At 32.3% G+C, this 127,812-nt stretch overlaps 1 protein-coding gene across 1 annotated transcript; it reads left to right on the forward strand.

Annotated features, from left to right (window-relative positions):
- Window positions 1-26,377: 26,377 nt before the first annotated feature.
- Window positions 26,378-121,492, forward strand: LOC142317904 (alpha-glucosidase-like). The gene is made up of 15 exons (XM_075354443.1): window positions 26,378-26,484; window positions 29,384-29,552; window positions 34,251-34,322; window positions 53,426-53,553; window positions 67,276-67,480; window positions 91,165-91,255; window positions 92,026-92,205; window positions 97,802-97,962; window positions 101,707-101,832; window positions 104,808-105,052; window positions 108,289-108,484; window positions 112,491-112,728; window positions 119,145-119,340; window positions 120,690-120,833; window positions 121,258-121,492. Exons 1-15 carry the CDS (start codon window positions 26,378-26,380, stop codon window positions 121,490-121,492), a joined length of 2,493 nt encoding a protein of 830 aa, XP_075210558.1.
- The last annotated feature ends 6,320 nt before the right edge of the window (window positions 121,493-127,812 follow it).

Here is a 127,812-nt window from a genome sequence, read left to right on the forward strand (position 1 = left end):
ATAAAGACTGAAAAACTGGTTTAATATTCAGATTGGGAGTTTGATTTTACAAGTTTAATCATACAATATAATGCGTTCCATTCAGCGCTGATTGAATTTATATCACAAATTTCGGACTGCTCTATTATTTCAGAGTTGTTTGTAAAAATTTGATCGACGATGTCAAACTTGAGCGAGTGCTTTGATAGCATCAAGTTAAAGCAGAGTTGCGCATTTTGATAATAGTGCTGCATTAGCTGAGAATGTTAGCCTGAGAACAAGTCATCTTTTTGGATTAAATTTACAATCAATATTTAAATAGTATAGTATACTGTATGATTTCATGTGTTACTCTTAAATAACTTATTAACAATAGTATAGAATCTAAGAAAATCTTTCATCAGAAAATTGATACATAATTCAAAAAGTAATATCAGATCAAATGTTTTCTTTTATTAAAGAAAATTATTTGAGATTTTATGACAAATGTTTATTACTTTAGCATGGACTTTATCCGGACTACAAAATAATAACATACACAAAGTATAACAATGGACGGATTATCTTATTTAACAGATTACCTTTATTAAGTTATTCATTCACTTACGCAGAATGTAATCTGGACTAACATAATAGAAAGTTTAACAGCCATACTGTAAAAAACATTACTGGAAAACAATATTTTGCTGTTAACTTAAAGTTAACATTACATATTTTTGCTGTTAATCTCACAATCATGAACTTCGTATGTATCAAAATAAATTCTTTTGAGTTAATAAGAATTTGATTCATAAGAATTAAACATAACAGAGACATATCATAAATAATATCAATTTATGATGTGTTTTACATTTTATATGCTTTTGTTTTTTTGGAACTTTGATCCATGAATTATAATAAAAGTTTCAAAGTAAAAATGTTGATAATATAGAAATATGATTTTTCTTCTTTTTTTTATAAGTAGAAGTCCTTTCAACAACTGGTAAACACTATTTGCTAAATTTACATTAAATAGCACCTGCTGTTCAGTAGCAACATATTCTGCTAGACCTTTGATTATATAAATGTTGGGAATACCATCAAAAACTAGTGCAGCTCTGGATCTGGAGTTAACATCCTATTCTTTAGAAACAAAAACCATATCATTATCTCCATCAAAGAGGACAGTGCATGCAAGATTATTCATTTGAAATACAAAATAAAAAATAAACCCATATTCCATGCATAACGCCTCTGTAATGTATTTGATAAAAAAAAAACTTTATAAGATTTTCCTTTTTTGTTGGTTTCACCCCACAGTTTTAACCTGAAAAGGATTTTTTCTACTTGAACATGTGTAATTTTTTTATTTTTTTAAATTACTTAAGCAAATTGAGACCAGTCATCATACTGGAAATGTCTAACCCAAAACTTTTTCTCGAGTTTCTGAACAGGAAAAAATCACTGGAGGCCAGATCCAGTCTGCAGGAAGTTCTTAAAATCCACACTCTCTCAAAGTTTGCTTTGCAATGTTGAGTGGACTGGAGCATTTTCATACAAAAGCAAAACACCTTTGTTCAACTTCCCTTTGCGTTTTCCTTTATTGATGCCTGTAGCTTCTTTACATATTCAGCATAAACATTACCAGTGATAGTGTGTTTGTGCTCCATGTATTCAACCAACAAAATTCCCTCTCTATCCCAAAAACTGTGGCCATTATCTTCCCAGCTGATGGCTGGGTCTTGAATCTTTTGGGTGTTGGGGATCCTTTGTTTTTTCACTGTGGACTTTTGTTTTTAGTCTTAGGATCCCTGTAATGAACCCATGTTTCATCACCAGTCACCAACCTACTAAAAAAATTTCTAATATTAATTTCACACAGCTGCAAGTTCTCTGCACTCAACTGCGCATGATCTTGCTTCTGATCTGGTGTGAGGTTTCGTGGGACCCATTAGAAACTGACTTTTGTCATGAGTAAATGGTCATGAAGTCTTGATATAACAGTTCTTTTGGACACCTCACATTCTGTATCAAGTATTGAAACCCTAACACATCTGTCTTCCATAACCAATCTGTGCACTTTCTGGCAGATGTCAGGTGTGGTTGCTTCTACAGGTCTTCCACTGCGGGGATCATCTTCGATGGATCCCTGCCCCATTTAAATTGTTTGGATCAGAATTTCATTTGGTATGGTGAAGGCACATTAATATAGTTAATTAGTGATTCTGTAGTGATGCAGAATCACTAACCTACTACTATGGATATCCTTTGGATATTTCCCTTCTTTGGTGAGAAACTTTATGATTGATCGATGCCATTGCTGTAGCAATGGCATTGCCAGAGCTGGGTTACTACCTTCGGCGGTCTAGAGCATCAACATGTGTAAAATAAATTCAATCACAATTAGGTCATACCACACACAAATTATGAACTACATATTTGTGTCAAACACATCTCAATATGAAACTCGCAACACCCCTACCTTTTGAGTGCCCTTTGTATGTAATAACATTTAAAAAATAATACAATCAGTTTTATTGTCAAACAATATTGACTGAATGTATACTGATTAAGTTATATACTGAATTATAATTATTACAATAATTGAAAAAATTAATTGTAGAGGTGTGATGGTAAGCTAATTGTGATAATTGTGTCCCCCAACTTTCTGACTGCTAACACACCACTAACTAACTGTCAATTACTCTAGATGCACTGTATTCTAAAAATAATCGGCCGCTCACTCTCAGTGGGTGTCTGATGTGGCGGGGGACGTCGCGATGAAGCGAGCAACAGGCATTAGGGACTTTAGTCTGTATCACAGTTGCAACGCTTGGTTATGCAGTCCCCCAAGAGAGCTATTATTTTGGGGGACTTCAACTGTAGGACAGTGGTGGCGGGCGCTGGGACCACGAATAACAGAGTTAGTGTCCTGGAGGACTTCCTTGCAGCTGGGACCACGAATAACAGAGGAAGTGTCCTGGAGGACTTCCTTCCAGCTACCGGTACCACATGCCTGAACGGCGGAACTCCGACTTATCGAGCGTGGGCCATGAATCCATCCTCGATCTGGTGATCGTGGATGGGAGAATGGTCACTGATAGAACCGAATTCCGAGTTTTGGAAGAGGAGACCGGGAGTGATCACCTTGCGGTCTCCTTGATAATACACGTCTGTTCGGCGACCCCTGCTGTACGGAACCCGGAAAGAAGACTCACTAGCAGACAGGTGAACATAATTGTGGAGAGAGCGGCACGCAAAATCTCCGACGGCAGAAGGTTGGATCCGGAGGTCCTCCAAGAAATAATCTCAAACGAAATTTACACCATACCGGAAACGGAGCATAGATACCACCCTGTGTACTGGTGGAACCAGGAGATCGCCGAACAAAGAATCATACTTCAGCGAAATAAACGAACTGCCCAAAGATTACGAGCTAGACAGGGATCTGAGTCTCAGAAACTATGGAGGCCTATAGGACGGCTCGGAAAACGTTGAACTACCTGATTAAGAACGCCAAGAGATCTAAGTGGAGGGAACTGTGTGGTGAGCTCGATGCTGACCCGTGGGGGCGAGCTTTCCAAATAGTAATGAAGCGATTGGGGAGGCGAGTGCCTGCGCTGAACGAGGACGAAGCGGCGCGCCAGATGTCCGTACTTTTCCCACGGGAGGAGGAGATAAGACGGGAGGCAGTCTTGTGCGAACGTGGCAGGTTCGCACAGGATGAGGTGATTGCCGAAATTAACAAGTTAAATAACAAGAAGAGTCCGGGCCCAGATGGAGTTCCGGCAGCGGTCATTAAAGGCCTGGCCAGAATAGTACCGGTGGGAGATGACGGACATTTTGAGTTATGGGCTGCAACACTTCCCCCTCAATGCTGGAAGGAGGCCAGAACGGTTTTTCTTCCCAAACCGAATACAAACCCAGGCGTTTGCGAGTACCGTCTTATCAGCCTCATAAATAATATGGGTAAGGCTGCTGAGAGACTTCTTGCTACCAGGATCCAAGAGGAGCTGGACCTAAACGGAAGCCTACATTTGGAGCAATATGGATTCTGTAAGGGCCGTTCAACACTGGATGCGATAAACAGGGTGGTTAGCTAGGCGGCGGAGGTACGGAGCGGTACTTGGAGGACCAGAAAGATCTCATTGATGGTCCAGTTAGATATCAAAAATGCGTTTGGCTCGGTACCGTGGACGGCCATTGTAGCGGCGATCAGAGAAATGAATGTTTGACCACTTGCTAAACCAGGTTGACTGCTACCTGTCTGATAGATGGACGGAGGTTCGCACTTTGGAGGGGGTGGTGAGATTTCCGGTCTTCGGTACTGTTATTAGGCACTACCAGTATGTATTACTGTTGAAGCTTTTGCTATGTATATTATTTTATTCAATTTTAGTTTAAATCTCAATCTGTTAGTATACACGTAATGTAGTTCGTAATACTACGAACTACGCATTTGGAAGGTATATCCAATATAATATAAGATAGAAGGAATATCTTTATGTGAAATAATTTTCCATGTATAATTAAAATGAAAGTTTTTTTTTTAATATTTATCATTAAGAAATAACCTAACTGGCGCATTCGGTAGGACATCTTTATGGAGATTTAACAGACATAATTCTGTTTCGTCGGTTTCCACCATTCGTGAAGACAACAAATATAAAATCATAATTCTTCGGAGTGTAGTGAATAAGTGTATATTGTTCAATATAATTTTATGTTTTTGTAAATGAAAAAGGTGTGAATCAGTGAAAAATTAAAGAATTTCAGAATTTTTATGAAAGAGGAAGTCTATTTAGGACATCTTGTGACAGCAGATGGTTTAGCATGGTCAGCCGATATTTGTTAGGATTTTATAGAAAATTTATAAAAATTTTGCTAATATTACAAAACCACTTGCAAAATGTTTAATAAAAAATGAAAAAATAAATTGGGGACCCAAATTATATAAAATATTTTGAAATGTATAAGGGTATTTTGTCAAATGAGCCGGTAATCCATTATCTGGTTTTACCCATCGCATATGCAAGTCTGTAATTTGGGCAAAAAAATATTTTCTTCCATATCTTTATAGAAGAAAATTAAAAATATTCACCAATCAAACCTTTGGAACAGCTACTCTCTGTTAAGGAACCAAAATTTTAAGGTGGCGATCAAAATTAGAAGAATTTGACTATGAAGTAGTTTAAAAAGAAGGAAAGAAAAATCAAAATGCCGATGCTTTATCAAAATTACAATTAATAAATGAAAAAAACAAATAAAAATTTTGAAACCATACCAGAAGATACAAATGAAATAGGCCAAATTATTAATGAAACTGTTAATTTATATTTCCCTAAATTATGTGACCAGTCGATTGTAAAGCAACAGCAAAAATCCAGTAACCGATGTTAATGTCGCATAGTAACAATTGTTTTTATTTATCCCCCTATAAAGGGTGAACGTAAAACTTATTGAATTTGAATAAACAAAATTTTATTCTTTATTACATACTTTATATTATATGCTCAGTGTGCATATAAAAAACAGTGTTAAAACATTAGAAATTGTTCTTTTTTTCTGTAAATATGAATAAATAATATGATAAAAATTACTTTCTGGTGAATAAAACCATGTTATATTAACCTAAAAAAACTTAATTGATCCTCCATTCTTTAACATTCTTACACATTTGATTTATACTTAATATATATATATCTACTGTCTCTCAAGTTTGTTATTGATTTTCTCTATTGTTTCTGTTTATACAATTCTTTTAAAATTGTATAGCAATGAGGACAGATTTTATGCAGTTTCATTCTTTTCTGAGTCATAAATTTTCTTTTTTTCATCTACTCTTCATCATTTTTAAATAACTTCTTTGTCTCTTTAGTTTAATCTAATTTTCCTAATACTTTTAATTATTTTGTTCTACTCCACATCAACTAATCCTTTCTGTGGATCTATAAATAGTTTATTGGTGCTATCACTTATAACCCGCCATCTGAGATCAGTCTACGGTGATAACAATAACCTTCCTACCACCCGTACTCATTCTGTAATTTAACCACATCTAGCCTATTTCATCTTTAAATACATATAATCTATAGCTCAATCCCTATTCTGTGATGGATCTAATTAAATCTCCTGCCTTTCTCCCTAAATTATCTGAATTAAAGCTTACAGTTTTTATTTTTCTTGCCTTCAATGGTCAAATTAAAATCACTTTTTTTATATCTTTGGATACTATTCCAGTCTCATAAAACGTCAGTTACATATTATTCTTACAGTCGATTATCCTACTCTCTTAGTTTTACTTATTCTAAATAAGATAATAACTCTGATATTCAAACATACCATATTGTTTATTTTTTTTAATTTTACAACTGAAACTTGTATTTGAAAATTAAGTCTTTGAGATCAGTAACTTTCTTTACTCCATACCCTGGTGATATATATGGCTGATCTGTATTTTTACCTCTTATTATCCTAGTATCTATTAACTCTTTCTCCTGGTCCAACAATTCTTCCACATGTTTGTTATTGATGTATTGAGGCTTCATTTCTTCAAAATTTTCTGACTTCAATACGGTACATCATCGCCAATAATGATATTTTTCTATTAATTATCATTTCATCTTCAACAGTTTTAACTTTGCTGTTCTTTATTTTTATATTAATTTTATTTTAAAATATCTATATACAGTACATTGCTCATAAATTTTTATATTTAACATGTCCATCGATTAATTAATTGAAATAAATTTCTCATTATTTAGATTTTTTCCACACAAATAATATTTGTTTTACTTTTTTATCCGAAGTCTTTCACTGTGAATGCAGCCTTCTGATTTCCTACATTATAATTCACAATTATTCTTCTAAATTCATCAATCCTGTTAACAGAATCTGATTTAACTTTTGTATAATCTCTTGATGAAAAATACTGCTTTACTTTTTACTTTTCTTCAGTTACTTCTATTTCAAGTATTGTTGAAAGACTATTTCTCTTTATAAATTATCTATCCTATTACTAATTTTAAACTTCTAACACTCAATGCACCAACTCAAAGCATGTCATTATGATTCTCATACTTTCTATTGATGATAATTGCTCGAGTATCCCTAAAATCCAAAATCCTAGAACCCTAAATGCCCAGTCAATGTTACACACCCCCAAGCTCAACATTATATTGAACAAAAAAGGAAAAGAATGCAGAATTCATTTTTTCAGAAAATATAAGCAGATTTTTCCAACACTTTTAAACAAGCACTCCACAGTGGCTGAAACATGTTTGAAATTCCTGTATCCTGACACAGTGAAGGACAGGATCTTAAATTGATCTTATTCTTGATTAGTTTAATCCCTATGGAGATTTTCTGTCTACAAAGCCTGATTTTCTAGATTTTGTACAGAATTAAAACAGAATGGAAATCTGAGATTTTAATTCATAACTTGGGAAAGTGATGCAATCTTTGGTTTTAAGATGTTGTAAAATTCTGCAGAACCTAAAGTATACTTCTACTTTTACTACTAGTAAACAAACAGTTGGTTAATGTAAAACAAATTGTTAGAGATGCAGGATGTAGGGGGTATACTGAAATGAAACTACTAGCACTAGATAGGGATTCTTGGAGAGCTGCATCAAACCTGTCAAATGACTGAAGACAAAAAAAAAACAAACAATATTGTGCTTACCATTAGCTGACTTCTATTATCCCTGCTTACATTTGATCCTGGAACTTGCACTATAAGCTGATTAATATTGATAAAATATCTTATTTCTGGTGAAAATAATAATTTAGGTATTTCTAGATAATGAAGTCTACTGCAGATTACTTTAGATACAGGATTCAATTTTCTATTCAAAATTCACTTTTTTTATAAAAATTTATACCACCACCATGATTTAACGTTTATGTTTAGTTATCCAACTCACAAAAAAATTAATTTACAAAATGGTTTGTTAAAATTTATTAAATTTTCAATATTATCTTAAGTAAATATCTTTTAAGCATAAAAGACTTCATTTTTGAATACAATTCAGTAATTAGTATTTGATGACTTTCATTTTGGTTAATGTTTTACCATGAATTAAAGTTGTGAAATGTTTAGTTTTTGTTTTTTAATTCCATATTCCAGGTGACTGTTATTTTCAGTTACTAAACTGGAAGATTACTGTATTCATACTGTATGCTTGTTTTAATCTTATTGACACTTTTATATCCAACCATGTACTGGAAATTATTGTTATTTGCTAACACAAATGAAATTAATATACTAACACACACACAGTAATGCATTTTCACTCCTTTAATGATATATGGTATCATCATATATTGTCCACCTTTTATAACTTCATAAGTAAATAACTGATAAAATGATTATAATGCAGATAGTATCCTGATCTAAGAATTGATTCAAACAATATCAGAGTAATTACCAGTAAAATAAAAGTCTTCATTTGTAGCTTGGACGGTGCATTCATTAGACTAAGAACATTTTTTTGCCAGTTCTCAAGAAAACATTGATTCCAGAATTATTTCTTACTTTCTTTTAAGTTTTTACATCCCATACTCCAAAACAAAATTAAAATGATAATGTTAAACTGAACTCAATTAATGTATTTTAACGTTTAACTTTTTTCAAAAAGTTTTCATGGAAACAAATTCTGTTTCCATTGTTTCTCAATTTTAAAGGTTATATCTATTAAAATAAATTTAAAGAAATAAATATTTATTATCCTGTTTTAATGATTAATTTACTATCCTAGCAGAATGTGACTAAGGATTTTTTTTATTTTGTATAATGAGGTAGGAAGTATATTTTATTTTACATTATGTTATTTCTTCATAAATATTTTATTAAGAAGTTAGAGTTCTTATAATTTCTGTTAACTTATATTTGAAATGCCATGACCTTAATATAATGAAGTAATTCAGATGTGATAACATTATATATATTTTATTAATTTGATAAAATAAATTTACAGATTATATAATTCCATTAAATCCAAAACTTCTTCAGTTATGTTTAAAATTATCATATATGCAGAACAAAAGTGTATAACTCGATGGTAGTTAAAGGATTAAATAATACATATTTTGATTCGTGAATGATTTGCTTAAAATAGTATCTTTAAGTGCTTGCCTAATTTAGATCTTTTATATAACAATAAGAATGGTACGTATGAGCTTGCAGTACTGTCTTTAAGTATGAGTATCTAAAACTGATCTTTTATTATACACCTCTTAGTGTCTACTTAGTTAATATTCCTTCCTTTATAGATAGCAGTTTTCCACCATAAGTTTTGTAAGAATCATACAAAAATATTCACTTGCATATTTTGACATTTATTTTAGAAATATTGACTCTTCTTCAGTGTCAATTCAATCTTTTATGATATTTTCTGTTTTCATCTCATTTGGTTCTCTGCTGCGGTATCTGACTTTAACGCTTATTCCACCACAGTTGAACTTTGCAGCTCCTGTGCGAAAGAATTTTCCTTACGCTGCAGACCTATCAAGAACTGACTACCTTATCTTTTATTGGAGAGACTGTTTTTCCTTTCAAAAAGTAGAATTGTTTAATGGCATACATCTTTTATTTCTGTTTCACCAAAAATCACTCTGCAGATTTCCTTTAACAAACTGCCAAACAAAGCTAAGGAACATGCCAAGATTATATTTAGGACTTTATAATTTTAACAATGAAGAAAACAGTTGATAAAGAAATGAAGGAAATTTTCGTACTCTGAATTTCTGATATTCGCAGCTGTGAGAATCCAAACTGTGACCAGCTGATGATAAGTAATTTCCCGCAAATTTTTGGTGGCAGGGAACCACAGTTCTTCGGTAAGATACCAACATTGCAGCCACTTCGTGACTGCATACATAATACCTCCATCTAGGGGAACCCTGTTTCTATCATCTCTCTTCCTTATTATCTCCATATGTATGTTAATGATAACATATATCTAGAAAATTACATTGATAAAACTGAATTACGGTTTATATCCAAAAACTTTCCAAAACTTTCGACTGCTAGGAAGCTAGTTTATCTTATAGTAAATGTGCCAGAAGTACGTGTAAATGTCAGTCACAGCTTAAAGGGCCATATGTAAATGAAATTCTGTTTAGGCTATTCGACCATCGATATAGAAAAGGCCATATATAAAACGTTCAATCTCTTCCTGAAACAACATAATAACGATTCAGCAATCTGAGTCAACAGACCGTAGGGGTTGTCTTTGATATTAGGCTAGTAATATTTCCATCAGGGCTGTTAGGCCCACATCAAGTTTGTCAGTATTCTTTTTTGACTTCTTCGACTGTATTACATTGATAGGTCTCTGGATTGAGGGGTTACTGCCAAGTAACCCCTCCATCCTGCCAAGTTTTCCCTGCATTCCAGATGATTCCCGATGTTCGTCAGAGCTAGAGTTGGTGGACAACGCTCACTTTTGCGCCTGGAGGGGTTGGTAAAGACCACTAAAGTGGTCTCTGAATCCCGATGGTTTGTATTCCCTGAAGACTATTCTAGGTCACGGGGTTCCTTCTTGTGGGTAGCAATTTTTCGCTACAGTCCCGGCTGTTTACAGTGAAAGCAAGATGGGCGTCGATTGAGGAATATATCAAGTGTGGCGGTTATTGTCGGTCAGGTTCATGGTACTTTGTAACTTTTCAGTATATTCAGGGTATACGTATACCTGACGACGAAAACTCAGCACATTCGTAGCCTGACTCTGGGAAAAATAAAGGGAGGAAAGTTAGAGCCGACCAGAAATTTCTGTTAAGATTTTTTCACAAATAATTTTTCTGTTCCAATAAATATAAAAACATTTTCTTTCTTTCAACAAAACCTATGTATATTTCTAGAGGAACCGCTTTTTTATAATGAAATTACTTTGATAAATATTTTTCGATATCCTAATAATGTTTAAAACATTAAAACAGTACATTTAATTTTGTTAAGCTTTTCATTCAGATACATTTAAGATAAAATTTACACTCTTTATTATAGAAGCAAATTTTAAGCTCTTCATTCAATTCTAAGAATAAATTTATTTATTTAATAATATAATAAAAAAATTCTTAGTTGAAGAAAAATACACATTTCCTTAGAAACAATTTTTTTCTAAAAAGAATTTTATTTATTAAATATTTAGGATGAACACTTCTTCCCTTCACAGAAGTACACATATAAAAATGTAGTTTTCTTAATAATCAGTTTGCAGTTCTGCCTTCAGCAATCTCACACCACAGAAAAAGGTGTTGCACATCTGTCCATCTACTTACAGCCCACAGTAACAGTCGGTGCACCATTCTAGAGCGTGAACTTATCTTTTTTTTCAGTGTTCTACTTGTTTGTGTACTATGAATATGATCAACCGCAAATATTGACCATGAGAAAACTGGAAATATTAATAATTCCATAGGAACAAATTTCCACAAAGAAAAGTCATTACATTTGTAATTTACAATGAAAATATTTAGATAATTATGATTTAATTTTTTTTTCTGTTTAATGCTTGCTTTTTTGTCTGGCAAATTAAGTTAATGAATCTTTCGCTTGCTATTTCAAAATTGTATTCTGCATTGTAGAATATATATTGTTCACTGTTTTACAGGTCTGTGAGCAATTTTGGATTATATTTTTGAAGCAGATACCGGACAAAAAATTCATCAACGACTGTAGTGAGTAAAGCAATTGCCTTTTGTTTTCTACACTTTTGCCAACATGTCAAGGGTGCCATCTGGTAATATGTATTAATTCTAACTTTAAAAGATAACAGGGTTCTTAATTTGAATTGAAGTACATTACAGAAAATACCTACTAATAATATTTTATTAATGTCACACAATCCAAAGCCATATTAATCCCATCATATTGTGCAAATTATGCCGACAGAATAAATAAAAGAGAACTAGCTGAAAGCCTGCCAAGAAAAGGATGATAGTTGTTGAAAATATTTATTAAAAACAGGTACATTTGTTATGTACATAATTACTGTAATAAATTTGTTACCTCTGTTAAAACACTTAATTATTAATATCCACGAATCAGTGAATAATTACTTTTATGTTTATTGAACTAAAAAGACAATTCACTTAGATTACAATGGAGTTTGTCGATGCGAGTTTTGCAGGGTTGTAGGAAGAGGATTTCTCTTTTAAATACGGGACACCTTCAACTTCAGTGAATTCCATTTAAAGAAATCAGTTCCAGTAGCTGATTTGTAAACCTCTCAAGTGTAATAACTTACAGTGGATTTGGACGCTAAACAGTAAAAAAAAAAAACAGACAAAAAACTATATGAATTTCATATTTCTGGGAATGAAGAATTAAAAACGGACAAAAAATAGATTTTTTTATTAAAATTGAAAAAATTAAACAAACTAATTTATTTTAATTTTCACCTTGCTTATTAACTACACAGGAGAATATTTTTCAGAAAAAAGTGAAATACAGATGTAACTCAGCACTCAGCACTCTCCGCCTCCGAATACGCCAGGAAACCTCGTTGCCCCACAACCGGGTGGCGGGGCTTCCCTTCTCTTAGGCTCCTGTTCAGCCTGAACACTGAGGAGATGTCGTCAGAGAGCGAGGCGAGGTATTCGTTCCACGAATCTTCTCGGTGTCGTGTCAGCAGTTGTTTCACTCTGTCCGTTTGATTATAAAAAGCCCGTTTATCATCGGGGAACAGGGTCGCCATTTCTCTGGCGTCAGATATACGAGGCGGGAGATCGTTGCGAACAAATCTGGTGGTTTTCTCCGTAGTGGTACCTGACAAGGTCTCGGTCATTGACGACGTTACGCGCTCGACAGTGTCATCGATTTCCTCCGGGGTGGTCAGGACCTCAGGATGCGCCGGCCTGTACTCCCGTTGGAGAGTTTCGTAGAACCTTTTCCAGTTAACTAACCTTCGGGGTATAGCGGGGGGGGGGGGGGGCTCTCGGCCGCCCCCTGCTTGGCCCAGTTTCAACAAGACATTGGAGTGGTCCGAGCTGAGGTCTTCTATCGTTTCAATCATGAACGGCAGTGTTACTGCATTCATGACTGCGATATCCAGAACATCAGGCCTCGATCTGCCTGTTCGATGAACAAATGTGGGCACCGCAGGGCCACCATCGACTAAACGGCGGGCTCGCTCCCTTTCGTACAGCAATCTACCATTTGCGCTTGTCAGATTGCTGTTCCAAGACACGTGTTTGGCATTGAGGTCGCCCATGAGTATCATGGGCCCATCCCAATTTTCCAGCACCGCATTCAGATCTGCCACCGGTTACCGCTGTGTTCGGCTTGTTATAAGCCGAAACCAGCCGACACACCGTGCCTAGATGCCCCACAAGCACACACGTCTGTTCCATCACGTTTGTATGAAGTTCAACCCGTCTGTGGACTAAAACCGAGTTCCCCGACTGTCAGTCGCAGGCTGTGATGGACCACCATCACCAGACTGCGCGGTGGCAGCCGCAGCCTCGCTACAGCCCCCCGCGGACTCTGTCTCCATGGGAGGCAGATCGTCCCTGAGCTAATAATATGATAATAATTATATAATAAATTAAATAACAATATAATTAATAAAAAATATAATTTTTACTTCCTGAAATAAAAACAGAACCTAAATTCAATTAAATCAAAAAACTTCATGTAAGAAAAACTTAAATCAAAATATAAATTTGAAACCTTAAAATAAGATCAAAATTAAATATTAAAATAAAACTTAATTCAGAAGTTAATACTTCCTATTAAATAAAATAATAATTGCTTTTAATTCAAAAATTAAATTCTATTAATACACTGATCACAATAGTCCTATATAAAAATTATATAGGCTATAAAATATTAGTATAAATGGCTTTCAAAGTTCACTTTACTAATATAATAGTACACAATAAAAAAAAAGAAAAAGTTATTTTAATCTTTGCTCACTGTAGACAATAGCCTGTTATGCGGCAGCTGGCGGTGTCCTAACGGTACTTCTTTACATTGTCAGGCGACGCAGGTCAGAAGCGCTGTTATAACCGGACCTAATTACATTGTCACTACGTCCCAACATCACGGACGGAGTCCGGAACAGAGCCCAGCAGAGATGCGTCTTGAAAGGCAGGCATAACAGAAGTGGATGAAGAACTTCTACACAACCTCTCCTTTAACACTTACAAGTTAATTAAAATAAACCAGCAATTGCGACTCCTCCGCAGTAGGGGTCGCATTGCTCCCTCCTGATAGTTAGTGCCCCGTTGTGGCATATTCCTGCTAGCCTATAAAGCGTTAGCACCGAAAGGACTTCAGTGGACGGTCTGAAGGGGAATTACGTCGGGAGGACAGGTTTCATAAGCCTAGCCTTCCGCGGTCGGCCCATAAAATGGGTTCGATAACGCTGGATTGGAATGCAATTAAATACGTCCTTAAAATACTAAATAATAAACAAAACTTGAAAAATTAGACCCACCATTTAAAAATAAACCTTTTAAAAAAAAACACGCCCGATTAGAATCATCCAGCATCAAGGGACTCTGTCCAGGTTCTGCGATTTGTAGGGAGAAATAAACTCCCGCCAACTTTGCATTCCATTCCATTCCATGTCACTACACTACTCACAATGTTAAAAGGACTATACAATTTCAATATTCTCCCGTCGATTTGTGAGTATTATATCCCGTCGATTATTGAGTATTATTTTTTTGTTCTCATCCTTCTGGTCTTAGCCTCTCTTCTCCGGCCTTTTGTTCTTGTCACTCTACAAAATTTTTCTTCATCTGCCTTCTTTCGGTATTTTCTAGTAACAAGTGATAAAATTAAAAATTTTTAAAACCCACAAAGCCGTTTTTAAAAAACATATCTACTGCAGCGCCCCCTGGTGGCCTACAACCGTAAAACATGTCTAAGATCCTGCTCTGAAGTGATACCTATGTAATATAAAAAACTGCATCGAAATCGGTCCAGTAGTTTTTGAGGAAAATGGTAACATACACCCAAACGCATATACCGTCTCCATTCCGTTGTGGGTAAAAATGTATGCACTAAAACAATTACATTTGCTTTTTCAAAAGGAACTGTTTGTATTACTGGAATCGATATCCCCTTCTCTCCCTGAATACCCTTTTTCGAACTGTGTGCATAACATTCATAAAAGCTACAGAATACTACTACTGGAGAATCAGTTAGTACCAGTTCTATATCCCACAAGTAATTTTAAGTAGTTATTGGTGTTGAAAATACTAAATACTGCCTGAAGTCAAGTACAGCGACAAAAATTAGTACAAATTTATTTTTTATTCCAGTTTCCTTCAGTACGTATTTGAAAAACAAGTAATAAATTTACTTCATTTATTCCGTAGATCCAATCAATTATTTAGTTTTTATTTCTTGGAGCAACAACATACATTTCTATTTGTGCCAACGGATAAATCCAAACGTAATTCGTAAAGCCACTTTCAATAAATTCACAGTATTAAGACTGCAGATACACATCTTAGTACCTGATTTAAAGAAACTCGCCGACGATCAAAAGAAGTCGTTTAAGCTAATATTTTTATTCTTTTTTATAAAATGTTAAATTAAATTAACGGACATATCCCTCATATGCCTTTGTATTTTTCTGCAGTACTATTCTATTACTACTACAATAGCGTCTGTAGAAAATAGTATGAATGGAAGATATATGAACTGTTATTAGTTCTATAGATATTTATTTACCCTGATGTTATAAACCTTTCTTCAATTCATAGAGCCAAATTGAAGTTTGTATTTTTTTTTCATTGTGTGAATTAGGAATATAACTTAGTAACGTAGTTGAACGGAAAGGACAATAACGCAGTAACTACATAAATAATAAATAACTACTTAAATCTGCCTTGATGAGTGTCTAGTAATTCTTTTGACACTACAGAGGATATAACAATTATTTGTTCATTTTTGCATTTTGCTATGGAAGGTGTTAGCTCATCGATACAAAAAAAAAAATTATGGAAAACTAAAATTAATTTCAATTTGGTTTCTACATTTTGCATATCACAGTAGGAATAGTTTCTTTAGTTCGTATTTTATGTTCTGCGTTTCATACGAGTATTTTGGGTTTCTACTTTCTTTGGCGTGTGACTTATTGCCAATCTTACTTGCTTTCATGTTACATCAATGATCAATATTTTGAATCAACAATGGACTTCTGTGTATTCATTTTTTTCAAAAATAAATGTAAGGAAATTGTCTAAAGCAATTTAAAGCTAACTCTTTGGGAAACATCTTCAATTAAAAATAACTATAGCTTGAACAATAACTAAACATAGAATGGAGATATTAAATCACAAAACACGATTTGTTGTTGGTATATGAAAAACAAAAATGTACTTAGCTATTCATTCTGTATGGTGACAAAATTGATAATAGTACAGTTACAAAAATAGTAATTAACACGTGCTATATTTTACAGAGTAGGGTGGATATAATAGATTAATTAAGGGAGAATATTCAGAGGGTAAGAACAACATACAGATGGCTGTTATCAGCAATCGATGAAGTAAACGGTCAAATTAATTTCCTGAAACACTAAAATAACTACAATCAGTAAAAGGTTTGAGAAAACAATAGCTTAGTTTCTATGAATCCCACACCTCATTAAACGGGCTGCAGTTAAACTGAATGACAAGTGTAGCAGAAATTAATTCATAGTTTGAACAAAATGTCCGGTTATTGTGTGTTTTGGTGCGTTTTGTTTCGCAGAAAAATCGAAACGCCTATAAAATACATGTGAAAAGTCAATAAGTAATTGCCAACAACCACAACCAAATTATACTTTTTGTGCCGTATATAGTAAGTTTATTAACTATTAAAAATAAATAAAAAAGATTATTATTTATTTAAAAAATTATTTTCTTAAAGTAACTTTGCAATGGTTAAAAGTAACCGGTCGGTTGAATATGATAGAAACTTTCAAGTTGCAACCGAAGGTGTAATTTTTTCCGCAGCGACCAATGTTGATTTAATTGTTCGGCAAAATATTATACGCTAATATCTTTTTTTTAATTTTTTTTGTCTTCACTCATTTGACTGGTTTGATGCAGCTCTCCAAGTTTCCCTATCTAGTGCTAGTCGTTTCATTTCAGTATACTCCCTACATACTATATCCCTAACAATTTGTTTTACATACTCCAAATATTGCCTGCCTGCACAATGTTTTCCTTCTACCTATGCCTCCAATATTAAAACGACTATTCCAGGATGCCTTAATATGTGGCCTATAAGTCTGTCTCTTAACTATATTTTTCCAAATGCTTCTTTCTTCATCAATTTTCCGCAACACCTCTTTTCTCCTGTAGAACCATATTTCACAAGCTTCTAATCTCTGATTGAAGGCTCCTTTCGCCTGTACTATTCGGCATTTTATATCGCTCCTGCTTCGTCCATCTTTTAGTAATTCTACTTCCCAAATGACAAAATTCTTCTACCATAATATCTTTTCTCTTCCTATTTTTACATTCTGTGGTCCATCTAAAAAATTAACTTTCTGGTGCTTAATCTTGCTCTCATAAAATTAGATTTTAGACGGTTGATTATTTAACACGTCAAAATATATAAGATTTAAGTAATGAAATTTACAGCAAATTTTGATTGTATAACGAAGGAAATTAGGGGTTTTAACAATTCTTTGGTATAGTAATTGGTGAGAGAATAAACATTTTGTTAGTAATAGTGATAAGAAGGAATCTTTCTACTGTATGGATAAGAAATATGTTAATAAATTCTATGATTAAGCATTGGGAAATTACAATAATTTGAAAACCTACCTGTAAGAGATTATGAATACAAAAATGATAGAAGTTATTAAAAAAGTTATCTGGTAATTTACTACATGATATTCATTTTGGTAATTAGGTAACTGTATGGAATATGATATTTGCTTTAGATTTTTATTTCATGGTACACTGAGTACATGTCAAATAATACACTGCAGCCACTTGGAGTGTCACTCTTAAATAGTGACCAAAATGTTTCACTTAAAGTGTAGCAATTTACAAGTGTAACATTCTGTTCATGTAGTTCATATTTTATAATGCTTATAAAATCAAAATTTAACTGCTTCAATTTTTAAAACACAAGTGAATTTTTTTTAAGATTGTACTAATAACATGTTCATGTGTTATTTATGTCTTGCACTTTATATTGAAACAAAAGGAAATTCATCATCAAGATTAAAAAACTTGATTGTCTTAAATATAGTGGTTTGAGTATCATAAGAGCAATTGAAAAGCACTTTACAATTTGATTTTGTTTCCTACAATTCCAAACCCTAGGAAACTCAAGAACTCATATTTCAGAAGAATGTATGTATGCATACTTTTTTATAAGTTAATTTATACATATGAAGAAATGAGTGATCAATGAGGAGGAGTTTTATCTTTAAACATATGCCCAATATGTTACCACAAATTTCTTTCTTTTCCTTTTTATCTTGAGACCTCTTCATTTCTAATTTTACTAACCTAACTATATACATCCATCTGCTACACATTAAATTTCAAAGCCCTTAAATCTTTCTTGTTTTTCTTAATATCCATTTTTCACCATCATAAAGCACTCTTCTCCACAAAATTATTCTTTTAAGAAATTTTTTAAAATAATATTTAATTTCGTTTGTAATTTTGTTCCTAAATGACAAAATTCTGTTACTTGTGGTACGTCATGATAATAATTAATCTTTAAATACTTATTACTGCCTCATTTGATTTTTTTCTATTGGTCTTAGATATTTTAACTGAATTTCTATTTTATTCGTAAATCAATATTCTTTATGTTTTTTAACTTAAGTTTTGGTTTCTATCACAAAAGAACCACAAAAGGCACCAAAATAATTCTTTCCAGCTTTAGTGAGATCTTGTTTTGTTTGGTTATGTACTCCTCTCCATAACTATTTTCTCTCACTATATACATATTTTGATCTGGCATTTCAGCAAAAAGACCCTTCTCTATGACAAAGGTGATAAATACAAGCTTATATTGGTAATTTTATGTCAAACTCAACATCCTCTTTATTATCTTGTTTAAGGATGTTGGCTTTGAAGCCATTTTACTGAGCATCTCTATTATTAAGCAGCCAAACAATTGTTCAAGCACATTAACTTCACCTATAATTAATTTTATTTTCTTAAAGAAAAATAATGACAATTGTCTAGTATTTCAAAAAAAGTTATTAGACCTATTTGCTAGGTAAAGACAGATATTAATTAGATCAATGAGTTCTAAATCATGTGATTTAGTTGGGTGTGCTTTTATATTTGGTCATGAAATGATGATTTTTGGTGTCTTGACAATTGAGCACATTTACTGATGAATTTTTGCCATATTGATAGCTTACATCATATCTATCATGGATTCAAGTAATGTCAGATTTATTGTACAACCAATAATTGCTGACAATTGAGCTTCTCTTCTCTATTAAATAAATGCAATACACATGTCAGAATTGGCTAGATTCTCAAATGCCTAGGGATTCTAGGTTATGAATGAGCTGACCAACTGCAAAGAAAGCTCAGCCAATTTTCAGGAAAACTGATATTATTTCTGATTGCATATTCTTTGTTAAATGTCAACTAGTCAAAACTTAAAGCAGTTAGGCTGAAAGTCTGGACAGTTTTCAAAAATAAGCTGTATCCATATTAATTAAGAGTATTGCCAAGGAAATAGTATTTATTTGTGTCTGCAATTTCATGATATTCTTAAATTCTTTAACATAATTGTTATTTATGTATTATCTCCTTAGACTAAATTGCATATAAAATTAGCATTTCATGTAACACAAAAACAATATTTCCCTACTTACGTAATTAACTTGATCATAAGGTAGTCCTGTGACTGACTGATTGTCCCCTTACTTTTCCCAGCACTTTCCCTTAAATTTTTTGTTCTCTGCACCGAGTAGGTCAGCTACCTTTATTCCACATGTAATATTCCACGTATAAATATACAAAGTTCCATGTATAAAGTAAAGGTACGGTGAATACTTTCTGGTAGCAAGCAGTTAAATTTTTGATTTTACTTTAAAATTATTTGTAACTGAAAATAAAGTGCAAGTGGGTAACTATGGTTAAAAATAAAAGTTGCAAATTTCCATAGTTACATATAGCAGCACGGTATTGGCGGTATGTAAATAAATATTTAACTAAAAGAAAAAAGTAATTGTCATTTTAGAATTTTAATTTAAGTTAAGATTCTGTAATTTCTTAGTAATAATTTTTTAATGATAAATGTCTGTGAAACAGCTAGTAAAATCTTTCAAAAGGCATTTAGTGAGTATCTGCAAAATTACATTATAAGGTTCATACAGTAGTTAACACCTTCAAGATGTAAATTCTACAATTGCTGTTATGCTTCTTTGGACACTTGTAAAAAATGAAATCACCCCATCCACTTGCTTGGAGTTGGAACGTGATACCAGAAAATCTAGTAAAAAATATTTTTATATCTGTTACATTAGTTACTTCACCATTTGTTAATTTGTTTTTACCTCATTCTGCAAGTAAAAAATTCATTGGGTCACCAACTCCAGTGAAAGTCTAACAATATGGGAATCATAGTGTCACTAGATGTGGTTGAGGTGTGTGTGTGTGTATGTGTATTGAAATAGAATTGTAGTGAATGTAGTCATGTAACTGAACAGATAACGTTACTTGTTCACAATGCAAGTAATTTTGTAATGATTTCTATGTCAATACACTATTGTTTAATGCGTTAAGTATCAAGTTATTTAACTTGATATCCAGATATCTTGCCTCTTAAAACAAGAAAAAAATAAGGGGTTGTTAACCTTATCTTTTGACATTCCTTCAGCTGCTGAGTAAATTGTTATTTCAGTATAGTTTCAATATTATGATCACATGCAGAGGTGGCATAAACTTTACAAGATCTCTGACCAAATAGAAAAAGAATTTTTCTATTCATCATGCGACATATGTCAGAATGACCAATGTGCAAGGTTAGAAAAAAATTGTGTAGTAAGGTATCAGCAAATGAAAAATATTACGACATAATGCTTGAAAAGTATCATTAGCATCTGATTACTATAAAAAAATAGAAATATAAAATGAATTTTATGAAAACACTAGTTTTCTAACAGTTAACTTGCAAGAGAAATTTAACTGAATCTAGAGTCTAATATTAAACCTCATTTTGGTACAGGTGAAAAAAATGGAATGAAAAATAAATTTTTACAATGAATAAAAAAGAACAGCAGGCCAGTAACAAGCATAAATCAGCACTAAGTTAAACATATAAATTGATATGAAAATATAATTAAAAAAATACAAAGAATGTATATTCCTACTTCAATCAAATGATAAAATGGTTAACAAATGTTTTGTTAAAAAATTATGTAATGTTAACTTTAACAAACATCACAAATTTGTTACAGTATTTATTTCACTGGTAAATTATTCATTGCTTGTAATAATGATATGAATAAGTGGACATTTTGGTCCAAAGTGCAACTATAATGGTGTACTACATACTCTTACAAAGAAATTACATACACACATACATGAAATGTATGTGTTGATTTCCCAATGAATAAAGTTGCCTTATCTATTCCAATCCAGACTGTTTTAATATTGCTTTGTTTGTTTGAGGATGGGTTTGTCTCAATGTTGCAAACCAATATCATAATATTTCATATGAGATGAAATTTTTAGCTGTTGAAATTTGACGAGCCTGATCAGATTTCAAATCCCGAACATTCTGGATGAAACGCAAAGATAATATGATTTCAGAATTATTTTGCCACGTATATAAACTAGCAAGCAGAAATTAGCCTAGTGGCAAAGGGTATAACAGTATATTGACTCATTTTAGTTCACGTATTCATAAGAAAAACAGAAAGGTGGTTTATTTATTCGTACCTGCCTTTATGGAAGGAGGTAAACTGCTGTGTAAAAAGGCAGAATTTATTTTATACTAATCTTGCTTCCAAAAACGATAAGCTAATATTTAATATCATAGCAATACGTTATTTATAATATGATCACAAATTAGACAAAACTCTAAATTATTACTAAGTAGTTTCAGCTTATGAACAAAATGTTTACTTCAATGTAATGATAATGTCATTCACATCAAGAGGTGGTTGATAAATCATCTTCACTAGAAGCTACAGTGTACTGTAAGTACTAACCATCAGTTTGGTATACATGAAAAATAAAAAGGAACCATATTGCTTGAACAATAATAATTAATAATAAAACGCCATATTTTTCATTAAATATTATATCAAATGCTGTAAATGATTAATTTCTCCACAAGTTTCATGTATTGAAATTACCAAAAATGTTAGCTACACATTTAATCTGTGAGTACTACTACATTAAACTATAAAAGGCTTAATTTAATTTCTGAATTTTTAGGTATACTTTTTTTTGTCTAATGGGCAATTTTTTCAAATTTTTTGTGAATGGACAATTTTAAATAAGTAGTAAAAAGTTAGAATATTTATAGTATAAAGGTATGAGAAACTTTGCATTTTCCTTGTTTTTTTCTCTCTTTACTTAAGATATAATACATAATGATAGTTTACATTAAAAAAAAAAAAGCGAAAGGTTTAAAACCACCCCTAGCTTCCTGTACTGTATTTGTATCTGTTTTTTAAAATTGAATCTGTAATCTCTGCAATTTAGTGGGGTTTTTTCCAGTAGTAAGTCGAGAATTATTTTTTGAATATAATGAAATTTTCATTAAAATGAGAAATTTGAGTTTTACAGATAATTTAATGAAAAATCTCTGTTTTTCTAGGTATTCTTGCAATTATCAAATATAGTATGTAGTATAAATGATAAGAAATAAAAAGCATTAAAAGCACTGTGTTGTTTTTAAGTTGTAGCAATTACTTAAATATAAAAAAGAGAAAATCTTTAAAAGTTCTAACCGTTTTGTAATTTAATTTGTCAATAAAATGCTTTGTAACTTTATTTAGAATTGTATTTATGTTTACTTACTTTAAGAAAACTTTGAAGCAGTAATTTCATTATTAAACACTCTTTGAATAATACTTAAAACCCTCTTATATTGATGGATATTTTACAATAGTTATTACTAAAATTTCAGTTATGAAATTTACTTTATATAATTTTTGACTTACATCCTGTTTTATTCATATTGTGAAAGTTTTTCATTCTATCGTTCCACAAAGTCAGATTATTTCCCAGAAGTAAATGGTCATTAATCAATAAGCTTCATTATTGTAGTGTTCAGATTAGACCGAACACAGGGAATTTTTTGGCCTCAATTTAGAAGGCAGTTCATATCGATGCATTCCCAGAGCGGTTCCACAACCAGCCTTGAAGCTGATTGATAACTGCCAAACTCACTCACATCCTTTCCTAGTTTTAAGAGCACCCTTACCAAAGCCACTTTCTTCCAACAAGTCGGAAAACAACCCCAGGTTAGAAACCACGAGAACAGCCTGCCAAACGGCTCTTATGACCGGCAGCAGAAGGTAGAAGATTTCAGTCAAGTTGGTCAATAGCCTATGCCTTTCTTTGTGCCATTCGAGAAACAGCTCGGTCTATATCCACGGATTCATAGCCAGAACGACAGGGAATGGTGTCTCACCCGGCCTGACGCCGAATTCTGCTTTACCATCCTGAGCACCTGGAGCGTAACAAGGGATGCCTGGTAAGTCGCACAAGACATGTGGTCCCGACCACCAAACCAGCATCGAACATTGGACAGCATGTGCAATGGCTTTGGCCGGTAACATGACTTCGCGAGCTGCCAGGGGTTGCTCTGCAACTTTCGCATGAAATCCTGTCAAATCTTGGGTTTGGCTTCCTTGATGACAAGAACGACTTCACTAAGGACGCCCCGGTAGAAACCCAGGCCCTCAGCGTGTACTTAATCTACAATATTCCTCGTTAATTAGCGACGCTAGTACCTTCTCTTCTACGCGCAGATCTCGCGCTTGCGAGCAGCACGCTTAAGTCAGAGAACCACTACGTTTTCCCGGGCCGCAGCCCGGGAAAACCAGCCACTCTAGATGGCCCGGCAGATTTATTCATCCATCAATTCCACCTTCTCCCTGTGCTTCATCCGCCACTCAAACCCCTGCAAGGCAGCTGCTCACTCGCGTCGCAGCCTGCCCTGATCCAGGTAATAGCGACCCGAATCAGGAGTTCCTAGACCGCCTCCGTAAACATTCTCAACTACTTGTACTTCGTAGCAAGTCGCCCGTTTCTAAAGTGACGTCGATGTAACTTTCCCCCAGATTGGGAGAAAAGGTGAGCCGTTGTTCTGCATCGTTAATCAAGTAGAGATTCCTAGCTTCAACGAGTTGTTCGAGACCAGCGTCTTTGGGGGCCAGTGAGTGGTGAACCTTAGGTGGATGTCTTGGCGTCAGCGACCAGAGAAACCAGCTCTGATGCCCGAGTAGAATCCAGCGCCCACCTTCGCCAGAAAGTAATTGATAATCCATCCAAGACGGAAGTATCCCGACACCAGTAAGATATCGAGCGTACCCCTCGTGATTCGCACGACGGTGAATGGCTCAACAGACCAATGGGGCATCCAAAAGACAAAAAATCTGAGCCAACCACATTCGCGGAGAGTGGCCGTCCCCCACGAGAATGAATAACATCCACACCATGGAACCCGACCACCCTATCCCCGACCAAGTACAGCTCCTGGACCAAGAGGAACTCGAGGTTGTACTCCTCAAGGAGCCTCTTGGCTTTACTGGTTTAACTGCCCCAGGCGCAAGCGTTCGATATGGTGGAGTCCGTCCTCAAAGGCTACTCCCAATTCAGGCATCGCCATAAACTGTATTCTTTTCAGCTCTCGCCCGAGCAATCTCATACGCCCTCCATTGCCTACCACCGCCACGGTGTCCAGCATTGCAGCCTTTCACCAAGGTACAGGCGGCGCACTTGGCAAGGTAATTGGCTGCCCTGTGCACTGGAAGAGCACAGTGACACATTTCCAACTGCGCTTTGCAGCGAAGAGAAGTGCAACCAATTCCTTGACACTTGAGCATCGACGTCTATATTGTCGACAAACTTACATGAGGTCCATCCGAAGAACAGACGTCCACCGGCCATCAAGACCTACCGGATCTTAGGCGAGGTCTCTAAAGCGAAGTTTTTAAGGGTAAGTTCCGTCGCTAACGACTCCACTTTTGCCTTCGCTGTAGGCGTCGTCCGGACATCTTGACTCTCCTACATCGTTACTCTGTTTAAGCCACTACTGGCTAGGAACAGAGGGGGTGGTGTAGCGAGCGGACACGCTATGAGGCGGGATCTTCTCCACTCGTGTGGGGGGGGGGAATCGAGATGTCCTACATAGTTACCCTCTTTAACTAGCTAACCGTGTTCCCGGAAGCACGAGCCCCACGCCTAGTTTTACGTTTATTTAGTCAATTTCTAGTAAATGTCTTGAAATTCGAGACAGATTTAAACAAAATACCGCCAATAATGTGTTTTGCAACAACAAAATTTAGTCCTAGTTCCCTTAGTGAACTCAATTTCAATTCATACCCCAGACTTAGGTTAATTTACGGACTCCGGTCTGGTCTACAAGTGAAAGGCGGACAGACCTCTACTCCCATTTAGCTCCATCGCAGAGTCCCGCGTGACATTTGCTTGCTTTCAACCATCGGCGAGATGCCGCTACACTTCATGGCTGCATGGAATCCATACCCTCGGCAGTGCAGTCGCCGACCCGCCGACAGTGTCGTGTTTTCATTCATGGTCTTCTGAGATTACTGAGATTACCATGGCTGCATGGTCTTCTGAGATTACTGAGGTGAAAGTCCGTTAAGTAATTTGTAGCCTGGCTAGGAATAAAGCCCCCGTATATGATGGTATCACAGTGGAGCTCCTTGTTCGCACGGGTGATTCTTGGCCCTTTGACTAGGGTTTTTAATAGGATGCTTTTTGCTGGATTTTCCCAGCGTGTTGGAAGTGTGGTGTTGTAATTGCTCTTCAAAGGTGGCGTCAAGGATCCCAAGTATGTTCTTGCCGTCCTCTACCCGGTAGTAGGTAAGGTTTTCGAGTAGGTCTTGTACCTTTGCATTAATTTTAGGTTGACTTCTAACCATATGCTGATGGATGAACAGTATCGTTTTCGCTCCGGAAAGGGCACAAAGGGCGCAATTCTTAGGGCAATAGATCTGGCTTCGTCCAGCAAGTCCAAATATGTACTCAGCGTCTTTTTAGAAATATCCGGAGCCTTCAGTAACTTGTGGTGGCCCTCTTGTTTTCTTTTAACTTCAGCAGCATGGGTGCACGCTAAATGTGATCAGAACTCTCTCCAGCTCCTTCAGCGACAGAAATTTCGTCCTTCGTGACAGCGGCTTGGAAGGAGTAAAGACCCTGTCTAAAGGTTGTTCACAGGGCAGTGTTCTAGGTCCACTCGTCTGGGTTGTTGAGTTCGAATCTCATGCAATTGAAGATGCCCAGTGGTCGGCATATAGGCCGATCCATCGTCTCATATGCTCATCGATGGGCTGGTTGCGGGCAATTTGCGTGCCGAGATAGAGCTCAGAGCGACACAGGCATGTAAGGTACTAAGGTTGTGGGGTCTTCAGCATAAGATGGTTTTCAGTACGGAGAAAACCACTATGACGTTCTTAAGGGTCAGCTGCAACTCATCACCGGCGGGTTGTGATGGACGGAATTCCGATTAGGTATGCAAAAGGCCATCGGCCATCGATGCCATCTTTGGTGTCCGTAGGGTCACCATCCCGACTGGGGGTTGAATTATTATGCAGTACAATGCATATTTTTTTACGAAGGTATCTGTGAGGCTATAATGTTGTACGCTGCGCCCGTCTGGGCTCATAGTTTACAATTCCAATGTTATATGCAATTCTTTGCGAACCCAGCGTCTTCTATTGTTACTTGTTGTCGGTGGCTACAGAACAGTCTCGAGAGAGGCGGTCTCTGATCGCCAGCATTAAACCGCTTGGACATTCTAGCTACGGAACGTAACAAGCGGTACGTTTCCAAGCAGTAAGGGCTTCTTTGAAGAGCAAGGTTTTGATTTTTGGCAAGTTAGGTGGGACGATTTTCTACTGGTCGATAGACATGGTATCTTTCCAAATGTTACGGAGCCGGAGACCTTAAGTATTCTCTTGTCACTCTATGCACCTCTTCGTCGCTACTGGATCGATGTATGGTACAAAATCACGGATTATGGCCCTCGTTCTTATAAGAACGCGAGTAGTACTAAGGGAAGTACCCTTTACTCGTCACAGGGACTTATACAGAAGTCGTTGCCACCTTATCGCCGCGCTGAGGCGGGTGTCCGAAGAAAAATTGCGCCTTTTACCGCGTGTACAAGTTAGATTGATAAGTCTAAGTGAAAATATTGCTATTGTTGCTAAAGTACTCAATTCAAAATCGCTCAAAACTGCACTGCAACATTACTTTGTCCGCATCAAAGGGCCAAAGTATTACTTAGCCGACAGTGGAACTCCTGCAACACAGCTGGATTGACTGACAGATACTGATCGTTGTCAGCCCCGACGACGTGAACGTAGGGAAGCTGCACTTGAAGCAAATCGCTACTGGTAGCAGTAAACACAAGCTATACAGCACGAGGCCAGAGGGGGAGAAGCGATAATTAAAAAATTCATACCAGATCGAATCCACCAATCAAAACCTAAAAGGCTTCTAATTTAGCTAAATCTATTTGTATCGGGACTATTCTTTTAATATAATTTAGATAGATTAAATAACAGAAAATTTGACTAATATTTGCGAATATTAATATATTAACTTGTTTTAATAATAATTAATTGTATGATGTAAGAAAAACAGAAGATTTTCTAACTGATGGCCATAATTTAGAAATGTGAGTAATTATTTCAAATTTATTAATCATATGGACTTCATCACATTTATAAATCAAAATGGACTCGGTTCACTTTTTAAACTATTTACTGTAATTTGAATGCATTATGATTGAGGAAAGTATGAACAATTAGAATAAATAAATTAGCTATAATAAGACAAATAAATACTCAATACTGAATTAAGATAAGTTTAAGGAATTAAGTATTAAGTTGTTAATAATGAATAAAAATATGAATAATTGAATTGAAGTAGAAAAATTAACAGATTTTTATTAACCAGCTAATTATTTTGTATAATATTATTTTAAGCTTAGTTCAAGATATTGGGAATTCATTAAAATTTTGAAAATTAGGAATGCTACATCTAGGATTATATCAACTAGAGAATTATTCAATGAAATAGAAAAGATTTCCAAATATTATGTAATCAATTGACAGTGGAACTAAAATTGGAGAATTTGGACATTATAAGATTAGTTCTAAGGATATAGTATATTTTCTTAATTGGTAATTTTAAACATAGTGCACACCAAGGTTTTTTAAATATTACAGAGATCCAAAAAAGTATGATGACCATGAAGCTATGTGTAACTTATATACCAATAAAAATGAACTTGTAAATATGTTGTGCAGAGAGATGGTTCTGTTATGATTACAAAAATACTTACGGCTACAAAAAGAACACATAAATATATTTATCAAAGTGAATATCACAATAATATTATAATATATCATTATTATATATTATATAGATATTATGATATATCAGAGATCATTAAATTAAAGCTAAGAAATTACAAGATTAAAGAATGTATTAGGATTGATGATGTTTTGCATCAACATATCTTTTTATTGGACTTTAATATTAAAGCTGTTACAAAATATTGTTTCCATATTCCCTCCATTCTTTCCTGTAAGTTATAATTCTCTTTATTTATTAATTCTTTATTCAATTAGTCAAGAACTGTATTTATGATATACATATAGGCAGGTGGTGTAATATAGAATCTTATTTGTAAATCTTTCTTCCTCTGATTCCATTATTTGTGGATGGTTTGGAAGCCCAGTAAATTGTACAAATGAAGTTGTACCTATCATGATGTTACATAACTTTTCTCACTGCTATTGAGTGCTGATTTCAAACATTCTACTGAAATTCTGTTGCCATGTAAATTGTAAATTTGTAAAAAATCTAACACATTTTCATCAATAGTTTCTGAATTTTTACTTTTAAACAACATGCAAACATGCTTAATAAAAATAAATAAATAAATAAATATATGCACTACATCATGAGAAGTAGACACGTACAAACATTTGTATATGATTGCATCATACAGACCTCTGTTCTTGCCTACTACAGAACTTAAAATCGTATTCAGTCTAGCTTCACTTGTCTATACTGTGTGTTGTGATTCGTAGAGTTGTTAGTGTTTTACTATATTTTAATCAATTCTTTATAATACAAAGGAATTTTTCTCATTTTCATTTGCTTCAACATGGCTTCTGCCATGTTGAAGCAAATCTTCCAGACAATTTAATCTCAAAGAAATACTATTTCAGAATTGATAAAAATAGGTTTTTTTTTATTGTGCACTCAGGGATCATGATAAAATCTGGGTGTCTCATGTTATTTGCATATTGTGCTCAGTAGCAAACTGGGATCATGAACATTTTTCACAAACAATACTACAATCGGTTACAGAAGAGAATAACTTCAGTGACGAACAGTTGTGTAATTGTGATGAAATGACTATTGCCAACAGTCTGGTATGAAAATAAACAGAGAAAGGGTAACTTTTCTTTTGTGTACCAGTAAGTCAGGAAATCATAAATTGAAGCCATTGCTCATTGGCAATTGTACCAGCTCACATTGCTTCAAGCACGTTAATATGAATTCATTACCATTTTAAAAATAGTAAAATGCTTGGATGAGGTAATATTTTTTTAACGTGATTTAACGACGAATTGTGCCTTGTGTTAAAAATTATTCACGAGTTCTAAAATTGGAAGAAAAAGCTTTATTACTTATTGACAATTGCCCTACTGAAAATAATCGTAATGTGTTTACCCAAGAATACCACATCTTTGATCCAACCATTAGACCTTAGAGTTATAAGAGCATTTAAAGCTTACTACCGACGAGAGCTACTGACCGCTGTCGTTAACTCAGAATTACAAGTAACAGAATTTCTTAATACTGTGTCATTTAAAAAATGTTGTATACAGCGCTGTCAAATTCAACCAGGCAAGAATTGTCTAAGTGATTTAAATGAGTGGGTTCAAGAAAACCAACACCCGTTGCCCATTCATTACATGGCTGATAAAGAATTTGTAAACTCCATTCTACAACCTAACGATAATTTGCCGGAGGAAGAAGGGGAAGGTGTTGCAGAGGTCGCTGTGGAAAATATAGTGTAATAACATGGATGGGAGGGCAACAAAGAGATACTGATGATAGTCATTAATGCATTTACAAAGTGTAAAGTCATATTATAAAGAAAGAACATTCAACCACGAAACAAAAAACAATAACTTGTTATTTAAAAAAATAATTTACATTCAAAGAAAAACTATTGTATCTTCCACACTTAACTTGCTCGTGCTAAGTACACTTGTAAACCATTATTTACTTTATTTTTTGCCTATTTTTTAAATTGATCCTCTTTGTGATTAAAACCTAAACTTTTGAATAACTTTTGAATTTATCTGTTTGAATAAATAAAAACTTAGTTGATTTAAACAAAATTTAAATGCACACAGATAAATAATAAATTTGTTAAATATTGATTTCATAGTAATCATACATTTATTGGTAAATAAATCATATGATTTATTTACTTCAGAATTTTTACTGTAGACTCAACACTCTAAGATCTTATCAGGAAAAAAAGAAACCATGTGTATTGAAACACATAGAATTACCATGTCTGTTTATTCTGTATAAATGGTTTTCTTTAAAAAAATTCTGTGTATTGGTGCATTTCTCTAAACTGTAACGTAACATTCTGGTAAAGTAAAATTCATTAATTCTGTAAAATCCTTTAATGACAGACAACAGTAATTTATTATGCCAGATGTTTATTTCACCATAAATTGTTTACAAATAATAAGCTCCTTTGCAGTAAATATGAACTACCAAAAACAAAAATATGAGATAGAACACCGAAAACTTATTTCGTATCCCCTGTATACCCTACTAAAAAATTACTGTACATAGCTATTTTTATTTATAAGCAAAATGTCATTTATCTACAACTTATGCTTTCTTGGTTTCTGTAACTACCTGCAGTTCCAGTTCTAAAATTTTCCATAAATGATTAATATTATATAATATATTATAATGATTAATTATATTATAATATAATATAATATAATTTTAAAGTTCTTCATTAATACATGTACTTAACATGAAAGATCTTAAAAAAATAAGTACTTTAAATTTTATATTGGTAAATTTATCGCTAAATTTCTGTGAAAATTTTAAGTATAATAACTGGATTTTTAGATACATGTTATTTTATTAATGCAATACCTGAAGAATTCATGGAATTCTTTTAAGTAGTTTTATATGCAGGAAAATTGTAAAAATAAAGCTACTGCCTTCAATAATGATGTGCATATGAACAATCCATATACCATCATGCAGTGTCTGAACGTCACATATTCATATTTGCCACATAATTAAAATATGTAATTATTGAATCCTTCAATAGTTAATTATTAGTTTAGCAGTTGTATTCTATTAGATATCTTGAAGCTGAAAACTTGAAAATACTGTTTTAATGTTTTTCAACTTCACAGGCATAACTCAATAATTTTATTATAAAACTAAAGCCATATACCGGCAATGATATAAGAATTCACAGTAAAACTATCATCAATATGAATCTAATCTTATGTAAACCAAGGCCAGAAATAATAAAATAAACCATTAGCACCTTTTTCAAACATTCTAATCTACAATTGTTACATAAACAAAAAATTCATTTTTGTACTAAGGTTACATATTAATTGGCAATGATTACATACTAAAGCCTATAATGTTCTTACAGGACATTTTTTATCATTGTGCTGTTGATCCTATAATTGTCTGGTAATGCTAATACAACTGTGATTATCCATATTTTATTATATGGATAATATAATATAATATAATTTTAAAGTTCTTCATTAATACATGTACTTAACATGAATGATTTCTTGCATTTTAAATAAACCAGGAGTTGCAACAACAATGTAGAGTCATATAACAGAATTTCTTTACATCATTTTTCACCGTAGCACTAATTCACAGATACCAATTAAATATACAAGTAGACATATTTTGAGTAAATTCTTTATTAACCTTTTTATGTAAGTGTTATTGTGAGTGTTATGTGTGTCTTTGATATATAAAGAAATACTAATTTTAATAATTCATATCAACATAATTAAGTATAAACAACTGGTAACCATGGCAATTGGTATTGCCATGGTTACCAGTTGTATTTTGGTAAATAACAAGTTTGTTTACATTTTTAGAAAGAAATATATCTTGATATTAGAAATAAAAAGGAAATGAAGTCAGGTCTGACCATACACTGCTCACCAAAAAATCATACAAAGTTATTTACTCATTTAAATTATAATCAAATTTACAAGTAATAAGAATGGTAAAAATAATAGTTTATACATATGAAGCAGTGTAGACAATGAAAGTAACAAATAAATTATCTATACAGTAACTTATGTTAACAACAAAAAAGGTACAATTAACAATTAAAATGTAATGTAATAATATCATGCAATTGTACACAACTTATAAAATCATAGTGTTGTATTTATCAAGATAACAAAATTACAAGGCACATATTGCCAAGTCAAATGGAAATGTCTAAATTCATGTTTAGAACAAATTGTTATCATTTATGAATGACAAATAGTATGTAATAGTTATCTCAAAACATAAATTGTAATTATATTCACTTATTTAAATATGCAATGAATCAAAGTTACAATCAATTATACAGTAAATAGAATAAATCATAATTCTGATAAATAGATTAGTTTATGTAATAATCATAAGTAACTACATAACTCTATATAGGATTGCATCCATATAGGATCTCTTATAATATTGTTTTATGCATTAAGAAGTATCAATTGGCCAGGGCAGTCACATGCCAATGGAAATTATAAGTAAATTATCTAGGGTAAGCTAAACCTCTAGATTGATTCTACCTACCATCGCAAAGATCTAGGATTTATTTAGTAATATTGTTCATTAAGCCTCATGCGTCAAGATGTATCCATTGGCTAGAGCAATCACATGTCAGTGTCAGATTAAGTGTACATGATCTAAAGTGGACTAAACCTCTAGAATAGTGGTATGCAGCATTGCAAAGATCTAAGTTTTCTTTGGTAATGTTGTTCGTGAACCTTATATGTCAAGATGTATCAAGCTTGATAGATACCAAATAATAATTAATAATAATAATAATAATAATAGTTAAGAATCATTTGACTGATAACACGATGCATGTGATGTTTGACACTTTTAATTGCACTTTCCCACAAACCACCAAATTCAGGAGATGCAAGAGGAATGAATGACCAATTGAAATCTTGTTTCATTGAAAATTATTTAATATTTGATTTAAAACTGTCTGATTAAAGAGTTGATATAGGTTATAAAGTACGTTTTTAGCAGAGTAAAAATTAATATAATTATCAGAAAAGATTTGCTTAGGAATACTTGTACCACTACGAGATATGAATTATTTTAAGGCTGTGTAGTTAAGTAAGAGACTAGTTCTAAATGTATTGCCTTAGTCGCAAGACATATAAAAAGTGCAATTTAAGCTATAGTAATAGACTTAGATTGCTGCTTGCCATGGCGAATCATAATTGGACCACCATAATCCACTGAACAAGCAGAGAATGGTCATAAAGGAACTACTTTAAAACGTTGACCAATACTACTTGGTAGTTGACCAACTTATTAACAATTGATGTAATGATGATAACGATTACATGAACTTAAGGAAACATTTAAATAAAAAAAATGAACCAGAAGAAGAAATAAAGAAAGAGGAAGGTAGAGTATTTACGCCGAAAGTTATGAAAGTTAAGTCAGCTCGCTAGACCTATAGACCCATTGTCGCTTGATGATTGTGCAATGTATTACTTGGATCTGATTGTAATGGATAGAAATAGGTAAATAACATAAACGATCGTTGGACGATTGGACACCGCATTGTTTTGTTCAAAGGAAATAAATTTATAATTGAAAATAAAACTTATAAAGGAACTGATGGTTTACATCAATTGATATTTCTGAAGAAACCTAAATACTATACGATTAAAGACTGGAATAATTACAAAAAAATATAACAATACTGAAGCGCATAAAAGTCAAACGACTGTCACATAATTTCCAGCAGATCTGTCAAATACAATAATTTTATTAAGCAATTTTTTCCCCAGAAACGATTAGGTGTCAATTATGAAGAGGAGGAGGAGGAAAGCACTATAACTGGTTCAGAGCTCCTTATGAGGGTAATGAAAACATTTAAACCGGATTAGGATCCGAACTTGGACGATCCGAACGAACTTTGTGATAGACTGCGTCTATTGTTGGCCTCAAACCGTGCAGATCATACGGGTCATAATAACGAAATAGTTTCCGTTATAGAAAAATTACAAGAAGGCAGATATATAAAGGGTAGAGGTAAGATTTTATTTTAATCCGTTCAAAGATGAGTATCGACAAGTTCGGTAATTTTCATACCGGAGCATACGATAATAGACCACCACCTACGCGGGTTATTGAAACATTTGACAAAACCGCCGATGGAGATTACAATATCAAAAAACGAAGGTTGTGCATCGTCGGAAGTTCCGTTGACGATGATGATGCAACCACTTCTGGTTTTGTTTTGTAAACAAAATTTACGTAAAGCAAAACAGTGGATTTACAACTGTTTTACTATCGAAAATCTATAGGCTAATCTTTTCAAATGAGCGATTATGTGATATCGGTGAACCTGTTAAGAAGACTGACGCCGTTAACCTCAATTATTTGCACAACAACTTGTTTCGCGAAAAGAATATAATTGATATGAAAAGAAGCATTTTAATGAACTCTGTGTCTCCAAGATGAAACCAGACGCGATTGTATATACTGATGGATCGAAACAAAACGATACAGTTGGCTGTGCATTTGTTGTCTATGAAAGAACTTGGTCTACCCGGTATTACGATGTGTTTACCGCTGAACTATACGCTATAAATAAGGCTCTAAACATCATTAACCCTAAATATAGAAAAATTCTTATTTGCAGTGACTCGTGTAGTGCTCTCCAAGCCTTAAAAAACCATTGTTTCTGTTTTTGCGTAGTATAGGGTTAATACAAAAAAATTAATTACTCTAGTCCTATGTATTGTTTTTGTTATCCGAGTAGCGAGCCGAGCCTTTTACACTCCCTATCGGAATTTTTTTTTTATATATATATATATATATATATTCATTTTTTTTTTTTTTTTTATGTTTTTTAAATTCGTCTGTGATGAGATTAGTTGTAAGATTTTTGTGATATTAGTTGTAAGACTTTTGTGATATTAGTTGTAAGACATAATAGTTTTAAGTTTTATATCCTTTTTTAGTTTTAAGTTTTATTTATTTTTAATATGATAGTTTTTAACGTAGTTTTAAGTTACATGTTAGTGTTTTTGTTATCTGAGAATGGGCCTTTTACACCCATTCCGGATTTTGTTTCCTGTGATAGTAGTTTTAAGTTTTAATTTTATGTAACAACCTTAATTACTTTTATTTATTTTCCGGGCGATGATAACGTCCAACCGTTTTTCGCCCTAAAAAAAAAAAATATATATATATATACAGCATTTGTACCTGCTTTGACCTGCGCAGTGCTCAGTAGATTAAGTGATGATATGGCCGTTTAAGTCCTCCTGACCTACGCCCTTAAAAACTACTGAAAGACCTGCTGCCCTCTTTCAGGAATCATTCCTGTCTGACTCTCAACAGGTACTTCTCTGATATGGTTGCATCTTCAGTCTAACTACTCTGTATCTGTACTGTCTACTAGTCTATTGTAGAAAGGTAACTTGTTCAGTACGTAATTCTTTACAAATATTTTCTCACTTTTTAAAACATACACCAATGTGTTTAGAAAATTAAAAGGAATATATTGTTGCAGCTACAGAAAATATTCGTAATCTTGTTAATGTACCAGTGATAAAATTTTGAACAGAATTTGATAAGATGTTTTGTCATAACAGTTTCAGTTGTTATTATGATCCTGTTGAGTGACTGTTGCTGCTGTTATGTTTCATCTTTTTTCCCCTGTTTCGCCTTCGGGAATCACTGTCAGGTACTACTTAAGAGGATGAATGAGGATGATATGTATGAGTGAGTGAAGTGTAGTCTTGTACAGTCTCAGGTCGACCATTTCTGAAATGTTGTGATTAATTGAAACCCAACCACCAAAGAACACTATCCACAACAGAACAGTATCCACAATCTAGTATTCAATGTGTATAAAAGTAACTGCCCGTACTAGGATTTTAATGCTGGAACTCCTTCGACTTCAAAATCAGTTGATTTGTGAAGATGCATTCATCATTAGACCAACGTGGTGGGTGGTTGTTTCATACTGCATTCAACTGATATTGGCAACTTTGTGATCGGACAGCATGTTTAATTTGAATCATGTCTTCATTTAGTATATTGTTCTGTGTTTTTATGTTTATGTATTTATTAAGAAGATTGTTGTTAATGGCTTTGTGGATTCAACTTTAATGCATTGTAGTTCCAGCAGGATGGAGCTACAACACACACTATCAGAGCCTCTATGTGGTTGTTTGAGAGGTGTTTTCAGGCTATGTGAATTCCAAAGGAGGAGGAGATGTTGCATCACCAGCCATTCTCCAGACCTGTCAGTATGCAACTGTTTTCCCTGTGGTTATCAAAATTCTAGTGTTAATCAGTAGACCTGATAACATTGAAGATTCAAAACCTCCATATATAAAAAAAAAAATAGCTTTACATTTGATTTAATTATATATTAAAACATGCTTAGTTAAATTACATTTTTATTATTTATTTCATATTTTATTCACCAGGTCCTGTGTATTAGCCATTATAGTGAATTTGTTTATAGAACTATAAAGCATGTATTGGTGTAGGTAAATATTTATGTAGGATACTGAAATAAATACTAAGCTGATATGTTTTTTAAATGCAAAGTTTTTATTGTAGCTGATTATTGCCGTGAGTTTTTGATGTAGGCTGTAGTTTGCATAGTTGCAGAATGTACATGATTCACTCCCTTACATGAAGGTGAACAATTTTCAAAGTGTAAATGAAAATTTAAAAATATTGTTTTCTAGTTTTTTAATTAATGATTCTAATTTTATAGAAAATAACATTTCTCAGTTCCTGTTATATTTTCAATTACTAGAGACTGAGGATATAACTAAATTTATTTTTCATAAACCTACTATCACCAAAATAGTAGCTTTCTGAAATTTGTTAAATACATAGTTCATATTTGAAGTACATACTGACTTTGATAACACTTATTGTCATAAATGCAGGCCTAAAATCTTATCATAAATTAAGATGAGTTGAAAGATAAGCGACTAAGCGACTAAGCGACTAAGCTTCCAGAGGTTATCAGGTATTTAGTTTATGAAAAACTGTTTACATATAAACTGCATCTCACTTCCTTGAGATTTCTATTCATCCTAAAATACAAATTTTTAAAATATTTAACTTCCACTACCTTTGTATTTTATCCTTTTTGTTGTCACTAAATATGTCAGAACTTATTATTCTGTAATTTAAAAGTGTGTTGTTTAGCAATGAAATAAGTTAATTTCTATCCAAAAGAATTAATGTGCTAATTATTACTAATTCTAAAGTAAAATGATTTTCTTCAAAATCTCATCTAATTACATTTTTTACTTTTTTTTTCTCGTTTGAATTTAGAGAGTGTTTTCACCCCAAGAAAGCATTATTGAAAGCATGTACTACTACTACTACTACTTTTAAGTTAGTAGTAATTTACTATTATTACTGGGATTTTTTTTGTGTATTCTTTAAGATTACATTTTTAAAGTTCGGTAAAACACCAGGGTCAAAGTCCCTGGTGCTCCAGCCCGTGAATATAGGTGGTCCATCACTACCGGCTCTGGTGCCAGTGATTGTCATCAAGAATGCTTGATCGCTGGCCGTGTATCCTTCCTACACTCTCCAGTCTGCAATGCGTTCTGCATCCAGTTAAGTAGTAGTCTGATCTGATTCAAGTAACTGATTGGTTACCACAGTCCAACCCACTGGAGTTGGTCCAGTGATGAACTCATCATGGCATATCAGCTTAATTTGAAGCAAAGAGTTCTAAGGTTCAAATCCTAGTAAAGGCAGTTTTTTTTATACAAATTTTAATACTAGATTGTGGATACTGATATTTTTAGTTGGTTTGGTTTCAATTAACCACACATTTCAGGAATGGACAACCTGAATGGACCACAATGGACAACTCCATTGTGATTTTTACATTATAGTAATCGTTTGTGATAGTGTAATGATGATTGTTGGTAGATAGTTATTCAATCATGAGTCTCAGTTTGGCAGAAGCATTACATACAATTAATCTACATACAATTAATCAAATTTGATTTAAAATCAATTTATATACATTAAAAAAGTGATTAGTGAAAGAACAGAGCCTTGTGGTAAACCAAATTCGGTTCAACATTTTTTACCAATTTTTTATATAGGGTAAAGATGTGAGAGTAAACAGTTTTAATGCTATGCCATGAAAATCCATACTTTCCATCTTTTTTAGAAGCCTTGAATTGGGCACTATGTCAAATGCAACAGGCAAGTCTAAGAAAATTGGCTAAGTCTTTTTATAAAATTATTTGTCAGAAATTTTCACAAGCTCAGTTGTACCATCTGCAGTGTACTTATTTCCTTTTGAAAGATTGTGTGTAAACTTAGAACTGTACTAGGAAAGGTGTTATTTTTTTAAACAAATATTTGTATTACCAACCCAGGAGATAAATTGTTTTTTACTAAGTTAATTATATGAATTATTTTATTACGCTTCTGGTAATGGGATACATAAAGAAAGATTTATTTTTATTCAAAGTACCTATTTTTTTAAACAAATATTTGTATTACCAACCCAGGAGATAAATTGTTTTTTACTAAGTTAATTATATGAATTATTTTATTACGCTTCTGGTAATGGGATACATAAAGAAAGATTTATTTTTATTCAAAGTACCTATCAAATGTGTGCAAGTTTTAATTCCTAATGCATAGGCATTTACTGCATATAATCATGAACATAATCAGAATTTCCTATCTTTTGTATAAAAATAAATATACTGCTCTAAAGAATAAATAAATAACGATTCCCAAACTCGTGTAGCAAGCTGTGAATCAAATGCTTCATTTATTTCAGCACAGACTAATTTCATTGCTGGTAGATGCTGCTTAAAATCACCAAATAAGCTTTGATTCAACTCTCCAGAATCAGCTGCATGTATAAATATTGATTAAATATAAAGATAAATTATTATAAATATGAATATCTGCAACAAATATACCAGCCAATAAAAACAACTAAAAATCATTACTTTAAATATTGTATTGCTGAGAAAAATCCTGATTAGCCATTTATAGATACTTAAAATAGCTCACTTTTACATTACACTGTCTAAGAAATCCCTAAACAGATATTTACAGCAATTATGCCAGCTTATTTCAGTAGTTCTCATAAATAAGTCTAGGTTTTTCTGATAATTACTGAAATCAATAAAAATTATTACAAAATAAATACTTTATAAAAAATGTTAAACTTTTTACAAACAACTATTCAAATAGGCAGTGGTTGCCTACCACTGCCATGTTCAATAAAATGGTTCTCATAAATAAGCAAAGTTAAACGGTTGTAAGAGGGTAATGAGAGTAACAATAAATACCTTTAATAAATAAAATAAATATTAAATTATAAATTACTGTACGTATGTTAAAAAGTAAGTTCTGCTACCTATTAATTCACCTTCTAATGAAAATAATAGGATAAAAAACCTGCTGTCGGTAAACAATTAAAATAATTAATAGTTTACATGTTATGTTTACATAATTAACATGTTGCAACATCTAGAAATGAATCATAATATTGAGTAACATACATTAGCCATCAGCTCCACTCTTCATTCAAAACAGCAATCATAGAATTTACATCTTAATGGTTAAAGGCTGTGCCCATTCAAAATATTTTTAAAAATATTCATAACCATTTGTAAATAATTCTTGCCTGAATTTTGGTATTCCCTAATCTCACAAATTTACTTCATTTTCATTTTTTAAATTTTTGACTGAATTTTTTTTATTAAACCGGTAGTGCATGTTAATAGAATGTTTCTCTAATTAAAAATTATTTGTGTCTGCAATTTCATTGCGCGATTCTTTTGTATTATTTAATATAATTGTTTTATATATTTTCTTTAAGACTAAATTTCTTTTGTATTAATATAATTGTTATTTATATATTTTCTTGAATACTAAATTTCATATAAATAACAAATTTCATATAAATTTCATTGTACTTTAAAATTATTTTTAACTAAAGAAAAAATTGTGTTACTAAAGAAAAAATAAAATATAATTTGAACATAAGTGCAAGTGCAAGTGGGTAACTATGGTTATAAAAGTTGCTGTTATCCATGGCAACAATATTTTTGCCTTATTTTCTTAATACTGTGACTAACAGTAAAAACATATAGAGACGATTTAACTATTATAAATAGTATAACTAGTAAAATGAAAGGCAAACTCATATTGGCATCTCTCCTTGTTGTTTGTGTAGCAGCACAGTGGGATTCCGTAATTTCTTAGTAATAATTTTTTTAAATTTAAGATTACCTTATAGGGTTCATACAGTAGTAGTAAACACCTTCAAGATGTAAATTCTGATTGCACTAATTACTTGGTTTGGTTACCAACTCCAATGAAAGTCTAGCATGTGTGTGTGTGTGCGTGTGCGTGCGCGTGCGCGCGTGCGCGTGCGCGCGTGTGCGTGCGCGTGCGCGCGTGTGCGTGTGCGTGCGCGTGCGCGTGTGCGCGTGTGCGTGCGCGTGTGCGTGTGCGTGTGCGTGCGTGTGTGTGTGTGTGTGTGTGTGTAAGTCCGTGTGTGTGTGTAAGTCCGTGTGTGTGTGTGTGTGTGTGTGTAAGTGCGTGTGTGTAAGTGCGTGTGTGTGTGCGTGTGTGTATGTGTGCGTGTGCGTGTGTGTGTGCGCGTGCGCGTGTGTGTGTGCGCGTGCGCGTGTGCGCGCATGTGCGTGCGTGTGTGCGCATGTGCATGTGTGTGCGTGTGCGCATGTGTGTGCGTGTGCGCATGTGTGTGCGTGTGCGCATGTGCATGCGTGTGCGCATGTGCGTGCGTGTGCGCATGTGCGTGCGTGTGCGTGTGCGCATGTGCGTGCGTGTGTATGTGTATCACAGCCAGGCTATTTATGAAGTGTAATAAGGTGTTTATGAAGTGTTGAAAGTTTTCCTATGAACAAAGTCACCTTATATAGCACAATCCCCTGTTTTTATCCCCTTTTTTTTATCATGAGATGAGATATTTTTAGCATTTGACAAGCATGATCGGGTCCAGAATCTTCTGCTTGAAACAAAGGTCGTGATAATCATTACCACGTATGTATATAAACTAGCAAGCAGAACCTAGTTTAGTGGCAAGGGGTATAGCAGTGGATTGAGACTTATAAATAATTTTGTATAAATGTATTTGCAGAACAAGATGTCGTGCAACACCTCCCAGTCTACCACATCCACGTAGATAAATTTACCTTCTTGCATATGGATATAAACTGCTTGGTAATAAGGAATTTCAATGAGGGGATATAAACTGCTTGGTAATAAGGAATTTCAATGAGGATAAATTTCTCTGAAGGTCTGGGCGTACATGATGCTTCTAACCTTGTGTTTTGTACAAGCTTATTTACTTTACATAACTTTGTATAATATAAATGATTTTGAAACGACAAATATTATAGACATTTGTCTATGTTATTTTTAAAAATAGGATACTTACAGGGTAGGGCGATGTTTACTGGTAGCATGCAGTATGTCACATGATCATTAAGAAAAGACTGAGAAAATATTTGAAAGTTCTTTATTTAGAATTTGTTTACTTTTTTATATAGTTTTTGATTCACATCCTGTTTATTAATTGTGTAATAATTCATTCTATTTTTCCATATATACAGTAAGCTTCATGATTGTAGTGCTCTGATCAGTGGAGTTTCACTTGCTCTTGTCTGCATGTGCTAGAACACGTTTTTCTCTTCTAAGCATGAAAAATTATTCTTAATTTGATTGTTACAATATTACCTTATAGGGTGTTGGGCAAGTTACAAAAATAAAATTATAATACATTTGTACTTATTTTTTTGTACTAATAATAATCTGAACATATTTACAGACAAATTACATTACATTACAATTATAATCCAAAAGATGATTTCCTTTTGTTTTAATATAATTAAAAAACAATGTTATTACCATTTAAGATGGTAATAGGTGTGAGTATGCACTTGAGTGTGAGTATGCACACACACAGAAAGTGTGTCATTTTCAAGAAATGTCACAGTCTTTTCAAGAAAGTCTGAAGGAAAATTTTCTAATGGCATCTTCTCCAAAGTGATAATTTTAGAGTTTTGCTTTTAATTAGATATTTCAGAGTGTCATTTCCTTCAGTCTTTCTGCGCTTTGATAGCACTGCATCAGCTGAAATAATGGTAGCCTGAGAACGAGTCATCTTTTTGGATTAATTACAATAAATATTATATAGTATAGGATATATTAACATTTTAATTAGTTAATATAGTTTAATGTTTACTAAATTAATGTCTATCTACCTGGCTTTTACTATCTGGCCTGGAGGACCAAAAAGCCAGACCAAAAATTATACATAGCTCTTATCAAAAGATAAGACTTGATTTTTTACAGAATAAATGATATATATAAACCATATTTAAAAAAATGCAAAATGCATTATAAATTTATATACAACATTTCTATTTACCTATACATGCATTATAAATTTATATAACAGTTCTATTTACCTGTACAGTATAAGTATATTTTACATTAATATTTCCTTGAGATAAAGTATATAATAGTATATAATAAACATACACAAAGTATAACATACAAGTATATAAAATCATACATTATCAAATTTTTATCAAATTTGATAATATTTGTGACAAATATTTTTTAATATTTGTCACAATTACAGAGAAGAAATTCACAAACAATGTTTAAAAAAATTTGACATGTACAAAATTTTTGGTTATGTATTAATAACCATACACTAAGTGTATAAGAGTAACAAGAAGAACAGGGTATTTTTTTAGTATGAAAATAAAAGATTTTCTTTTGTAAAATCACATGCCTTTTGTACTGATTTTGTAAAATTAGTACAGAAGGCATAAATGAAAATATCAGCTGAGCATATATAAATGAAAATGTAGCGTGTACCACTTTCAGATTCCAAAACACCACTGTTTTGGAAAACTCAAGATTAAATGAATATAAAGAAAAAATAAATATAATTTGAAAACAAAACTTCAGTGTGGTGGAAAATAAATAACATTTATAAATAATAAATTGATAAAATAAAATTGATAAAATTGATATAATAAATTGATAAAATGAAAGGCAAACTAATATTGGCAACACTGCGAATATAATATTTGCAGATGTCATCGTGCAACACCTCCCAGTCTACCACATCCACATCGATTAATTTATCCAGTCAGCATCTGCCCTTTATGCAAGGAAGTAAACTGCTTGGTAATAAGGCAGAAGATAATGTACAAAAGCTTATTTACTTTTGTAACTAGTAATGAATTATGATTCTCTGTACCTCTGTATCCATTTTTTTAATTTATCTTTTATCTGTACAATTATAGAGAAAAGTTTTATGCATGTAGGACAAACTATAGGAAACGACAATCACAAATAAAGGCAATTAAATTCAAGAAAATTAAGAAAAGACAGAATATTTGAAAGTATTGTTTATAGTATGTTTATTGTTTATACTATGTTTATACTATGTTTATACTATTCGAGTAATACGTAAAACCTTATATGTTAAATTTTTGGGGGAATGGGTACTGTGCATAAGAAAACAATTAGATGAAAATACATCACCAGCTGAAATCCAGTGCATAAGAAAATTAGATGAAAATACATCACCAGCTGAAATCCACTGCATAAGAAAACAATTAAGATGAAAATACATCACCAGCTGAAATCCAAAACAACCTCAGAAAAAAATGTTTTAGTATGGTATCATGATTAAGAAATGAGAAATTTTAATACACTTGTTTCATGTTATGCCAAACAAGTGTACATTGAGTGATTGAAGTGATTAATTTGCATGCTTAATTTAACACTATTTTAACATTATTGTGTTTTACAGGCCATAAGATTTTTTATCAATATTTAAGCAACGTGTGGGGGTATAAGAGATTTTATTAATTTATAAAAACTGCAAAATGCATTATCATAAATTTATATACAACATGGATATGAGAAAACATTGATTTCGATTCAGCAGGAGAAGTAGAGATGAAGGAGTTGGGAGAAGTGATTTATGTCAAAAGGAGAGTTCCAGGGATGAAGATGCGTAGTTGAAAGAATAGATCTGAGGAATAGTTTTGTATGATCTGTTATGGTTGCTAGCCACAGCCGTAGCAACTGAAGCAAGAAGGAATAAGAAGGAATACCATAAGGAATGAGAAGGAAGGTTACCAGAAATATTAGAAAGAACAAGGGCCTTTGATCGAAAGGTCTTTTTGAATTGCGGTCCGGATTCCGGTTTGCCAAAATATGGCAAAACAGATGGGTCAGCAAGATGGAGATGTTGAAATTTTTGGGCAACTGAAGGGGATAAGGAATAAGAAGGAAGGTTACCAGAAATATTAGAAAGAACGAGGGACTTTGAAAGTTCTTTTTGAATTGCAGTAGGGAGTGAATTTTAATATTTGCAGTGCCAAGGATAGAAGCACGTAGAGGAAATACCGGAAAGGCGTATTTGGGAATTTCCTAAAGGAAGAGCAAAAGACAAATTTTTGGTAATTAAGGTACATTGTGAACCAGAGTTCAAAACAGCATGGACATTATGTATTCTGAAGGAATCTAAGGAGACAATGGCCGTACCAAGGAGCACAGTAGAAGACTTCACAAGCAGACTGGAAAAACACGTGGTGGTGGGATCAGACTGCGGTGAAATTTGAGTAGAGCTGATACGAGTGAAATGGGTTATGGGTGGAATATCAGAGAGAATTGGGAGCTAGAGTGACTGAAGGTGTCGGAGTAGGCGTGGAGACAGATGAGCAGGAGTATCTGAGCATAGAGAAGTGATTTAAGTAGTAATAAAGTGATTTTTGTAATAAAGACTGAAAAACTGGTTTAATATTCAGATTGGGAGTTTGATTGAAATTGGGAGTTTGATTTTACAAGTTTAATCATACAATATAATGTGTTCCATTCAGCGCTGATTGAATTTATATCACAAATTTCAGACTGCTCTATTATTTCAGAGTTGTTTGTAAAAATTTGATCGACGATGTCAAAACTTGAGCAAGTGCTTTGATAGCATCAAGTTAAAGCAGAGTTGCGCATTTTGATAATAGTGCTGCATTAGCTGAGATTACAATAAATATTTAAATAGTATAGTATACTGTATGATTTCATGTGTTACTCTTAAATAACTTATTAACAATAGTATAGAATCTTAAGAAAATCTTTCATCAGAAAATTGATACATAATTCAAAAAGTAATATCAGATCAAATGTTTTCTTTTATTAAAGAAAATTATTTCAGATTTTATGACAAATGTTTATTACTTTATCCGGACTACAAAATAATAACATACACAAAGTATAACAACGGACGGATTATCTGTAAAAAACATACTTAAAGTTAACATTACATATTTTTGCTGTTAATCTCACAATCATGAACTTCGTATGTATCAAAATAAATTCAAAATGAATTTGATTCATAAGAATTAACATAACAGACATATCATAAATAATATCAATTTATGATGTGTTTTACATTTTATATGCTTTTGTTTTTTTGGAACTTTGATCCATGAATTATAATAAAAGTTGAATTATAAAAAGTTAAGTAAAAATGTTGATAATATAGAAATATGATTCTTTTTTTTTATTAGTAGAAGTCCTTTCAACAACTGTTAAACACTATTTGCTAAATTTACATTAAATAGCACCTGCTGTTCAGTAGCAACATATTCTGCTAGACCTTTGATTATATAAATGTGAATACCATCAAAAACTAGTGCAGCTCTGGATCTAATAGAGTTAACATCCTATTCTTTAGAAACAAAAACCATAATGATATGGTTTTTATCTTAGTTAACAATAACTAAGATTCAACTTAATAATAACTTAACAATAACTAAGAATAAACTTTCAGATTCAGCTAGTAAATTTTGAAGGTTTGGAAGTTGCAGTAAAAGTACTTCACCATTAGGCACCAGGCTTATGGCAAACGTTAAATTCATGTTTTGCTCATCTGCTCATCTGCTCGATTTACTATATATTCCTTTAACACCATTGTTTTTGGAACAAAAACCATAATGATATGGTTTTTGTTTCCATATGTATGTTTTTGCAAGATTATTCATTTGAAATACAAAATAAAAATTAAACCCATATTCCATGCATAACGCCTCTAATGTATTTTCCTTTTTTGTTGGCTTCACCCCACAGTTTTAACCTCAAAAGGATTTTTTCTACTTGAACATGTGCAATTTTTTTATTTTTATAAATTACTCAAGCAAATTGAGATCAGCTACAAAAATCATGTCCTTTTGTGATTTATTTAAGGTTTGGCCTGCTGTATAATATGTATTTTGTTCTGTAACTTGTAGTAGAGGTAGATGAATCATTTCTAAGTTAACTAAACAAAGATAATACTTACAAAGATATTCCTCGCCGATTTAATAATTTATCTTGTTTTTTCTGACCCATTCATAACCAAATGAAATAATGCCAAGAACAATCGAGCTATTAATGGCACTATTTTTTTATATAGTCCTGTGTTTCTGTCACAGTAGCTGCTAAAGCTAACAGCACAACGCACAATATTTACTAGTTTTCATCTTATCTATGAATAGTTTTCATCCTGTAAAGTTATGTTCATGATGTATACACCCTCTCTGTGACAAGAGAAATATTGTTTGTACTGTAACAAACTAATATCTTTAAAATTAAAAATGTAAATATAAAATACTTTTTTTCGCTGTTGAAATTGCAAGGACATATTTAGGGGTACACCTTGCTCCTATCCCACTTTCAGATTCACTATCCTACTTTAAAGTGGCTATCCCACTTTCAGATTCAGCTAGTAAATTTTGAAGGTTTGGAAGTTGCAGTAAAAGTACTTCACCATTAGGCACCAGGCTTATGGCAAACGTTAAATTCATGTTTTGCTCATCTGCTCATCTGCTCGATTTACTATATATTCCTTTAACACCATTGTTTTTGGAAAACTCGAACCCAATTCATCAGTCATAATACAATGTGTTAGGTGATTATGAAAGATTATATTATAGGTTATTACAAAGATTATAAAGGATTATACACCTCATCACATCATTATTAGAAACATCACACTGATCCTCATGTTGAATTTCAGTAATAGTAAAGTTTGATGCTTTGGAGGTTCCAGTGAAAGTACATCGCCACCATTAGGCGCTGGGCTTATAGCAAATGTCTTGTGTTCTGCACTCACGTGCCCAATCCGTCTCTAAAAGTACAATTGACAAAATGCTTTTAAAATCCAAGAATTTGTAAAAGGAAAATTCTGCACTTTCATAAGGTATAGAAGAGGCAACGGTTGTAGAAATTAATAATTGCTTGTTCATAAAAGCAGGTGACAAAAATGATGATAGATGATAAATATGATGACTTTACACCATAATCCTTCAATAACTACTTCTATAGCAGTACTATTCTACATTATTTTTTTTAACTGCTGTGACCTGTCTAAGTGGTTTTCACTTATGAACAAAATTTTTAGTTCAGTTTATTGATATGTCATTCACATGAAGAGGTGGTTGTTAAATCATCTTCACTATTATCTTCACTCATTCTTAGGTAAGGAAATTTCTCAAAATTTTTATCAGCATCAAGCATCAATTCTTCAAATGTGAAGAATTTGACGATGCGATTCAGTTTTCAAAATGCATTTGAACATCTGCGGCAAGTATCTAAACAGAGTTCCAAAAGAAGAAAATTTTCTAAATTTATGATTAAATTAATAAAAGCGCATTACCAGATAAGTGTCTGGTAAATTTGCAGTTTTTGTTAAGGAGATAACTGGGAATCTTCATGGACGGAACCTTTGAAATAGCCTGAATTTCGGAGTTTGTAATGAAGACTGAAAAACTGGTTTAATAATCAAGATTGAAATTGGGAGTTTGATTTTACAAATTTAATATACAATATAATGCGTTCTATTCAGCGCTGATTTAATTTTATCACAAATTTCGGACTGCTCTATTATTTCAGAGTTGTTTGTAAAAATTTGATCGACAATGTCAAACTTGAGCGAGTGCTTTGATAGCATCAAGTTGTTCACCAGACAACTCCATGAGAACTAACCATTTCCTTCAGTCTGTTAAAGCAGAGTTGCGCTTTTGATAATAGTGCTGCATTAGCTGAGAATGTTAGCCTGAGAACAAGTCGATCTTTTTGGATTAAATTTACAATAAATATTTAAATAGTATAGGATACTGTATGATTTCATGTGTTACTCTTAAATAACTTATAGTATAGAATCTAAGCAAATCTTTCATCAGAAAATTGATGCATAATATTACTCAAAAAGTAATATCACATCAGATGTTTTCTTTTATTAAAGAAAATTTTTTGAGATTTTATGACTACAAAATAATAACATACACAAAGTATATAACAATGATACAAAGTATAACAATGGATGGATTACCTTATTTAACAGATTACCTTATTACCTTATTTACCTTATTATTGTTCAATGAAAAACATTAGTAACTTAATATTAACTTACGCAGAATGTAATCTGGACTAACATAATAGAAAGTTTAACAGACATACTGTAAAAAACATTACTGAAAAACGAGTATTTTGCTGCTAACTTAAGTTAACATTAAATATTTTTGCTGTTAATCTCACAATCATGAACTTCGTATGTATCAAAATAAATTCTTTTGAGTATTAATATTTTTGTCACACAATTACAGAGAAGAAATTCACAAACAATGTTTAAAAAATGTTTGACATAAAACAAAGATTCATAAGAATTAAGCATAACAGAGGAGTTAATTGAACAACACCATATACATACTTTTTAGAGAGTATACAATGTATTGTCTTCATAAAATAGAAGTAATGAGAAGAAATAGAAGTAATAGTGTAATGAGAAGAACATGGTTTTAATATGTGAAAAGAAAACAATACAACAATCCAAAAGATGATTTTCTTTTGTTTTAATTAAAAGTTCTTCTTATTACCAGTTAAGATATAAACACATGAAATAATAAATATCTTAAAGAAATAATCAGTACAGAAGGCATAAATGAAAACATCAGCTGAGCATATATAAATATATATGTTGAATGGAATACATAAATCCCAGTGTATGAAAAATTTCTTATTTATAGTTGAAATTTTCATTTTAATTGAAATGCTGTTAAATTTTTGATGAAAATAAGTTAAATATCAAGTTAAATTAAAACTGCTTTACACCATTTTGTTGTACAATTAAATTTTTTTTTTTTTGTTTTAATTTTTATATTTTATTTGTTATAAAAAATAATATCAATTTATGATGTGTTTTACATTTTATATGCTTTTGTTTTTTTGGAACTTTGATCCATGAATTATAATAAAAGTTTCAAAGTAAAAATGTTGATAAAATATAGAAATATGATTTTTTATTTTTTTTATTTTTATAAGTAGAAGTCCTTCCAACAACTGTTAAACACTTTGTTTGCTAAATTTACATTAAATAGCATCTGCTGTTCAGTAGCAACATATTCTGCTAGACCTTTGATTATATAAATGTTGGAATACCATCAAAAACTAGTGCAGCTCTGGACCTAATAGAGTTAACATCCTATTCTTTAGAAACAAAAACCATATCATTATCGCCATCAAAGAGGACAGTGCATGCAAGATTATTCATTTGAAATACAAAATAAAAATTAAACCCATATTCCATGCATAACGCCTCTGTAATGTATTTGATAAAAAAAAAACTTAAGAACCAGTAGGTATACGATTTTCCTTTTTTGTTGGCTTCACCCCACAGTTTTAACCTGAAAATGATTTTTTATACTTGAACATGTGAATAATTTTTTTTATTTTTATAAATTACTTAAGCAATTTGAGATCAGCTACAAAAATCAGTCGCTTTTCCGTAACCGAATTTATCAAAAACATGTCCTTTTGTGATTTATTTAAGGTTTGGCCTGCTGTATAATATGTATTTTGTTCTGTAACTTGTAGTAGAGGTAGATGAATCATTTCCAAGTTAACTAAACAAAGATAATACTTGGATATTCCTTGCTGATTTAATAATTTATCTTGTTTTTTCTGACCCATTCGTACCAAATGAAATAATGCCAAGAACAATCGAGCTATTAATGGAACTGATTTTTTTATATAGTCCTGTGTTTCTGTCACAGTAGCTGCTAAAGCTAACAGCACAACGCACAATGTTTACTAGTTTTCATCTTATCTATGAATAGTTTTCATCCTGTAAAGTTATGTTCATGATGAAGTGTATACACCCTCTCTGTGACAAGAGAAATATTGTTTGTACTGTAACAAACTAATTTCTTTAAAATTAAAAATGTAAATATTGAATCTCTTCCTGTGCGATTATGAAAGGAAATAAAATTTAGTATTAGTTTCGAAAAGGTGCATTAAGGCTTAGATTCTAAAAGCTAGACTTTTTTTTGCTGTTGAAATTGCAAGGACATATTTAGGAACACCTTGCTCCGCATGTTGAATCTCAGTGGCTATCCCACTTTCAGATTCAGCCAGTAAATTTTGAAGGTTTGGAGGTTGCAGTAAAAGTACTTGTTCACCATTAGGCACCGGGCTTATGGCAAATGTTAAACTCAAGTTTTGCACCGTCTTCTCGATTTACTATATATTCCTTTAACACCATTGTTTTTGGAAAACTCATGAACCCAATTCATCTCTCAAAGTACAATTGAGGAAGTGATTATGCGAAGAGATTAGAATCGAAAAACAGAAATGAGATATAAGCTTGCATAAAAGAAAAGAGTACTTAGTATAACTGAGATACAGTCGTAATACAATGTGTTAGGGATAGGCTACTATATTATCTTGTAAGTTTTGGTGATTGACATAGTAGTGGCCCTTATGAAGTAGTTACAGGTCAAGGTGATTATGAAAGATTATATTATAGATTATTACAAAGATTATAAAGGATTATACACCACATCACATCATTATTAGAAACATCACATTGATCCTCCTCATGTTGAATTTCAGTTATAGTAAAGTTTGATGCTTTGGAGGTTCCAGTGAAAGTACATCACCACCATTACCACTGGGCTTATAGCAAATGTCTTGTGTTCTTTGGAGGTTCCAGTGGAAGTACATCGCCACCATTAGGCGCTGGGCTTATAGCAAATGTCTTGTGTTCTGCACTCATGTGCTCAATCCGTCTCTAAAAGTACAATTGACAAAATGCTTTTAAAATCTAAGAATTTGTAAAAGGAAAATTCTGTACTCACTTTCATAAGGTACAGAAGAGGCAACGGTTGTACAAATTAATAATTGCTTGTTCATAAAAACAGGTGACAAAAGAAGGGACTGAAATACTCATGATATATAAATATATATCAGATAGGTGAATTGAGAAATGTGTTGCAGTGTGTTGAATCTGAAATGATAATAAATATGATGACTTTACACTATAATCCTTCAATAACTACTTCTATAGCAGTACTATTCTACATTATTTTTAACATGATGATGTAGCTATTAAAGCTATATCAGATGCCTTCTGCTATCACAAACTAGAAAAAAACTGTAAATTATTAGGGTTAACTGCTGTGACCTGTCTAAGTGGTTTTCACTTATGAACAAAATTTTTAATTCAGTTTATTGATAATATGTCATTCACATGAAGAGGTGGTTGTTAAATCATCTTCACTAGAAGGTGGAGCCAAATACTAACCTTCAGTTTGGTATACGTGCAAAATATAAAGGAACCATAATACTGCCTGCTTGAACAGTTATAATTAATGATAAAAAAGTCATATTCTTCTTTAGTATTATTTCAAATTTTGTAAGTGATAAATTTCTCTACAAGTTTCATGTATTGAAATTACAAATACTAGATTAAACTATAAAAGGTGTAATTCGATTTCTAAATTTCTAGGTATATTCTTTTTTGTCTAATTATGTTCTTTTTCTTTGTATTTTACAGCCTTCAAAATTTTTCGTGAATGGAGACAATTTGAAATAAGTGATAAAAAATAAGATTATTTATTAAAAGTATAAAGGTATGTGAAACTTTGCATTTTATTTTTTCTCTCTTTACTTATGATATATATAATGATAGTTTACATAAAAAAGAGGTGAAATGTTCAAAACCGCCCCTAATTCCCTGTACTCTGTTTGTATCTGTTTTTAAAATTTAATCTGTTTATCTCTACAATTTAATTGTGCTTTTTTACTTTATTTAAAATTATATTTGTTTACTTTCTTTAAGAAAACATTGAAGATATTTAGATGCCATGTTATGCTTAAGTTGAATCAGTAATTTCATAATTAAACACTATTTGAATAATACGTAAAATCTTCTTATGCTGACGGATATTTTACAATAATTATTACTATAATTTCAAATATGAAACTTTACTTTTTTTTATATAATTTTTTATTCACATCCTGTTTTATTTATTTTGTGTAAGATAAATTTCATTCTATCTTTCCATAATGTCAGATTATTTTCCAGAAGTAAACTGCTAAAATCAATAAGTTTCATAATTGTAGCGTTCTGATCAGTCCTAACACATTGGAGTTTTTGTAATATCTATTTTTGGCTTCACTGTTCGACCGCACCTATTCTTGTAAGTTGTCTGTGTAGTGTGAGGTTATTCATTTTTCATGTTTAGTCAAAATTATTTCACCTTTTAGTACAAAATTATATTTTCATATTCTTCTGTTGAAACTGCTAGAACAGGTTTGACAATTGTTTCTCTTCCTAAGCATATTAGTTTGACACGACAGATAAACTTGATCCAACATCATCTGCTGTAGAATTAAATTTTTAATTGTGACAACTGATATATGCCGAATTCTTGCAGTAGCATGCAAAGTTTATGAGGCATCTGAAAAGTAGCTTTTAACTTCAGCAATGTGCAAAAAACTACTCTTGTGGGCTAAAGAATTCTGGATAATTTTTTTCCAGAAAAAACATAAGAAAAGAATTAGATGAAGATACGTCAGTTAAACAACCTCAGAAAAAAATGTTTTTGTGTTGTTTCAGGTTCATACATTACTTCCAGTATATGGTTTATTGAAAAGTAATGGATTTCTCAAGAAAGATTGTGAGAGAAAGGGTTGTGACACAATTTTGCTGCATGGCAACAGAGTGTTGAACCAAGATTTGTCACTGTAATATAACGAAAATCTTTAGGCAATAGTCAAAAACGACCCATACACAAAAACTGACAGTCATCAATCCATAATATTGGTATGGTATCAAGATGGAGAAATGAAAAAAAAAAATGTTTAGTGCACTTGTTGCATAGAGAAAAACATAATTATATTAGATATTCACAAATTGTACAAGTATGATTTCGTTTAGAACTTTTATTAAATAACATCCTTGTCTGGATTAATTTGCATGCTTAATTTAACACTTTAGATTATTTTATTTTTATCATTCAATCATTCTAATTTAACTTTTATTGGTGTTTTACAGGCATAAACATTTTTATAAATATTTAAGAACCGTGGGCATAAGAAATTTTATTATTCTACTTTGTGAAAAAAATTTTAATTGAGAGGTGAAAAATGAAGTTTTAATTGGCGGGAAAAAAGGTTAGTGAAATTGCACTTTGTTTTTTAGCTGTATGATAAAAGTTTCTTTAGTAATGAAATAAACTTTTTGTTACAATAGATTATTATTTACAAAAGTACTAGTAATAATAATGGCTATTCTTTGTTTCATACTTATCTCTTCTCTTATAAGATCGATTATAATAAATTCAGATATGTCATTTAAAAAAATAAAAGCATAACTAATATGTGCTACAATTGACTTCTGGATTGGAAAATCAGAATGTTGTAATCCTTTCCATTATGGACAAGGATAGATTAGAAATACAAGTATGAAATTATTTCACTGAATAATAGAAAACATAATTGAAAAGAGTAATTTTATTTCTAATTTTAATTTGTGTTGTTTTTGTCGACGACAGGTGGCAATAAAAAGGTAAAATACTATATATTTGTAAAGACAAGCCAGGCAACACTTTTTTTTCTTATTAACAGTACTGCTTTTACCATTTTCAGACTACTACTGGTGCTGTTCTCACCCAGATTACAACTGTCGACAATATTGTTTTTTTTATTTATTATTGAAAATTTATTTAAGGAATTTTAATACAACATTCATATTGATTAATTTATTCCATAGTTGGGATAAATAGTATAATCATCTGTAGGAAGGTATCGTAAAAACTTTGTTTTTATGCGACAGATATATTACAATGAGTAAAATGTAAGGTTATCATTAGGATCGAAATAGAGGAATGAGGTGTAATCCCACTCTCATAAAAGAAAAGTGTACTTAGTAAACTGAGGTAGTCGTAATATAGGTGGGTTAGGGATTGTGATGGTTTTCTAATATTCAATATAAAGAATTTTTATCACAGTATAGGCTACTATATTATCTTGAAAGTTTTGGTGATTGACATGGTAGTGCCCCTTTTGAAAACTTTCTAGGTCAGTAAGTTCCTTTTTTGAGTAAGTTTGTGAGATTTAGTGCTCTCACTACCAATATAGAGTTTATTTAAGAAATGAGTAACATTCCTTTTTGGAGATTTAGTAGTAATTTACAAATGCAATGACAAAAATGAATACAATGATTTATATGAATACAAGACAGTTGTTTATTAATTACTAGCAATGCATATAAAGTAATATGTATGAGGCGATGAGTCGTCTGTACTCAGTTCATTATTTCAAACATTGAAATTCTTATTTCAATAAGTATTTAAAATTATTGATGCAATGCCGAGCTGGTTACAGGACAATTTCTGAAGATACAGATATTTCATTGTTTATATTAAATTTCTTATAACTCTACTTAAAATTTGGCATTTACGTAAAAAGATTTTAATTGTTTGTATATTGTTATAAAAATAATCTCTTTTTTAATTTCAGTACTGAAGAAGCAGTTGAAAGCAAATTGTATGAAGTTGAATATGACAATTTTAAAGTTCAAATTTAAAAAAAAATCATAAAATTTAATGAAATGTGAATTACATTTATAAAAATTCTTAATTTGATATTAGTTATTAATTTGTAAAACATTTGATCACATTGTATGTATAATTTGGAAAATTAAGCCAAACTTATTTACCTTGACGGGTATACTCTTCTTCATTAAATCATTTTGTTGTAGTGCATTTAAATGTATTTTTTTTGTTTTAATATTTTATATTTTATTTGTTATAAAATATACTACCAATTTATGATGTGTTTTACATTCTATATGCTTTTGTTTTTTGTAACTTTGATCCTTGAATTATAATAAAAGCTCCCTAACAACTGGTAAAAACTTTATTTGCCATATTTACTTTAAATAGCATCTGCTGTACAGTAGCAACATATTCTGCCAGACCTTTGATTATATAAATGTTGGAATACCATCAAAACTAGTGCAGCTCTGGATCTAATAGAGTTAACATCCTATTCTTTAGAAACAAAAAACATATCATTATCTCTATCAAAGAGGACAGTGCATGCAAACTTATTCTTTTGAAATACAAAATAAAAATTAACCCATATTCCATGCATAACGCCTCTGTAATGGTATATGTTTGAGATAATTCTCTGTATCTGTAGCTCTAGAAATTTGAAATTAAAAGTGAAAAATATAAAGGAACCATATTGCCTGAATGGTAATAATGATTAAAAAGCCATATTCTTCCTTAAATATTATTTCAAATTTTGTAAATGATAAATTTCTTCACAAGTTTCATGTATTGAAATTACTAATACTAGATTAATCTATAAAAGGTTAAATCTATTTCTGATTTAGAGAGAGAGCTTTTTTACTTTATTCAATCGAGTAAATTTGATAATCTAAACTACATTATGTATCTAATATGGAATATTAAATATTTTTTATTAAACAATCTTGATTAAAAATGATAATATACATAATTTATTTAGCCAAATTTGTTACTGTTAAATCCACATGTATGGGTTTTTTAAGTATATATTTTTTTAAAATTGATATTCCAACCACATCCTTTCCATAATTATAATGATGTTTTAGACTCTCATTTAATTTTTTAAATTTACATTTGTCATATTCAAACACATATCTATTTGCTTTCTTACTTTTTCATTCGTTTTTCCATATACACTGTTGATTAATAGTTTATACACCTCTTTTTCAATCTTATCTTTTGTATCATAGCATGCATAGAAATTTTTCTCAAAATAATCCATCAACCACAGAGATTGATTAAAACAAACATCTATGCATTTTCAGCAACACCAAACTCTGTTGAAGGTATAATTTTAATGTTTTATAATGTAGGATGTATTTGCTTTTATCTTCCAAAGTATACAATAATATTTTACAAGCTACATGTTTGTCATCATTAACAAACATAGAAATCATACTATTGGGAACTGATTTTTTTCTCTGGAGTGAATAGATAATCATTTTGCGATTCGTGTAACTAAAATATAATCCATTTCAGCATCATCTTTCACATTGTTTAGATGGTTTAACAACCATTTATTATTATTATTTGCATGTTTTAAATGTACATTTTTAGACTTAAATGATTCATCATCTTCAATATTATAACACAGCACATTTACACCAATATCAAAGTTTATTATCCATATCTTTTATGCAAACAGGATACTTTATTCCTTTCATATTTTAACAATTTTCAAATATTTTACAGAACGAAGCTCAATAATGATCTCTACTTTGAGGAAATAGGTGAGCTAGAATACACCATAAGAAACATTTTTGATTGACATTTTTTCAAAAAAAATTTACGTTTATTTAACGTTTCTTAAATAAAGCTAATTTTATCATAAGCTTCTAAATACTGTTTGTTCAAATTGGTTTGATTTTCACAAACATTAAGCACATACCTAGTGCTGCTATATAAATTGACCACATAAATTGCATTGATTTTCTACACATTTCTTCATCTCAACAACAACAACAATATAATTTTAATATTGTTTCCTTTATATTTTTTAGCTTGAAATTTTATTACATTAAATACCTATCATTCATAGACAAAAAAAATTCATAAATATCTATAAGATTTTTATTGGAGACATTCCATGTTTTTATCTGCAACCACAACACTCAACAACAAATTAAAAACATAATATATCTTTTTTTACTTTGTGTTTCATTTCAAAATACTATTCAACTACAGTTTGAAAAGCGCTATCAATTGACTGTTTATTTTCAACAAAAAGTTCTATTTTTTTTACCTTGACATCTTTAAAAAGAGTTTTTCCAATAGAAAGAAAATAAGGTTTATTCATAGTTTAATTGAATAGTAAATTCATAGGAGTGTAATTTTTATTTAAATGTTCAATATCATCTTGGCTGTAATCTAAGAATGTAATTAAATCAATTTGTTAGATAATTTTTATAACAAAATATACTATATTATGGGGGTCAAATAGGTTAGAATCGTTTGATAATGTAACTTGTTCGATTTCATAGCTTTTGCTGTCCGATTAAGAATATTTATTTCTTAATAAATAATATTGTATTTATGTTATGGTTAACAAGGTCACTGTTAGATAATCTAATTTTTATTTATAATTTTCATTAATATACATACATAATTACAAAATATATATTTTTTTTTGTCTTCAGTCATTTGACTGGTTTGATGCAGCTCTCCAAGATTCCCTATCTAGTGTTAGTTGTTTCATTTCAGTATACCCTCCACATCCTACATCCCTAACAATTTGTTTTACATATTCCAAACGTGGCCTGCCTACACAATTTTTCCCTTCTACCTGTCCTTCCAATATTAAAGCGACTATTCCACGATGCCTTAGTATGTGGCCTATAAGTCTGTCTCTTCTTTTAACTATATTTTTCCAAATGCTTCTTTCTTCATCTATTTGCCGCAATACCTCTTCATTTGTCACTTTATCCACCCATCTGATTTTTAACATTCTCTTATAGCACCACATTTCAAAAGCTTCTAATCTTTTCTTCTCAGATTGTCCAAGTTTCACTTCCATATAAAGCGACACTCCAAACATACACTTTCAAAAATCTTTTCCTGACATTTAAATTCATTTTTGATGTAAACAAATTATATTTCTTACTGAAGGCTCGTTTAGCTTGTGCTATTCGGCATTTTATATCGCTCCTGCTTCGTCCATCTTTAGTAATTCCACTTCCCAAATAACAAAATCCTTCTACCTCCATAATCTTTTCTCCTCCTATTTTCACATTCATCTTTGTTATTTCTACTACATTTCTTTACTTTTGTTTTGTTCTTGTTTATTTTCATGCGATAGTTCTTGCGTAGGACTTCATCTATGCCGTTCATTGTTTCTTCAAAATCCTTTTTACTCTCGGCTAGAATTACTATATCATCAGCAAATCGTAGCATCTTTATCTTTTCACCTTGTACTGTTACTCTGAATCTAAATTGTTCTTTAACATCATTAACTGCTAGTTCCATGTAAAGATTAAAAAGTAACGGAGATAGGGAACATCCTTGTTGGACTCCCTTTCTTATTACGGCTTCTTTCTTATGTTCTTCAATTGTTACTGTTGCTGTTTGGTTCCAGTACATGTTAGCAATTGTTCTTCTATCTCTGTATTTGAACCCTAATTTTTTTAAAATGCTGAACATTTTATTCCAGTCAACGTTATCGAATGCCTTTTCTAGGTCTATAAACGCCAATTATGTTGGTTTGTTTTTTTTTAATCTTCCTTCTACTATTAATCTGAGGCCTAAAATTGCTTCCCTTGTCCCTATACCTTTCTTGAAAACAAATTGGTCTCCTCCTAACACTTCCTCAACTCTCCTCTCAATTCTTCTGTATAGAATTCTAGTTAAGATTTTTGTTGCATGACTAGTTAAACTAATTGTTCTGTATTCTTCACATTTATCTGCCCCTGCTTTCTTTGGTATCATTACTATAACACTTTTTTTGAAGTCTGACGGAAATTCCCCTTTTTCATAAATATTACACACCAGTTTGTATAATCTATCAATCGCTTCCTCACCTGCATTGCGCAGTAATTCTACAGGTATTCCGTCTATTCCAGGAGCCTTTTTGCCATTTAAATCTTTTAATGCTCTCTTAAATTCAGATCTCAGTATTGTTTCTCCCATTTCATCCTCCTCAACTTCCTCTTCTTCCTCTATAACACCATTTTCTAATTCATTTCCTCCGTATAACTCTTCAATATATTCCACCCATCTATCGACTTTACCTTTCGTATTATATATTGGTGTACCATCTTTGTTTAACGCATTATTAGATTTTAATTTATGTACCCCAAAATTTTCCTTAACTTTCCTGTATGCTCCGTCTATTTTACCAATGTTCATTTCTCTTTCCTCTTCTGAACACTTTTCTTTAATCCAATCTTCTTTCGCCAGTTTGCACTTCCTTTTTATAGCATTTCTTAATTGCCAATAGTTCCTTTTACTTTCGTCATCACTAGCATTCTTATATTTTCTACGTTCATCCATCAGCTGCAATATATCGTCTGAAACCAAAGGTTTTCTACCAGTTCTCTTTATTCCGCCTAAGTTTGCTTCTGCTGATTTAAGAATTTGCTTTTTAACATTCTCCCATTCTTCTTCTACATTTTCTACCTTATCTTTTTTACTCAGACCTCTTGCGACGTCCTCCTCAAAAATCTTCTTTACCTCCTCTTCCTCAAGCTTCTCTAAATTCCACCGATTCATCTGACACCTTTTCTTCAGGCTTTTAAACCCCAATCTACATTTCATTATCACCAAATTATGGTCGCTATCAATGTCTGCTGCAGGGTAAGTTTTGCAGTCAACGAGTTGATTTTTAAATCTTTGCTTAACCATGATATAATCTATCTGATACCTGGCAGTATTGCCTGGCTTTTTCCGTGTGTATATTCTTCTATCATGATTTTTAAACTGGGTATTGGCAATTACTAAATTATAGTTTGTGCAAAACTCTATAAGTCGGTCCCTCTTCATTCCTTTTGCCCAGTCTGTATTGATAATACCCACTATATTTCCTTCCTTACCTTTTCCAGTGCTTGCATTCCAATCTCCAACTATTATTAAAATTTTCAGCCACTTTTATGTGTTTGCTTTGTCAATTTCTTCGTATACACACTCTACCTCATCTTCATCATCATGGGCGCTTGTAGACATATAGACGTTAACAGGCCGGTTTAGGTTTTGATTTAGGCTTAAGGTTATAATATTCGAACTGCAAGATAATTTTATATAATAATTTTAATTCTGCTCAAGATACATCTTATCCCTGTGTGCACTGATAAATCTAAATTTCAGGATCAATTGATGACAATTCGCTTAACTAAAACTGTCCTTTTGTTCTTTGATTGTAGCCTTAAATCTACATTTTTATTTTTAAATCCCTATCGATTCATTTAGGCTTTGACTGTTTCTATAACTTAGTGCATTATATTTCCTTTTAAATTCTTCAAGCATTCCATAGAACCGATTACAAACTATGTGACTGCTATTTTAATATTACAAATTTGTTAAAATATATTCCAAATTAGATTACTCATCGGACATATAAAGATATGGATGAAATTGAATAGATATTTTATGAAAAACGACAACTTCCTTTTCGTTTTCCTTCTACGGCATTATCTCCATAAATTTTCTCAAAATTAAATTGTGTACAAATTTTGTAATAAATTTTTACTTGTGTCCTGACTATTTAACAAGGTTAATCAGACAAAGACCTAAAAAGATTTTTCTTAATTACAATTTTTTTTGCTTTGTAATTATTTTCTCGGAAACTTGTGAAGAAGTGGAAGAGGAGCTCTCCTCACTACGCTATGACGTGGCGTCAGTGAAAAAGCTGACCACAAGGGACGGTAGGGAAACCCGTACGTGCCTTGTGGCACATAGAAGAACGCCAGCCACCAGGTGCATCTACGACCTGGACGGTATGTTTTACTGTAAAATAACCGTGACGTCATTCGTATCACGAGGGGCCCCCCTCAATGCCACAGATGCCAAAGGTTCGGCCACTCGTCGAACTATTGCCGCAGGGCACAGCTCTGTGTCAAATGTGGTGGGGTCCACGAAACGACATCTTTACTAAAGTCGCGAGAAGAGCCCCCATCTTGCGCGAATTGCAAGGGCCTCACCCAGCAAATTATAGGGGACGCCCTTATTACAAGGAGCACTTGGCCCGACAGAAAGGCAACCCGCAAAAGTCCGTGATCACTGACGGGCGTAGCTGGGCGCGGATCGCCAGGGGGGTACCAAAACCCCAGACGCAAGAGGTTCAGCTCGCGACTATCCCGGCGGTAAGAAAAGAGGCGCCACCTCCTCCCACACCGCAAAAGTCCAAACGGGTTTCGGCGACCGAGAAGGTCGCGGCCACAAAACCGACCAAAACCAAAATTAAGACTACACCACAGGCGACAAAAGAAGCCAAAGATTCGGAAAAACCACAGCGGGTGGTAACCAAAACTCAAACTGTGGCAAAACCCGTAAGAGCTCCCGAGGCTCGGCACCCACCAAAGGTGGCGTCAAAAACACCCAGTTGCCCCGATGGGAAAAAGCCGGAAGCCGCGTCCCCGAAGGAGAGTGCCGGGAACTATTGTCTGGTGAGGTTGTCAATAAAACGTCCTACCTGAAATTTTGGCTGTATTGCCCCGCCTGTTACAGGCAAAATCTATTAGGGACGTACTCGAGTTCTTGATTGAATGCCTCATGACCTTACTCACCTGATATGGCTAGGCAAACTTTGCGACTGCTGCAGTGGAACGCGCATTCCGTAACAAGCAAGACGGCGGAGCTATGCATCTGGCCGATGACCTACGGATTGATGTGATACTGTTAGCAGAAACGCACCTGAAGCCAGACAAATCACTGATCCTTCGGAACTATTTCACCTACAGAACGGACAGGGTAGAGCCACACCGAAGCCCCGCCAGTGGCGGAACCGCTATTTTAGTCCACAGACGAATCACGCATATGCGGGTTGAGGTCCACACCAATGTCATGGAACAGACATTGTATGCATGTGCAACATCTAGGCGCAGTATACAGACTGGTCTCGGCATAGGCCGAACTCAGATGTACCCGGCGCTGACCCAGATGCCGTGCTGGAAAATTGGGATGGTCCCTTCATATTCGTGGGCGATCTCAATTCTAAGCACACGTCTTGGAATATCCACGTAATAAATGCTAATGGCAGGTTGTTATGCGAGGATGCGAGGGCCCTCAGGCTAGTCGTCACAGGCTCTGAAGTGCCCATCTTCATGAGTGCAAATGGTCGGTTGAAACCTAACGTGCTCGATATCGCGATTCTGAGGGCGGTACAAATGCAGTTCGCAATAGAAATGATCGAGGACCTCAGTTCGAACCATTCTCTGGTCTTACTAGAGTTGGGTCTAACAGAGGCCAGGCGAGACCCATCACTAACTCCCCGAAGGTCCGTGAACTGGAGAAAGTTCCATGAAGCTCTCCCACGGGATTTTAGACCGGTAGATCCAGAACTCCTGACCACACCGGAGGACATAGATAACACTGTCGATCGCGTCAAGTCGTCTATAAACGAGGCTCTGTCTTATAGCACTACGGAGAAGGCCGTACGGCCCCTCCGTAAAGATCTCCCACCTCACATTTCCGAGACAATCGTGGAAAAGCGCCGGCTGAGGAGGAGATACCACCTCACCCTGTCCCCCGACGGAAGCGGGTATTTTACAGTCAAACGGACAAACGGAGAAGGTGAAAGTGATGCTGACAAAACATCGCGAAAAATCTTTGACAGATTATCTCGTCTCGGTATCGGACGACATCTCTCGGAACGTTCCCCCCGCTCTGATAGCGACCATGGCCACTCTTTTCACGTCCATTTTGTAAGTAGGGTATTTTCCAGAATGCTGGGAAACGGCGAAGTGCTGGTATGCCTGCCCAAACCGGGAAAAAGTCTATATTCTTCCCGGAATTACAGGCCGATCTCCTTGCTACCGACATTGTCAAAGTTATTCGAAAGAATTTTCCTCGAACGACTTCGGCGATGTCTGGGGCCGGAGGTTTGGTCTGAGCAGTTCGAGTTCAGAGAAGGCCACTCGACGTCCCTCCAACTAGTTCGACTAGTGGATAGCCTTGTCGGAGGCTTGAATAGGAAAGCGGTGACCGCAGCCGTTTTCTTGGGTGTGGCTAAAGCCTTCGATAAAGTTTGGCATGACTGCCTTAGTATATAAACTCGCTCACACGACGGTTCCTGGCGGCCAGGGACCGTCGAACCAGCACAATGACGGTGTCCACGCGATCCCCCCAAACCCTTCCCGGACACACGTGTATCTGAAAGCTTCCTCCAAACACTAGGGCCCCCACGGAAGGTATCCTGTTTGACCGAAAGTCTCTAGCGCCTAAAGGACTTAGAGGATGGAGTGAAGGGGAATATTGCCGGAAGTACAAAGCACATACACGCCTAGTATCCCCGTATCAGCCCCAGTCAATTGTTTCTCATTGGTCTAAGGGACCGGAACGCAACTACGAAATCCGCTTATAAATAAAATAAAACAAAATCTATAACCGCCACAAAACAGATGATAACCCGCCAGATAAAATAGAAAGACACAGCAGCAAGGGACATTTGTCCAGGTTCTGCAATTAGTAGAAAGAAAACAAACTCCTGCTATCCTTGCGTTCCGTTCCGTTCCGACATGAGACTGTACAAAACTATCCTTCATTTACACTCATACATATTATCATGTGAAGTAATACCTGACGGTAATTCCCAAAGGCTAAACAGGAAAAAGAAGAATGGTGTCTTCCCCTAAGGGGTCAGGATAAATGTTCATTGTAACTGCATAAAATTGTAAATGTAGAAGAAAAAAATTAGAATCTAATTGCGAAATTATAGAATTATTTTTAGCATTTAAATCAGTATTAGGATCGATGATTTCTATGACATTATTATCTTACTTTCGAGGAATTATTTAAGATCGAGGCCTACTTTTCGAAGAACCATTAGTGCAGCCTCATCACTTGCGATTCGTAAGTAAATATTGCAAAGTATCACGTTTGAAGGTACTTCAGTTATACGCAAGACGTATTAAATATAAAAAAAGGTCATAAGAGATTTCAAGGTATTTTCAGTCATGTGATGTTTTTATTTAAATTGATTGATCGAAATTGTATTTTTTAAATTAAGTACGGTAGATAATAGCTTATAAAAAAAGTCATCATATTATAGCTTATAATATTCTCTGACTTCGGGAGAATATTGTCCGACAATATCAGAGGAGTAATGAACTAAAAGATAACAATTTTTTGCAATTTATTAAAGATCGGTCATGTATGCCTCAGTATATATGTTGTTGTTGTTGTGAGGGTGTATGTTTGTCACTCTGTAGTTAACTTTAATGTAGATAAAATTAAACTAGAAAATCCAAAAATAGCACAATTCTAAATTACAATTTTCAATTAATATTAAATAATAAGATAATTATTTAATATTAAATAATTATTCACTTAATAAATAAATAATAATTTTAACTAAATTATTTATTTTTTACAATCACGGATTAATAATTATTAATAAATCAATATGTTTAATTTTAAAAAATAAATTTAAAAAAAATAAAAAAGGAGATGAAATTTGATTCGAACCGATGTGCCTTCCCCTTATAGACATATTCCACATATTTCATTAATTAAAAATTTATTTGGCTATAACTCTGGAAACTATAAAATAAGTATCACTTATGATATATCATTGAAAAGCTCTCAGCGAGGGCTTATTACTACAGTTAAGAAAGACCAAAATACAATTTTTTTTGGATTTTGGGCTGTTGTGGGCACTTTAGGTTCAGTCGATTGCAGTAAAAAAGGGGAGGTGCATAATTAAATGTTACAACAGTCCTAAATCCAAAATTTCAACGGCTAATCGTTTTTGAGTTATGCGGGATACATACGTACAAACGTCACGCCGAAAGTAGTCAAAATGGATTCAGGGATGATAAAATTGAATATTTCCGTTGAAATTTGAAAACCGAAATTTTTCGCGATCACAATACATCCTTTATTTCGTACAAGGAAGTAAAAAGATATTTTTTTATTGATATACTGGGATTATAATAGACTAAATATTTTGTTGTGATAACACTTCCGTATTAAACAAAAATATGTACAGAGTTATTCTTGAAGAATGAAACAAACTTACAGGACGTATTGTATTAATTGTTTGCAAATTGGTTACACACACACACACACACACACACACACACACATATATATATATATATACACGAGGACTAATGTTAATACAAACTAAACTGCAGGAGGGAAGAACTAAAAATTTTGGCAATTACCAATTGTCTAGACGTAATACTAGTGTCAAAAAAAGCACTTTACAGACCGGAATTACCTTAGGCTTCAAGGTTTCTCGGTGTATGTAACAAACCATCCAAACGGGAGAGCCCATGGGGGAAGTGCAAATACTGATTAGGAATTTTCTTAGGCATCACAAACTTCCAGGTTTGTGCACTAACCAGATTCAGGCAACCACGGTTGAAGTTACAGAACCATGGTACCTGTAAGACTGTGGTGTACTGTCCTCTGCGCCATACTATATCTAACGAGTTATTATCCGAATACACCGCAATACTAGGTTCTAGGTTTATAGCTGGAGGGGACTGGAACGCGAAAGATCCGTTGTGGGGTTCGCCTTTGACACCCAGCAGAGGAAGGATATTGAGGAGATGTGTTCAAAATCTACATCTGCACATAGTTTCGGAATTCCTCCCGACATATTGGTCTACTAACGACTAACTAACGATTTACTTGACGTTTTTTATCACTTCAGATATATCATCTACATACAGTCTGATAGAAAACAGCTATGATTCGACGTCGGACCACTCGCCCGTCTTACAGTGAGTACGACAGTGTTGAGGAGGAAAAGGAGACCTGTCCTGCATACGAAACGAACAGATTGGGTCTCTTATCAGGATTGGATTAAGGAGACACTGATTGACCCAATACCGCTCGATACTCCTAAGGATATTGATTATGCAACATACTTTCTAACGTCGAACACCGAAGATGCACATTTGACCAGAGACAGTATCTTCCGCCCATGACGTGGAATCCGATTGTGAAATAATGATATCGTAAAGTATTCCCGGAGTCGTCATTCTTATATAACGATTTAATTCAGAAAGCACGATGTGTACCTGACTGCTGTTCAATGTTTACGAAATGACATTAATAACTTAAAATATATCAACAATTTCAGCGCTCTCACCTAAACGTCAAATGAATAACTAATCTTTAAAACTTTCCCGTTTCACTGACGTGCCACCTGGTTAAATTGTGTGAATATAAAGTCTATACTCCAGAAGAATTAACTGAAATTTTTATATCTGATTTTATACATAACCCAAGAATATTTTTAATGGACAGGCACTGTATGTACTGCTAAATATTTTAATAAATTAGTACCAGTATACATTTTTGAAGACACCGTTTTAATGAACCCTTGGCGTTTAAGTAATTTTTTAATCGATTCGTTTTCATACTGTTGGAATATACACTTTTACACACACAGTTTACAAAAAAACTGTTTTGTAATTATTTATTAAAAATTGTAATTTTTTAGTGAATGGAACCACAGTCAAAAATATTTTTACTCGGGCGTGATTTCACTTTTTATTTTACATCCTAATTTATGAACACAGTTCATTTTAATTTAACTCTAAAAATATTCAATGATCAGAAGTAGTTATTTCATTCATAAAAAAATTATTAATTTTGAATTAAAATGAAAAACCAAACATCTACCCGTCAGAAGAGTAGAAAGCAATACAATTATAGTTTTAGGGATTTTTTTTTTTAATGTAAAATGATAATGTATATGGTTTTTTTACAGGGAAATAGTGGATACCAACTTTTTACTACACAATGCATCAAAACCGTTGATGTTACGGCCAAAAGCATCAATTGTATTAACGACAGATATTACAGTGGCACCTACAACATCGCCAACATATATTACATCTACGCCCACAACTCCAAGTAATTCCGTACATGTAACCAGTGATAATTATTTGATGTGGTTTACTCTGATAAATACTGTAATTGTAACCTATTTTGGAAAATGTTAACTTAAAATTATTTAGAGAAAATTATTAGTAAACATGTATTATTAGATTTTGTCTATTTTATCCTAAACTAATAGCATTATTTGTTATTAATTTCCTTATCTAATTCTGTTGGTAAGGATGAGAAATTTTGTTAATGTTCTTTCTTTTTAAATAAACCCTTCATACAACAGAATTTTCTTGTTTTAATACGTAATAATATAAAAATTCATGGTATTAATTTTAAGATGATTATTCCATAAAAATTACACATACGTTTAGAATAAATGAATGATTTATTGTACAGAAAATGATTTTATGATCTCGGTATTGATTATGCAATATTATTGTTTGGTATCAGCAAGCTCATCGCATGAGTAAATTAATTCACATCGAATAATACTTCAATGCTTATAAGTTAGAGCAAAGATTAAAAATTAAATCATGTGCTACCAGCTATGTCACACCGTAGATAAATAGCAATACACCTTTTCGGAACAAACCTTGGCCTACTAGACTTCTGGTTCTTCAGTTTTTTTTGCTTTGTGTAATATAATCTCCTCATTCAATTGTTATTTAAGGATGAACACGGTTTTACTACCAAGTACAAAAAAACGTTTCCCGCTGAAACTAACAGATTTCACATCTCAGACCAGATGTCAGCCAGATAAGTATACCAGCAAAAATTAAAAATAACGAAAATATAAAATATTTCATAACTTCTTTAAAGAATAAAAAACAAACTAATTAAAGGCTTATCAGGAAAAATAATACGTTTCAAAAGTTTAAACCTCCTTGTCGTAAACAGCTATAAGAAAAAATGTTTCAATTGCGAATTTCTCTCCAAAAAAAAATCATTACTTTTAAAGTACAATGAGGATAAATAATAATTATATAACGAATAACAAACGTTTCTCTCAAATTACTATTATTTGAAGTAAATATTTTTTCACAAAAAATCAAGTATATTTATCATTTATTTCATACACGAAATAATTTATACTGGTCGTTCTATCATTGACTTCTCAAACAAAATTAAAAACATACTGTACAAGATAACACAAAGATTTCCTTTTTTTATACTTTAATTTCTTGACACTCAGGCTTTCTTATCCTACATCATATCATAGTAAAATTGTGGGACATAAAATTCTGTATATATTGAGCTATTTATGTATGTTTGTGTCCAAAAAATTGAATATAATAAAATTTGTCCCCCCTATAACGTGAACATGGCAGAGATTTGACCAGTGTGAAGAAATTCTATGGTTCCAATCAAGAAAATAAGTTAATCGATATTAATATTTTTTGCATAATACGGAATCCATCTGCCTCGGAAAAGGGAAGCAATAACTGAAGAATTCATTAGAAACTGCCCTTACAATGTGGAAATAATTTCAGAATAATCCACGATAAAGAAATTTATTTTTAGAATACCGCTATTTTTACAATTATTTATATGTACTATACCTTATTTTTAATATTACACAATTTCTACTTCTTCACTTGTACTCCGCTGTACACATTTTTTGGGAGGGTGCGAAAAACGGTGCCTCAGCAGGTAGTGAAAAGATTCAACAATGTACAAACAGCATTCTTTTTGCTTTATCAACGCTAAGGACCTTTGTGTATGATACTCCAACCAAACAGTTAGAGAACAATGGAGAATTTAAACATCTGAATTCTTGGAAGTATTCCCTTTAGGCCTACTAACCTACAACACAAATAATTGGCGTTTTTACATCACAATGAGCCAGTTTCTTCAAAAGGTTTTAACAGTTAACATCACGAGTAAGTTGCATATCTCGCTGTCACTTAATGATAAATTGAATTTATCGAAATTAAAAAGAAAAAATACAAATTTATGATGTGCAAAAACTGAAAGGTAAAATAATGGTGAATAGCTACAAGGTAATAGTCTAATGAAGAGGAAACCAAAGAAAATCTGCAACAAGGAAATTAACGAAGTCATTTGTAAACGGTTCACTAATGCAAGGTCAGAGAATAAGCACATATCTGAATCGATGCTACAAAGTAAAGCTCTCTGTAGCCAAATTCATTGGAAATTATCGATTAAAGGCATCTACAGGATGGCTGGATAGTTTCAAGTAGTGGCACAATATCGTCTGCAACGAGGAGTTTGTGAGGAATTCAAGGCTGTGGATCAAAGTGCAGTGAACGAGTGGAAACCAAAACTGATGGACGTAATTTCAGGCTACGAATTTCAAAATATTTACAGTCCTAAAGAAGAAGGGCTGTTTTTTGTGCATCGACAATAACCCTTTGGTAGTTAAGAGACAAACGTGTTCTGGAGGCAAAATATCCAAAGAAAAGCTCACGTTATTATGTTGGAACATGGTAGGTGAAATGGAAAAACCTATTTTAAGTGAAAAACCTTTTTGAACTTAAGTTCAAAAAAAGAAAAAATGATAATCTCCCTGTAGTGTGGGCCAACAACAAGAAGGGTTAGATGACTGCCTCATTAATGGAGGAGAAGGTAAATTATTTTAATGCCAAAATGAAAAAAGAAAATAGGAAAGTGATTCTTTTCCTTGACGATACCATGTATCATCGAAATATAACTCTGTCTAATGTGAAACTGGCTTGATTCCCTCCAACTGCATATAAATTTTACAATTTTCTTAGATTTTTCTCATTGATATCTTGAATATTGGTATTACATTATCGAATATATATATATATATATATGTTGTGCAAATGCTGCGAAACTCTCTATGCTGAAAAAATCTTAAAATTCTGTTTATTTAACTACGTGTAAAGATCCACATCATAACCCTATCTAGTGAAACCTTCTGAACAAAACAAAAATAAAACGATGTCCGTGGCAAAGTGGGATTGCGTTTTGGCCTTTCATCGAGAGGTCCTGGTTTTGAATCTCGGTAAGACATATATTTTTTAATCGCTACCAAATTTCACTTCCACATTACCGCAAACAATTTCTTCTATAAGCTTCTCTGGACTACCAATTCATGAAGCACAAAAAAAAAGAAAGAAAATTACTCATAATAATTGGTCCAATTAGTGAAAAACTAATGACTGTTGAAATAACGGGCTTTATTCAGTTTTTTGTGAAAAGATATAATAAATAAATTATGTAATGAAATTATATGTATGTTTGATTGTCTAAAGAACAACTGAACCTATACATACATTTTTCATAGTGTTATATTATAATATCTACTTCTTCAAAGTGCCATAAACTTAACGCAAATTACGTCATCACTACCTATATCAGGTAATTTTTCACATTTTTGTCTTCGCTCCATAAAAATCAGATTTCCTGCATGAAACTTTCCATGAAAAATGAATAGGCCGCGGAAGGCGAGTGCCCTGACTTGCCCGATCACCTGACTTAAACCCTCTTGACTTTTACCTGTGGGGCCGTTTGAAACATATTGTTTATTCAACTCCAATACTCAACACTGAGGATCTTCAACAAAGGATCTGAAATGGATTTCAAGAAATTAGAAATAAAAAATAAAAGAAATACTCCTGGAATTTTTTAACGGTTAAGACAATCTCTGAAAAAACTGGAGACTTGTGTAATTTATAATTGTAAACACTTTGAGCATCTCTTATAACTTTTAAAAATTGTTAACTGTTTATCTAAAAAAGAAATACACCTAACATTCTACAAAAATTAACGTAAGATTATCACAGGTAGTTTTTTAAACTTTTTAATTATTAGATATATTATTGCGAGAAAATTATTACTTAATCTCTTAATTTGCTACTAATTCACAATACTAGAATTAACAATAAATACAAACGATTAATATTTATTCGAATTGAACGTAAAGTGGAGGACATGAAAACAAACACAAAATTTTCTAAATTTCACGTGAAAATACTTTAAACAATTGAATGAAGACAGATAACAATGTAACAATTCAATACTAAGAAATATTGATTACAAAAAAATCTTGAATAAAATAAAAATATCCACTTAAAATATAGTGCAGATCAATACTTATTTCAAATGTAAACTTTAAAAGTTTATGGGAAATTAAGAATGACTACTGACAGTTTATTGACCTGCAATTTGATTTGTAATTAACAAATTTTATATCTGAATAAGTATGGAATATTTTTACTTTTTTAAATTTTAAGTGTGATTTTTTATACTTTAAACAAATTTTAATTTATATTTGTACGTTTTATTTTTTATTTTTTGATATTTGGATAAAGCAAATAAAACTAATTGTGTGAAGAAAAAGACGCTCGCAATAAAAAGGCGAAGCCAAGCAAACTGAACTTTGATGAAAAAAAAAAGAGAGACTAACACCGAACATGAGTTAAACTTTCTGGGAAATAGGTTAATATTTTCCAATAAATATACTGAAATTTTTGTATGAATTTACTTTGAATATAAGTAAAGCTTTATATCACTGTACTAAGGTACAGAAAGACAATCGGGCTTTTAAAGGTATATAATAACTCTACTAATTTTCACATAAAATAATAAATCATGAACAAAACAAAAGAGTAACTCTTACACACACAAGATATTTTATATAACCCCAAAGGAAAATCACATACGGATCAGATTTTGTGAACTTGAAGGTCACTGCATACAAGCTCTTTTTTCGGATCTATGCTGACCGATCATGAGATAAGGGAAAACGATTCTGTACAGTAATATGCCGGTGAGGATTCACGTTTTTCAGGAAAGAGTAGTGTACGAAGCAGCATAACCGAATAAGCAACTCCTCTTTTGCTTTCTTCGCCAAAAAGAATGGCCCATAAACGTGTCGTCGGAATATCAAATAGATAAAGATTTAATTTTGGGGAATACCATTCGGGTTATAAATGTTCACGGGGATTTTGTGAACGCTACATACGGACGGACCTTATGTGTGTTAACGTTTCGATTAAGATAAATTATTGACACATCGATAAATACGGCACGATCAAAAATGTCGTTAACTTCGTGCTGCAAAATTTTTATCGCGAAGTCGGCACGCACATCGTAGTCAGTGTTCTTTAACCCTGTAATACGTAAGAGTTTGGTTAAAACATTCCACTGTCATTACCGGCATCGTTAGCTGGCAGCTGGAATTCGTAAAATATTTTTTAGGATTATTTTGATAAGAATTCCTGACACATTTAACATTTTATTCAAACACCCTCGGTTTTCCCGTTACACAGACATGCAGTCGTTTTAAATCGATTATGTCATCGATAAATTTTTATTGTAACTTGAAAAATCAGAATTAAATTTTCCCCGACGCACACGTCGAACTATAACCCTACAGATTCACATTTAGCAAACTGCAAAACAAATAAGCCTTTTGGTTCGGGAGTCGCTATGTTTGATAATGGCGCTGAAAAGCGAGAAAATAGAAAATCAATCGTTGACTCAATTAAAACTCCTTTTTTCTATTTGATTGTAGCCTTAAATCTATACATCATCTAAGAAATATTATAACAAATTAACAGCCCGATATTCCTTTTTATACGTACATCCGTTACTATTACAATTTGGTAATTGGTAACGGATGAAAATTTTTTCAATTTATCTTTATAACTTTAATCACATATTGGTTAGAATTATTTTTATTTTTATTCCCTGCTGATTCATTTACAATTAATGTTTTAAATATCTTTTTAAATTTACGAATAGTTTGTACAAGCCCATAATAGAACTGATTATGTGACTGTGTGATTGCTATTTTAATATTACAGATTTGTTAAAATATATTCTAAATTAAATTACTCATAGCACGAATAAAAGTATAGCCGGAAATGCACGTAACTATTTTATGAAAAAATGACGATTTCCCTTTCGTTTTCCTTCTATGAGATTATCTGCATGAATTTTTTCAAAATTAAATTTTGTACAAACTTTGTTATAACTTTTTACTTGTTTACTGGCAATTTAACAAGGTTAATGGGTGAAAAACCTAAAAATATTTTTTTTAGATTGTTGCTCGTCAATTAAGACGTAGGTTAAGTTTTTCTCGTTACTGACTACGACGAGATTGTCCCAAATTAAATCCAATTGCGAATGGATGAAATAATTTTTTTAGGTATATATTGCAACTCATATGTTTATATGACTACGAATTTCATCCAAAATATCACGGTAGTTAGAGATTTATGATGCCTTAAAACGTCTTCCGTCTTCCCTATATGTCTTTTTAAAAGACCTTCACGTTGATTTTTCTAGCCGGTTTAACAGTTCTTAGAATCGCTGGTATACGTACAATTTTATTTGGAGGCTCACAAAAATTTCTTCTTTGATTTTAGCGACTAACACGAAAAAAGTTTCTTTCAATTAATGAAATCAACCAACAGTTTTATCCATTTGCTTAACGAAGTTTTTGAAAATCCCTAATTTTTTTACGAAGTGAAGGCACAATAATCATTTTTGAGATTAATAATGAGGTGAGTAAATACAAAATTTTTCAATCCAACAATAAATGCTTCACGTTTCGCACATTTTTTCCCGGTATAATGATTTATTTATGTCCCTGTTTTCCTTCATATAATTTATTGTAGAAGAGCTGCACAGCCATTTATAAAATTACAACTTTTAAACGGCAACACACAGTCTAACGATACTTGTTGCATTGAATCTTTTCTAACAGGATTTTCATATTAACTTGTCTTACATATCAGTCACATAATTAACGGCACAGCAGGAAATTTGTTGCGATCGTGCAAAGGACAGCGTTTAAACTAATTTTCGAAGAATCAATGAACAGTCTCCATCTTGTAGAGTTGTATACATGAAGAAATGCATCCGTGTCAGAACTGCAATCGTTACTGAACTTTAAACTCCCAATCGTAATTTCTTCGTGTACAGATCTGGTAGGTAACGTTTAATTTTATTTCTAAGTAATATTTATTTTATCTTAAAATTTTTCATATGATCATTAGACATACAATTCTGATCATAAGACATTTGCATCTAATATCTTATTAAAAATAATTTAAAAAAAATACTTTTTAAATATTTTTAAAAAAATAGTATTTTTTTAAATACTCTTTTTAATAATTTTTTTTATCCGAGTGAAAATTAGATAACATTCTATGATTTATATAAAGTAACTAATAATTGGACGACATTTATTACTATTATTACAGTGATTAGAAAAGGACGAAAACAACTTAATAATTTTTTTTAAGGTGACACGTTCATTATAAAAGGTTACACTATTACTTTAATTATACGGGACGTTTCATAATGTTCTTAGGATTTACAAAAATTCAGTACAAAAAAAGTATTTCAGTTACCTAAATGAAAGTTGTACAAGGTGATGCAGGGACTCAAACAGTTTTTGTTAAAATCTATAAATGTTCAATATGTGCTCCTCTGGTGACACGGCACACATCAACACGAAAGTCTAGCTCTTGCCAAACTCGTTCTAATATGTCATTTTCGATAGAGTTGATTGCATTGATTATGCGATCCTTTAGCTCAGCAATATCCTGCGGCATTGGTGGGATAAACATCTTATCTTTCACGTAACCCCAGAAAAAGAAATCACATTGCGTGAGGTCTGGTGATCTTGATGGCCACAGCATAATGTGTTGGTCTTCTTCAGACGCACGTCCTATCCAGCGCCGAGGTAATGTTGTGTTTAGGTACTTTCGAACCTCGTTATTAAAATGGGCAGGACAACCATCTTGCTGGAAAATAAAGTCGTTGAGTAGCTGAGGCGTAAGCCATAATTGTAACATATCCAGGTATATCATGCCGGTTATTGTCGTTTCCATAAAAAAGAACGGCCCTCACGAGAGATCGCACAAAAAAACGTTTACTTTCGGAGAATTCCGAATGTGTTCCACATAAGCATGTGGATTTTCAGTTCCCCAAACTCACACGTTATGACGGTTTACTTTGCCATTAATATGGAAAGAAGCTTCATCGCTGAAAATTATCTTGCTTACAAAATCTTAATCTAACAGCATCTTTTCCTGTAACTGTAAACAAAAATCGAGCCTACGTGTTTTATCTCCATCGGAAAGACGCTGGATTAATTGAAGATGGTACGGTTTGCATAATAAGCGTTTTCGGAGAACTCTCCACACTGTTGTTTTCGGAATTCCCAATTCTCTGCCTGCAGTCGCAGTCGATTTTGACGGGCTGCGAATGAAACTTGCATGCGCACGTTCGACATTGACTTCTGAGGTTGATGGACGACCAGTTGATTTTCGCTTGCACAAGCAACCAGTTTCACTGAATTGTTTATACCATGCACGAATTGAATTGTCACTTGGTGGCTCCATATGAAATTTCAACCGAAACGCACGTTGCACAGAAATTTGGCAAGTGAAATTCTAACACGCAAAACGACTTCTTGCTTCCCGTGACAGCCATTTTCTCTAATGTCGACGCCTAGCGAGCAAACGGTTTACTAACTGCCTAGTATATATATGGAAAAAACTATTTGAAGTACTCTTTCGTACAGTACTTGTTTTATTCTTATGAGTGAAATAGTTTTTTGTTAATTTTCGAAACTCCGAAGAACATTATGAAACTCTCTGTATATAAGGTAATTACTTAAAATCAATGAAATGTTATCGATTGAAAATAATTATACAAACTTAATATCTATTTTAATTGTTTTACTGATTAATTACATCGACTGTAAATAGAAAATATGGGATAAGATGGAAAATATGGGATAAGGGTTTAGACTGGTGGCAAACAACAGTAATAAATCAAATCTATCCGGTATCATTGAAAGACAGCGACGGAGATTGAAAAGGAGATCTCGAAGGTAAATTAAAACTACTTAATTAACTGAGATAAATATTTATGTTAAAGAGTAATTAGTATTATTAGTAAAGTTATTAGTATGCTTTTCAAACGCAATTTTTATGTTACATTCTAAGTATAATTAAGAATTTCAAGGTTTTTCCGTTAAAGAAAATAGATATCAAGGGGTTAATACGAATTTTTTTCCATCTTTTTTCTTTCTTGGCATCAAAGCTCTAGGCCTGCGATACTAGAAGGAAAGTATGGTAATCAGTGAAAAAATAAGGTATGGTTTTTTTTTCATTTCTCGACATTTTATGACCCAGTGACCCCAAAAAACAAAAAAGAAGGATAATATTCTTTCGTTGATTATATACTCTTTGATTCTAGCCTTAAATCTGCATTTAGAGATATTATTGCAAATTAACACCCCTATATTCCTTTTTCATACATCCGATTATATTATTATTTAGTAATTAAAAACAAAAGTTAACTTTTTTCAATAGTTAACTTTTTAATTTTAATAATATATTGGTTAAAATTATTTCTATTTCTATAATCTGTCGATTCATTTTTTCTTAGACTGTTTCTATAACTTAATGTTTAAATTTCTTTTTAAATTTACGAATAATTTTTGCAAGCTCTCTATAGAACTGATTATGTGACTGCTATTTCAATAATGTTGATTTGTTTAAATATTTTCTAAATTAATTACTCAGTTGTACGTATAAAAGTGTTACAACAAAGTGTGCTGAAGATGAACAAAAATTATTTTTTGAAAAATCCCTTTTTCCTTTTCGTTTTTCCTCTATGACATTATTTACATGAATTTTCTCTAAATTAGATTGTGTAAAATCTTTGCTTGTTTACTGATAATTTAACTAGGTTATTGGATGACAGAACTGAAAAGATCTTTTTAACTCAAAATTTTCCAGTTTTATAACTATTAGACGGTAACTATTACTATAACTATACTATTACTATTACTATAACGGTCGGTAACTATTAGACATATTTCTCAACTTTTTAGATAAAAAGAAATAAATACATAAATTTACATATATTTTATTATCTTTAACTTTTGTCAGTTTCATTGCAATAACAAAGAAAGAAGTTTTTATGTTCAAACTATAACAATCTGCAATTTTTTTGTTTGTTTCTTCCATTATAAAAAAAGAACTGTTTAATTCATTACAACTTACAAGAAGCTAAAGATGGTAAAAATGTTAAACTGTTACGAATAAGTCGATTTTAACGATAGAAATTCGAGAGAGGATGCCATATTTAATTAACTGAATGTCAACAAATTTTTAAACATCTTTCCAGTACCTTACTATTTTTTAAGAACAGGAGCGATAAGCAAATTTTTATCTAAGGGTTTGTTAAAAAGTTATTTACGAGAAATGTGATTCTTTTCAAATAGTTACGAAGTTACAATGCTTCAAATAGCTAAAACGTGGTCTAGTTCGGTTGACTAATTTGCTAAAAATATTCTAATCTGTGAAAAACATATTTTTGAATTTGTCAGTTTTGTAAACTTTACAAATAAAAAAAATATATCACCTTTTACGTAGGCTTTTAGTGATCGATATAACGTTTCAATTTCACGGATACATAATCAAAAAAACAAAATTTTTATCAAAAATTATCTTTACTTTGTCGAACTGAAATTTTCCGTTTTTTTCGAGTATATCTACGTATTGGTCACTTTGTCGGCCTTCGTGGCAAGAGTGCTAGCATTTCGGCCTTTCATTCTGAGATCCTGGGTCCGAATCCCCATTAGACACGGCATTTCACACTCCATATACATACTCGTACAGTTTACAGAACGCTGAAAAAACGTTAAACCGCTAAATATTAAAATTAATTAATTTTGAATAAAGAAATTCCAGAGAAGATGTAATGCCCAAAACGTTTAAACTCTTTCAATCATTCAATGAAATTTAATAATGAAACAGGAGCCCTAAACATCGTAAAAACTCGATCAGAAAAGCAAACTGTAATGATTTGAAAGCCCTATAAGTTTTATTTTGATCAAAGGGTTTATTATAAAGTTATATTCAAAAACTTAGCTCATTAATGTGACTGTTATCAGTGATAAAGAAGGGATAACACTACAAGGAGCTAAAATTCATATATGGTAATATAAATTCGTTCAAACAAAGATTTTCTCATGAATTTGAAATAGCTTACAGAAAAAAAAAATTAATGAATTATGTAGGGATTTAGAGTTTCTGAGTTATTCATGAAAAGCACATCTTTTGAACCTCCAACATTAGTTAATAAAATAAAAAAAAACACTCATATACGGTACTTCTTTAAATTTCTTTAAAAGTAAATGCCAGAACAAACATTTTCCCAAAGGTTTCATCGCATTCCTTACCACATTATTATTTTTTTATAACATTATTGTCCTACCTACTATTACATTTCGCAAAATAGCGATGTAAAGTAAAATAAACTCGGTCTCGAGTTTACCCTTAATATTCATACGACGACAATATTTGGCGAAATAAATATTATCTATCATCTTGTTTTTAGTGTTTTAGATATATTAAGGTTGAGAACCTATACGTAAATTTATAAATAATATAAATTTGTATATCAAATAATATACAATCTGTTTATTTTATTCTTTTACAAGAAAATTGCCTAAAATAATACGGTCAGTAAAAACAAGTTCGAGTTTATGTTTAATTCGAATCCGTTGATCGGTAGCCTAGTTACCAGTTTATGTTATTAATGTGACTAAATAATAATAATAATAAAAACCTTTTTTTATTACTTTTATTAATAATATTTTAACTTGAATTTTTTGGAAAACTTTAAACAGTAGATAAAATATTAATATAATTTATTTAAAACTTTAAAACCAAAAATGGGAGACATATTTGTCAAATACATCTTATATTCCATCGTCGTGTACCGCTCCTAGAAGATTGATAATTTTGTGACAGGTTCCTTAATGATTTTAACTAAGAAAATTTTTTTATTTTTTTTCCAGATATAAAATCGAAGTTGGATTATTTTATGGAAACTGGAATCAAAACTATCTATCTGGTTGTCACCCATATATAAATCGCCGCGGGTCGAAAAAGGTTATGATATATAGAATTATACTGATATAGATCCGATGTTTGGTACTCTGGATGACTTCAAGAGTTTAATAAAAGCTGTTAAAGAAAGAGGTAAGCAGTTTAGAAATACTATCGTAGAAAATAAGTTATTAGACAAGTTTGAGTAAAGAAAATAAGATTGCGTCATAATAAAGAAAAATACCATAATTCAATTACTGGGTTTCTTTAAGTTTCATTAAGAAAATTTGAGCGGCATATCCTCTCTTAAAAAAGTGATCGATTGACCTTCTTATTTATTAGAACTAGCAGCGTTAAGTCCTGTAGGTTTCTTTATCCAGTTAACCAGTTTAAAACACAGATTTGAATGGAGAAGTATACATTCTTTCGACACTTATTACAAATTTTAAAGAAAACTATTTCAAAGATTTTTGAACGTATTTTTGTTTACCATTTTAACCTCTACGGTAAATATTGGATTTTTCCCCACAGCCGAATTTATCAGATAACTTCTATATTTGTGTAATATGTACTAGCACAATAATTATTTCTCAGGCATACAAACGATTGAATCCAACAAATTTTTCCCTGATATTATTTTACTTTATTTCAAGAAAACAACGTATGCTACGACTGCAAGGAGGACCAGAAGCAGTAATAATAATTGAAGAAAACCTATAAAAAATGAATATTTCTAAATAAATTGTAGAGATTATTGAAAGATTTTTTGAAACGGCTAGTCGTAGTATAGTATTTCTATACTGAGGTTGCCGTTCAAGGACTTCTTCATTCAAACAAAATCTTTTACCTCCTACTGTTTTATTAAAGGTCCAAACATGTGGAAGTCAAAGGATTTAAGGTGGTGTATTACAGAATAGTCCACTTTAAATCAGGGATTGTAGCCAACTTATGAGAGGCCACATTGAGGTTCGCATTATCCTGAACAGACGGAATGCTGAATTTTCTTTTGTTTCGGATAGCAATTTTTAATGGACCCTTCAGTAAATTTGAGTAATACAAAGCGTTTATAGTGCGCTGTTCTGTTAGGAAATCGATGTGAAAAACAATTCGCATATCCGAAAAGAACGAAGCAATATTTTTCCTGCTGTAAAAGGACTGAAAAAAGTGATTGCTAAAATAAACAGGTAAACTTTCTCAGTATCTAGAAAATATATAAAGTAGAAACAAAGCGAAAAAGAATAGATAAACAAATGAGGCTTATCTGGAGCTGATATGGTTGTTTAGTTGTACTAAACAATGGTTGTTTATGGCTCATTTAGTGAGTACTGAGACGAATCCTTTACTGAGACGGTTGTTTCGAAAATTGGATCTGGCTAATACTGCCGTTGTATGAACAACGACGATTTTTGTAAGGAAACAAATATTTTTCTATCGATTATTAATAATAAATTAATTTCATGCTTTTCTGTATTTTCATAAAGTTGGATAAAACTAAATTGTAAGTTTTCACAGTGATTTCTTTTTAAAGAAATTTATACGGTAATAAATTGATTTATAACGTAACTTATTTGAACTTAAGTAAATCTTATAAAGTAATCCATATTATTATAGGTATGTATATTCTGCTCGACTTCGTACCGAATCACGAACGACGAACACCCATGGTTTAAAAAATCGGTTAAGAGGATATATCCTTACACGGATTACTACATTTGGAAAGACCCAAAAGGTTACCGAATGGAATTAAAGTACCTCCAAATAATTGGGTAAGTAATTTACATTTTTATTATTTTCTGAAGAAAAAAGATTTAATTTTTCTGATTTAAATCTCTTCAACTGTTTTTAAAAATTCACATTCTTCTATATTAAATAACACATGGGTATGGCAAAATTCACCCAAGTACAAACGACAATTTTCATTATAGTGTAAATATTTAACTGTTATTTGTTGTCTTTTAATGAATGTAATACATAATAATTATTTTACATAAAGCCGAAAATTTGTGTGATTGCTTAGCTATTTGTTAGTTTTTTTTGCATCAAACGAGAACCAACAGAACGATTGCTTTCAAATTGACGGATACATTTATGTTGTCCCGGGGAAGGTTCAGAGCCATTAACCGTGACCCTAGCCCCCTTGGGGGTGAAGTTGTGAATTAAAGATATTCATTAAACAAAAAATATTAATCCTTTTACTTCATTTTTATATTTTTATCACAATGGCAACGGAAACAAGTTATGAATTTTTCATTCGAATTACAAAAGACAGAATAGTTGGTATTATTCTCTCTTTTGTAATTTAATTTCTTTTTCAGGTTTCCATAAAATCGGAATATTTTAATTGTTATTTATAACAACTAACATAGTTTAACTACAAAATTTAGTGCTATTTTATTATTGCTTATTGTGCATTTATTGGGATTGGGAAAAATCATTTATGTGGTCCATTAATTTTCGTGTGCACGGTCTATGTCAAACCTTTTTTAAATGTAGTTAAATTAATATTTTGAACGGATGAGTAGGTTTTAATCTCTTCATCGCGTGGAAAATTATGTTTTTTATTATTTCATAGTAAAAACAAATGTTATAGCAGATGGATTACTAACATTTTTTGTCGTTTCCGAACCGAAAATTTAATTCATACTTTTACGAAGGGAAAGAGAAAAGAATTGTGTTTATGAATTTTCCGACAGGAATATCGTCCTATTTATTTCCTTTGATTACTTATGCCATCCTGATATTACGTGAGCGAGAGAAAATAGAAAAAATAAAAAATCCATTTTCCATAAAAAACAGGAGGTAAAATAGTAATCCTTATTTGATTAAAGAACAGATATTGGAGATATTATTATCGTCAAAATGTCAGACATTCTATGTTCAGTTAACTCGTTGGGCAATAAAAGCCTATAAGTAAGTACCTAAATAGCCTAAATACCTATAAGTAAGTTTAGTAAAACACCTAAAGAGATTATGAAATTAATTTTTGTAATTACTTATTGACGTTACATTGTATTTAAAATACTTACACAGCCCTCACTACGAAAAATTACTTACGAATACGACTTTCGTATTACGTAATATTCCTACGACTACCAAAAGAAAGAGAACACATCTCAATATCAAATATTTTCAGCTGATTGCAAGAACAGATATTTTGGATAGGCAGAAATTCAACCACGTTTACTCCAATTATAGCAATGAATGTTTCTCACCGTTTAGAATTCACAAAATTTCAGTAGAACACAGTTTACAAACCAATTAGATCAGTGAATGCATCGAAGTGTTCATAATATCGACCAATCGAATCGGATATTGCAGATCTATTTATATTCTAAAAATAAAAGAATTTTAATGTTACCAAATTGATAAGAAAAAAATGTTATATCATTTTCAGTTGGGTTTATTCGGCGGCTCTGCTTGGGAGTTTAATGAAGATCGTCAACAGTAGTACTATTACAAATTTACTGTTCAACAACCAGACCTAAATTACTATAAGAAGAAAGTTATAGAAGATATGAAGGTAAGTGTTTCAAATATATTTAAGTAATTTGGTCAATTAACTTTTAAACTGCTCTACCGTTCATCAATCGTTATGAGTCATTTACCAGATCTAGTAATATATACCATATTTTACCATTACCAAAACATAGAGAACTTAATATCCTCTCCTGAAACCAGAACTAATAAAAATCTCGTTTAAAAACCTCTAGAACCATTGATTTGTAAATCTGTTTAAACTTATTTTGCATTTTCCAGTACTAAAATTTGTTATTATCTGTTTGTTTTTAATAAAATAAGAAAGTGAATACGATATTCTTTGACATGATGAAAAAATTATTCATAATTTTTGGTTGGACAAGTAGATAATTTCGGTTTTATAATGTGAAATAAAACTAAATTTTTTATGCAAAGACTGAACTTTTACCAATTACATATTTTTCATTTTGTCCAATAAACCTTTGCCATTTTTCTGGTTACTTCACGATTTCTCCCTCAAAGAACCTCTTGACATTATCAAAAAAAAAAACTGAACCCAGTGCTATTTCAGGTCATCATTATTAGTTTTACCGTTCAAATAGTTTTGAAAAATTCGAAATAAATGGCAATCTGATAGTGAAAATCAGGGCTGTATGGGATTGAGATATCACTTTAAAATCAAGCTCCAATAATTTTCCACGAGTTACCAGATATATGTGAGGCATCTTGGTTGAACACGATCCCTTTGCGATTTGTTAAGTCTGACCGGTTTTCTTTTGTTTGCTTCCTCCAGTTTCATTAGTTGTTGACAGCAGACTTTTGAATTGATCGTCAATACACTTAGGTCATGATCGTTTTTGATCGGTGTTAGACGATCCACTTTTTATCACTGGTGATGATTCGTTTCAACAAAGATTTGATTTCGTTGAGTTTGCGATGACTATCGCTAATATCGATTCATTGTATTCAGTGAAGTTCTTTAGATCTATGCGGAAACCAAGTATCGATTTTCTTAACGAGTCCAAAACATTTTTTTTTTTTTTGCTCAATAAAAATTATAATTACAATCGGCTCTCCTGCGGAGCTATAAGTAAGTTTCCTGACAAAAGCACGTGATAAGGGAGTCCTTAAGGAACTCCCAAAATAAGTAACACACAATAAATAGTTGCAAGTAAACTAAAAGTCCAGTATGAAATTTCAGGTTGTCATAAATCACAAACCATTAATTTCAGCACCATATAGTCCACAAAACAAACATTAATAACAAATAAAAAATAAAAAGAAAGAGAAGTAACAAGAAATTACATACGACCCAACTAAACTTGACTGTGTTAGATTCCAAACTGTTACGCAGACCCAAAGTCGAGTTCATGGGCACGTTTCAACCGTCGGACGTCTCTGCTGTTGTCGAGTAGATTAATTGCAAAGTGGTTTACATGATTCTCAAGCCTCTGCAGGTATTTGATATTACGCTGTGGTGCAATCTCACGAACCGTCGGAAGGTCCAGATAATCGTAAATCTCATCATTCCGCATGAACCATGGCGCTTCGGCAATTAGCCTCGCTACTTTGTTCTGGAATCGCTGTGTAATTTCCACATTACTAGTACTAGCCGTTCCCCACAATTCTACACCGTACGTCCAGATTGGGCGCAGGATAGCCTTACAAATTAAGATCATGTTAAATAACGTGAGCCTGAGTTCCTCCGTAGCAGCCAATGAAGTTCCCTGTACCTTGCGTTCAGCTGTTTCCTCTTCATCCTCACGTGACACTTCCAGGTCATACGCCGATCCAGGTGAAGTCCCAGATACCGCACAGTCTCCGTTTGCAGGATCAAAATACTATCGAAGTATACACCGGGAAAGTCACCCCTCCGCATGGCAAATGTGACGTGTCTCGACTTACCTTGATTAACCTTAATCCTCCACCTTTTCTACCATACGCAGACACGATCTAGCGCCATTTGTAGGTCCTGCGAGGTGAGGCCAGATTCTTTACGTATAGGTTCTCAACCTTAATTTATCTAAAATATTAAAAACAAGATGATAGATAATATTTATTTCGCCAAATATTGTCGTCGTACGAATATTATGTGTAAACTCAAGACCGAGTTTATTTTAGTTTACATCGCTATTTTGCGAAATGTAATAGTAGGTAGAACAATAATGTTATAAAAAAAATAATACTGTGGTGAGGAATGCGATGAAACCTTTGGGAAAATGTTTGTTCTGGCATTTACTTTTAAAGAAATTTAGACTTCTAAGTACCGTATATGAGTGATGTTTTTTTATTTTTTATTAAAAAACGTAAGAATCAGTGAATTAAATAAACAAAAAAATATTTAAATAAAATGATAAATATTTTTAATTTAGTTGTGGGTGTATGTGTGTGTAAGCCGTGCATCAGAAACAACCCACAGGTAACAGTTTTGTTTTAATAACATTGTTGTACTCGTTAAAGTTTGCGTTCTTAAATTAGTTATTGATAGATATATTTTGTTAAAACTACGCTGTTATATATACTAATTAGTAGATACTCCCCTGATCACCTAGGTAGAATGGTAGCGTTTCGGTCTTTCATCCTGAGATTCCGTGTTCGAATCCTGCCATGGTATTTTTCATACGCTACAAAATTTCCATTAAATTTGTAAAATCTATTTTATCCAGTATTATTTTTCCACATTAAAATAATAAATAAAGAACCATAATCATTGAAAAGATATACAAAACAACCAAAATTGCTCATATTAAAACACTAAACATCAGTAACATCGCTACTGATTTGAATGAATTTAAATTCTACCACAGCGTTACTAAATAAAGCAACTGATTCATCCAAAAGTAAAATTGAAAATTCAGCCAATTCTTGATATGCAATGAAAAATAAATGTATTGGTTAAAAACATTTATTACATTAAAGAAAAATAATAAAATAGTTGGAAAATTAAATTATTTCGTACTAATTAAGATATTTATACTTAGAAATTATTGTTTTAATAATGCAGCCTTAAAAAAAATAATAATATAATTTAAATAGTTGCATGATACAATAAAATCTTGTACAAATAAAATTTTTGTTCATTACTTAATATTAGGCACTGAAAAATCATTAAAATAGCCCCTTGATCAAGGGTGTGATTAATATATAAAAACTCTTTAGTGAATTTTTTAAAAAAATAATAAATTTTAAAAAATCCTTAGAGGTAAAATACAGAAACATTTCTTTTTCGTAAAAGAAAATCATTTAATCGTTTTCTAAATGAATCGGTGGGACGGTTTGGCAATTTATTAAAAATGTTAACAGTAGCATAATAAGCCTCTCAAAAAGGGTACACTATATTAAAAACTGAAATAAATGAGGCAATTAAAATGATTTGAAAAGGAAAAGCCGAGGGATGTGATGAAATATCAATTAAACTGATCAAATCACTAGAACAGACAGAGGAATTGTTATTACTAGATCTATGCAATAGAACGATTAGCCTAATATCACGTGCAGCTAAGATATTATTAAGGGTTCTAAATAAGAGGATAATACAGTAAAACAGTATCAGTTTAAAAGAGATGATGAAACAAGGGAGATAGATACATGCGAAATACAGAGAAAGGAGGCGGAGAATGTATGTTGCATTTGTTGACCTAGAAAAGGTGTTTGACAGAGTTAGATGCGATAAATTACGGCTAATTTTTGAAAAGAAGGGAGTTGACTGGAAAGAGAGACGCCTAATAAAAGAGCTGTACTATAACTAGAAAATAAAAGTGAGACGAAATGACAGGAAGAATAGGAACTGAAAGGGAAGTGAGGCAGGATTGTTGCATGTCACCAAAACTGTTCAGTATATATCTGGAAAAATAATTAAATGCTGTCTGAAAGAGAAAAGAGGAATAAAGATCCGAGGAAGAAGAGAATAATGTATACGTTTGTCCGATGATATGGCGATATGGACGGAGAGTCCAACCTAAATGAAAGGCTTGATGACGTAAATGAAGCTTGTGAAAGTCAGGGTACGAAGATCGACAAAATGTATGGTGTTAGGTGGAAAAGAGGAGAGGATGGAGGTTATAATAGGAAATGAAATTTTGAAGCAGTTAAAGAAATTTCAGTTTTCAGGGAACTTTATAACTAATTACCTAACTTGTACAGGAGAAATTAAAACAAGAATATCAAGAAGTAAGCAGGCATTTAAGATGAAAGGAAGACGGCTGTGTGGAAAGTTAAACGTGGCGATAAGGAAGAGATTAATGAAATGTTCTATTTGGAGTGTGGTACTCAATGGAGCTAAAGGCAGACAGAAAACAAATTGAGGCTTTTGAGGTGCGGGTGTGACGCAGAATGATAAATATCAGATGGCAAGACCACGTAACAATAGAAGAAGTATTGAGGAGAATCGGAGGGAACATGAAAATGCTAAATGTAATTGAATATAGGAAAACGAACTGGCTAGGACATGGTATAAGAAGAAGGTATTTATTATTGAATACGGTAGAAGGCTTGGTGAATGGAAGGGTAGGAAGAGATTTCAAATGATGGATGGGATTTATGGTAAAAGGAAAATATGTGGAAACAAAGACGTTAGCAAAGAATAGAACAAGGTGGAGAGCAATAGCCGTGACAGGACTTGCTTACTCTAATGACAGAACGGTATGAATGAATGAATAACTGTTACTAATTGTAAATCGAGTACGGTAGATAACTTATAAAAATCAGTTTATATTTGTTGAGAGACTAAAAATTGTCATTACGATAAGTTTCTTGGAAACAATATATATATATATATATATATATATATATATATATACAAACACACACACACACACACACACGAGTATATATCGAAAATATGAGCACTAAATGTCTGATACTCTAAAGAATGTAAAATCAATCAAATCAACACTTCACATTTTATTACACAATTTTAAGTAACACAAAATAGTTAACTTTTTCACAAGTGCACGAGTATTTTCCTGTTTTTTTGGATACATTAATCAGCTTTGACGTTACCGTCTACTTCATTATTTTCTGTGTTAGTCTCATATTACCTATGCACATTTACTGTTTAAAATATTTGTTTTAAATATCTTGTATTAAAAATACCATTCCCTAATTATCTGTTTCATATATTCCAATTTTTGACTTCGTCCATAGGTTTTACCTTTCTACATATCCTTTATTAAGAACTATTTTTTTAATAAAATAATAAAAATTAGTAATACATGAAATTACTTTTTTTTAAATACGCTCTGAAAAGAAATTCTATTAAATAGTAGCTTAAATTTAAAATTCCTTGCTTAAATTGCATGTAGATAACCTTACTCTGGAAGCAAAAGAGTGAATTATCAACAAAATAAAGAAAAATCAATGAAATCATAACATTTAGTGAAAATCAATCGTGTACAACCATAAGAAAATATATATAAGGATCGATTTGAGAATCACAAACGTTTTATTTCGTTTTTATTTTTATTTTTTTGAAAATTGTTTAATTCTAATAAAAAAGCATTTTCTACTATTTAGATACCACTTTAAAAAGTTTAATTTGAATTTTATCAAATAAATATAAATAAACCACATAATATACAGTATTAATTGCATCTCCTTGAGACACAAACACATAAGTAAGACTCCTTGGCGATCCCAAAAAATTGTGGCCATCATTTTATGTTTTGAAAGTGTTTGAATTTTTTTGAGTTTGAAGGCGATCGAAGTGATTGACGTTATTTGGTGTGTAGTACGAAACCCACCACCTTTGATCACCAATCATAATGCTTGATCACACAGTGGTGTGATCGAGCATTTTATCGCCATCTCTATGGTACCGCTCCAAGAATGACAGTGCAGACTTTTTTTGTTGAATGACTGTCAAAATTCTTCGGACTGATCAGGCACAAATTTTACGGTAATTTAGGTTAACGGACAATTTTATGTGAAAGAGACCTTAAACAATTCGTTTACCGTAAAACGCCTTATCTTTAAGGTAGCTGCTGATCTACTCTTTCAGCTGTTCAGTAATGAAAATAAGGGCGTCCTGAGCGTTGCTCATCATGATCAGATGTTCTCCCTCTCTCTTTTTGTCTGTTTAGCCTCAGAACCACCGTAAAGTATTACTTCATAGGAAGAATGAGGATGATATGTATGAATGTAGATGAACTGTAGTCTTACACAATCTCAGATCGACCGTTCCTGAGATGTGTGGTTAATTGAAATCCAAGCACCAAAGAACACCGATATCACTATCTAGTATTCAAATCCGTATAATAGTAAATACCTTTAAGAGGATTTGAACCTTAGAACTCTCGACTTCGAAATCAGCTGATTTGCGATGACGAGTTCACCATTAGACCAAGCCGGTGTGTTAGATGTTCTCCCTGCCGAATATAAACGACCCCATTTCCTCACGTTTTCTTCTTTCATTACACATCTCCCAAATACGGCAGTAATTTGACGAAGAATTTCCGCTTTGCGCGTTAAAAAACGTATTACCGATCGTACCTCACAATCGGCGGGATTTTCAGTTTTCTTTTTTTCATTATAAACATTTACAAAATCCCTCTGAGTCGCAGTACAGCTGCGAAATTTCGTACAGTGTAGTGGAAGAACAACTGAGACCAGCTGGTCTTTTGACCCATTATTGCGAGTGAAGCTGCGCCAATGCGATACGTAAACGGTTCTTACTTTCTGGACAACCGTAGAATTTTTAAGAGAAATGTGAATTTAAGACTGTGCTAAGGTACATTGTATTTCAGTTATCATAAGAGGAACATGAAAAGTACAATATTTTGGATAGTCTGAATTAAAAATGAAAGAAAAAGTAATTATAACTTTACGTACTATGTTTAGAATAAAGATTAAAAATATATATTTCTCCTTGATAATGTTCCATTTAAAGAATATGAATAACAAAAACAATTTAAATTAAAAATTTTATATTGTCAGAATTAAATAAATAAAGTTATAATTTTAGGAGCTCCCAGTTTATACGACTATTTATGCAAACCGTTCCGATTCCAGATAATTTCTCATACTACTAAATCATTTTAAAGTTTTCAAGATGGAATGGAATGGAATGCAAAGTTGTCGGGAGGTTGCAAATTCTCCCTACGGATCGCAGAACCTGGACAGTGTCCCTTGCTGCTGGATGATTCTATCGGGCGTGTTTTTAAAGGTTTATTTTTTTATGGCGGGTCTAATTTTCAATTTTTTGTCTTATTTTATATTTTGATTTTAAGGACGGATTTAATTGCATTCCAATCCGTTGTTAAACCAGCATTATCGAACCCATTTCATGGGCCGACCGCGGAAGGCTAGGCTTTTGAAACCTGAAAAAAAAAGGAATTTATATTTTATTTTTATTTTGGAATGGCGGGACCAAAGGGAAAGGCGCCTCCCTCTCTATTTCGGTGATCCAACGACCAAGACCAAGTGGGCACGAATCGCTCCACACTCGTCTCTCACGTATCTGTAACAAAAGAAACAATACACACACGCGAAAAGAAAAAAAAAACTTACCGCATTCTGTTGTCTTTTAGTGAGACAGTATAACTTGTTGCCTTGTTTTACAATTAATACTTAAAACTTATTTTCAAGATGAAAAGTGGAACCTATAAAAAATACAAAATTTTATAATAGTCGTCTATTTTAATAACGGAATATATTTAATTCTAAAACGTCTAAATATATGTCGAAAAGAGTTTAAAACAGCAGTATTTACCGGTATTTAGTATATCTTCTTAAAACCCATTAAAAAATGTGTATGTGTATTAATGTTATGAAATAATAAACTTAATAAAAACAAGAAGTAAATTTTTCAAGTGGTAAAAATTATCGTAATTTTTAGTTATTGTAACTATATCTGATTAAAACCAAATGTATATTGAAACATTTTCAAATGAATGTTTGTGTATATGTTCTCAGTTGTTAAATAAATATTTAAAAAATTAAATGTCGTCCGAATACAGGTCTGATGAATCAACGATATTTTACTCATATGTAATACTTATTTTATCTTTAATACAAAATTCTTTAATGATAATTTTAAGATACCAATTAAAAAACAGAAGAAAAAAACTTGAGTTAAATTAAATGCCTTGTCATCGGATATTTATGATCATCGATAACCGTTTTTAATCTTTCTTTTTTTATGCAGGTGTTGAAGTAGAAAAGATAATAATTTCATGACCTATATATAAATTTACCAAAAATTGGACTAAACTTATTACTATTGTTACATTAAGAAAACTACCTATTCAGTATTACTAAATAATTTAATCTAATACGTTTATTAAAATAAATTACGCAATTTCTTTAATTTTATATATATTATTAAATAATAAAAATATAAAATGTTTTCGAATAAAAATAATTACAAAAATGTAATATTTATTTTAATTGTTTTATTGAATATTAAATTTATTAACTGTGAATGGAAAATATGGGATAAGGATTTAGAATGGTGGCAAACAAATATAATATACCAGATTTATCCGATATCATTTCAAGACAGCGACGGAGATGGAAAAGGTGATCTTAAAGGTAAATTAATATTGTTTAATTAATTAATTAATGGAAAAATAAATTAAAAATATATGGTAAAGAATTTTTTTTTTTTTTTGTAAAATAATAATAAAAGTATGCGCATTTCGATTGATGATCGTTTGGCTAAGTAATCCAAAGCAAAACTCGCTGCGCCCACGCGTAGAATTTCAGAATTAACGGACAAATCACGGGCTAATGAGGAAACTTGAAATAATCGGTTTGTCTCAGTTTTGTACTAGAAAAATAATAAATAAATAATTTTATAAAGATAGAAATTTGTATAATTAATTGCTCTGAACAACCAACTGAACCGATAAAAAACATTTCCACAGCATAATAATAATATATGATTAAATATCAGATACGGCGATTAACTATCTGAGAATATTTTACACTTTTAAAAATGTGAAATATTACAAAAGTATTACATTCTTTAGAGTGAATTATAAACTATTTCTTAAAACCTAATTTAGACGATTTAAATATTATTACTGCAAATAATATAACTTTCGTTATTTGATTGAATATCGCTAACTAAACCTTCCTGTATCGATTTAAACAATTATATTTCTATTTGCATTTTTAGAAAAATGAAGAACAGTAAATAAACGTTTAAAAAGCTTTACTTAAAACTTAAAACGAAAAATGGATTACATATATGCCATACACATATTGTACTTCATCCCACTTTCACAATCTGTCCAATTTAACAAATCTTTGGTCGGTTCCTTAATGATTTTTAATAAAGAAAAATTATATTTTTTCAGGTATAAGATCAAGACTGGATTATTTTACGGAAACTGGAGTCAAAATTATTTGGTTATCACCGATATATACATCGCCAAAAATCGATAACGGTTATGATATATCAAATTTTACTGATATAGATCCAATGTTCGGTACGCTGGACGACTTTAAAGATTTAGTAAAAGATCTTAAAGATAGAGGTATGTGTTTTAAAAAATTCTATCGCAGAAAATAAGTCATAAGATAAAATTTGGGTTAAGGAAATGAAATTGTGTCTTTCTAAAGAGATATACCATAGATAAGTGAATAGAATAATAGCATTTCTTATATATATAAAGTATATTATATAATAATATAAGTATACGTATATATTAGTATGTATATATATATATATATATATATATACATATATCTTTTATACATGTATAAAAAAACACATCATGAGTGATTCATTACCAACGCTCAGCAAAATCTAGTGAAGACAAATTGAAGAACATTTATATACACGTTCTTCTTACGCTGTAAGTGCAAATTAAAAAAGGATTTTTTGAAATTCCGAATTCAAAGAGTTGAAATAGAGCAACACTGAAATTTTTACAATTTTTTTTTTTTTTTTTTGTTTAATTTATCGGTAACAAATGAAGTTATATGAACTTGATATTTTTTTCGAAAAACCAATTTTCGAAAAATTCGCACTTGAAAGATCTGAAAATGATAAAAAAATTTCAAACAATGATTGAAAATTTTCCACATCTCCGACTATACTAAACGAGATATTCAGTAGACTTGAGCTTGCAAATATCCTTTCGGTAAATATCTAAAAATCATTTTCTGGTGTTTTTGTACTTCGATATTTTAAGAGATACGATGATGTACGGCGTGGCTAGTCAACCAACACATACTGATATGGGCAAAATACATTTTTACCCGTACGAAGGACGGGTAACCAGCTGTAACTACTATTTTTAAGACGGAGGCCGACTATTTTCTAACTCGCATTCTTCAGATTACTCAAAGTTTCGGGTCCTGTACTGACCAAACTGTTGTCTGAAAAAATTACTATAATTAATAATTTTTATAAATTGAACTGGCTTTAATTGTTATTTATCCTTATTATACTCATAAACATGAGACTAATGAACGCAAGGGGATCCAGGGGGAGAGAGAATCACCTGGTTAGACGGGAAACGCAAAAACCATGTAGCGCGGACGAAGATGCATATACATATTAAAAATGTGTGTCATATATATATATATATATATATATAGAGAGAGAGAGAGAGAGAGAGAGAGAGAGATAGAGAGAGAGAGAGAGAGAGAGAGAGAGAGAGAGTTTATTAGAACTGGCAAGGTTGGTACCTGTAGATCCCTTTTTTTATTTAAGCTATTTAAAGTATGTATATAACTCAAAATGAGCTATTTAACAGTGTAAAAGGTTTGTGAGAATACACCCTTTTGAAATTTATAAGTTTAGAACAGAAAGTTATGAGACAGCGATTTCGAAACATGTTTTGTCTTTAAATATTGCTTTACTCTCTTACCCCCAAAAGATCGCTTTCTGTATTTCATAACTAATTTTTCAGATAAGTTTTCTGTAAGTCTGCATAAAATTCAGTAGTAGAAATATCTGTACTCTTAAATCTGGTTCAAACAAAAAGATTCCTTCCCCGGGTTTTTTTTTATTAATTATTTTCCATGTTTTTTTTGAGATGACAGGCATCGGGTGGATTGGTAATTTTTCCCTATGAGAACGGAAATTTGTAGCGTATGAAAAATGCCATGCCTAACCGGGATTAGAACCTAGGACCTCCGGATGAAAGGACTCGGCCACCGAGATCGGCAATTTTATTTTATTGTTTTTTTAACAACATTGCGTATGTCAAGATCAATGCAGTACCTCTTTTCAGACGTCATTTTTATACGGATTTGAATACTAGGTCGTGGATACCAATGTTCTTTGGTGGTTGGGTTTTAGTAAACCACACATCTCAGGAACGGTCGACCTGAGACTGTACAAGACTACAGTTACTTTACATTCATTCATATCATCCTCTGAAGTAATCGTTCTCTTACAGTGGTTCCGAAGACTAAACAGAAAACAAAGAGACGTCATAATACCGACTAAAGAGGAGCTAGTGAAATGGAAAGTTTCAACAGTTGTTTCAGAAAATTTTCAAGTACTTTTTATAATATTTTGAAATAAAAATTCTGGCTAGGAAATTTTTGATATCATTTTTCGTTTTACGTGGCGTAAGGACTTTCTGATACATAAATTATTAAAATTTCCAGAGGTACTTAATTAACATATTCATACTTCGTTACGAGAAATATATGTAACTGAAAAAAATGTTAAAATCCTAATTTTAACAACAAAACAAAAATTTATAATATAGATTAATCGATAAAATAATAAACGTGCAAATATTGTAATACAGCCTGTAATTAAATTTTATATTACTACTGCTCTTTTATTGTGAAATAATCAGAAAATCCATAAAATAATTCATAAAATGTGCAATAAAATAGTTGAACTTACAGAAAAATTATATTATTCCTAGATGGTTATAAGTTAATATTGAAAATTATATTTTCGCAATGCAAAACAATACATGCAAGACAAAAATACAGTCATTGATATACTACAGATAGCCTTGATAACAGCCGATAATATTAAGTCTATATAAAAGAAAAATCCTACTATTAGATTAGATTTCATGTATCTAATTCCTTTTGTTCACCGGCCTCCGTAGTGCGAATGGTAGCGTCTCGAACTTTTATTCGGAGGTCCGGGGTTCGAATCCCGGTCAGGCTTGGCATTTTCCCACGCTATAAAATTTCCATTCATCTCAATCTCTGAAGCAATTAACTAACGGTGGTTACAGAGGCTAAAAAAAACTTATTTTGTCCATTTATTTATTTTCGCAGTATTCTCTCTATAGACTATTTTTAACGAGTACGTATAAGATATATATGTTTTGCGTGTGTCTGTATATACTGTATATATGTTTTCTTGACGAGTTTTTTTTTAAAAAAAACAAACTTTTATTTTTTTTACAAACAAAATTTACATATGCAAATATTCTTTCTATAATATTATTTTGGGTATACTTCCAAATACAAATTTAATAAACATTGTGCATGATAACAGTATGAGTTCAAAACTAATGAAGTGAGCAAAAGACTGAATAAAAATTATACAAAAGACAACGCCTCATCATAATATTTCCTACAATTACTGTATTTTCAGGAATACTTCCAGTAATAGTGCTTACATGTGCGAAATACTATATTCCAACTTATATATACGAGTATATATATATATATATATATATATATATATATATACAGAGTGGCCAGTAAGAAGTAGATCACAGTTTGAATCGCCATAACTTCTAGTAGAAGTGCATTTTCTGACGGCTTTAACTTCTAACATATAGCAGAGTTGTCATATTGCAATGTTCCAAAAGGGGTTTTTTTTTACTGATCTCTGCCTGCAGTTTGCTGAAGAGTGGCTCATCAAGTTTGAAGAGGAGCCACAGTTGGAACAGAGTGTGGTGTGGACTGATGAAGCCAAATTTCACCGGTCCGGTAGTCTAAACAGACATAATCATGTTTAGGGCGTACATCGAATCGAAATGCGGTAGTCGAGTACGATGATAAAAGTTCCGGCATTGTGGTTTGGGAATATGTTACGTACCAAGGAGTCACTGGCGCTTTCTTCTTTGAAGATGGCCTCGATGGTGAAAATTACCTGGAGCTCATTAGGAACACTGTTTATCCTTTACTCCAACAGACCTCTTTGATCGGTTGTCGTAGCAGCAGGATGGAGCTCCCCCTCATTAAGCAGTGTGGAATCGATCGAATCAGGCATTCCCTGGACGTTGAATCGGATGTCGCAGGCCAACTGAATGGTCGGCCCGCTCTCCTGACCTCACCCCACCAAGCTTTTTTCTGTGCGGCTATTTAAAGGACAAAATTTATTCCCGCAACATCAAAATCCTACAGGTCCTGAAGGATGTGATTACTGAAGAATTACTACTGTTCCTCATGAATTGTGGGCAAAATTGTGTGAAAATGTGTCTTTGCGATTAGAGGCCTGCATTGACGCTAACGGTAAGCAAGTTGATCACACAATGGAAAACCGATATTTAGGAGTGTTTGTGTTACAAAATAAGCCATCTGTTTTCTTTTCATGCAAACGCTGTTACAAGTTTCGGCGTGTTAAAATATGGTCTACTACTCATGGGCGACTCTTAACATCTACAAAACAAATATTGTGAAAGGAAAGGTTCTTAAGACTAAATTAATAGCTCTTAACAACAATAATAGCAATTTATAATAATGTACATTATTATACATTGTTGATAACAATGTATAATAATATAATATTTTAATTGTAATATTATCTTCTGCAGTAATGTATACTTGTACATTCAATTCTGTAATACTGGATTCACAACCATTGTGATTCCATGAATTTAATAAAAGTTTGAATTAGGTTATGTACAAATGGTAAAAATATTGTAATTTATGGTGTTTTTAACAACATTTTATGACAATTAAATGAAATAAGCAAAAATTCTTAAACATAAATTTTTTAATTAAGGAAATTTTTAAAACTTATTTTTCTACAAATAAACCAATAAAGAATGTATTTAAGATTTTAAAAGTAAAAATAATTTTTTAGTATCTATTATAATGGAGATCCGACAGCATTAAATTCAAATTTGTATGAATATCAAAGAAATTCAGTAATATCATTCCCGGTTTTTCAAAAATAATTACTTGACGCTGATACGACTAAATAACCTTTCAATTTTAGTAAAAAAAGTCTGTGAAATATAATAAATCGTAAAATAAAGTTTCATTTTTTCAATCATAAAATTATACTGTTTCAAAAACGAAAACAAGTTTACGAAATACGTAATTCTGTAGATATTACGTAAGTATTAAATTTAAATTTTCGATATACAAGTTAAGGTAATTTAGGTCATATTTAATTATAAATTTGAGATCGGGTCTGGCATACCACAGGGATGTATATTTAGGCCATTACAATTTTCAACATCGATAGAAGATGATAGAGTCTGAACCAGGAAGAAGACTGTTGTATGAAATACATCGATTGAAATCTAAGTAACAGAAATTTAACTTAACTATACAAATACAGGAATTGAATACAAAAACATCAAATCTAAGTGGAAACAAAACAAAAATATAATTAAAAACAAGATGTTGTACTTCTGAAACTGAAAAATTTTCTAAATATTTATGAACTCCGTGGCGGAGTGATAGCGTTTCGGCCTTTCATCCGGGAGTCCCGGGTTTGAAACCCGGTCAGGCATGACATTTTTCATAAGCTAAAAAATTCCATTTCCATATCCCACCCACAAGATTCAAGCTTATGTGGCTAAATCATAAAAACAAACTAATGTAAGTTAGAAAGGAAACGTTAACAGTTAAATAAGGGACATATGGTAAACCTGTTATGTTTATTTAATACCAATCAGACGGCTATTTTAGTAATTGGTCCCGGCTAATACTGGCCACGTACACTAAATGTGGTTTTCTAGGGAAAGAGAAATTTCTTTATTGATTATTAATACTCCTTTAAGTTTGTCCTTCTCTGTATTTTTATAAATATTTTAAATTCTAATAAGATGTAAGATTATCGCAGATGTGAATTTTTTTCTGTAAAAAATCCATTCTTTTAATAAAAATTGATTTATAAAGTAACTAACTGTTATCTTAATTATAACTTCTACAAATTAGTTTATATTATTTTAAAACCCGTAGGTATGTATATTCTGCTCGACTTCGTACCGAATCACACGAGCGATGAACACGAATGGTTTCAAAAATCGATCAAGAGAATCGAACCTTACACAGATTACTACATTTGGAGAGATCCGAAGGAGATATTTCCGAATGGAACAAAAGTGCCTCCATGTAATTGGGTAAGTAATTCATATAGGTATTATTTTCTGCAGGAAAAAAAATGAAATTTTCCGTACTTAAACTTCTTCAAACACTTTTAATTAATAACTATTCTTCTCTTCAATATCCCGTAGTTATGGAAAAATACACTGGATACTAAAATCAGTAATTTTTTACTTCCTTGATCGCGAAATATCAATTTCCAGATTTCAACGGAAATAACGGAAACTTTGACCATTCCTGAATGAATCCATTTTGAATAGTTTCGGTGTGACGTCTGTACGTACGTATGCATATATGTATGTATGTATTTCACATAACTCAAAAACAATTAGCCGTAGGATGTTGAAATTTTGGGATTTATGTTGTGCATCTCCCCTTTTGACTGCAATTGACTGAACCAAAAGTGTCCAAAAAAGTCAAAAATAAAAAAAATGGATTTTGGACTTTTTCTTAACTGCAGTAATAAGCCCTCGTTGGAGCTTTTCAACGATATCTCATAAGTGGTACTTATTTTCATTGGTTCCAGAGTTATAGACAAATAAATTTTAATTAATGAAATATTTTGATCTTACAAGGGGAAGGCACATCGGTTCGAATCAGACCTCATCTCCTTTTTTTAACTTTTTTTTTAATTAAATCAATTGATTAATTAATAATTATTAACCTGTGATTATAAAAAAAATTTATGATGAGTAATAATTCAATAACAAAAAACATATCAAAAGTTTTTAATGAAATAAAATTTTGTGTAATTCTCTTTTTTTTTAAATGTGTAATTGTAATTTAATAGGCGAACAAGGAAGTTATGTGTTGTTCACATCAGATCTTTTAATATAATGCTAGTATTTAATTGTTATGTGTTGCAACTCAATTTTAATAATTCTCTTACTCGCCTAAGTTATTTAGAAATAATTTTTGAATTCTTTTATTCGTTTTATTTATTTACTGTAAATATAAACGAAATTTCAGGAATTAATTTGAGTTCAGGTATCGTCTACTTTAGTTTTTTCTTACTTTCTCAGTTTGCATTTGTAATAATAATTAAAGCAGATGAAGTTATTTTTTAACAGAAGTCTGATCGAAAAAATGTATATTACGAGTAAAATTTTTTTCAATTTTTTTTTTCAGTAAAGTTGTTTTTATTATAATCAGTCCCAATTAACCGGAACCGTAAGTAAATAGGGCTCCATTAAGGTTTCAATAGAGTCCATTATAGGTCTCCATTGAAACCTATAAAGAATTATTAATGCATACACATGTATAGATATCTCATCCAGTATACTCAAGTATATAACAAAAATAAACAATTAGATATACTGATGAGTCCAAAGAACATTGATAAGTCTGTAACACGCAAGTACAACAAAGAAAACATCGAGAAGTATATCTTACACTTACTGAAAGATTCACAAAATAAAAACCGAACGAAGAAATATCAGAAAGAAGAGAAATTAAAAATAAATAGTTAAAATGAAAAATAAATAAATGATGAAAACAAAACTAAACGGCGAAACAAAACGACATATTTTGACGAAGCATATTGTCCTAATGTTAATTCACCCAAATTTTAAAGATTCACAAATGCAATCCGTGCAGTCTTAGCAGCTTTAGGCGCCGAACGATCTCGTTATTATCCAAGAAATTAACTGGGAACCAGCTCACGTGAGACTTATCAGTTTTATTTAGTAGTGAATGTGTCCTCTCCAAAGCTCAGCACTCCCAGATATCTATATACTCAGTGTTTCTTGTAAACCACGGCGCCTCTGTTATAATTCTCAATAACTTACTCTGAAATCGCTGAACGATGTCAGTGTTACTGTCGCTTGTAGTACCCCACAGCTGGATTCCGTAGGTTTAAGTAGATTTCAGATTGTTATATACAACTGTTTGTTCGATAATGACAATTACGACTCCCTGCCTAGCAACCTCTCCTTGAACTTAAAAGTTAAGCTGTTTCAGTTTCCTCCCTTACGTGAGTCCATTACGTCACCTGGATGCTGATCCAGGTGCAGACCCAGGTATCGCACGCTGGAGGGTAGTCACCCCTCCTCCCAACAAATGTAAAGTGTGTAGACTTATCGGATTTACCTTCATCTTCAATTAGAAAGCCATTCACTATTTAAATCCAATACAGTCTGCACCTTACTACAGTCTGCGATAGGATCGGTAACCATTTGTATTAATTGGAGATATAGACTTATTTTATCATATCCATACTCAGATATAATAAAATAAGGGTCTATGCATAATTTTCGGATAAATATTAAATCTTTAAATATTTTTAAGAATTTGGAATTTTAACCGATAAAATTTTACTGAGATATGAAAGCAAAATTACATTTGCAATAATTAATAGTGTAGTTTAAGAAATGTTAACTTATATTCTAAAATAATTCTTGGTAAAAATGATATTACCTTTTTACTTCGTGCTGATTATGTAATGTCCTGAGTATACGAACTCACATCTCTGTACATCATTACCACGTAATAAGCAAAGTTTGTTTTTCGTGCATTTATGGAAACTCGAGATTCTGTAATACGGGGTCGATTAGTATCATTTAATTGTATTGCCGAACAGTACTATTCACAATATAAACCTGATGAATCTACAGACTTGAATATGCTTGGTATACGTACATTCGTTTACGTATTTCAAGAAAAGTACCGTAATGCCATCGAAAGCTTTGTTAGAAAATACCACATTACAAGCACCCCAGCGGCTCCTTACAAAAGAAAAAATTCAAATACAAAGGGTAGGGATGTAACAGATCATTTTAAACCACGCAAAGAAAGTAAACATTTTTATGAAAAAATCGAGCTGTCACCTTTATCAAAAATAGCGGTCATTTAATAATTTTCACAGTAGTTACAAGAGTGGCTTACATTACACCGTAAATAGTATTCTCATACTGAAAAATAGATCGTTTTGTGGTAAGAGTATTATTAGATTTTCTTTTTTCTTTTTCCAGTAGAAAATTATTTAAGAGATGTTATCGATTATGTTTTTTTATTTTTGAATGCGCTTTAAAATGATCAATCACAACTCTACGCTTTTCATTTAAAACTTTTAAGTTGCTCTGCTGAATCCGTGGGGTCTGATTCTCATGTCGAAAATATAGATCCTTTCGATTTTGGAGCAGGTGCTAAATTTCTTTTTTCTATCTTGAAAAATAATTTTAGGTTGTCATTATTTGTTTGTAATATTATGCAAATAGAAACACAAGTATATAAAAGTCACACGAGCGTGCGCGAGCAAACACACGGACACACAATTACAGTTCGTCTTTCTTCGTTTAATTACATTTATTAAGAACTATGTTATTTTTCTTACATTTGTTACTTCAAATATAAAATAAATAAATTTTACTTAATTGTATGAAAACAAATTTGTAATTCTAGGAGAAATGTTGTTAATGTTATCTTATCTACCGCCATTTTTATTCTTTCATTAGCCAAGTAGTTAAGAACGTTTTATCTAAAAAAAAGTGTTTTAAAACTCCCCCAACTTTTTCATAGGAGAAATTTGTTTTTTAAAGTTAAGGGAGGAGAAGAGGAGTCCATACCTTACATGAATTGATAAAAAAAAACGTCGGGATGATTCAAGCTGAATCACATTTTAGTAATACAGATTATTGTATAAAGTACAAAATATATATTAGTATATATATTGTACTATATATTGTATATTGTATATATATTGTATTAATAGTACTATATTAATACGACCGATTGTTAAAAAACAAAATGTATATATTTTCCAGCTGGGTTTATTCGGTGGTTCTGCTTGGACATACAATGAAGATCGTCAGCAGTTTTACTTTCACAAATTCCTTGTTCAACAACCAGACCTGAATTTTTATAACAAGAATGTCAGAGAAGAAATGAAGGTAGTTATTTCAGTTTTATCTAAGCAATTTAGTCAATTATTTTTAAACTGCCTGTACTTTACAATAATCCCTGCGAGTCGTTTACCTTCTCTAGCAAAACAGTTTTTGACATGTTTTAATATAAAATATAGGGAAAGTAAAAAAAACTACACTTCCCTAGATTTTTGCATGGTTTTAACTTATCAAACCATTGTTGAGACCAGAAGTACTAACAATAATATCCAATAAAAACCTCAAATTCGATTTTTACTTTCCTGAATAGATAGCGCTATAGCTCTAGAAGGGAAAGTATTGTAATCGATCCAATTTGGGCAAAGGCAGTAGTTTACACCCGATCTTGACGTTTTGACACCTAAGGAATCCAAACACCTAAAAATCGGATGGAAATTTTCGGGATGTTAATGTTCGTATGTACGTGTGTGTGTTCGGTGTTGGCCTCTAAATCGCCTTATATTTCCAGAACTACTGGACTGATTTTGATCAAACTTGGTCAGATTACTTCTATATATGAGGCATTGATGCCATTAAATTTTCAAATTAAAAGGTCAAGGCGATAAAGCTGTAGAGCAAAGTCATCTCAGTATCTTAAGATTTCACCTAATTAAGGTCATATTTATCTCAGTAAATTTGTTAAAAAATAACAATATTTGCAAAAAAAAAAATATTTTGAAAAATCGCACCCCCACCAAAAAATGTTCTAAACTAGTGTATAAGTGGGCATATTGCATCAATAATACCTCCTGTCACCACAAGGAGGGCTAGTGTCGCAGTCAGCCATCTTGGAAATTTCCTTTTTCCCTGTGGAAGATTCCCTTTTCCCTCGTCCTCTTGAACCGGGAAATGTGAAATTCCTCAGGGTTGCCAACCAAATAATGTTTTACACTTTAAATATTAATTAATTATTTTATTTTATTTAGTTAATATTTCAAAGGTCGGAAACACTGATGTACAGCTATTGTAGTCATCTGCTATGTTCTGACGTTGCATGCGAATGGTAGAAATAAATAAATCAGTATATTTAAAAAGTAAAAAAGTAACTCGTTCTGTCTACGTCTCGAACTCGATCTCCCGGTCAACTCGGTACCTGGTGCGTTTAGCCTCGCATCTACACAAGTCTGCCGACCGTACAAGCGAAATTTGTTCTATAGAAGTTATGAAATTACATACATTAGTATAGTTAGTCCAACCGTCGCCGCTAATACCGCCACACTCGCGAGAATTAAATACGGTATGCGCGCGCGCACTTTAGCTAGAATTATTGAATTAAATAAACGACAAAAATATACATTTAAATAAAATTATAAATATTTTAAAGTAAGTTGTGAATGAAAGCTGCGCATTAGGAACAACCCGCAGTTGTAGGACTTTCCCGGAACGCGCTTTAGCTGCATGACGGAATAGTTCTACAATGTGTTGTCATTTATATCTGTTGACTTTTAATTTGCGTTATACGAGTTCATTAGAAACAGTTTAATTTGAAATAGTGAATTTTTTGTATTATCTTGTGTAAAAGAAATTTCGATGTCACAAAATTGTTTTTAATCTGATCGAGGTGAGATTTCGAAGTAGTATAAATTCAAATGGTTGCAGTTGTATAAGATTTTATTTTTAGCTTATAAAAAATAATATAAAGATTGAAGCGGTGTTTTTAAAACAATACTATCGATATTAAAAGTTTTTTTCAATAAAGTACCGCCAGTTCTAAAAATTGGAGTACTGCTAACTTTTGTGTCTTCTCACTCCTGTACAATATAGATGTAGGAGGTAAACCTTATAAAACAGATTTTCAGCTTAAAAACACTAATATATTATTATTTTAAATGAACAATTTTTAAATTTTTATTTGAAATCTATAACTTTCTTAAATTTTTAAAAAAATTCTTAGGTGAAATAACATAATCGGACGGTCAGGTGCGAGAGTGACATACTTCAGCCAGAGAATCCACCACATATAAAGCAAAACGATAAATTTTGAAAATAAAAATCTTTAAAATCTTATCGGCATCATTTTTCTCCACAAGTTTACATTTTATCAGTTGAAAGCCATTCTTCTTTATAATACCCGTAGATAACTTTATTATTTAATAAGCATTAAATCTCAACTTTTATTTCTTACACTTTTTTGAATGTATTATCCCTTACCTTTAACATTAGTACAGAATTAAATCAAAAAAGTTAAAATTTTTGATAAAAAATTAATATTTTTATTCAACTTGTTGTTTTAAATAATATCGGTTTGAATTCCATAAATTTTTCACGATTTAAATTAATATTTTCACATTTCTATTATTCTAACATTAAACATTTTTGATAAAAATCTTCTAAGCGTTTACACTTTACTGCTAATCTAAAATTCAAATATAGATTCTTTGCTCGCGCAGAAAATAATTTGCAAACCAATAAAATAAAAGGATAAAGAAAAATCTACTCGACCAATCGTAACCAAATTTTTACCAAGTTTCTTGGGATAATTGAAAAGGTTTTCGATATATTTTATCTCGAAAAATTTTGAAGAACCAACTGATCCATCGCTTTCAAATTTCCAGGATAAATTCGTACTACACCATGAAAGCTTTTAAGCCATAGACTGAGGCCCTAGCTTCCTTGAAGGTTAAAGTATTAAAAATATTCATAAGATTAAAGCCTGAATACTTTAATTGTTATTTATCAGTATTACTATAGCAATATGAGAATGACGAACGGTGGTCTAGGGGGCGGAGCCCTCTGGGAAAACGGAAATGGCGATCGAAGCGAGCTCTGCGGGTGTCCAAAGCTCCGTTTCTCTACAACACGGGAATGAGAAGCGAGGCTAGGCCTGAGATAGACCCCGTGAGGTTTCGGGGAGCCCTGATTCGGCTTCATGGTTCACCTGGGCCCTAAGAGTTCAAGTTCTGGCTAGACGGGCCGGCTAATAGATATATATTTTTGTCTTTACATTAATAAAAAATTACTGGTTTTTAATAATTTATTTTCAGAACGTTTTGAAATTCTGGTTGGATTTGGGTGTAGATGGTTTCAGAGTAGATGCTGTTAGATCTTTGACTGAAGATCCGGAATTACATGACGAACTTTGTTTACCGGAGTTTAACACATGCGATAATGAATATTTTAAAATTAACCATAATTACACCGACGATTGGCCAGATACGTATGAGGTGGTTTACGAATGGAGAAAATTCCTTGATTCTTATGCAAAAAGTTCTCCTTATAACCATACCAGGTAAATATTATTTTACAGTATTATATTATACCTATATAATAAACTTTTATCCGTTACAATAGCATGCGCCTCGGTTGCACACAGATAAGGATTACCTTCCGTCTGGGAATTTTAATTAGAACATTCAAAAAGCCCTTTACAGTGAACTAATAAGTAACCTGTATAAGGACGTTTATTAAGATCATATGTAAATAATTATTCTAATAATAATTTAATGTGTTTGGAAATACAACTATTCAACTGACATTAAGCCATGAAATTACTGTAATCATTGTTAAATGCAAAACTAAATATTTTTTGGCTTATTTCGAACAAATTTTGTGAAGACTTCTGAATAATATAATCGATGCGAGTGTAGAGAGAGCTTTCAATCCCTCAATGATCTTTATTCAGAGCTTAATTCACGCCGTACAGAGAAAGTACAAACATTTTTTTACAATAAAAACAAACTGGAACAAGGGACTATGGTAATTCTGAATAGATTAACCTAAGAGGATGAGTCAAAGAAACAAAAATTCCACGGAAAGGAAAAAATTCAATTTAGTAGTGGATCTCAGGCAAACATTTTTCAGTTATGATCGTGTCTTATGCAACCCCTTACTTAATACATCCAAGAAAAAAGTGTTAAAAGTTAGGACAGGCGATCATGGAGGCTACAGTTATTTCGGAAATATTGATCGCAAACGTTTTAGAGTCACTAGTAGTTTGAGCAGAGTACACGGTATAACCGTTCTGTTAAAAATGTCCATTCAGTATTTGGTTCGTTTCTAATTTTCCTACGAACGCATTAACCTACCTCATACTTTTCCTGTGACAAATTATAGTGATTGTGTGGCCTGCGATGTGCGTCACGACCTCCATAATCTAGAAGTCAGTACAATTTTAATTGAACGCTCGATTACCGTGTTCTCACATCAGAACCGTGATCACCCTTATCTTACGTGAGATTAAATCACACCACTATTAACTAATCAGAGACTCATATCAACCTTCATCCAAGAAGAATCCCTGCAATGGTAAATACATAGAGATCCAAAGGTCGCGCACATCAAATAAAGATATTAAGTAATAATATTTAAGATTTATTTATTTTCACAACATATTCTCAAAATGGCTGCCCCGTTCAGTAATGTATGTACGAACTCTTTTTACCATGTCTGAGGCTACTTTGTAAAGCACGTGTATACTTATGTTGTTAATCTCCGTTGTTATTTTCATTTTTAGCTTCTCCAGTGTGTGCGGCCTATTTGTATAGATCTTTTATTTAAGATGACCCTACATGAAGAAATCTAGGGAGTCAAATCGAATGAACGTGGAGGCCATAATCCTTTAGAGATGATACGCTCACCAAAAAAAATCCCGCAGAAAATCCACGGTTTCATTAGATGTGTGAGATGTGGCACTGTCTTGCTGGAACCAAAAATCACGTTCACATCTTCAAGATGCGTAATAAACTGTACAATGATGTCGTGGTACACGTTACTGTTCACTGTAGTTTCAAATAAAATGAGGTCTACTATTCGACCACGTGATACGGTACAACAGACTCCAATTTTTTGAGAGTATATGGGGTTTTCATGTAACACATGTGGATTTTCAGTGGACCAAATTCTAGTGTTTTGACTGTTCACGTAGCAACTAAGGTGAAATCACGCCTCATCAGTGAAATAACGGTTAAGCTCTGCGTTTCCACGGTTGTGAACAAATTTGAAACCATGTACAGTTCACTATGAGCTTCTCTTTATTTGGCTCTTTCGATTCTTGAACACTGCAAACATGGTATGTACAAAAGTGTAACCGCTTCATCGTTCTCTGAGCATTTCCATATGAAATCTGAGAGTGCACTAATAGTCTCTCGGTTTTCTTCTTGTCTGCAACTTATTCGCATTCTCTTAAACGGGCGATTAATCTCGTTATGGTTGAATTGTTAGGTGTTGCCGCGTCCGGATATTTCCCACGAAATTCGTCTAGAATACGTACATAAGAACGACCAGAAAAATAATGTTCAACAATGAAAATTCGTTGCTCCCGGGAAAATGACATGTTTACAAATACAAATATTTACATGTATACATGTAAACATTTGAAAATACATGTATACAAATATTAAAAAAATATTTTTATAACTATAACAATTGATCGTCAATTATTAATTTTATATTTATACAAATATTTTTTGTTTATCTAATAAATATGTGAAAAAATATTATATGTATAATTAGTTGCGATACGTCCCTGAAGATGAAAATAATTTTTCCGAAAGTGCTAGGAAGAAAATTTACACAAATAATTGTTGGTAAGCTGATTTATAATTTATATATATATATACCAAAGAGCCATGTTAAATAAAATTAATATACTACAATTTTGACACTTTAATTTTGATGTGTGCGACGTTTGGATCTCTCTGTACATTCTTTTATACGTTTCCAAGTTCATATGATCCAGTCCGAAAACTGAGCCTCATTATTTCCAAGCCATCGAAATTCTATTTTACCAACCTGCTAACCGTTCAATACATTTGAAGCGCCTATTATTTTCACTTCTCCTGCATATAAATAAGACTTGAATTTTCATTCAGTCGTTTGCTCAGTGAGTGGGTCCTAGTAATATTACTAGTAACTCACATTTCATTATGTTTTAGACCAGACATAAGAACAGTCTAGTGTAGAGCCTTAACCGCAATAACCGCTTCAATATTCTGAACCATCTAAATAATATACTAATTATCCTACACAATCACTTTTTACGGCTTTGATTGTCATTTCCAAAAAAATGGATAAAATCATAGTCGGACATTTAGCCAAGTAGGGGTTACCGTATGACATTACCTTACTGGTACTACATCTATTTTAAAATTAGAGTTCAGCCCACGACAATACATTTACTCTTTTCAGTTAGGCATGACAACATCCACGATGAAATTTTAGTAGATTCCAGCATTTTTTCGATGAAATTTTCATCCTTACTTAAAATAATCTTTGCAAAATCTCCTTCGCAACCAATCTAAATCAGCCGATGTACAAAGTTATTTCTTTTTACTACGGTAGGTCTATTCTTTAAAACTATTTAATTTCAGAAAATCTAGAACATGAATTAAAACAAGAAAACGAAGCGAGGTTTATATTTTAGCGTGGTTTTTGCATTTTATTGCTTATATAAGGCAAATTTTTAAACCAAAAATGTGAAACGATTTTTAACTTATTTTCAATTTTAATTTTAATTATTTCTTTCAGGATAATGTTAACTGAGGCATATTCAGCAATAAATTACATAATGCTTTATTATGGAAACGGTTCAACTCAAGGAGCACAGTTACCGTTCAACTTCCTTTTAATGTATACCGATATTGAATCGAATTCCACCGTATATAAGTATCTAATTGATCTATGGTTTGACAATATGGTCGAAGGACAGTGGGCCAATTGGGTGGTAAGTAAATGTCATGTTTATTATTATATAAGCATAATGATTACGTAAAACTAGATTAGTTTTTATGAATATTTAATAAAAGCCAACTAACCTAGCCCGAAGAGAAAAAAACTATTTGTTTTTTCTTAAATTAACCACTCTTTCATAAGACATTTACATTGTTGCTAAAATTATTTTGTCATACTTTTATAAACAAATGGTTCATTCATTCTTTAAAGAACGAATTGGATGACTGTCGATTCTTAGAGGTGAAGAGTTTTAGGTTTGTTCTTCCTTTAGTGTTAGGCTAATTCGGCGCCATATTTTGTAATTATTACTGTATTACTTACAGTAAAATTTCAGAGAGATTTATTGTTACTGATGAAACGTCATGCCTATATAATTGAATATAATCATCAATGTATTGATTTTATTTATAAATACTAGTCTGGCAAGGGGGTCAAAGACTGGACCCTTAACGCTATACATGCATAATATATATCCAAACTCCCAAAACAATAAAATTTTTAAGGTTTCGGCGAGAGTTTGCCGTCAATTGAAAACTTCAAAATTGAACAATATATTTACTTATAGTTCTTCAAAAAGACATTGTCCAAAACAAAAAATTACAGATACATATCAAAGGCGAGATAATAATTGTTATATATTTTTCCTACTTCAGTTTCCCAAATACAACACACGGTTAAATATTTTATTCTTATATATTGAATATTAAGTACTCGTATTCATAAATATTAAATATTTTATTCCTCTACTAATATTGTAACTAAATGATAGAACTTTTTTAATACAAAACGAATATGATATATCATATATTTTTTGATTCGAACAATGTCTTTTTGAAGAACTATAGATGAATTGTTGAATTTTGATATTTTCAGTTGACGGCAAACTCTCGCCCAAACCTTGACCAATTTTATTGTTTTGGGAGTTTGGATACCCCATCTGTTTTTTGTTTTCTGTTCATTCGTTAAATTGAAACTAGTTTTATTTTTATATTTTTTAAATTCTGTTATCTGTCGTACGTTTCCTAATAACTTTTCGTCAATTGTATTTACGTATCTAATAAAAAATCAAATTTGTTCTAAAACTAAAACATACAACGTTTTTGAAATTTCGTGGCCAACTGTTTTTTGAAATTAATAAATCATTAGCTTCTATCCAATTTTTCCCATTTTTGATCATGCTACTATAATGTCCTTTCATTGACTGCCCGTGATGAAATATTGCACTTATAACTTTATATTTTTCCGGAATAGTTTGGAAGCATCATTAGACACTTTTATTATTCCTTTAGTTTCAGTTATTTTACGAAAACATACTGCGTCGTTTTCGAATAATTTTATTTGAATGATCAACAGTTTTCCTAAATAATGAATTTCCATTCTATGTATGAAATCTGTGTTTTCACATTCAGACTTTAGTTTTTTCACTAAAATTAGGAATTAAATCTTCAAGACTTAAACTGTTATTTTTCATTAAACTATCAGTTTTAATATCTATGTGTAAAACTAAATTATTTTCTTTGTGCTCTGAAGCATACTTACATTTATCATTTGCACAAATAATCGTGTATTGGATAGTGTGTTCTATACTGTTCTTGAAAAGTTCAACTTTGTCAATTAAATATGTGAAAATTCAACAGCATCTTGTTGAATTCCAATTATCTTATTTCTATCATGTCTACGTTTGCTCTATTTGTATAATTTTTAAGTGACATTTGTAATATATGATTTTTCGGTAATTTCAAGATCTCATTCTTTAATAATGCACAATTAAACAAACACTGAAAAACTGAATTAGCATAACGGGAAACTGAATCACCATTAGATAATCCGTGCAATTCTCTATCTTTTGCGTGGTTTATATCACTTGCATCATTCGATTCTTGACACTCATTGATATGTTTAGGCATGACCCAAATATTATTCTTGACTTTTATAAATTCATTTTTCTCTCTTCAAGAACTAGAAGATCAGGCCTATATTTACTTTGTAATCTATTGTATTCATGTATTGTTTTAGAACTGGCCTTGATCGTGGATGGATCAAAATTGATCAAATGCAATCCCTCAAGTTGTTTTCAAGTTGTTCTTGAAAAAGCGACGTATGCTTGACCAACTGTAAAACATTATTACCAGCATTTACGAAGACATTTTTTATACTCATTCCTTGTGATAGTATAGTATAGCTTAAATATATAGGAAATTGTTTCCGCATGACGAAAACTTTGTCCATAAGTTCAAATTTAACACTTATTCCTTCAACTGTACGTTCTTCCTCAAAAGATACAAGTAATCGTTACTTGTTGAATATCATTTTTATCATCAATGTTTTTTTTTATATTTTTTACAATGCCTACGGTACCATTAACAAATCCTTGAGCTACATAGATATTTGTAGTCAACATGACTTTAGCACCTATTTTTATAGAAGACCTCCAGTCTTAGAAAAATTTTCATCATCTGCTTTTAAGGCTTTATTGATTTTTTTTTCCTCAAATAGGTTGCACACTCTAATGAATCATAATCATCTAATTCATTTTCTTCAGAAGAGATGCGTTGTAATATTTCAGTATTTAATGTTTCACACATGTAACGGGTTGCTAGAAGACACAACGTATCTATCGGTAGTTTATCGATGTAATTGCACAATTTGAGCAAATTCTTATAGTAGTCAGTATTTAAAAAAAAAAATGTCTAAAATTATGTTGTTTTAGATTGCCATTGTTCAAGTAACCGCTTCTAATTCGAGATAGCACTTTTGAATATTCTAAATCGATTTTTTGTCACATATTGGTAGTCAATTCATTGTAATGGAAAAGAATTTTCCATAAATCAAAGGAACCAAATGATCCTAAGTATTAGTTGCTTTCATTTAAAGTAATTTTAATTGTCACGCACTGGTTGAAGTTGCAACAAATCTCCAAATAGTAAAATGTGTCGTTTTTCAAACCAACCATCTTGTTCATCAGAAGTGTCGAATATTTCACATAATTTATATGTGAAAATTATGTTAGGTATCATTAAAATTTCATCAATAATTATTAAAGGCGTGTTTTTCAAGTTTTCTCGTATTTATTTCAATACCATATCTCACAATGGTCAATATTTTATAGTAGAATCTTCTTATTCTTCTTATTTTTATGAAAAATAAATATAATTTTTTTTTAATACATAATTACAATTTTTCGAAATATCACTACCCCAGCGACACCACATTGTTTTAATTGTAGAATAAAAATTTTAACAATTTATTTCTGTTTTATTTATTACTTTTTTAATAAAATTAGTATAATCTCTTAAATTTTTCTTTTAAATTTTATTATTTCAAGTATACGCTACCTAGTACTATCAAGTACTGCTATATAGCGACGTAAATGGGTTAGGAAAAAGTTAGGGTTAGAACAACAAAAATTTCACATTTTCAAATTAAAAAACGTGAAATTACAAAGATTTTCACATATTTATCGAAAAAAACATATATTCATTAAGAACGTCTATTTATGCGATGCGATGATATGTAGCCTTATTTCATCAAAATTATTATTTTTTTTATATTTAAATAATTTTAAAAATTTATAAATGTCGATTTGCGAGTTGGTCAGAGTAAATAAGTCTTCGGTGTTTCCACCATCGGACAAATTCTCGCCGGCGTCATTCTACCGAACGAACTTGATGTAGATCGTTCGAATCAAGAAGCACGGTACTTCTGTACTTATTTATTTTTACAAAATTTCAAAAAAATTATATCTAAGATAGATTTTTAGCAAAATGTAAGACTAATAATTACAATAAATGTTAATGGAAACAAGGTATTGTTTATAGTACAGAATACAAATTATTACACAGTTGTTGGTTCAATTATTTCCGTTAGATGGTAGCGCTTCATTCAAAATAAAAATATGAGCACATACTGCAAACGCATCACGCTTTTTTATTGGAGAGAAAAATCTGTAAAACCTTTGTTGTGTTAATCGTTATTTTTGTTTATTACTCTTTTTAAAGACAGGAAACCACGATCACACAAGAATCGCCACTAAGATGGGCAATGAAATTGTGGATGGATTTGCCATGTTATCAATGTTGTTACCTGGAACAACCATCACATATCAAGGAGAAGAACTGGGGCAAACGGATAGTATGGTTCGACAGGATCAACTAAGAGATGGTCACAATACTGGTCCAATAAGTGTCAGGGATCCATACAGAGGTCCTTTTCCGTGGAATGATACGCCGAATGGAGGTATAAAAAAATAATTATTAAAACAGTGCACACTAGTAATATAAGAAATCTATATCATCACTTCAGTATTACTAAGGAGGTACCGAAAATTACATAAAATTCAACTTGAAAGTTATGGTGTACATTATTACCAATTCCGAAGTTCATAAAACATTTCGGCGTTTACCGAATGAGAAAAGAATCCATGGATAAAATCCTTAAGTTAAACCAGTTACATTTAGATCTGTTGAGTATCTAAACAGTTACACAAAAAACCCGAGGGAAAAAGGAATAAATATAAGAGATTGGGTGGAAAATTATAAGCAGGATCTTACCTATAAAGGGAGAGATAAGAAATTAATGGAATTTGCGCATCAAAGGGCCATAGTCGGTAATCATTTTGCTTAAATTTCCTCTTGCGATCGGGTAACTCTTATCCTGAAAAAAATAAAATAAATCTTTATTCTAATCGGTACATAAAAAAAACCATATGTAGTTCATTTCAATAAAAGATAAATTATAAAAAATAAAAAAACCAGATCTGTATAAAGTCCACATTATTTATTTAAATATAAATACATGAAATAATGTTAAGAAACATACTTTCGCAATTCAGAAGCCGTTAAAGATAATTATTTTGATTATATTCACGAAGACACTGAAAGGAATGCAGATAAACTGAGTTTAGCAACAAACGAACAGTTTGTTATTGAATCAAATATATATGTGTGAATGTGTATTAACACTTTTTGTCTCGAATTTTGATTTTGATTTTGGATTAAACATCGTTAGAGGTTTTGGTTTTCTTGGAATTTCTCCCTTCACCACCCATTCGGTCGCCCTAAAACATAAGACCGAATGTCTATGCCACAAACGGCTACTGAGTTTCGAAACAGTTTAGCGACCAGTGTCCTAAATAGCTCCAAGAGCTTGCCTAACAGCGTGAGCGGAAAGCGCGGTGCCATACAACACCGGCTTACGTTTCTCAGCCGCTCACTTGTCATATATTTACTAAAAGGGTAGGCGCACCCCGTCAACTACTAAAAATATATGTATGACATCCATAAATTAAAATTTACTTTGTCAAGACAGTAATTCGCTGCCACGCCTAGGTCGCTAAATGCCAGTAAGAACCTGTCCACTTTATTAAAGCGCTTGGAGCCCTAATTGGCTGGTGGTCAGCCATATATCTCAAGGTTAGGTCCGCAGCAGTTATGAGTCTTTCCCTTAAGTAAACTACTGATGTAGGTTGAACATAGCAACCTCAACAAGGAACTCCCACACGGTCCGACAATGCGGATCTCGCCTCATTGACTCACCGCTTGTAAGTGCCCAATTTTCCCCGTGACCTCTAAGTTCCAAGGTGAACCCGGTCTCTGCTCAAGAGCAGGACAGTAAAACATCAGGTGTTCATTTGACTGGACCTCCCCGCAGACGCACAGATCATCAGCTGCCAGGCGGAACCGAAACAGATATTGGTTCAAATTAACATGGTTGGTGAGCACCTGAGCACCCGTTGGCCTTTAAACGAACTCGAGGCATATCATCTCCCCAGATCCCGTATAAACTTGTACAGGGATCTTCCCTGAGTCGAGGTGTCCAATTCCAGCTCCCATGCTTCCGTCGCGAGGTTCTGCAGCCGCAGGCGGGAAATGGGCAACTGAACGAAATTTTTATCCGGTGCATTGTGATCACCGTTCTTTTCTGGTACTGGCCCCGCCCGAAACTGCACCCCAAATTCCTCGGCCTCCCGGCCTCTTCGCAATCTCCACATAGCTGCCCGAACCTTCACCACTAAATCAATTGGGAGTGCCTTTCCCAATACAGTGGTAGCCTCGTAGGAGGTTGTTTTAAAACCATCAGTGCATACAACTAAACTGTGCGCTGGGCACTGCTTAAATTTTGAACAAGTACTGTAATCATATCCAACCTATTTGCCCAAACGGGCGCCGCGTAAGAGATCATGCTTTCGAAGACGCGGTACACCATGTACATTTGACGACCAGACAACCCATAGTCCTTCCGAGCAATCCTCCTAAGTTTATGCATCACTGAGACGGCGTCCGCCGCTACTGGCCTAATGTGGTTGCTAAACAGCAACTTCTTATCAGACAAAACACCTAGGTACTTATGAACTCTCACTCGGCTGATTACACAGCCTTTATAATTAATGTGGGGGTTTCGAGTGTACGATAATTTGTCTGCACCCTTGAGAAGCATAACCTTCGTCTTGGGCACAGAAATCTTTAAATTTTGAATGTCCATCCAGCCCTCCGCGGTTGACAAGGCCGCGTTTGCTCGATCTTCCAGCTGCGGTCGTGAATTACCACGAATTAAAAGGAGTCAGTCATTGGCGAAAGCCTGAACCGTGACCCCTTCTGGGAATGTCAATTCCAGAAACCCGTCACCTCCAGAAACCCGAGCGACCTCTATATGGTCGACGACCCTACATGAGGTCCACCCGAAATCAAACGTCCACCGGCCATCAAGACCTGTTGGGTCTTTGGCGAGGTCTCAACACCCAGTGACTCTTTGGGGCTTCCTTCCTCCCCAGCTGCCTGACCACCTTGGTTTCCTGAAGGAAATCCTCGACGGACATATCCAATGTAGGATTTTGCCCGTGCACGGCCCTGAGGATTTCAGGCTCCTCTGCCCTTGTTGCCCTTGTCATATCGTTTACCAATATCTGCGGCCTTCGCTCGGCCAGCGACTGAGCCTTCAGCCCGTTCCTTGTCAGAACGTCGGTCTCCAGCAGCTGCTTCGCCTGCCACTCACGTATGACTTCCTAGATGACACCTGGTCCCGTGTTTTAGTGACTCAGAAGACTTGGTTGGATCTTTTCCCTCCGCGGGTTCAGGACCTTCTTCAGGATTAGCTCCGTCGCTAACGACGAAGCCCCCGGACCAAGTTTTAGCGGAACCATCTAAAGTCTGCTTAATTTTAGCCGCCGGCGTCTGAACTGGCAGCGGTGTACTAATTCGCTTAGGCACAGGCGCGGCAGCCACTGCAGCGAAGGAGACAGACATTTTAACCTTCTCCTCCACCCGTTTTATAGATACGTGGAGTTCACCCAGAGCTTCACCCGTCACCGGTTTGAAGTCCCTGACTTCCTCCACAACCTGGTCCACCTTGCCGGACAGTCATGAAACAACCGAGTCCAAGGCAAGGTTGGCACCTTGGAGTCCCTCGCATTTTAATGCCAGACCCGAGACCAACAATGAACAACTCAATACACGACTCAAATAGAAGTCGAAAAGCTGCCGAATCTCCTAGGACACTCTCGACTCCTTTTTTGAGGAGATTTTGGTCCACTCCAACCGGATTTCCTCGATCCGCCCTAAACCTTCGGAGCTGGAGTTTACCTGCTTCTCAGCAGGCTTACCTTCCAAGACCTCCCGTCTAGGGCCGATCACTGCACCGCCATCCTCCACCTCCCTTGACTTCGTGGTGGGCCGCTCTTCGGGCTTCGCTCGCCCCTCCTGGCCGTGCACTCCTTGTGCGGTTCCGGTCGCAGCCTTCCTCGCACAACTTGTGACAGAGGCTTTGACCGGATTTTTTGTGCAATCCGCTTCATGAAGACACAGCACCTTCCCTGTGGTAACCTCCGAGATCTCCTTTACGGAGGACCTGGGCTTCTGCGGAGCCTGCAGATTGACCTTCTCGGCTGGAAGGGGTCAGCGGCCACCAAGTCCTTGGCAATACCAGCCAAGTCCTCCAAGCAATCTCCCCCGGATGGTTCCATCGCAGCTTAAGCAAATAACACCGACTGGGACGCTAGGCACTACGTCCACAGCCTGAAAGAAACTAACACCTAACTCAAGGAAAGATGAACGTTTAACAATTTCTATTCCGAGCAAGGCCACGTAATCTCTCGTGTTCTCACGTAACCCCTCTCGAAACGTCAAAGCTAAAAGCTTCTAAGTCAGACCACGGCTAGTTTGGAGCGAAATCTCTTCCCGAACCTGCCAGAGGATCCAGAAAATTTATTGGCCTCACGAACTACGAATTGGGGAGACCGACACATAAAGAAAACGTCCTTATTTAGCCGACGGTGGCCCTCCTGCAACGCACTATGCCGCAGTTCCGTGAAACACTTCGCTGCAACGCAGGTTGACTAACTGCCACCGATCGTTGAACAGCCCCGACAGCGTGTCCTTGCAGAAAATCGCTACCGGTAATGCAAATTGTTAATTGAGGGTAAGGCCCCAAAATGGCGGAAAACTAACTTTTTAATAATTGAAAAAATAAAATATGCCTTAAAACCGACAAACATGACATAAATAGATTATATTAACTTAGTGTATGTAAAACCTATACAGATATTTTTTTAAAACCATAAATTTGCAGCTGGCAAAAATGTCCACCAGTTGCAGATCTAAAAAATAATTTTTTTAATTTAAAATTAAAGAAATGTGTAACTTTTTAATTGCAACAGATACTGAGAAGGAACCAACATTCCTAAATAAGACTATTAACATAATATATGAGTACTGATTTGATCGGCCACCAAATAATGGTCACGTGACCTAAGGAAACTTTAAACATAAAAATGACCTTAAAGATTTATGTAACCTTAATGTACAATAATGACATTACTCAACTAATTATATTATAATAACACTATTATAATAACATTATTTTAATTATATACAGTGTTCCACGAAGAGATGTACGATTGAAAAATTATTAAACAACTGTTAAAATTGAAAAAAACAACTTAATAATTAGTCATAACCACGACTAATTATCTAAACGGTTTTAAAATGTTCTACTTCTAATTATCATCTGTTTTTAATCACTTTTACTAACTCTATCGTAATGAATAAAAAATGTGTTTTATCTCAAATTGATTTTTTTATTTGAAAGCCGTCATTTTGTTTCTATTAATCAAAGAAGTTTGACATTTTCAAAGATCATTTTTAGAACCTTCGTTAAAAGGTCTGTTAAGTTTCAATAGAATCGGTGGGAAATGATCAAGTAATATTAAATCAAAAGCATATACCTCTTCGTGGGACACAAGGTATCGTATATATATATATATATATATATATATATATACCGATACGATGAACTATACATACATACTCATACAAAATCTATAAATAGTAATTGCATTAAATCAAACAATAATACTCAAATATATTATACAAACATGTAATGTGTAATAATCTGAGTTAAGCAGAAGTTACATATAAAATGGCTTTATTATAAATGGATTAATAATTGAACAACAATGTTCGTTTGAGAAAGTCTTACTAGACTTTTCATTGATAACCCACCGGGTTGGTCTAGTGGTGAACGCGTCTTCCCAAATCAGCCGATTTGGAAGTCGAGAGTTCCAGCGTTCAAGTCCTAGTAAAGCCAGTTATTTTTACGCGGACTTGAATACTAGATCGTGGATATCGGTGTTCTTTGGTGGTTGGGTTTCAATTAACCACACATCTCAGAAATGGTCGAACTGAGAATGTACAAGACTACACTTCATTTACACTCATACATATCATCCTCATTCATCCTCTGAAGTATTATCTGAACGGTAGTTACCGGAGGCTAAACAGGAAAAACAGAAAAGAAACTTTTCATTGATAATTGGTTTGTTTTCCTATGTTTTTAATTATTACTATTTGAAAATTCATTAATAGACTAATATTGTTTACTTAAAACAAAATTTAAGGTCATTTAAGTAACTGGTGGGAAGAATTTTTAAATGGTTCGGTATTAAAAATGGCAACGAAAACATAGTAAAGCGCTTCTCACAACTCTAAATATTGTGTTGAACTATACGAAAAAAAGTTCCGTTATCTGGTTTGGTGAAGGTTTATATTGTTATTTTACAAAAATAAGTGAAGAATTTTTTTTGAAAAGATCGCACATCCATAAAACTAACCTCGAGGATAAATTAACATACTGGATTTCTAAATATAAGTATAGAAGATAAGGATCGTATTACTGATCGATTAGTGAAAATATATGTTCCAACAAATTAAATTTCCTCGAGATATTGGAAAGCTACCAAAGAATTGGTCTCGTATAAAAAGGAAAAACAGTTCCCATAATTAAAATTATGAGGGCTGTAAAAAAGTCCATTCGATCAATGAACCGTAAAGAGTGAGTACGATTTTCAAGATTGAAGTGAGGAAAATTATAGCCGAACTATTTTTGGTTTCGTCCTAATATAATAAAAACGGATGTAATATCTTGATAAAAAAGTGTATGCTGTAAGAGCATGACAAGATATATAACCTTTCTGAGCTGAAGAATTCTGATGTAGAAAGTTTTTTTTCGAATTTAATCATTACTCTTTTTCTATCAAATAATAATGGAATCTAAGTATGTACACAGATTGATTATTTTATAAAAGGAAAAATTTATTATTAGTTTACCCAAAAATTTAATTTGTACTCGATATTGTAATATTAAAAAATAATATTTTACAGGTTTTTCGAGTAATAAATTTACATGGGGAATTGTTAACCCATCGTACTGGGAAATGAATTTAGAAGCTCAGAAAAAAGCCGAGAAAAGTCATTATAAAATCTATAAGCAATTAGTCAATCTAAGACGAAAGCCGACTATACAAAGAGGCGATCTCAACCTGTATATCGTATCAACATGGGTTCTAGCATTCAGCAGGTAAACAATTCAACATTATTACAATACAAATACGCTTAAAAATGGTTCAGAAGTGCCAAACTTAAATATAAATTGGCTGAATATTCATTTAAATATAAATTGTAAGAAAATACAAATGTGAGCTAGTCAGTTGATCCAGGGACGGACCGATTCATATGAAAATATTTGTTTAAAATTCTTTCTTTTTTGTGTCTTCAGTTATTTGACTGGTTTGATGCAATTCTCCAAGATTCCCTATTTAGTGTCAGTCGTTTCATGTCAGTACATCCCCTACATCCTACATCCCTAAGAATTTGTTTTACATATTCCAAACGTTGTCTGTCTGCACAATTTTTCCCATTTACCTGTCCCTCCAATATCAAAGCGACTATTACAGGATGCCTTAATATGTGTCCTCTCTTCTTTTAACTATATTTTCCCAAATGCTTCTTTCTTCATTGATTTGCCGCAACACTTTATAATTTATCACTTTATCTATCCAACTCTATTATTATACTATTCTCTATATTAACAGGTAAATGTGCACTTCTTGTATTGTTCCTTTTAAAGGAAATTTCATTAGGAGATTTTCATTAAAGGATATAACATCCCGTAACATTATTTATATTAACTTATATAGATCTTTAATAAGCCATTAATCTCAGAATGATAGAAATATTCTATTTTCAGATTTCTAATCTATGAAAAAACCATAGAAAGGTATCATGCTTAGAAAAAATTTTAAAAAAGGTTTTTTTTAATATTAGTGTTGTTATTTTTGTTTAATGTGTTTTATTTATTTTTGCTTTTATAGATTATAAAAAAAAAATATTATTTAGCTTAGTTCTTGACATTTGTTAATTTATTGATGTTCTTTGTATTATAACTATTCTCAGTTTCTCTGTATTTTACTAAATAAAATTCTTGAACTCAATATTACCTTTTATATGATATATGGTTACATTTATCATGTTATCATGTCACAGAATGTTACTAATTTTTATGGTGCATTGATTTGCACTTTTAAATTATATATGTAGTGTTAATTGTTCTTGCCATAATACAGGTTTTCGATGTAGACCCGGTCATAACCTATTTACTATTTTAAGGATGATACATTTTTTAAATTAAATTGTTTTATTGTTATAACAAATGTTTTCATATAATTTACTAAAATTAACTCGAAAGGTACCTTAATGCATTTTTAAAAGTCTGGAGAATGTGGGACTTTTTTAATTCCATTAAATGTTCTGATAAATCAGAGATTTCTAGATTTCTCCAAAAATCATAAACTTCATAAAAAAAAAACAAAGCAGTAAGTTATCAAAAAAATGTATCAATAATAATTTTCTTTTGTTTATAATTTTTAGGAAATTACCTGGAAATGAATCTTATGTGATTTTGATAAATTTTGGGAGTGAAATGGAAATCATATTGATAGGAGAAGTAATACCAAATTTTCCGGACAAATTGAGCGTAGCCATATCAAGCATCAATTCTGGTTATAAAGATGGGTATGTAATCATGTTCATTAAATAAGCAGTGTTAAATAGTAAAAATCTACTTCCATGATAAACACCTAATAATGCAATATTTACAATTAAAGTAACTAATGATGGGAACAATAAATATATTTCTTTCTTAAAAAAAGAACAGAAAAACTAAAAGTCTTATGGTTTGTCATCGGCAGGATTCTCTGCCAAAAGGCAAAGTCAAATTACAAATTCATAAATAAATATGTGAAATAGTATTCTGTTTGAAATAAATTAAGTGCTTGATGTATGTTTGAGAGTTTGAAAGAAATCAACCACGTAACGTTTTCCTGTTTACACTTTTCCTGTGTTATACTTTTTCCTCTCAAAATCATTATATATGACAGTCATATATGTAGAATTAATTATTAATTATTTAATAATTAATAATCTTTTTTTTTTACAGGGAAATAGTGGATACAAAATTTTTAGTACATAACTCGTCAAAACCATTGATATTAAGACCAAAAGCTTCAGTTGTACTAACAACAGATATAACAGTGGTACCAACAACATCGCCAGAAAATATTACATCTACAACACCAACAAGTAATACCGTGAACGTAACCAATAATAATTATCTGATATGGTTTTCTCTGATAAATACGATAATTGTAACTTATTTTGGAAAATATTGCTAACTGTTTATTACAACCTTTTATAACTTATTTTTTAATTCTTAAATAAATTATCATTAGAAAGCATTTATTATTAATTTTTATTTTATCCTGAAGATCCGGAGCGGAACGGTGATCACAATCCACCGGAACTAAATTTCGTTCAGTTGCCCATTTCCCGTCTGTGGAAGAGGCTATGGAGCATCGCGATGGAGGCATGGCAGCTTCAATGGCACACCACGGCTAAGGGAAGATCCTTGTATAGGTTTATACAGGATTTGGGGAGATGGTATGCCTCGAGTTCGTTCTTAAGGGCGGCGGGTGCCCAGGTGCTCACCAACCATGTAAATTTGAAACAATATCTGTTTCGGTTTCGCCTAGCGGCTGATGAGTTGTGTGCCTGCGGGGAGGTCCAGTCGAACGTGCATGTGATGTTCATCTGCCCCGCTCTTGGGGGGCCAGAGATCGAGTCATCCCGGAACTTAGAGGTCAGGGGGAAACTTGGCCGCTCACAAACGGCGAGTCAGTGTGGCGAAAGCCGCATTGCCGGACCGTGTGGGAGTTCCTCGATGAGGTTGCGATGTTCAACCGTCATCGGTAGTTTTAAGGGTTAGTGTAATGTAACGGATTCCTATGGTGCTGCTGTGGGAAGCCTTTCTTGAGATAATGGCTGGCCACCAGCCAGATAAGCTCCAAGCGCTATTAATGATGGACAGGTACCAGCTGGCATGCAGCGACCGAGGCGTGGCAGCTTAAATTGCTGTCTTTTACTTACATAACTAATTCGATAGTTTTAATTGTAACAAGGGGTGCACCTCCCCGATTTAGTTTTAATTCAGACAAGTGAGCGGTTGGGACACATAAGCGGGTGGTGTACAGCACCCTGCTTAATCCGCTCACCCTGATAGGTAGCTCACTAGGAGCTTATAGGAAACGAGGTCGCAATACCGTTCTAGAGGCACAGTAGCCGTTTCTTGGCACGGACATTTGGTCTATGCTCTAGGGCGACCGAATGGGGTGGTGGCGGAAGAAATGCCAGTTAACCAATTATCCTAAAGATAATCACGATTTTAACATAATACAATTTTCTTATTTAATTCTGTTATTCAATATTAACCACTGTTTTTTTTTCTTTCTTTCCTTTGTAAATAAATCCATTCCTTCATCGAGTAGAATTTTTCCTAGTGAAAAACAATGGAATTATCCTCTCAGACCGGCTATCAGCAAGATACGGGTAGATGTACCAACAAAATTCAACATTCGACGGAAAATAAAACGTACTTTGTAATCTCTTAGCAGGGATGAGTAACCTTTTATTACAACAGGTCAACTACAAATTAAAACTTTTTATGCGGGCCGCATATAAGAAACGTATTAAAATATGAACATTAATGGTAAACACAAATTATCTCTTTATTAACAAAATGAAAAAAATAACAACCCTATAAAAAAATAACACAAATGAAACATATAATAGAAATACTGAAAAAACAGCACAAGATAATTATTATGGGAAAAAATATCAAACAAATTTTATTAAGAAGTTTGGCATTGCCTCTTTGCAACAAATTGGATGACGGAATCCCTACTGCGGTTTTTGACTTGGGATTCCGGCATCGGCTTTTTTATAAAATTCAATTAACTCTTTTGATTTTTTATTTTTCAACCAATGTTTAAATTGTTTTCCACCGTCTTTACACAATTTTTTCGCGTTAAAAAACCCTGTATATGTATCTATAATTAGTTAAAAATCGCCAAATATACCGTACGAATACTTATCTTTTATTTCTTCATAACATACATCGATTAAACTCATTTTGTTAATCTATAAAGCAGGAATCGCTTTTTAGATACATTAAAGAATCATTTAGACTTTTATGTCAATAATATATTTGAATGAAAATAATTTTTTTATATACATATGTACCAGTAATAATTTTAGTTAATTCACCTTTATTATCATCTTAACCCTTATAAATAGCCGATCCTCGAATATGAGGTTTTGTTACTGTAAAATTCAATTAATTCCTTTGATTTTTTAAAGATTGCTGTTTATTGTAAAAATGTAATGAAAAAAATTACTTTATATGAAACAATTTAATCATGGGAATTCCCACCACCTAATTTAGATATATTAAAAAATGGACAAACGGTATATATAGTGTTTGGCTGATTGGAATTCCGAGTAACCTAAGTTTCTGAATAATAATGAATAATTCTTTAGATTGTTTATTTTCACGCCAATAAAAAAATTGTTTTCCACCATCTTTGCATAATTTCTTCGCGTTAAAACCCGTATTCGTATCGATAATCAGCTTAAAATCACTAAAAGCCGAGGTGCAGATTCTTACCTCGGTTAATTTAGACACATTAAAGAATCATTTTTCCTTTAAAATATTGTTGATGATAATAGTAAAAAATAAACTTAAACTTGTTATATTTCATGCTGTTTGTTTACTATTTTGTAAAATAGTAAACAAACAGTTAATATGAAAGAAGTAAGTAATATGTAAGTAATATGAAAGTAACAATTAATATGAAAGAAGTATTCATATTACTTAGTTTTTACATTATAGTATTTAGGTAATGTCACTTGAAATGTATAATTTTCATCAATTTGTGGATCTTTATTGTAGTTCCATTCGTATTGTGGTATATGCAACAAATATTTATTATCATTCATCATTTAATATGTACTGTTTTATTGTATTTCAACTGTATGTAAAAAATAAATTATTTACAAACTTCATCAACGGTTCAAAAACGATTTTATAATTTATTTATTATAACAGAAATTATATATTAAACTGATCTCATATTTGCGGACTGCAGATATTTTAGAAAAATATGATGATTCTAAAAACAATATCTGAATATTTTACAATGTTGTATTCAAAATTACACGAAACTATAAACGTTATTGATTATAAACATAAAAGTTAAAATAAAACTTTAAATATAAATTATATGAACATATGGAAAAATTGTCCAAGTTAATACGTAATTCGCAATATGAAAACGTAGAGTCAAATATATTGCATAATATTGCTTATGAACTGGTATATCAAAAAGAAAATTTAGAAAATAAAAGAAATTCACTTTTAAAAAGAATTTCGTTTATGTTTAACACAAATCAGAATGGTTATACATATGAAATGGTAGTTGAAGTGTATAAATATTTAAAACCAATAATACATTTTTTCATAATAAATATTCTTTATATATTAGATTGCAAACAATAATTATATTCATATCTCCACATCTGTATAAAGATATTTACCTAACCAGATAATATCTATCACAAAAGACTTTTATAAAGAATGTCTAAATAACAAAACAATAAGTGTATCTAAAAGACAGTTACGAATTATGACATCTTTATATTTAAACGTTTTATTAGGTTTAGGTCTCGAAAGTGTAATGCTGAATATTAAACACCAAATGGAAAACGGTGCGGTGCCTGTTATAATAAAGCATTTATTGACTGGAATTTGTAAAAAAATGTCTAAGATTGCTTTTTCTGAAATATATCGATCGACAAAATATATTTTTATCTCTAATCAGTTAAAATATAAAGATTACGAACCGCTACCAACAAAAGTTTACGTATATAATGTAATATAAAATATAAAAAGCATACAAGCAATATATTGCATTACAGTAAAAACCCCAGTGATATTTCATTATTTGCAACGACAGCAATCAAAATAAATACTATTGCTGTTTATTCGTCAAAATATCAATTATCTTTTCAAAGAACATCAATAAATTAAAAAATGTCAAGAACTTAGCAAAATAATAATGTTTTTTAAAAATAATATATAAAAGCGAAAATAAATAAAAACACATTAAACAAAAATAACAACACTAATATGCAAAAAAACCTTTTTTAAAATATTTTCTAAGCATTAAACCTTTCTATGATTTTGCATAGATTAGAAATCTGAAAATAGAATCATGAGATTAATGGCTCATTAAAGATCTATATAAGTTAATATAAATAATGTTACGGGATGTTATATCCTTTAATGAAAATCTCCTTATGAAATTTCCTTTAAAATGAACAATACAAGAATTGAACATTTACCTGTTAATATAGAGAAATTAATAAAAACTTACAACTGTAGGTTTTTTTATGATGCACGGCTTACACACACAATATAATTTAAAATATCATTTTATTTAAATATAATATTTTTTAATTTATTAAATTACATGATTATAACTAAAGCACGCGCGCATACCATATTTAGTTTGCGTGGGTGTGGCGGTACTAGCGGTGACGGTCATCACTATCTAAACTAATGCAGTTTCAAAACTTACATAGAACACATTACGTTTATACGGTCGGCAGACTGGTGTAGTCGCGAGGCTTAACGCACTACGTACCTAGACGACCGGGCGATCGTACAAGCATCGGATCACATAATATTTATATCAAAAGAGATGTACTTTGTGTAGTATGGCGTACTTAAGTACATTAGACAGTAACTTATAAAAAAAAAACTATTTTAAATAAAAACATAATGAAAAAGTTTATTTTTATTTTCATTGGATAAAAATTTGTTAAAACTATATATATGTACGAGAAATTTCTAAGAAACTATATATATATATATATATATATGTATAGTAGTACAATTTGATTGTTATGTATATATATACATACCAGAATCAGAACAAGAGATAAATATTTAAAATTAAAAAACACAACACGACTGCCTTAAAAACGTTGCTCTATAATATAGGATAATTAATGAGCGTCCGGGTGGCAATTTTCTATATAAGTTTTTGTTTCTTATTTTTTGAATGTAATATGTATGTATGTATGTAGCCTATGACTCTCCCCGGTAACGTAAAACTATGTATTTTAAAAATATAATACTTATTATGTTACCTATCTTTACTTCGGTTTTTTTACTATTATTATATATATGTACATACATAACTTTGAGAAGATAATTCGCTTCTAACTCTTTTACTTGAAACAACAAACTATACATCACAGCCAAAGCACTGGTGAAGACGCCAAATTGTCTTGCGTCGAAAGCGAATTAAAACCTACATAGAAACATCCGACGACGGCGTCATTCGAGAGCTTCTGACGGACTGACGACAGTGACGACGCGTGTCACGGGGGAGGGGTGCGGTGAAAAGCGAGTACAAGTGGCAAAGAGATAGAATCGGTGCCTAATCCTCGTTAATCGATTCAGAACGATTTTTAAAAGTTTTTTTTTTATAAAATAAATAATATTTGCGTGTGGAACTAAAGAGCCGCACTTCACATCCAAAGAGCCGCATGTGGCTCGCGAGCCGCAGGTTGCCGACCCCGGCAATCTGCGGCTCTTAGCCTGGCATGAGGTGCTAGCATCACCTCACCACTGTAGCCTCACACGCAGTCCCCACGGGAAGCCCATTATTACTAAACAGAATTTTTTTTTTAAATTTGTTAATATTATTTTACTTCATTTAACGTAAATGTAATTCTATTATTTTTGTAATATTATTTATTAGAAGCATTCAGTTCAAACCCAGCCCACACAATGATAGAGGTTCGCAGTTCAGTTCATTAATTCAATTCATTAAAGTTTGTGCTTTAACCGGAAAATATGCACTACTGCGCGCGCGCATATATATATTTATTTATTTATGTAGCCTATGTCATTTCCGGTAACGTAAGAATTTCACCGCGAGATAATACATCTAAATCGGTTCAGTCTTTGAGCTTCTACGATGGAACTAATATGCTACATACATGTACCCTAAATACATTACACTCCTTTTGTATTACAGTCGTGTAATAAGTTCTGTTGCAATTTGTACAGTTTATACAGTAATGTTTATACAGTTTGTACGTAATTATTTTTTTTTTTAAATAAGAAAACTATTTTGTCATAAAAATTATAAGAGCACTTGATTTACAACAATCTGATCTGAAATTTGAATTCTTACACATGTAATTTAAAGTTAGAGAAGTGGATTTTCCAATTTTTTTCTTTGCAGTCAGTTCATTGATCTTTCTAATGCACGTCTATTTATTTCTGTTTTGTGCTAATTTTATTATCCCAGCATATTTATTGGAACATACTATTCAATTATCTATTTAATATATTCCAGAATTGTCTTCCTTTACATTTTTTATCTTCTATCCGTTCCTCCATTCCCAAATTATTATTTATGATTTAAATTTTAATAATTAGTAATAATAACAGAAGTAACATTAAAAAAAAATTACTCTAAATAAAAAAATAACAATATTAAGCTTAAATAATAATTTTGTATAAATCGGTGCTAAATTGAATCTTGAGAAATGTACATTTAAATATATATATATATATATATTT

This window comes from Lycorma delicatula, chromosome 1, assembly GCF_047948215.1.
Source record: "Lycorma delicatula isolate Av1 chromosome 1, ASM4794821v1, whole genome shotgun sequence".
Classification (NCBI taxonomy): Eukaryota; Metazoa; Arthropoda; class Insecta; order Hemiptera; family Fulgoridae; genus Lycorma; species Lycorma delicatula.

Coding starts and splice junctions, on each gene's coding strand:
- LOC142317904 (XM_075354443.1), top strand. CDS start 26,378: ATGCCCAGTGGTCGGCATATAGGCCGATCCATCGTCTCATATGCTCAT. Junction 26,485..29,383: donor GCTCAGAGCGACACAGGCAT/GTAAGGTACTAA, acceptor TTGTGCACTCAG/GGATCATGATAAAATCTGGG. Junction 34,323..53,425: donor GTTCAGAGCTCCTTATGAGG/GTAATGAAAACA, acceptor GTGTTGTTTCAG/GTTCATACATTACTTCCAGT.